Genomic DNA, 144,179 nt, shown 5'->3' on the forward strand with positions numbered 1-144,179 from the left:
TTTTCCATGTTCTCTATCTTCTATGTAAAACTCATGTTTTGTAAAATCCAGTCCTATAATATTAGAGAGGAGAAATTGTTAATACTCACTATAAAATGACTTTTAAGATTTCATCCTTTTAAATAACCCTATTGAAAAACTTAATTTAAAAAGCCTAATTATATGTCCTATCTTTAAAATTTCTTCAATAAATGCAATATGAATAACTATGATGTTAAACAGATTTCTCATGAACTATTTGTGGGAAAAAATAAGGTAATAATTTTAATGATCTACCAAATGTATTATATCTCAAGATCATTTAGATCATGTGTCTGTACATCAGAGCTCCTGCGGTTTCTAAATAATATAAAATCAGTAAAAATGAAAATCAAAGTCAATCATTAGGAAAAAATAAGGCAAATTTGCTAGCTTATTGGCAAAAATGATTAAATGTTGAATTTTTAAGAAGGCTGAACTGCTGGGGGCACCTGGATGGCTCAGTCGGTTAAGTGTCCAACTTCGGCTCAGGTCATGATATGAGAGCCCCATGTGGGGCTCTGTGCTGACAGCATGGAGCCTGCTTAGGATTCTCTCTCTCCCTCTGTCTCTTTCTCTCTCTCTCTCTCTCAAAATAAAAACTCAAAAAAATAAAGAAAACTAAACTTCTATTCTCTTAAGTATACATTTAAATTACCTCCTGTTCTGCGGAAAATTATACTTGGGAGGCATCACCTGTCTTCTGCCCATTCCATGAGATCGTGAGAGCAAGCAGTCTATATACATGTCCCAAAAATCCTGAGCTATGCTTAAGAAGACATTATAATGTCTAGGCTGCTGGGATTTTTGCAAAAACAACATGAAATTCCAGAAAGCGTCCACATTGTGCTGTATCTTGAGTTCCTTGAGATCTATCAATGTCAAAGAGCAAGAATTCCAGCATTGGAAATCAATATCTTCTGTGATGCCTGGGCTGATACTGGCAAGCACCCCCTTTTGAAATTCAAAGTCAGCATTAATCAGATTGATCAGCATCATGCAGCCCAGTGGTAGGTAGAACCGTCCTCTTGTGGCAAAACCCATATTCTATAGAGAAAAAAAAATGAGGGAATATATTTTTAAGTTAAAAAGACAATTACTCAATTATTCAATTATCCAATGATCTATTTAAACCTAAAATTTTACAAAGACATATGTGTTTTTGATCAAGCCAAATTTGTCTACTATGTATTTGTTGATTTTCCTCTAAGTTGCTGACTCTCAAACCTTGTTTTGAAAAGATACAGTTACAATCTGTTTACCAATGTTCTGATAAAGTCTTCAGCAGCCACTGAAATGCAATACTTGTTTTTGAAGACGTGATGGATTCATTTCATCACAGACTTTTAGAGCTGAAAGAAATCTTTGTTTTAAATTTTTTTAACGTTTATTTATTTTAGAAAGAGAGACACAGCACAAGCAGGGGAGAGGCAGAGAGAGAGGGAGACACAGAATCTTAAGTAGGCTCCAGGCTCAGAGCTGTCAGCACAGAGCCCGATGTGGGGCTCGAACTCACCAGCCGTGAGATCATGACCTGAGTTGAAGCTGGATGCTTAACTGAGTAAGCCACCCAGACACCCCTGAAAGAAATCTTTAAAAACATATGCTCCAACCTTTACAAATTAGAAAAATTCTCAACTGATATGACTATGCACATTCTCAGGTCTCCTGTGTCCGTATCTAAGACTCCTACCACAACACATTCCAACTAAGTGAATCAGCACAGGCTATTCCATGTGTAACCATGAGAAAAAGGTGTTTTTTCCCCTAAATTTTAAATGTAACCAATCTATTAACCCAAGTGGTGTTGGATGTTCGAGCACCATTTAAAGTTTCAAAGTTACTGACACTTCTTCCATTTCTATTCATTGAAAAATATTTGTTACGCACTGATGTCTGGTGGGTCCCTGGCTACTCTCAGGTTGTTCAGGATCTGTTTGCAGAAGATTAAACAGACATACCTTTAGGAGCAGGAAGACAATAAAGGTGATATGAGCTAATATGACATAGTGTAGGGCCAATGACATTCAGCAAAATCTTGCCATTTTCTAATGGTCTTTGCCCAAGTTTCCCTGCCAAATCATCACTCAGTAAACTGGCTACATGAGTGGACATCAAGGACTAAATTGGCTTTGAACTGCTACAGAGCTGGCATTGGAAAAGTCCCTGACACAACCTTGACAGCCATGGCCGAGGAGTGGAGAGGGGGGACAAATCCAGAAGACTCACCACCTCCTTACCCATATACCACCGTCTGACATCTCCTCCAAAATAATTTAGGGTAAAGAGACAAAAGAAAAAAACAAAACAAAAAACTTTGCTTATTCAGGTCTTTTCACATCGTCAAAATCTTTGCAGATTCCCAAACTGAGCTGGCAGTGTCAACTGTATGATAGAAGTTCTAAAAGGAAATGACTGGCTGGGGCCTGAGAATTTTCTTCACGAGAATTTCAGGTTACACTCCCGACCAGTGCCCTCCTCCAGGTAGGGTCATCTGGACTCGCTCGGAAGAGGGAGCCCGAGCGGAAATGGAGTACCTCTTGTCTGCGCCGAGGCGCGCGTCCAGCGCGGTGTTCTGTGCGCGCCGAGCTCACTCGAAGGTTGCAGGCGGCTCCTGCCAGGTAGGGACAAGAGGACTCAGAAGGCTCCAGACGACCCCCGGCCCTCCCGGCTCCCACCCCCTGCCCAACCAGGTCCCACCCCAGTGGCAGGCGAAAGGCGGGAAGCTGCCCTCCACGCGATCCTCTACGCGCGCCGCGAGCACCTCAAACTCGCCCAGCTGAAGTGTGTCCGCAGTTCGATGCTCCGGGGCTGGAAGGCTCTGGCTCGCCGATGGCGGCGCTGCGGGCTCTGTTGCGGCCTCGCGAGTGGCGCCCTAGTCAGCGCGCAGCCCGAAACCACGCTCCTTTTCTAGGGAAAGAGGGAGGGGGCAGAGAGTGGGTGGTCACGCTGCCGAGACCCAGCTCTCATCTTGCCCACCTTCCCACACTGGCCACCCACTGGACCCGCCACTCCCTGCCCTCTGTTGGTGCTCCTGTCATACCCTCCTCCCAATTTTGAAATTACAGTTGCTCAGGTCTTCCTCGCCCTCCCCCCTCCCTTCTACCTTTCTGCCTTTGAGAAAATCCATCACAGCAGTCAGTCTACTATATATTCCAGCTGTCTCCTCCCTGCACCCACCCAGCCTTCTCACCCTATTCTCCTATCCAGAGAAAAACTTTCATAAGGCTATGGACCCTATTGAAATGAACCTCCTTGATGAGTTCTAACCTCTAGCGAAGCACCATTTAAATTATTAATAGTAACACATACACATTGCAACGTATCTTCCCCTCTACCTAAATACACAGTGTTTAATTTTGAGAAGATAGTTTTCTTTAGTCTTTGGCAGAATGAAGACTTTGGGCAAGTCCCTTAAATATCTGTATATTGTGCATCAATCTCAGCCTTGACACATCGTTTGGACTATATGTTTAAGTCTGACTTCTATCCCCAAATCCCAAAAGCAATCATCACATGGAGCTGTAAGGGAAACCAACCCAAAGCTAGTTGTCTTAACCCAACTTACCCTTAAGCAGGTCACCCTTTCCTCACTGGTTCTTGAGCTGGGATGGTTAAGATTATGGGCCAAACTCAACAGCCAATTTCCCAGCAGTTGTCTTCCCTAAAGCTCACTTCTCCCAACTCTACCATTATACAAAAAGCTGCACTCTGCCTTCCTCATTATATGAGTGCAGCCATCATTATTAGTCTTGCCCTGGCAATACCCTTCCATGTCCCTTCCATCTCTAGGACTAGCTCCTGTACAAAACAGAACTGCAAAGTGAGTCATTTACTCTGATTAGGTAGAACACACACAAATCCATCTCATACCAGATTTTCTTCAGCTCTAGGTTTCCAGGCATTTCAGTCCACTATTAACCATGGCCTCTTAAAGTTAGCAGAGACATTAAAAGTTACCTAATCCAACATTCAGCATTCTATCTGAAGTTTAAACCCTGCACTCTCCCAAAGAATTCTTCACCCACCAAAGCTGTTGTCCAATTTGACTGGGCCTTGGGCATTCCACTCCTATATACTAAGGATATAAACCATCAATTCACAGAAGAGTAATACCCCAAATCCAGCATATATGAGAAAAGATGCTCACATTCAAGGAGATAATGCATTGTTTTCTCTCATTAAAGTTTAACAAAAATTGAAGCATTTGATATTATACAATGTTAGCAAATGTTTGAGCAAATGAATATTTTCATATACTTTTGAGAAGAGTGTCAGCTAGTAAGTATAAGCACCATAGAAGAAAAGTGGCATAATTTCTTTAACCTGAAAATGATCCAGAAATTCTGCTCTTGGTTCTACCCTCAAGTCAATGAAAAAACATATCTACAATGTGACTGATTTCTCTCCAGGGTCCACTGCTACATTATAAATAGAAACTGCCTAAATGATGATAAATGTACTTTTTAAATTATTGTTGAGTAATCAAGAAAGTGAAATCTCCAAGGAAAGAAGAAGGGAATAGAAGAGAAAGAAGAATCAAAGGGTAAGGAAAAGAAAGCAGAGGAGAAAAAAAAAGGAGGATCAGAAAAGTGAGACATAGTAAATTTGGAATTTGTCAATAAATATGTATGGTGAAAGGTAAGATATAGATATTGAATTACACTTTGTAAAGTTGTTAAATATGTATGTAAAATTTCTTTGGTAGTTTCTAAATGACAGAAATAAAGAACAAAGCTTTTGAACAGGTGGAAAGTAAAAACTGAATATGAAAAAAGATTGATTTGTGAGCAGTATAGGCAGTCTTCCTCTGTGCTTTGCTGTAGGCTACATTTTTGTCCTTTGAGTCATCTAGGGTTGACTGACTTTTCTCCCAACTCTAACATGACCCACTGTTACAGTGAGCAGGCCACTGCAGGCCCTTCCTCCTGGAGAATCCAGAGAAGTTCCAGAAGCAGAAGACAGCTCTGCTAGTCTACAAAGGAGTAGTATCACCTCAGCCATGAAGCCTATTGTTGAACCTCTACCTCCTAGGTGTGGTGCTGACTCTGCTCTCCATCTTTATTAGACTGAGGGAGTCCCTGGGGGCTTACTGGAGAACCTATTTCCTGGGAGCTCCTGGACCACCAGAGGTCAACTAGCTAGCACACAGCCCCAAGCGCCTTCCAGAGGTGTGGGGTGTGGATAAGACCTCCCTCCACCAGCTATAACCTTGTAACACTGACCTAAGCATATCCATCCAGGTGTCAAATGGCTGGAAAGGCAAGATGAGAGTATCAGTGTTATCAGAATTATTAATGGGTCCTTGAAGGGCCTCTCTCTCTGGATGCTCCTTGTCCGGGATAAAGAGCCTGTTTAATACATAGGTGTGAGTGTGTTGCCTATAACTGTGGGATGGAGTGATGTCACTCTTCTCCCTGGGTTCTGCTGTAAGATTTGCTGCCCTTGGCAACATGGCTCTGACATCTCTTAGACGGCGGTTTGTGCTTCACATTCAGCTTTTGGGAGATGGTGTCATTTTCATCATCGTTTCCTCAACATCTGCCAAGAGTTCCTTTGGACTTGGGTAACTTATGGTCATCTTATTTGGTGTTCAGCCTCTCTTCCATGAGAGCTTGTCTATGTGCAGATAACAGTTGAAGCAGTGGGTGGGTTGGCTATAGGGAGGGGGATGAGGGAGTAGTCAGTGTCCAAGTCTCATTGTTTCACATGTTAAAGTCCCTTCTTCAACATAGTGTGTATGTTCATACATTGGTCTGAAGGGGACAGTGGGATGGTTAAGCCAGCTCAGGACATAGCATTATGGCCACCATGTAGCTTAAATGAATTTTTCTAATGAAATAAAGTTGAATATATATTTTTTAAAAAGAAAGAAAAACAGGTTAACAAATAGGAACTCAAGAAAGCAAGAATAGAGGTGAAAGAAAGCATAGAAAAAATGACAAGTAGAAAGTACATTTAAAATGGAAGAACTAAATCAATAATCACAATAAATATATATGGTCTGAATTTGTCGATTAAAAGAGGGAAGATGTGGGGTGCCTGGGTGGTTCAGTCGGTTGAGCGTCTGACTTCGACTCAGGTCATGATCTCGCAGTTTCTGAGTTCAATCCCCGCGTCGGGCTCTGTGCTGACAGCTCAGAGCCTGGAGCCTGATTCTGTCTCTTCAGATTCTGTTTCTCCCTCTCTCTCTGCGCCTCCCTCGCTCATGCTCTGTCTCTCTCTCTCTCTCTGTCAAAAATAAATAAAAAAACATTGAAAAAAAAAAGAGGGACTCACAGGTAATTAAATAGGGTGCTATTGCCTCAGAAATAGATAAATCGACAATGGAATAGGTTAAAGAGCCTGGAGACAGACCCACACATTTATGGAGACTGTGTATGTGATAAAATCAATATAGTAGATCTGTAGGAAAACAGTGGTTTCTTCAATAAATAAGGCTAGGACAATTGGTTATCCATTTGGAGAAAATAAAAGTGGATTTCTACCTCATACTATCACAAAAATCAATCACAGGTAAATTAAGAATTTAAATGTGAAAACAAAGCATTACAACTTTAAGAAGAAATTCAGCAGACTATCTTTCTGATCTTGAGTTTGGTAAGAATTTCTTACACAAAATACAAGTAGTGCCAACCATAAAAATTACTATATTTAACTACATTTAAATTAGTGTTCTGTTAATCACAAGACATCATAAGTAAAAATAAAAAATAACTGTAATCTGGGAGACAATAATTACAGTACACAAAACCACAAACAGATTACAATTAGGATCCAAGAGTTTTCCATGGAATCAACAAGAAAAGCACAGATACCATAATAGAAAACTCAGCAAAAGGCTTAAAGAGCCATTTTATAAATAAAGCATAATGAATGAATACATAAACATATTCATAACCTTACTACAAGCAGAAAGTGTAAATTAAGACCACAATCAGATATGAACTAATACCTTTCAGGCTGCAAAAATAAAGAAGTCTAGCAATATCCAAGTATTGGTAAGCATGTAAAGTATATTAGTCAGGGTCCTCCAGAGAAACATAGAAAAAATATACATATGACTTTATATATTTAAAGAGATTTATTACAAGGAATTAGCTCATGTGATTATGGAGGCTCAGACATCTCATGATCTGCCTTCTATAAGCTGATGATCCAGGAAATCTGATGGTGTAGTTTCAGTCCAAGTCCAAAGACCTGAGAACCAGGAGAGTCAACAGGACTAAGTCCCAATCCAAGGGAAAGAAAAAAAACCAATATCCCACCTCAATAAGTCAGGCAATTCTCTCTCCCTCTGCCTTTTTGTTCTATTTAGACCCCCAAGAGATTGGATGATGCCCACCCACATGGAAGAAGGCAACCAACCTTCTTTGCTCAGTTTACCAATTCAAAAGCTCATCTCATCCAAGAACACTCTAATAGATTCACACAGAAATTCCATGTAACCAAATATCTGGGTACCCAGTGTCCCAGTCAAATTTACTCATATAATTAACCATCACATGAAGCAACAGGCACTGTCACACAGCTAAGAAAGCATGAATTGATTTGATTAGTCTAGAACACAAGTTGGCACTATCTTGTAATTTGAACAAGCACATAACGTGCAAGATGTCTTTTCACTCCAGGAGTGAGTGAGTGTATGTGTGTGTGTATTTAATTTTTTAATATTTATTTATTTTTGAGAGACAGAGAAAGGCAAAGCACATGCAGGGAAGGTCAGAGAGAGACAGAGACACAGAATCCAAAGCAGGCTCTAGGCTCTGAGCTGTCAGCACAGAGCCCAATATGGGGCTTAAACCCACAAACTGTAAGATTATGACCTGGGCTGAAGTTGGATGCTCAACTGACTGAGCCACCTAGGCACCCCTTCAGGAATATATCTTGAAGAAATTCTTGCATGTGGGTACCAAGAGACATACACTAGAATGGAATATTCTTAGCAACACTGTTCATAAAAGCAAAAAAACTTAGAAACAGTCAAAATGACCATTAACAGGAGAAAGGATAAATTAACTATGATATGTTCTCACACTAGGATGTTACTGTGTAGTGAAAATGAATAGACTCCAGCTATACTCATTATAGATGAAAAAATAATTTTCAGAAAATACCATTTTTATAAATTTCAAAGATAAACAAAATGAAACCATATTTTCTTTACAAATACATGTATATTATAAAATAATTTTAATAGTAAGAACATGATTAACATGAAATTCAAGAGAATGGTTAAGTTTGGGTATACAAGGGAATGAGATCTAGAAAGAGTGGGGGCAACTGAATGGCTCAGTCAGTTAAGAGTCCAACTTTGGCTCAGGTCATGACCTCACAGTTTGGGAGTTTGAGCTCTGCCTCAGGCTCTCTACTGTCATCACAGAGCCCGATTCTGATCCTCTGTCTCTATCTCTCTCTCTCTCTGCCCCTCCCATGTGCACTTGCTTGCTCTCTCTCAAAAATAAATAGACATTTAAAAAAAAAAGATCTAGAAGAATGTATAAAGAGCTTCAATGAATGGTGGATTGATTAGTCATTATGACTATGGTTTCCAACATATGTATGTTTTGTATATTCCTTTCTATTATTGAATAGAGTATAATAAAAGTGTTAGGATAATGAGAGCCTAATATATTTCAAATACAGAAAGACAAAACTTGCTGACTGGTCACAATGATTTGAAATGGAAAGAGAAGAAAACTAATGTTTTTAGCATACCTCCTTATGGGGGTGACAATAACAAATATGAAAGATGGAAAGGGAGGTGATTAGTGGGGAGGATAAGTTTGATTTAGTATTTGTTGCATTAGAATTGATTTTGGATTTTCTGGAATATCTAAAATTTAGCTAGAAATATAATTAAGTTGAAAGGTCTCTATTTTGATAGAAAATTGCTGCTTTGAGAATATACGTTGATAAGATACAGTTGAGAAGATGGAGGACTATGCCCAAATTTAGGGAGTCTATGAACTGCAAATGGAATCAATGAAGGAAGGACAGAAACAGCACTCAGTCTATATAAGCTCTAGGATAGTATAATATCACAGAACCAAAGGGAGGATGCTATGGTCTGAATGTTTGTGTCCCCCCAAAATTCATATGATGAGGTCCTAACCCATAAAGGTGATGGCACTAGGCCTTGGAGAGACTTAAGTCATGAGGATTGAACCCTCATGAATGAGATTAGTGTTTTATAAAATGGGCTCCAGAGAGATCCTTAGTGCCTTCTAACATGTGAGGACACAGTAATTACCCAGTCTTTGGTATTTTGTTATAGCAGCCCAAACAGACTAAAACAGAAGATATAATTCAAGAAGCAGGGGTGCCTGGTAGAGTACGTATATACCTATTGATCTCAGGGTCATGAGTTCAAGTCTAACACTGGTCATGGAGTCTACTTAATAATAGGGAAAAAAAAGGAGAAGGCAGAAAGAGGAAGAGCAGGAGGAGGAGGAAGAGGAGGAGGAGGAAGAGGAAGAAGAAGAAAGGAGAAAGGAGAAGGAGAAGAAGGAAGAGGAGAGGGAGGAGGAGGAAGTGGAGGAGGAGGAGGAGGAGGAGGAGGAGGAGGAGGAGGAGGACCAGAAGACAGCAGTTAGTCAAACACTTTAGAGAAGGTTAGGAGACTGGTCTTGAAATAAGAGTTTTCATTTGGCAAAAAGAAGGCACAGTAGTGAAATTCAAAAATACACAATACATTTTAAAATAGCTATGAAAAATTCATGCAGTTTAGATTTAACAGTCAGTATCTGTAAAGCCAAGTTAACTAATCCAACTAATTTATCATTATATCCAAAGCAAAACCTTTAACTAAGCAGATATGTTTTCAAAGACATGCATTATTTTTATTAAAATCACCGTCACCAGCAGCAGTATATTCATCACCATCCTATCATGATCATCTGTTCGCAGCACAACCCTGGCCATCACTCCATCTCTGAGTTGTATGATAGAGCATCTCTCATTTTCTGTCACGTTAGGCCCTAACCTACTTCAAAGTCCCTTCTACTTAATTCAGTCTTACTTCTGCAACTAGGTGTTCATTTTCATTACATTCCTTGGCATCTATTCCTATTGTATTTGGCATCTATACTACCTATGGTGACTTTTTTCTATGAAAACGTGTCATCTTTCCTACTAGTTTATAAAAAATACTATGTTTATTTCATATTTTTCTAGTTACTGGCATATAATACAATAGGCACTCAATAAATATTTTTAGCTCATTTCTACTTCATATCCATAATATTCCCTCCATGTAGGAAGATCTGTCAAACCCAAGTCTTGCAGAACTCTAGTGTTGCCTGTGAAGACTGCCTGGTTTAGTCAGGCCAGTAGTAGCCTAGTCATTCCCCCCCAACCCACCATTCTTCCTACCTTCCAATCACTTAGTTGCAGTTCTGTCACACTTGTGTTTATTCCAGTTCTCCTTTATACAGCATGCTTCTCCAGGAAATACTGCCATCATCACACCCCACAGAATTTAGAAGAGCACTCCACACACACAGCAGGGACATGTTGACTGACTAATGCTGAATACCTACAAAAAGAATAATTTTCCAATTCATTGATCTTCTGACTCATTATAATGAAAGACATTAATTTAAAACATCTACAATTGCAATTGCCTCTAGTAAACCTTAATAATGATGTATTTATCAAAATGTGATTCAATGACCTTAGGGAGAAAGAGCAGGAAATGAAGTTGAAACCAATAAGTACCCTGCAGAGAAAACAAGCACTCCTTGACTGTGACTAATTGAAGGGAAATTAGAAGGCATAATTTTTTCAGGAACACAGAGACAAAGATGAACTGAATACTGTCTCTGGAAATAAGAGAAAAAGTTCAGGAGAAAAGTTGAAAAAAATCACTAATCCTTACTCTTGCCAAAAAATTAGTAGAAAATATTGTTGACATTGTTTAAGAAGAAAAAGAAATAAAAGTGTATTTTAGGTTTACTTTATCTTTATCTTTAGCTGCAATATAGAAAGTATACAAATATTATGTATTCCAGGATCCTAATTTTACCTCTGCATTATTTTGTAGTGGTTAAGGATCACAATATGTGTCCTTCACTTTTCACAGGATATTTAGGATTAATATTGAATTGATTCATGTAACATGTAGAAATCTTACAAAGTAGTTCATTTACTCACCCTTGCATCCTTTTTGCTAAAGTTGTCAAATGTACTACATCTATGTACATTATAAACCTCATGATACAATGTTATAATTTCCAGTGCTCTTCATTCCCCCTCTGCCAAGACCTAAATTTACATGTTTTTATTTCTCTTTAGCCTGAAGAGCCTCCCTAATATTTCTTGTAGAAAGAACTGTAGTTATAAATATAGGGCTTTCCTAAGTTCCATGAGTCATCCTAGTGAATTGCAGAACTTTAAGGGTAGTGGGAGCCCTTAAATATATAGCTAGGGGGTCAAAAGCACAGGTGGTCTTAGGAAGCCTGGAATTTCAGATAATTTCTGAAGTGAGGGGAGGATTGTGCCCTTAACTTGTGAAATTTGACCTAAATCTGGGTACTGAACATTACAGTTGTAGTTGTAGTACACACAAGTAGGCATATTATCATTAAATTTTAGAAAAGTAACATATTCTAAAAGATGGCAGAGAACAATGGTACATTACATACAAGGGAATTATGAACTGAATGATTGGCAACTTCTCATCATAAAAGTAATGCAGACTAGAAAACAGGTGGAACATCATCTTTAAAGTGCTGGAGGGGAGAGGGGAACAAAACCATATCAACTCAGAATTTCTACATCTTGTGAAAATGATCTTCCAAGAATAAGGGTGAAATAAAATATATTTTCAGATAAAGAAAACTGAAAGTATATGTTGACAGTGGGCTCCCTTGTATGCAATGTACTATGGTTCTCTGACATCTTTCAGAATTACATGGTTACAAGTAAATTACATAGTTAATCTCTCTGGTGTGGCCAGCCCCCATCCTGAGTCATCTCATTAGCATAAACTCAAGTAAGGTCCCAGGGGACCATAATAAATAATAAAGACATTCCTGTCATTCAAAGAAATTCCAAAGATTTAGAGGTTACCTCCTAGGAACCAGGGACAAAGGCCAGCCAATTCTTTATGATAGGTGCAGTTTTCTTTGTATTTATACTATTGGGTTTGTTGTACTTCTTGAATGTGTAAACTTATATCTTTCACCAAATTTGGAAAATATTCAGCATGTTTTCCTTAGATATTGTTTCTGCCCATTTTTCCTCTCTCTCATCTTCTTCTGAGACCCCCAATTACATGCATCTTAGACTTTTTGATATGTGTTTACTGTTTATTTTTATTTCAACCTTTTTTGTGTTCTTCAGGTTAGATAATTTCTATTGACTTATTTTCAATATTGCTGGCTCTGTTTTGTCATCTACATTCCTTTGTTAAATTCATCTGGCGACTTCTTAAAAAAATTTTGTTGTTTGAGACAGAGAGAGAGAGATTGAGTGCAAGCAGGGGAGAGGGACAAAAGGAGACAAAGAATCATAAGCAGTCTCAGCACAGAGCCCAACACAACAATTAAGGGAATTTTCTTTTTTTTTTAATTTTTTTTTTGATGTTTATTTATTTTTGAAAGAGAGACAGTGAGAGGGGAGGGGCAGAGAGAGAAGGAGTCACAGAATCCAAAGCAGGCTTCAGGCTCCAAGCCATCAGCACAGAGCCCAACGCGGGGCTCGTACTCACGGACCGTGAGATCATGACCTGAACTGAAGTCGGACACCTGACCGACTGAGCCACCCAGGCGCCCCAGGGAATTTTCTTAAGTGTAATAAATATCACTAGTTTGAATTCATTGGAGTGACACCCAGTGTTAGTCAAAATTCTATATTATAAAATATTGCCAAAGAAATGTTATAACTTTTCATTACTTTTTAAGGACTTTGCTAGCAAAGTGCTAAAAACAGAGCTTCAGAAAAGATATATTTTATTAAGTATCTTAAAACTGAAATTAGCATACACACATACAAAAAGATCATCTAATATTAATGTCTATTCCAAAAGCTAAAATAACATATACAAAAATAAGTAATTGTTACTTCTCTGGATGATAGAATTTAAGGTTTTTTTTTTCTTTTATTTATAATATTTTGAGTTGTATTACTTTGTAATAAAAAAAGAGTGATTTTAAAATGGAATACATTCTAAGGACATTTTATTCATATTAAAGCATTTTAAAATTCTATTCATGATTTTCTCATAGACAGCAATTAATGCTCCATCCAAATCACTAGAAATTCTAAATTGTTATGGGCTCCATTGAAAATACTACTAAAATGAAAGCAAATATCTAACTATTCGCAATTAATTTCCTTATAAACTTATGTCCTTATACCATAAAAATCTTTAAGCGGTGAAAGGATTAAAATGCTTAATTTTTAAAGGAAAAAAATGTTACATATAAGAAAAGTAAGCAGATATTTTGAAAGCAAAGATCTACATTAGTAGTAACCTTTTAACCTTTACTTGTACTTAAAAATTAGCAATGATTTCCTAGTTTTGAAGAAAAAATTAGGCTTTACATCTCTTCTCAATAAGCAGAATGTTTTTTGAACCTTAAGAATCACTGTCACAGGTTGACTTCTCCAGGAAGCAGGTTCTGTGATAGCATTTGCGGGGCAGAATGTTTGTTACGGAGTGATCTTGGGATCAATACCTGTAGGATGGAGGGAAAGGAAGCAGGACTGGGCAGAAGGAAAAGCTGAGCTGTGATGAATTCCCAGTGAAGTTCTCAGTGAACTCCATGGGAAGTGCTGAAGCTGAAATGGCCCATTGGTTAGCCATGTTGTCAAATGGGTCATCCCTTTTATCCCTTCCTCTGTTAGTTATTGGAAGACCATATCTGGATGGATACAACCTTGGGCAAAATGGCTTTTGCAGCTGAGACAATTCTTGAAGGGGCCTACAGCCAAAGGCTATTTGTTAATATCACTCTCAGAAGGTGAAGCAACATGTTCTTCCTTGAAGAGATCTGGGTGCTACATCTCCACATTTATCTCAATTGTGAAATTTCCTTTCTATTGGAAGTTTCAACTAAATGCTAGGTTCAGTATGAAACAAGTAAAATTATACCCAAATTTAAGGAAAATTGGAAATCTGGGTTATCTACCACCATAATAGGGTATAGAATTCTGGGCCCTATTTATGAAAAGTAGTTGAAACAATTATTTTAACTAAAAATGAGAGACCTATTAAGAAGCAGATGGGATTATCTGGCAAAGTGTCTAAGTATAAATATTGTATAAGAATAAAATAATCTTCTAGAGCCACACTTTGCTGCTAAATCTCTTTACAATGATAAGAGTTGAAAACAGAATGCATTAACCAACACTCTAGGAAGTGAAGCTTCTGCACCCAGAGGGTTGCAGCTCCCTCTGTGCGCCTTCTCTATAGGTCCACAGTGCAGGCACAAGGAAAGGCTGTACACCAGGAACCAGACAGAGAATGAAGAATGCAAAAGAGTAAAGAACGTCCAGCAACAGAAAAAGATACCAGGCATAAAGAAGAACTGTTCTGCAAAGTCAAATGGCAAACTAATATAACACGAATACAATCTTTATTCGGATCAGGTCATCTGGTACTCCACATGACCCAGACTAGATACACATTCAGTGCCCAGTAGTGTAGGTCTTCTCACTGACAGAAAATGTCAAAGGGAGAGAGTGCTTTCTTAAAACCTTCTTAGTCTATCACCATTCCTCTTAATATTCCCTAAAACCATAGCTATTCCCAGAAACTCTAATTCTTCTCCACTCTGAGCTCCCAGCCTCCCAAAACTTCTCTGACAGTTTCCCTGTATGCCCTTTCTTACCACCTTTTCTCTTTCTTGCTTCTGTAGCTTTTTATTATGTAGCTGCACATAGCCTTTCTGGTTTCAGAAAGTGTGTTTGTTTAGACCTACACTTGAATTTAGGAGACCAAATGATAGCCCCAAGTGACCAAAAAAAAAAAAAAAAAGAAAGAAAAAAAAAAGAATCCTTTCTCTTATGTGTAGGCCAATTTTCAAGAAGAGATAGACTACAAATGTTCACAAATCTAGTAATTATGACTTCCCTATACAATTAAGTAATTAATTAAAATGTTTATCTGTATTATACTAATAAGAATAGAGCACTGTATTTTAGAGTTTCCCTATTAGATGTGGTGGATTTTGTTAGAGGTGATTGGGATCTAGATCTAGATCTATCTGTGAATTCTGAAATAATAGATACAGAGAAGCTTCCTGGAACTATTTTACAGACTATGACTATTGGGTTCCTCTAAACTATGCTGGGTAGAGATAGAGAATGATTTGATGCTTAGTCTTTCTGAGATTAGAGGAAATAATGTTTTCAAATTCATATCTGATGTTAATTTTTTGCTAGAATCCCTGAGTAACATAGCACATTCAGCCCCCTAGATTTCGTTTTTTTGGGGGGAGTTACCATTTAAAAGACCTAAAGTGGATTGGACATCATCAAAAACACAGCCAATAAAAAACAAAGTATGACTAATTGGGGATAATTGTGGGCCAGGCAACGCCATGGTAAATTTAAGGGCAGAAAAGCCAAAGGACAGTTTTAGGGTTCAGGGGTTTACATGTTTCCCATAATGATGGACCAGCTTCCTGAAGGGGACAGTTATAGGAAGAATGATATGCTGGTACAGGAGGCATTTAGACAGCAGTTGGAAAAGGGAACTACAGATTCTTGTTATTTCTAATCACTGTGATTCTAAACAATCCAGATTCCCATTACAGGCAGGCAATATAAGTCTTCACAGTAAATATATACAGGTTTCTGTAAGTTTCTATAAGAACATGTTCTAAAAACTAGGAATGTAATTATAACAATATAAACAAATTCCATATTTTTTTTATAAAGGAAAATCACCACTTCATTCAAAAATACTTGATAAGCACTTCTTGCCAGGTACTGAGCTAGGTTATGGGGTTGCACTGGCAAACAAGTAGACAAGGCCCTAGGGGAGAGAGACAGACAATAAATTAACAACTATACAAATAATAGGGATTATTGCAGACAGTGGCAAGATTTATAAAAATTTAAAATACAAAGTGACTTATAGGTCACTATCTTAGACATAGGGGTTCCAGAAGAGATCTCTGAAAAGATGACATTTTATGTTGGGGCTGAAGTGGTAACAGTTGGCCAAGAAGATAAGACAAGATAAGACACTTGGCATGTGTTAGAACATGCCAAGCAGAGGGAATAGCTAGCAAAATGGGTACACACTTAATGTGTTCAAGAGAGCATCATAGACAAATTGCCAGAGGCCAGGACATGTGGGACCTTAAAACTGTGGATTTTATCCTAGTTGCAATTGGCAGATGCCGGCAAATTTTAAGATAGAAAAGAAAATTATCTGATTTATATGTTCAAAGGCTCCCACAGACCACTCTGTAGAGCATGGACCAAAGGGGTCAAGAGTAGAAGCAGGGTTATCAACTAAGAGGCTTTTACTACAGTACAAGAAGAAGGTAAGTAAGTGTAAGAGTAAAGGTGGTAAGAGGTTATTGGAACTTGGAAATATTTAAGTTTGGTCAGATTCACTGATGGTTTGGATGTGAGAAGCCAGGAAGAGTTGGAAACAAGATTGACTAAGGATTTTGGCTTTATCAGTTACATGAATGATGATGCTAATACCAAGACAGGGATCCTTGAATGGCCTTAAATGGAATGAAAACTTAGTGTATATGTTCACACAGACTTTAAGTGGGAGCATGCACAAGTTTAGAACTTTGGAAAATAAAGTTAGGCACTTCTTAGCATCTTGCCTTCTGGCTTTTCTTTTTCCTTTCTTTTGCATCTACAATTACGTGAAAGCAGAGAATAGAGATTAAGTTATTAGAGAATTTAAAACATATGTAAAGAAAAGGGCACATTTAAGAGTTAGTCTTTTTAACTTTATTTCATTGAGAATATAAATACATATAAGGTAGGTCTAAAAACTTCTGGATTCCTTTTTAATTTTCTTGCTATATTTAAGATATTTTGGCATTCCTTGGTGTAGGCTATGCAGTGGCCTTCCTGGTCTCCCTTGCCAAGCTAAACAGACATCTTATTTGCCATGTCCAAGGGACATCTTTTACCTTGGGTTTTTTGAGCTCTCCCACTGAGGTATATAACTAAGGGTATCTCTTGTGATCCTTTCTATAAATAGGCAATATGTTAGCTGCATTTCAATTGGGAAAACAGAACACTGTGGAATAAGAGATTTACTATAGGTTTTAGAATTTACACAATTGTGAGAGAAGGTGAGGAATGAAAGATCAGAATGCAAATAGTTGCAAGATTAGAGAAAAGGCAATTACAATGGACCACAAAAAGAGGTGTGAAAAACTCTGTGGAAGGTAATTGCCTTTGTGTCTGGGGGAGGTGAGGGGGAGGTTCTAAAGTCATTGTGAGTCAGTAAGTCAGAGAGTCAGGAATAAAAGCTGGACAGACAGTAGGGTGAAGTAAGAATGCATTTTTCTTCCATAAGTACAAACTGGAACCTATGCTGGTCACTTATATCAAACTCCAAGGAAGCTCCTTGGACCTGCAGAAGAAGTTGCTGTCTTTGACCATCTTGCTATCCATGCCCAGGAACTGGAAAAGCTGAAGGAGATCTCATGGGAGCTAGAGAAACCATGGGACTGGGTGCTAATCCATGTGAACATGGTGAACCAGCACATCAGTAACCACACACACACACACACACACACACACACACACACACACACAAGTTCACAAACGTGCAAGTATGCAAGCATGTATCGAGCAATGTTGCCTGGGGCCCTGCATCAACCTTCTGAGTATAATGGCTGTTGCTGCCCCCTTCCAAATCTCATGCAAATTTTTTTTTATGCTTTATTTATTTTTGGGAGAGAGAGAGAGGCAGAGCGTGAATGGGGGAGGAGCAGAGAGAGGGAGACACAGAATCCGAAGCAGGCTCCAGGCTCCAAGCTGTCAGCACAGAGCCCAACGCGGGGCTCAAACTCACGAACCGTGAGATCATGACCTGAGCCAGTCAGACACCCAACCGACTGAGCAACCCAGGTGCCCCTCATGCAATATCTTTAATGGCCAACTCTAAATTGAAACTACTAAAGGGAAAGAAATTCTAGAAACCATAGTTACAGCTGAATAGACATGGTATGAAATTACCAGTCATGCCCTTCACGAAAATACCGTGAGAAAGAAGATAGTGATTCACCTAAACCCCAATCATGGCCCTATTTAAAAAGACATGAAGTGAAGTTGGATGTATTTAAGACTTACAAAATGTGATGGGACAAAACAACTCAATGAATTCAATTTTCTGATTCCAACCACCCTACAATTTCATCTGAAATTCTCAGATATTATGACTAGCACTTGCATAACAGTTTTTATCAACTTGGCTACTGTTGTTAGTAAAATGTTGACCTGGGCGGATCATAGCTTTGACTCAGTCGCAATTCCTATCTGTCTATGCAAATAAAATGGATCAAGATTATTCAATTTTATGTCCTCTTTAATTCTGTTACAGCCTTTTATATCTAGCTTCAGAGTAACGTTTTATAAGTAGTAATCTTTGTTTTCTTGTTGCAACACTTTAGTATCTTAGAAGGAAGTAATACAAAAGTGATGCAGTTGTTTTCTCTCCTCTTTGAGCTGTAATTTCCATACATGACAGATCTCACCTTCTTTTAACAAAATGCATTCATTAGTTATAAGACACCATTTTTCTATGATAAAAGAAAACACCTTTCATCTATTGGAGAATATTCTGTCAGAAGTCTTACATGGCAAGACAAATGACAATATTAACATTTTTTTCTAAGATGACATTTCATATGAGAGATAATTTCCTTAATGAAGAGATGTGATCATTCCCGACACAGTAGGCAAAGAGAAGTCCAAATTTGAAATTAATGGCATACAAGAGAGCAGTTCTTATAGCCCAACATCAGCCCATAGAGGTTTACTTGAAGGATTATTAATTCCTTCACATTTCAGAAGGGGAAAAATGATAACAAGGGAGGAAATTTCATCCACAAATAAATATGCTATTGTAACAGAAAAGTTGTAAAGAGAAAACAATTCATATTAACACATTCTTTAGTTCCCCACAACTATATTATGAAGATATTATTAAGAAGAGAAATGACAGGATATAAAACCAATGCAAAGAAATCAGTTGCATTTCTATACACCAGTAATGAAGCAACAGAAACAGAAGTCAAAGAATCGATCCCATTTACAATTGCACCAAAACCCATAAAATATCTAGGAATAAACCTAACCAAAGAGGTGAAAAATCTATACACTGAAAACTATAGAAAGCTTATGAAAGAAATTGAAGAAGACACAAAAATGGAAAAAATCCCATGCTCACAGATTGGAAGAACAAATGTTGTTAAAATGTTAATACTACCCAAAGCACTCTACATATTCAGTGCAATCCCTATCAAAATAACACCAGCTTTCTTCACAGAGCTAGAACAAACAATCCTAAAATTTGTATGGAACCAGAAAAGACCCCAAAAAGCCAAAGCAATCCTGAAAAAGAAAAACAAAACTGGAGGCATCACAATCCCAGACTTCAAGCTGTATTACAAAGCAGTAATCATCAAGACAGTATGGTACTGGTACAAAAACAAACTCTCAGATCAATGGAACAGAACAGAGAAGCCAGAAATGGCCCCACAAATGTATGGCCAACTAATCTTTGACAAAGCAGGAAAGAATATCCAGTGGAATAAGGACAGTCTCCTCAGCAAATGGTGCTGGGAAAACTGGACAGTGACATGCAGAAGAATGAACCTGGACCACTTTCTTACACCATACACAAAAATAAACTCAAAATGGATGAAAGACCACGTAAACCTAAGACAGGAAGCCATCAAAATCCTAGAGGAGAAAGCAGGTAAAAACCTGTTTGACCTTGGCCGCAGCAACTTCTTACTCAACATATCTCTGGAGGCAAGGGAAACAAAACCAAAAATAAACTATTGGGACCTCATCAAAATAAAAAGCTTCTGCTCAGCAAAGGAAGCAATCAGCAAAACTAAAAGGCAACCGACAGAATGGCAGAAGATATTTGCAAATGACATATCAGATAAAGGGTTAGCATCCAAAATCTATAGAGAACTTATCAAACTCAAACCCAAAAAACAAACAATCCAGTGAAGAAATGGGCAAAAGACATGAACAGACAGTTCTCCAAAGACATCCAGATGGCTAACCCACACATGAAAAAATGCTCAACATCACTCATCATCAGGGAAATACAAATCATTATCACAGTGAGATACCACCTGACACCTATCCGAATGGCTAACATGAACAACTCAGACAACAACAGATGTTGGCAAGGATGCAGAGAAATGGTAGGTATTCAAACCGGCACAGCCACTCTGGAAAACAGTATGGAGGTTCCTCAAAAGGTTAAAAATAGAACTGCCCTATGATCCAGCAATTGCGCTAGTAGGTATTAATCCAAGGGATAATGCTGTTATGTTTGGTGTATGTATGCTGTTTCGAAGGGACACATGCACCCCAATGTTTATAGCAGCACTATCAACAATAGCCAAAGTATGGAAAGAGCCCAAATGTCCATCAATGGATGAATGGATAAAGAAGAGGTGGTATACAGGAGTATTACTTGGCAATCAGAAAGAATGAAATCTTGCCATTTGCAACTACACGGATGGAACTATAGGGTATTATGCTAAGCAAAATAAGTCAGAGAAATACAAATATCTTATGACTTCACTCCTATGAGGACTTTAAGATACAAAACAGATGAACATAAGGGAAGGGAAGCAAAACAATATAAAAACAGGGAGAGGGACAAAACATAAGAGACTCTTAAATACAGAGAACAAACTGAGGGTTGCCTGAAGGGTTATGGGTGAGGGGATGGCCTAAATGGGTAAAGGGCATTAGGGAAGACACTTGTAAGGATGAGCACTGGGGTTATACATAGGGGATGAATCACTGGAATCTATTCCTGAAATCATTGTTGCACTATATGCTAACTAACTTGGATATAAATTAAAAATAAATACATACATAAAATAAAATAAAATAAAATAAAATAAAATAAAATAAAATAATGACAAAAGTTCATGTAGAGAAAAAAGAAAATAATGTGTTCGTGTTTTGGTTGATTCAATTCATATTAAATTTAATATTTCCCAAAAAAGAAATATCTGAGGACATTGACAAGTTATAGCTGACACATCAAGAAGTAGTAAGAAGTCGGACACTTCATACTAAAGTAAGGTGTCAGACTCAAATTCAGATTTCTTTTCCTTTATTATTAATTCCAGTATAATTAATGCACAATGGTATATTAGTTTCAAGTGTACAATATAGTGAACAAATTCATATTTTGAAGAAAATGGTCACAAAACTCTTGGACCTCTGAGGTCTTCCATCCCCAATGGGCAGAGAACAGCGAATGCCTGTTCACTTTCCTCACTTTCATTTGGATGTGCAGAGGCCTCCAAGAAGCCTACTGAGAGAGCACACTACTTTACTCCTACAGTGGTGAGGCATAATGAGTAGTCTGATTCCTGTCCAGAGAAATCAAGAAGTCAAGAAATTGGCTCACCAATTGCTATGGTGCTAAAGGAGAAGAGTTTCTATTGTTTGGATATTGGCCTGCACTCTAATTTGCCAAGGTAAAGTCTATGTGAGGGTTTCCCATGACTGGAGGTGGGCCATATATGAAGAAGAGCTCACCCTGGATTCAGTTCAATAGACCTACTGAAAGGGATCAAGGGGCCCATCCACAAGGATAGGATCTAGAATAGGATTCTCATAGGAAAGAATATCAAAGAAGTGTTCAAACACAGATTTATCTACTAGGGAACAAGAGGTGAGAGACCTCAGTGGTAGGACTCTTCTACCATCTTCATAAAAGCATCCATGAAAGAGTTAGCTCTAAATACCTGCCAAACCCAGGAACTCAAATCTAGCCCACCAATGCCAAGTTCAAGTAAATATATTCTTATTATCCTTTCTTCCTCTGTCTCATGCTCCAAATTTAGAATGGCCTGAAGTCAAGGTCAGCAAAATGGCACCTAAGATCAGCACTAGCTGAAAGAAGGAGGAAAACTGTAACTTTGAATTAAATGCAGAGTTTTGATTATTATACAAGAACCAACACTCTAATTTCTGAATCCAGACTGTTTGGGCCCTGAAAATGTTTTTAAGGAATGTTTATTATCTAAGAGTGAGTAGAAAATAAATCCTGGAACTGTAATTTAATAGTGGAGGAAAACTCCCACTACTGGAAAGATTTAAAGAGATAATGGGAAGCAAAAAAAAAAAAAAAAAAAAAATGTGTTTTGTTAGGTCTTGTGCTTAGAGTTGTTCAATGTAAAATTAAAAAAAAAAAAAAAAAAAAAAAAACCACTCACATATAAGTCTTAAACCAATTCTACCCTAAAAGGCTCCCAAGAACTTGTACTTGCCCTAGATACAGACTCATCCTTTCCATTGTTCAACTATTGCCACCTCATTTTGACTCATCAGAAACTTTTTTAGCATTGTTAGGTCAGGGGGGCCAATGCTTAGCTATAATTGCCAAACTGGGTTGTTTTCCACTCAGTTTTGTTACACATTGGGATTTGAGCCTAATTTTTCTTACTAATAATTACATAAAATAATTATATAAAATCAAAAGTTCTATATTACCTTTTGATATCTTCATTTTTTTCTCTCTTGTCAGTTTGGTCATTAAAATTGGGAAAATATCCAATAACTGTAATTGCCTCACTAATAGCCATTTCCAGATCACATAAAATATGAACTGAGAAAAGGGCCCAGTGAGTGCAATTTTACTGAAATACTAAGAACATAAATAAAGTTCTAGTAGGTTGAAGAGTGAAAGGGAGATAGGGAAATAGGTATCAGAAATGAATACTGAAATTTCTGGGAGCTCTGCAGTAATCAAATGAGAAATTTAGCGCTGTTGGAAAAGACAGATTGAATGAATCAATGAATTTAAATGAATGAATTTAGTTAAATGAATGAATTAGATGAATGAATTTAAAGTCCAACCAGAACTATTGGACTTAATGTTTTAAAATTGTCTCTTTAGAGGTGTCTATGGCCCTTTAGAAAGATTAAAAAACTATATATTTTTTATGTTCTATACAACTCTTGAACAAAATAGGTTCTTAATACACTTCATTTCTACACACACAACCATGTCCTCTAATAAGTTATGTGTTGTTCACCTTCTCAGAGTACAGTCTCTGCCATGTGTTTATGTAGGCTATAGAATGGGTGCAATGTGCACAAATGCTATTCCATTTCAAAGCTGTAGCTTACCACGTGTGGAGTGATAGTCTAACACACACGTATAGTGTAACAGCACTCCAGCTGGTCTTAAGGGCTAACTTGCTTCAAGTTAACACACTCCTTGCCTGCTGACTTATGGCCCTTCATCTGTAACAGAACTAATTTGCTTTCTTTGATATTTGCAGACCACTGGCCTCGGGGAATAAGGAGCCAAAACTTTCCCAGGCCACTGAGGCCAGCATGTCTGCTTGAAGCCACCTTGGCTTTGTGTTTAGCCCAGCAATCTTTTAGCAAAATGTTTTTTTCTGCTTAAAGTCACACAAATGACTTTACTGACCTCTGTGAATCTATAGACCTTCCCCTCCTTTGTAAAAATAAGAGTGCTCTTGCCCAACCACCGTCTGGTACCTAGGAACCAGACCTTCTTGCACAATCAGTCCTGGACACCAAAAAACCAGAATTTCCTGCAAAATTTCCGCGTACCAAGATAACTCTGTAGCTGGCATCATCGAGTCTGCATGTAATCAAGAAGTGTCACAGACCACTATACTCCCTTAACTGATTAAACCCATTTAAAACTCTGGGCCAGGTAGAAACCTAGGAGCTGGCCTTTGGACAAGAGTCCACCTTCTTCCCAGGTGGCTGGCCTCCTGAATGAAACTCATATTCCTTTCCAATCAAAACTCATATCTTGAGTATTGGCCTTTCAACTGATGGGCCGCTGAACTTAGGTTTCGGTAACAATAGGACAATGACTTACATGTTCTTACAATACTTCCTCCTACAAGAGAATATTCTAGATGATTAATTTATGATGAGGTAGTAATAAAGACTTAAAATAATACATGAGTATGTTAATATAAATATTTGTTTCCTTATTTTGTATTATTATTCAAATTATCTAAGAATTCTATTTTACTATTAAGTGTATATTGTTCAGCAAGTATCAGTAACAAGCAACAAAGAAAATGTGTTAGATAAATGAGAATCTTGAATATATTACTGAATTTCCTGCTGTATGAGTGCTCTTGTTTTGGATAAGCAGGAAGCAGTATTATCAAAGGTCCTTCTGATAATTCCACGGCCATTCTTATACATGTAGATGATTACAAGAAAGTATTAAAAAGAGAGCAATCAATGACTCATAGTATAGTGGAAGCCCCTTAAAATACTTTTATCCTTCTAGTACAGGTGGTTGACACTGGGGGTCTTAAAAACATGATTCAACCATTTCTTAGGATTTCTATAAATATTTCTAAGAAAATAACCTTTCAATAACATTCTTCAAATTAAAAACAGGGTGCATTAAGAACAAAGCAAAATCATGTTCAATAGGAATAAGTTTCTCCATTCACTATGAATTCAGGTATCAGAAATATTAGTATTTACTTCTTGCTTTCATTAATACAACTACTCTGCTTATTCTTGCTCAGTTATTCCAGTAACCATGGCAGTGTTCCAGCCCACAGATGAGTATGTGGGATAAATTTGGAATTCAGTAATTGTTATGTGAATGAAAGAAGGAACAAACTATAAATCCCTAGGAAGAAAGGCAATAAATCTACTATTTTTCTTCACATGGGTTTTGTTTCAGGGCAATAATTACATGGCCAGAGGCCCTCAGTTTGACAATACTACATTTTAATCTAGAAAGATGAACCTTAACTGGTATATGGCTCTCATTTGTTCAATATATTTGCCCTTATTACCTAGGAGAACTTGATTTAATCACTGAGTTTCAGACCCCAATTAATAATTGTTCTCAGAGTAACAATATTTTTAATGGCATGAAACTAAAATAATTTATGTTATGAGGATAACAAGAATAACTCTGTGCCCCACTTCAGGTGATTCATATGTCATAGGAGTTAGCAATATAGCCACCATATTTCTTAAGAATAAATTAACAAATGCAGGGTGCATATATTGAGTCTGAGGCCTGGGCCAAATGGACCCTGTTAGGAAATACTAAAAAGAATAAGACATATACATCTAAACAGCTGGAGATGACAAAGTAACCACCTTATTAAAAATAAAAAAAAAAATTAAAAAAAGAGCTTTTCAAGATAGAGGTAGCAATGAGACATAAACATGGAACTTCCAAGAAAGAAATTTTATAAATGTTCCCACCTGGAACATGGATATGATGTCTGGAACAATAGCAGTCATTCTAAGATCATAAGGGGATCTTGAAAACAGTGATATGATCAAATGCATTGTGTTTAAGAGGGAATAAAACACCTCTGGAGATCATATGGATAAAGGATTACAGTGAAAAAGACCTTTGGGTTAAATTATTTCCTCTGTACATGAAAACTAGTGAAGCCTGATAACAATTTCACTATAGAATCAATAAAATAATTAAGTTTAGAATGAATCTTATAGAAGCAATATAAGCTGCCACCTTCTGTTATACTGAAGCCTTACTCTTTCCATATATTCCCCCACTGGAGGATCTCCCACAGTAAAGCTTTAAATTGTTTTAGTAGAAGTTAGGGCCTTTTGTTCATTCCACAAATAGAGATAAAAAACTAAAAGCAGATGCCCTGAGAGAATTAACACATTGGGTTAAAATCATGTCAGGTTGTAAAATCCAGGTATCATATTCATGTCTGAGATCCAGTTTTCACGGGTACTGCGAGAGGATAGCAGAAGGGTACTTAGTACCTGTAGTAAAAAGTAATTATAGTGTCGGCAGTGGGGGGGGGGGGGGGGGGAGGAGTGCAAAAAGGGAAGGTTAAGAATACTAAAAACAAACTATTATTTCAACACTTTGTCCTTGGGGTGACTCTGGAAAAGGAAGTGCAGAGAGAAAACATTTTATTAGTAAGTACTAGTAAATCTAATCTAATGATTACTTCTTGCTAGCATAATATTCATAAAAACTGTAGATGCTAAAAAAAAAAACCGTAGATGATGGAGTATCAGAAAGTTAATTCATAGCAAATTCTGGGATAAGCTATTCACCTCCTGAGTAACTATTATTAATAGAGAGAAATGAGATGAATAATGTAAAATTGTTTATTTTTGTAGTACTATAGTATAATATAGAACTATATTTTCAATTATGTGTTATATATGAAATTTCCTGCATATCTGAGTAGTTATTATAAAAAGAAACAGGCTTGAGGCGCCTGGGTAGCTCAGTCAGTTAAGCATCTGATTTCAGCTCAGATCATGATCTCACGGTTTAGGAGTTCGAGCTCCATGTCAGAATCTGTGCTGACAGCTCAGAGTCTGGAGCCTGCTTTGGATTCTGTGTCTTCCTCTCTCTTTGCCCCTTGCCTGCTCATGCTCTGTCTCTCTCTCTCTCTCTCAAAAATAAACATGAAAAAGAATTTTTTAATTAAAAAAAAATAAGAAACAGATTTATTTATTTACATGCTTAGCCTCCTTCTTTCCCATCTAGCTCCAAGTCCATCCTGGTTTAGGCCTGTGATTGATATCACAGGAAGCATCTGCCTTAAGTAGATCTGGAAGACCTGCCCATCCACCAAAAACCTCTTCCATCGACTTGCCATGGTACCTGAAAATTCCAGCAATGGAGTTATTTCTCCTCAGTGAAGTAACTGGAAGCCATTGAGTACATATCTTTAGTAGGAGTAACTTTATGCCAATTTCACCTAGAAACATCTTGACACAATTATTTTGTCAGAATGGCTAGGCTGTCCTTGGAAATATCCTCAGGAATAAGCTGTAGGCTTGCTAAGTTTTGATATGAGAGGAAAAAAAGAGGGAAATAACGAGGCCTGTTGGAGGAGAAAACACCACATTAGGAGTTCCCTTATGTATCCTGGGAAATTAGTTTTTGGTATAGAGAAGAGGCTGGCATTTCCGGGAAATTAGTGAATACCCTAGAGAGTGGTATAAAATTGATGACAGACTCTATCTTTGCAGTTTCACATATAGACCCTTTAACTTAGCTATGTTGACTTCTCTTGGAAAGAACCAAAAGCATGATAGACAAAAGGTAGGAATCTAATTAATAGAAGGTGAGAGGGCAAAAGATCAATTTAGATAAACTATAAAGCAAATAATCAAGTTAGTTCTCATTTTAGTCTGCTGACAAAATTAAACAGTACAAAATCATAAAATGTTAATTTGTTAATTACATATTTGTTCATTTTACACTTAAAATAATAGCTACACTAAAATATTTATCAGATTAAATGTAATGTGGTGTCCAAGATTATATTCTGGAACAGAAAAAGGTTGTAGTTGAAAAAGTAAAGAGATCAAGTAAAGTCTATCATATTGTACCAACATAAATTCCATAGTTTTGACAAATGGTTAACATTAGGGCAAGCTGAGTAAATGGTAATATGAAAGGTCTTTGGGCTATTTTATAACTTTTTGCAAATTTAAATTTATTTCAAAATGAAATGCTTATTAAAATTTTTTGTTAGAATAACTCTAGCTTATATTAAAGATTTTTTTGAAATCAAATTGTGAGTTATGCCAATGGCTCATTTGGGACTATCATGCCTATTATGCCAAATTCTCTAATGCTACTAAGTTTAATGTTTTTCCTATACTTTTATCTTCCTAGCAGCAATGGGTAAGGTGTTTTGTCTTCTCAATTGCAGAGGTAGTAATTTTTTTGTCCAATAATGACTTCTGCATCAGGTCTGGATAATGCCTTGGGTCATTTCACCTCATGTTCATTTTATCTGCACATTTTTAAGGGGGCAGTTTCTAGTTTCATGTTTCTTTTACTATCTGATAACCAGAGCTGTAATAAATATCTCAGGCTCTGACCATGTTTTGTTCAAACAAAATACGCTTTCTCCTTTGCTTATAGTACAGAACGTTCCTCTGTATTTTAGGATGTTTTAATATCATTTTCTCATTTGTTTTTATTTGCTGTTATCATTTTCCTGTGTATATATTAGGGGAAAGAAAATCATTTTGGCTTGTGTCCATTAACAAGAAAAAAAAATTTAGAAAATAAATAGATTGGGCTTCACACTGGTCTGACAGAACAGAAAGACCCAGTGAAGACAGTAATCCAAATGGCAGCAAAAATTATCAAGATTAAGCTAAGTTTCTACATACTAACAACCTAATGTTCTGATTAATTAATCACAGGTGAAACAACAATCCCAACTTTATTGACTAGTGGGGCAGAGTAAGGTTCAATAGCAAAAGAGCAACAGAGAGGGCTTTTTTCTTTCTTCACATTTTGTATCTCCAAATAATCATTTTCATAAAGGAGGGGTAGAAGTATGAAAAGGATTTCAGAAATAAAGAGCCAGAGTGGTTAAGAAAGATTACTGTACGACTAGCAGCGTGGTGCAGGGTCGCCTAACTTGGCTGTAGATTTTTTTTTTTTTTTTTTTTTTTTTTTTTTTTTTAATTACAGAAGGCCATGGGGAGAGGAGGTGAGTGAAGCGGCTGAGATCTGGCCACTCTCTGCAGGTCCTGTCCCGGCAGAGAAAAAGTATGCTAATTCTCCCAACGGCACGCTTCAGACATGAGGTGGAGAAAGCCCCCTGTCTACACACCTCCAAGAAGCTACTGTCTCACAAACGGTTGAAGACAAATTCCCTTCCCCACTACAATGAAATTGTTACAGACCTCAGGTCCTGACACTTGTGTCCCAAGTTTTAAATGCATTGTCTCCGGGCTTTTACTAGAGATTACTCAACTCGTCAATGAACGAACAGCCTTTCGGCCTCTTCTTTCGCCGCTCAATTTCTGTCTTTTACGCGTTTGGTTTTATTGTCTGTTGGTGGTTCTTCTCGTGTGCGTGTGTTTTGTTTTTTCCACTCCGCTTCACCGAGTGAAGACTGGTACCTTTGGTTTCCTCAATTAGCGGAAAAATTCCTTCATGGCCTTTCAGTCTCCAGTCCCTTCCCATGCAAAGTATTCATTCCTGAGGTATCCACTGTGCACCCGATTGTCCTTTGCCACAGTGCCCCTCGACATTTTCTCAGTGTTTTTCGTTGCTTTACGCCTAAACAGAAGTCACTCTTTCCCACCTACCAGTAAGGCAAGCCCCTCAGCGCCTGCGCCTGCGCCTGTGCCAGTCGGTGGGAGTCCATCATACAGCGCGTGCACCGTCTCCGCCGACGCGTGCGGAGGAAATATCGCGTTGGCGGCCAATGGTGACGTAAAACTCCTGCGCGGTGAGTCCGTGTGTATACTTTCGAGGGAGTCAGCCCTAGAACGTCGCAGTCATGGTGCGGTGCGGTAGCGTGTGGTTCAGAAAGGTCCGTGACTGGTGCCTCTCAGCCTGAAGCTCGACAGATTGGTGCCTGTAGCCCCACCTTTGGTTCCCCTTTCCTCCCTCCCCTTTTTCTTTCTGGGGGCCTTTTAACTGCTTGTTCTACTGTAGTTTTCTCCTCTCAGTCCTTCGGAGTCAGACTTGGCTTTTGAGAAGTGTGAAGAATATATCTACCTGGAACGGTTAGAACTGTTGTTTGGGGGCCCAGGTGTGGAGGTTCTTCAAGGGAATTGTGTGCACGTGGAATGGGGAGCTAAGGAAATTAGGTTTTAGATATGCAATATAGTATACGTACCGTGTAAGGCTGACTTTTTCTTTTGGCTCAAATAGCGTGTCTTCTTTCTTTTAGGTAGTAATATACATAGCCTTTTCTTATAAAAGTTTTCCTCAAGTTCAGGGTTTTTAAGAGCTTTCTAAAGACTTTTCATCAGAAAACGAAAATAATGTAATTGGCTTCCTTCTTGCAAGAAATTTATCTTTGTATGCAGTGCCTGTTGTAGAATCATTTCTGTAAAAATTTAGTTGCTTCAAATAAAAAAAAAATCTCTTTAAGAGCTTTACTAGTAATGTTTTTTTGAAACTTAACCGGCATTATTAAACAACAAAGAGAGTCAGATACTCCTAAGTTTGCTTTCTAAACCTCTGAGTCTGATGAATCTGGAGGAGTAAAAAATGTGGCACTGTTGAACGGAACTTTAAAAACAGAAACTTTCTTTTTATTGGAGGTAGAGGTATGAGTAATATCTCTGAATTATACTTTATCCAACCCTCTACTTTTCAAAAAATAGGTAGTCAAAAGAAAAGAGACTTGTGAAAGGTAGTACTTGGGCATATGAGGGAACTAATTCTTCAACTAAAAAGAAACTGCTACATTTTGGGGGGGGGGGTGGTGGGTAAGTCACGAAGGGTATGGTTGCCATGAACAGTCACTTCCTCTCCATGTTGTTTGCAAGGGGAATCTATTCACTTATATGTGATGCATTTCTGGCATAGCCTGGAAGAATCAAAGCATAAGTTCTTCACCCTTAGAGAAAAATATTTTGTCTATTCCTCAAGTTCTTCTTTTCCATATTCCTTCTACCTTGTTTCCTTACAACATCCTATTTCATGACTATATTTGCATACTCAAAGACTAATATATGAATCTTTGTTATGTACCTATCCACTGCAATCTGAGATCTAAACTGCATCAGAATCACCAAGGGAGTTTTTTCTAAATAATCCTGGTGAGACCTAGCTTCATCCCCTCCTCCAGAGTATAGCAGAATGGTCAGTGGACTGTGTAGTTTAAAAAAAAGTTCCCAGATGTTTTTGATATTTAAACTATGCTAAATGACTAAGGGCCATGAGTTTAAGAAATTACTCTGTAAGGAATTTTGATAATTGAGAGGTTAATACATAGGATCTTTACCTACAAGAAGTTTAGTGAGGGAAACAAGTAAACAGTAAATGCAGTGTAAGTTTTCAAAGGGTGTAATAAGAGATAAGATCTAATTGCTGAGAAATCCCAGCAAAGTTAGTGGTGTTAGTTAGCAGCATTAACAAAGATATCAGAAAGTAGGACATGTAGGTAGGTTTATGACAGAAAACAACAAATGACTTTGAAGGAAAAAAAAATGAACAGTGGCACGGAGATGTGACAGTAGGTCATGTACAGAGCAGAGTGAGGAAGGAGAGATAGGAGGGGTTGAAGGAACAAAAATGAAACTGTAAAGAGCAAAAACTAAAAAAAAAAAGAATGGTTTTTTACTCGGGAGAAACATAATTAGAGATCAGACCCATTTTCAGAAAAATAGCTGAGGCAGCAAGACAAAGAATGGGTTGAGGAAGGAATGACTAAACACAGCAAGAGCATTTTAGGAGCTAATATGATGGTCAAGATACTAAGTTGTACCAGAAAGGGAAAATAAATAGAGCTTTGGAGAAAGAAGCAGGTATAGTCAGAGATTCCCCTACGTAGTCTCAATGACTAGATAAACTGTGGTTCCATTATTTGGAAGAACACTGGGGGAACAGAATTTACCTAAGGAAAAGTTTGTGTTTTCATATTATCATGGTTGTATCTGATGTGACTATTATCTTTTCAACTAATATCTAGGAAAAGGTGGATTATTTAAGGGGTTTCAAATATAAATTAAGTAGTGGGTTTTGCCCTTAGTTGCTTTAGACTATTAAGCTTACCTCCTGGTGGAAATGTTCAACAGACTAGGCATAGAGAATATCTCACCTAGGTGATAGTTAGCTGGTATAGTCTGAGGTCACCCAGAGGAAAAAGTCTAGATTGAAAAGTGGGACAATGTCATAAACCTTCAGACAAAAAGTGGAACAATAATTGATCATTGAAAAAAAGAGGTATTAGAGGAGTTAACCAGAAGGGAAAGGGAGGTCAGACCAGAGATGAACTAAGAAAAGATTATGGATTTGGAATTCACAAAGTGGTATTGATTTTTTTTAGGAGCTTTAGTGGCAGCAAAGGACTAGAAAGGAGTTCTAAGTTGGTAAGCACGTTTGGTATCTTAATGCTCTCTCTCTGTCTTTAAAGTATGGAAACTTCATTGATAACCTAAGACTCTTCACCAGGGGAGGAAGTGGTGGAATGGGTTACCCTCGTTTAGGTGGAGAAGGTGGAAAAGGTGGTGACGTCTGGGTTGTAGCCCATAAGAAAATGACTTTAAAACAACTTAAAGACAAATATCCTCAGAAACGGTTTGTGGCTGGAGAAGGAGCAAATAGTCGGTAAGTATTGCCTGAATGACTTTGATTTTTGAAAATTTTTCCCAGGGGAAAAAAAAGTTAGAAGATAAAAATTGAATTGGTAATTTGAAATAAATTATATCCTCTATTCATAACTGAGCAAACATCTACAATAATTATCTCAGCTCTAGTGAGGATAAAAGGTAGAGACTATGCAATGTTTTGAGACTCTTAAACATTTTTATTTTCTTCTCGCAATGTCTGTTTATATTCTTTTGCACTTCTCTGTAGAAACAGAAAATGATCTGAATCCCCACCATTTTCTTCTAAAATTAAATTGTCATTGACAGTCTTTGGGAAAACTTCTTCAAATCTCAACTGTGCTACCCACTCCACCGTCACCAGTAGTTCTACCAGGATCTTAAGGTTTAGAGCCTGTTTCACTGATCTGTCTCTTGTGTATTTTCCTTTGGCTTGTTTTGGTCTTTTCTCTGTGACATCAAAATATTCCCTTTATTTTTTTTTTTTTGCAAATTTTTGTAATTTTTTTTACGGAATATATGTTGCTCTCAAAATATGGGGAAAAAAACTTTTTCTTCTATTATAAAGAAATTGAAGAAAAATCTTACTCAGTTACCTAGATTTTGGAAGTGGTGCTTGAACCAAGTCTTGAAAGGGGAATAGGATGTTGCCAGACAATCAAGGCAGGAAAAGGTGTGTTGGCAAGTGTACAACATTTATAAAGGCAGTGGTTAGGAGGGAACAAGCTGTTTGGTGACATAATAAATATTTCTAGCATAACTGTGGTACAAGTGGGGCAGCTTGTTTTAAAATAAAGACATTGTAGTCCAGATTATGAAGGATCTGATATACTGTGTTACAGTTTGAATATTATCTTAGAGTGACGGGAAGCCATTGAAGGATTTTAAATAGGCAAGTGACAATACATTAGTGTTTAGGAAGATCACTCTAGGGATAATTGGTTAAAGAATGGATTGGACATGTTGACTGAGGCCAATTTACAGAATATCGCAATATTTTGTAAGTGACAAAGTTCTCAAGGTCTGGCCTGTACCTATCTTTCTAGGTACAGGCCCTCTACATTCCCTTCTACATTCTATGTTTTCTGCATTCCAGCCATGTTGGCTTTCTTTTAGTATCTTATAGTGGTATTTGTCTTCTATCACTGGTCCTTTGTTTGTGTTATCTCTCCTGTAATACTTTTTCCTCACCTTCATCTGGTTGCTTCCTATGAATCCTTTAGATTTAAGCTCAAGTCTTTCCTGATTTCTCTGATTAAGTCATAATTCCCATACCTACTCACATGTGTAAGTTCTAATTCATAAAACTTGTCACAGTTATAATTTTCCATTTTTCACATAATGATTACTGTCTGCTCTCTTACCAGTCTACTGTTGAGGTCCATGAGAGCAGAGAAGAGTTTAGATCATCATTTCTCCCCAGATGTATAGTACAGTGATTGGTACATAGTAGATATTCAGTTAACATTAGCTGAATGATGGATTGGATTGACAGATGGATGGATTAGAGCTAGGTTAAAAAAGTGAAATAAGTTAGACTTCGTGATTGATGAGAGTACTGAAGGAGAATAATAAATCAAGGATAACTTCCTGGTTTTGACTTGAGTAGTAGGTAGATAGTAGTACCATTCTTTGAGAAGGATTATGGTAGAAAGTGGCAACTGAGATGTAGAGGAAGGGGGTTTGAAGGGTCTATAAAGATATAAGCAAGCACTTAAAATATAGGTCTGTCATTCAGGAATATGGTCAGGTCTAGCGATAAATTTGTTGATCATAGGCATGGACCAGGGTAAGTGTATTACAGAAGAGGAAAGGATTGAGGATCAAATTCTATTATTCACCAACATTTAAGGGAAAAAAGCAGATGTGATCTAAAATAGTCAGGAGAGATTTAGTGTCATAGAAGCTAAGGAGGAGGTGACAGTCTTGTTTATCTTGTAGAGTTCAGGTAAATTAAGTCACGAAGTTGAATAAACTTACTGAATGCCAGAATTTATTTTATAGCTCTGTGAATTATGTCTTCATGTATCTAAATTTGGGTCCTACAAGAAGTAGGTACCAAGGTAGGATGAGATGAATGAGAGATTTTTTGGGGAAAACACTTAAACACCTGTAAAGGCAAATTGGGGAGGGACCTGAGGGGTAGTTGGGAAAGCTGTCTGACCACTTTGCAGGTCTAATGCCTTATGGAGGAGAGTAGGAAGGGCAAAGTTTTAGTCTGCTCTGTAGTTCTAAGAAAGTTTAGGCACAGCTGATGGTGATTCCTTAATCAAAAGTTGCCCATCAGAGGAATCTTAGTTTCCTACAAAGGGGTTGCCTTAGTAACCCTGCTGTACCCAGTCATTGGCTGGAAGTAGACTGCAAGAAGCATCATCTCTTTAAGATTTCAGAGCACAGCAGCTGGACCATAGGTCAGTTATGTTCCCTGCAGTCAGGTCTAGGAGATGCATTTTTATGGCCCACTATGTTACACAGTGTTCAGTGTTTTTGTAATCAATTGTTCAGTGTTGTTTTTGTCAACTCAGAAATCTACAAGCGATTTTCAAGTTACCTTATCTGACATTTGGTTTCTGGTTATAGAACCAAAAGATGAGACTCTTGAATTGATGAAATTGAGCTCTCATTTGTTTTCATTTTGCAGTGCTAACAGGGATAACACACTTTTTGAGAATCAAGAATAAACTAATGCCTTACATGTAGTAGACTCAAAGATGAACTCCTACAATGGGGTATCGTGTATCATGCTCTGATTTTAAGGTATCGCTTTGTAAATTTCAGTTCAAAAACTTTGTATAAATCAGTTAAAATCATGAATGATTGATTTGAGAATAGATTGGTATTTTAACTTTTTGAAATATTTTTTGGAGTTTAATATTTACTACAGAGAATTTTTTTTATGCACTAATATCTACACATTGCTTCATTTATCCCCCATTTTACCTCAAGAATATAGTACTTTCAACCAGTCTATGTCCTTACCCCAAACAACTAAGTTTTATCAGTATTTTGTTGCCAATTTTCCCCCCACCCACCTACCTTCACCTCCTCATTTTCTGTTTTTCAGACAAAACTCAATTCCATCTGAAGAGATTTGTTCCCTATTGAATATAAATCTTAACTCCCTTCTTTTCCTTTAAAAATTGTTCATGTGCTTTAATTTTGGGGAGGTGAAAAAGTTAGTCCTGGGAAGAAGATCTCGATTATTAGACTTCCTTTTAAGTGCTCTAAGTCAGTGTTTTCAGACTGTGTCTCTCGGTTCTTTATTGTACTACTTTCAAATGAGTTTTACTGCCATCCATAGTGAGAAACATTTTAGACTTTACCTGACCATGTATGTTATGTCTATTTTCTGTTCTATTCTGTGGCATATTGTACATTGTTGTTTTCTTGTGGGAAAATATACATTATAACATGAAATTTGTTTTAACCATTAAAAAATTTTTTTTTCAATGTTTATGTTTTGAGAGAGAGAGAAGACAGAGTGAGTGAGGGTGAGCAGAGAAAGGGGGAGACACAGAATCCAAAGCAGGCTCCAGGCTCTGAGCTGTCAGCACAGAGCCCGATGCAGGGCTCGAACTCACGGACCATGAGATCATGACTTGAGCCAAAGTTGGATGCTTAACTGAGCCATCCAAGCGCCCCTTAACCATTTTTGAATGTACAGTTCTGTGGCATTGTTCTACATTCATATTGTTGAAGTGATCACATATCTTGTTTTAAATGCTGGTTGTGACTGTATGAATGTCACACATTCTGTGAATGTTTGAAAAACATTGCATTAGGATTTTAAAATCAATTCATTAGATTTCAAATAAAAAGAATAGGAAACAGTATCATGTATCACCTATTAAATACAGTTTCACAAAACTTTAAAGTCACACACACACACACACACGACTGTGAATTTGTGTGTGAGTATCTATATTATTTCTTATTGAGTTGCAATTGAAAATTGACAGCTACTTGGATAAATACCTAGTAGTGCAATTGTTGGGTCATAGGGTAGTTCTATTTTTAATTTTTTGAGGAACCTCCATACTGTTTTCCAGAGTGGCTGCACCAGCTTGCATTCCCACCAACGATGCAAAAGAGATCCTCTTTCTTTGCATCCTCGCCAACATCTATCATTGCCTGAGTTGTTAGTGTTAGCCATTCTGACAGGTGGTATCTCATTATGGTTTTGATTTGTATTTCTCTGATGATGAGTGATGTTGAGCATTTTTTCATGTGTCAGCCATCTGGATGTCTTTGGAGAACTGTCTATTCATGTCTTTTGCCCATCTCTTCACTGGATTATTTGGTTTTGGGGTGTTGAGTAAGTTCTTTATAGATTTTGGATACTAACCCTTTATCTGATATGTCATTTGCAAATATCTTCTCCCATTCCATCTGTTGCCTATTAGTTTTGCTGATTATTTCCTGCGCTGTGCAGAAGATTTTTGTTTTGATGGGGTCCCAGTAGTTCATTTTTGCTTTTGTTTCCCTTGCCTCCGGAGGCATGTTGAGTAAGAAGTCGCTGCAGCCAAGGTCAAAGAGGTTTTTGCCTGCTTTCTCCTTGAGGATTTTTTTTTTTTAATTTTTTTTTTTAATGTTTATTTATTTTTGAAACAGAGACGCAGCATGAACGGGGGAGGGGCAGAGAGAGAGGGAAACACAGAATCGGAAGCAAGCTCCAGGCTCTGAGCCATCAGCCCAGAGCCCGACGCGGGGCTGGAACTCGCGGACCGCGAGATCGTGACCTGAGCTGAAGTTGGACGCTTAACCGACTGAGCCACCCAGGCGCCCCTCTCCTCGAGGATTTTGATGGCTTCCTGTCTTACATTGAAATCTTTCCTCCATTTTGAGTTTATTTTTGTGTATGATGTAAGAAAGTGGTCCAGGTTCATTCTTCTGCATGTTATTGTCCAGTTTTCCTAGCACCACTTGCTGAAGAGACTGCCTTTATTCCATTGGATATCTTTTCCTGCTTTGTCAAAGATTAGTTGGCCATACGTTTGTGGGGCCATTTCTGGCTTCTCTATTCTGTTCCATTGATATGAGTGTCTGTTCTTGGGCCAGTACCGTACTGTCTTGATGATTACAGCTTTGTAGTATAGCTTAAAGTCCAGGATTGTGATGCCTCTTGCTTTGGTTTTCTTTTTCAAAATTGCTTTGGCTATTCGGGGTCTTTTCTGGTTCCATACAAATTTTAGGATTGTTTGTTCTCGCTCTGTGAAGAATGCTGGTGTTATTTTGATAGGGATTGCATTGAATTGATTGATTGCATTGATTGCTTTGGGTAGTATTGACATTTTGGCAATATTTGTTCTTCCTATCCAGGAGCATGGAATCTTTTAAAATATTATGAAAAACTATATACTAACAAGTTGGGCAACCTGGATGAAATAAATAAATTCCTAGAAACATTCCTACCAAAACTGAAATAGGAAGAAGTAGAAAACAGACCCATAACCAGCAAAGAAATTGAATCAGCAATAAAAAATCTCCCAACAAACTAAAGTCCAGGGCCAGATGGCTTCACAAGTGAATCCTGCCAAACCCTTAAAGAAGAGTTAATACCTATTCTTCTCAAACTATTCCAAAAAATAGTAATGGAAGGGAAACTTCCAAATTCATTCTATGGGCCAGCATAACCTGAATAACAAAATCAAAGACCCCACTAAAAAAGAGAGCTATAGGCCAATATCCCTGATGAACATGGATGCAAAAATTCTCAAGAAAATACTAGCAAATCCAGTCCAACATTCTATTAAAAGAATCATTCATCACAAGTGGGATTTATTCCTGGGCTGCACAGGTGGTTCAATATTCACAAATCACTCAAATGTGATGGACCACAATAATAACAATAAAAAAAGATAAGCATATTATCCTTTCAATAGATGCAGTAAAAGTATTTGACAAAGTACAACATCCATTCATAGTAAAAACTCTCAACAAAGTAGAGTTAGAGGGAACATACCTCAACATAATAAAGGCCATATACAAAAAACTCACAGCTATTATCCTCAGTGGGGAACAACTGAGAGATTTTCCTCTACAATCAGGCAAAAGACAGGAATGTCCACTTCCACTTCTTATTTAACATAGCACTGGAAGTCCTAGCCACAGCAATCAGAAAACAAAAAGAAAAGGCATTCAGATAGGCAAGGAAGAAGTCAACCTTTCACTGTTTGCAGATGACATGATACTGTACATATAAAACCAAAAAGACCACCAAAAAATTTCTAGAATGGATACACGAATTCAGAAAGTTGTAGGAAACAAAATCAACCTACAGAAATCTGTTGCATTTGTATACATTAGTAATTAAGCAGCAGGAAAAGAAATCAAGGAACCAATCCCACTTAAAATTGCACCAAAACCCATAAGATATCTAGTAATAAATTTAGCTAAAGAGGTAAAATATCTATATTCTGAGAACTATAGAACACTGATGAAAGAAATTGAAGATGACACAAAGAAATGGAAAAACATTCCGTACTCATAGATTGGAAGAACAAATGTTAAAATTTCTGTGCTGCAGACTATGAGTCTGGAGTTCTCTCTTGTCCAGTAAGCGAACGGATGCAGAATTGAATATGAGAGAAGTTAATGTCCAGGAGAAGACAAGGGCCTGGAACAGGAGTTTTATCTCTGTTTTTATTGAGCTCATAAGATATTACTCACCCGGTGAACATGAGGAAAACAAGAGCTTACACACATGAAAGTGGAGAAAACAAGATCTTACACATGTGGTGAACGTGAAGAAAACAAATCAGATAGTAATCGTTAACGTGTGTGTAAGCAAAGTTGGGGGGGGGGGGTGTAGGTGGAATTTATACATTGGTGCCAGATGGAAAGTAATTTCCTGCAGGTGGTGCAAGTTACTCGTGATTCCATTACAATATCTCCTGGGACTCTCTCTGCCCTTCCTCAGTTTGTGCTCGTTTGTATGTGCTTTTGCTCACGCTCTCTCTCCAAATAAACATTAAAAAAATAAAGCTGTTAATAGTGCCTGGGACATATTTTTGGCTGAAAAAGTAGTAGATGATTATGTAATAGCCTTAGTATAGTTATTATGTAACTGTATAGTCTAATCTCTTTGTATATTTTTGTTCATTTTGTCTCTGTATAATTCAAGCTCATTGTAAAAATATCAGATAAAGTAAAAAGATGTGAAAAAAGAAGTCAGTCACCTATAATTCTTCCACCCATAGGTAACCACTATTAATCATTTCTTGACTTTTCTAAGACTTTTATGTACATTTATGCAAATTGACTTGTGACAGCTTGTAATTATATGGATGTATTTGAAATTTTGGGGTACAAAAGTGAAAGCACAGTATTTTCCGACCTTTTCTTTTCACTTAATGTTTTTTTTCCGCACCGGACAATTGTTCAAAATAGCTGCATACTAATATACTACTGGAAATAACATAACATTTGTCATTCACTTATTGAGGTAATTATAGATATTTTTACTGTTATAGTCACAATGTAATATATATCCTTGTGTATATAGTATTTTATATGGTTCATTTTTTTTTTTTTAGGATAAATTTCCAGAAATAGAATTGCTAGTTAAAAGTTTATACCAATTAATTTTTTCATGAACAGTATGAGACTAGTCAGATGAGCCTCCTATAATTAGTGTACTCTTTATTTGAGATCAGAGTTAAAAGCTTTCTTATTCAATGGGTTTTCCTTTTATTTCTAGCTTATTTGTGTTGTAGCAATGATCTCTTCAGATATACAGTATTTTAGTTCATTATGGGTTAAAATGACTTTTGGTGATTAGCTTGGTAACTTAAATCATTATGTATTATGTATTATTTGTTTTTATTATTTTATTTTTGTTAAATTTATGTGATAGTCTAAAATGCAAGTAAACAATTAGGGACAGTTTTCTCTTCCACAGATATTTGGCCACTTAACATCTGCATTAACAAGAAAACTTTGTTGCTAGTCTTTGTAAACCATTATATTTGGTTGGGCATAGACCATTTGATATAGTGGGTTTTCTCTGTTTTGATTTAGCTTTATTTTTTTGTAGTGTTAATGCACTGAAAGGCTCCAGAGGAAAAGACTGTGAAATTCCTGTACCTGTGGGTATTTCAGTAACTGATGAAAATGGTAAAATTATAGGTAAGTGTATTATAGATTCTAAGGTTGAGAAAAATGCATATTTTCTAAAATTGGGAGCTGTGGGGCATAGCTTCTCTTGAATTTCAGAATTTTTTTTCAGCTTACTTGCTTATTTATTTATTTATTTATTTATTTATTTATTTAAAGCCCATGAGCTAGGGAGAGGGAGAGAGAGAATCCCACTCAGGCTGCATACTCAGCGTTGAGTGAGGCTCAGTATCACAACTATGTGATCATGACCTGAGCCGCCAAAATCAAGAGTCTGTCAGTTGAGTGTCCAACTTTGGCTAAGGTCATGATCTTCCAGTTCATGAATTCAAGCCCCACATTGAGTTTGCTGGTGTCAGCCCCAAGCCTGCTTCGGATCCTTTGTCCCCCTCTCTCTCCTCCTCCCCTGTTTGTGCTCTCTCAAAAATAAATAAACATTTAAAAAAAACAAAACAAAACTATTTCAACTGCTAATTTATAAAAGATTTTTAAAACTTAATATAAACATTATCAAAATTAACTGCTAAATTTAAAATTATTATAAATATAGAAGAGTATTTACTCAGTTTTAAAATATATAACTAGTCTCTAATCAACTGCTTACAAAATGTTTTCTGGGATCAAACTTTTAATAAAATCTTAACCCAGTGGTTTAGTCCTGTAGATTTATAAACTGGAATTTTCTGGCATCTGTTTATAAACAAAAAAATGTCATTACTGATTAGCTCCACTTAGTAATCTTTTCTCTAAGTATCTTTCTCTGTGTTTTTAAGGAGAACTCAATAAAGAGAAGGACAGAATTTTGGTAGCTGAAGGAGGTCTTGGTGGTAAATTACTTACAAATTTCTTACCATTGAAAGGCCAGAAACGAGTCATTCACCTTGATCTAAAACTTATAGCTGATATAGGCCTAGTAGGGTAAGTATCATTTATATTTTTATTTTTATAATTTGAGAGCGAGAGTTCATGAGTAGGAATTAAATATAAATGGTAATTTGGGACCAGTGTTACTTATGGAATATATTTATGGACTTTGTGCATTGTATGTATACTTGAGAAATGCTGCTAAATATAGTCACTTTTATATTGCAAAAATAGAGTTTCATAGTTAATATTTATTTTTAAAAAGAAAGGAAGATCATAGCAATTAAGTAGGCTAGTGGGAATCTTAGAGGATGAATCAACAAAGAAAAAAATCAAATGCAATAGTATAAGAAGGTAAAAAATGTTACCAGATATTAAGGAATAAAATTACAAATCCAAACCACATTTTAAGAAATGTATAGGAGAAAGTAAAAAGAAAAGAATAAAATGATTGAGATACTCTTACAAATCTTAATAGAGGTACTGATATTTTATTAATCAGGTGGCTAAAGGCCAATCCAGACCATCTCAACCATCAGATTTAGATCCTATTGTGCACCAAGTTGGATCTTGCTATGACTGTTTCCCTGTCCTTCTTGTTCTACTTAGGATCTGTCCATTCTCAGTACTGCAGCCCCCACAATGTTGTCCTCCTTCACCAGCTTCCATTCTTTCATCAAGCAGTGCTGTTTAGCTGTAGGGTTTGCAGTGCTGACACCTGACCAGAGGGGGATGGATAGCAAGATAGAAAGGAAAAAAATGAAGGGAAAATTTTAACATTACATTTCTCCTGTCCCTTTCTCCCTGGCCCCACTTTAGCATTACACAGTAGACAGATAGAATACCTAAGAAAATGGTAGGGAAGACTGCCTTATTGCTGGCTTTACTTGAAACTGCCAATTCCATTCCTCACCTTGCATAGCTTCTTTCTAAGCTCTTTTTATTTTCCACTCCAGCGATTTCACTGCTTCTTTACCAGACTCCTCAGTCTGAATCCCTTACCCCTTGCCATGCCTGTCTAGCTACTAGGTCTTAACAGCAATGGCTGAAAGTTCATAAAGGCCCCATTCCTGTTCACATTGTAACAGGGAAAGATGTGATCCTGGTGTTCACATTTAGTCTTTTCCATAAACCTTAGTTATGAGCCATAGGTTTTATATTACTGTATATATTTCACAATGTTGTGGGTTTAGTAGTGTTTTGTGGACTGAGAATATAGCCATTTACAGTCTCATTTGACACAAAAATGTGTTTCAAGTTCCATAGAGACACCTCTACAAACTAAGAATAGCCTCACAAGGCTGAGTAGTAAAGTTGGAATGAGGATGGGAGACTCAAGTGAGAGACTGTTTGGGTTAGAATCTCATATTCTTTGGAGGCCACCTGGATGGTGTCGGATAGATTGTAGAACATCTCTAAGCCTTTCTCATTTTTAATAGTGGATTTAGATGTTGGTAAAATATGCTGGTGAGTAAGATAACACATTTGCGACATAATATATGCCTTGGATTTATGAATGCTGAATGAACAATTGGTAGTTGCTATCATTATCATCATTATATTGTCAACTTATTGGGAGTACATATAGTGAAATATTAAGCTTTTCAGAGATGTATTAGTCAATACAAAGTATCAAGTTTCTTTTTTTAAATTTTTTTTTAGTGTTTTGAGAGAGAGCGAGAGCGAGAGAGAGCAGGAGAGGGGCAGAGAGAGAGAGGGAGACACAGACTCTGAAGCAGATTCCAGGTTCTGAGCTGTCAGCACAGAACTCCATATGGGGCTCGAAGTCACAAACTGTGAGATCATGACCTGAGCCAAAGTCGGATGCTTAACTAAGCCACCCAGGCAATCATCTTTTTTTTTTTTTTTAAAGCATCATGTTTCTTACGTACAATACTTAACATATGTATTTTAGTACTTTTAAATTAGGCACCTATTATTAAAAAGTTATTGCTGTGAATACCAGCATAAACAGATACCTGTTTGCTGGTTTCAGGAATGAACTGAACCTTAGAAGAAAGGTGTCATAACTAACATACTTGTATGGCTGTTGTCAAATCTGATCTTTGCATAGGTTAGATTTCAGCTTCTAAAGTTTTTGTTAAGTACTTCCCAGGAACTCTCAAGTATCAGTTCTTCAATCATTAGCGTTCTTTCTCTTCTCTTATTTTGATCTCTTTGGAAATAGTTGCTGGCATTTTTCTATGTTTAATACTATTATGAAAATATGAAGATAATGGAAAGAAATAAGTTCAGTTAGTGATAATCATGGATAAAAATGATTGCAATTTGCTTTCCTTTTTTTTTTCAATTTGCTTTTCAAAAAGTTACACAAGGGGCACCTGGCTGGCTCATTTGGAAGAGCATGCAACTCTTGATCTTAGGGTCATGCATTTGAGCCCCACGTTGGGTGTAGAGATTATTTTAAATAAATAAATAAACTTTTTAAAAAATTTATAAGAGTCTGAGTGAGTATAATAAGATAAAAGATGACTGTATTTCCACAGGAAAATGAGTCATTAAAAAATCTCACATTTTATTCTAAATTCATTGTAGGAAGATCTATTTAATAAGATATTTTAATTAGATTTATTTTTAAAGTTAAAAGAGTTCTAAGAGGTAGAATTTTTATTGAATTCTTATAGAATAATTTTTTATAGAATTTATGTAGGATTTCATATTAATATTTCCAAAGTATTACACCATTATTCCAAGTGCAAGTTTGGCAGGTTTTGAAAGAAGAACTTTTTCCAATTTCAGTGAAAAGCATAAAAGCAGGGATCACATTTATCTCCTTGATTGCTTTATTTTTGATGCCTAGTATATTGCTTGATATAAGTTAATGCTTAATAAATATTTTTTGGATAAATATAATGAAAATATCTGAATGGAACTGAGGAATCCTCTCTTAAGTGATGCCTGTTCCTAGTACTTTCTTCCTTATATGGTGGGCCTTTCTTAAGGTAAATTTAGCAATAAAATAAAAGCCTTTAAAACAAACATCTATTTTTTATTTTATTTTATTTATTTATTTTTTTAAGTTTATTCATTTACTTAGAGTACACATGAGCAGGGAAGGGGCAGAGAGCAAGGGAGAGAGAGAATCCCAAGCAGGCTCTTTACTGTTAACACAGAGCCCAATGCGAGTTGTGATCTCACCAACCATGAGACCATGACCTGAGCCAAGATCAAGAGTTGGACAGTTAACTGACTGAGCACCCAGGTGCCCCTACAATAAACAGCTATTTTAATTCAGCATTTTCTCATCAAGAAATGTATCTCAAGAAGGAGGTTAAACTGTGTGTAAAAGTTCAACAAAAATAACTGTAGTATTTAAAGTTTTAAGAAAAAAGCTAGATAATGAATAGATAAGTAAATGCTGAAAGAAAATTTGCCAAAAATAGTTGTTTATTAATTCTAGCACATGCAGGTGACTGTACTGTTGATATATGTCTTTCTAGCTATACATATTTTTTTGTGTGTTATTCCTAATAAAAAATTGGAGATAACCTAAATGCTTAACAATAGGAAATTACAGTGGGCCTTGAAAGGTGTTCATCATGTATTATTCAGTTTAAAAAGCAGGCCAACTAACTATGAAAGTAGTCTTTCACGAAAAAAAAATCAAAACTAAACCTGAACAAGGCTTTATATCAAACTAACAATTTATAGAAAATCTGGGGCACAAGGAGCATGCTAAAGGACATCATGGGGGTGCCAACAACAACAAAAAAAATCCAGACTATGGGAAAGAAATGCTGCTATAGGACAAATGACCCAGTTTCCTTAAAAATAAAATTGCAGAGGGGAAACAAGATGGAGGACCTTTACCATAAGAAATTTAACAGATATATCAACCAGTTGTAATGCACCGACCTTGTGTGGGTCCCTGTTCAAACAAACCAACTTTAAAAAAGTTTTGGGAATGTGTTATTTGTTGAAGCTAGGTGATGGCTAAATGGGATACATTACTTCTCTCCACTTTTGTATGTATTTGGAAATGTTCATATAAAATGTTTAAAAAATCTACAAAGCAGTATAAGCAATATTTTGTCATTATTTGGCTACAATTAGTGGATTACAGATATTTTTATTAGTTTCTTTTTGTTTTCCTATGATTTGCAGGTTTTTTAAAGATAATTGAATTATTTACTCTCAGAGATACTAAAACATCTCTAGTGTCCAGCATGAATTTGTTTTTACTTTTTTCATATGTATATTTTGTTGCTCAAGTTTTTCAAGATTATTTTTAATTTATATTCTACTTTTATTCTCAGAAAATATCCAAGAAATCTACTTCCTGAGGTGTTAAAAATTCAGAGATAAGCAAGTATTAATAATACTTGTTTTAATACATTATTTTATTTTTCCATTTCAGATTCCCAAATGCAGGAAAATCCTCTTTGCTAAGTCAGGTTTCTCATGCAAAACCTGCAATCGCAGATTATGCATGTAAGTATAATTTGTTGTATATTTTAATGTGTGTAGGTTAACTTTTAAAGACTGCACTTCCTTTGAGTATGAATAAAATGACAACTCTGACGTCGCTTTAGTTTGAAAACTCTTGGCTGATACAATACATGCATTTCCCATTAATCCTTGAAACCTCTGTAGCCCTCAGCAAAGTTCCTAGCACTTGTTAGGCACTTGCTTTGTTGCATTTATTTCTCTGTTGCATAATCATTTATTTAATTTAATTATGATTTTATGAGCATCTACCCTTTATTAAGCACTGTACTTTCATTTAGCAAGTATTTATTTCTGTGAACTACAGTAGGTACTGGAGTTACAAAGATTGGTAAGCAGAAACAGATACCGTTCTGACTCTTACTGAGCTTACAGACTAGTAGGGGAAGGCACATATATCACACATGACTATGAGGGAATATAATATTCTATGAAAGAGTGTAGGTGGCTGCTTAAAACTCCTTTGGGAAAGTGTGATGCTAGGGCTGAGGTGTAAAGAATACATGAGTGAATCAGTGACACACAGTGGATGTGAAAGGTGTTTCAGCTAGAGGAAATAGCATGTACAGAAAAGCTCTGTAGTAGCAGGGAGATTTGTGTGTCTAGAGAGCATGTAGTAAGGGAAAGAAGGAATCAGGATAAGGCTGGAGATGTAGGTAGAGACCATATCACATAGACGGAGTAGGCTGTATTTGATCTTTACATCTATAGCCTTTTAATCAAAGGATAAAATGATTAGATTTGCTTTTCAAAAACATCTCTCTGAATATAATATATAGAGAATGGAATGGCATGGGTCAGAAAATTGGTCTGGGAAAAATATGCTATTGCAGTAGTTAGATGAAATATAATGAAGGTTTAGACTAATGAATGAATGTGATAGAATCTTTGCCATAATTAAACAAAAAGATACAAAACATACATTAACCTGGAAAATAAAAGCCATTCTAAAATTAGACTCTGAGGGAGTAGAATTAATTTTGGACTAATTGCTATAAATTACATAACCAATATTTATTGTTATGATACAAGGACTCTTGAGAAGGAAAGAGGAAGAAAAGCTCAGAGTTGTAGGAAGGAGGCTAGTTTCTAAACTGATGAGGCTTCAGGATAACTGAATGAGAAAAGGACTAGATAAGTTTCATCCATAGACCCAGTGATAGAAACCTAAATTCTCCTCTACCCACCAACACCTTTACCACATCTTTAAAGTACAATAAAAGAACTTCGAAGCCCTCTAATTATATTAGATCTATGGCTATGCAGATTATAATTATATTTTCCATAACAACAAATGAGAACATAATCTGAATTAAATTGTTCACAAAAAAGAAATATTATTTATTTTATACATGAGGCTAAGACAATTTTGAGAGTACCAGCCTTTATTCTAGCCTTAATTTATTGTTTTTTCTTTCAGTTACAACATTACAGCCTGAACTTGGAAAGATTGTGTATAATGATTTCAGACAGGTGAGTATTTTTAAAGTAACACAGTTGGTTAGAAGGGAAAGTACTTGCTTTTGACACTTGGACTTTGTAATATTTTATTGTTTCTGTGGTGTTAGGGGGAGAAAAATTACCAGGATTTTGTTTTTGGTAAATGGAACCATTAACAAATCAATTCTATTGACTGCAATGATAGTAAAATATTGTATAAGAATATAACTTCCTTCTCCTTCCAAATTTTAGGTCCAGTTTATCATTACAGCATCCTATCTTCTTTATCTCTTTGATCTCTGTTTGTTCTCATTGCAATTCCATATTTTACTGCCATATTTGGTTATTGATTTTTGTTTCCTAAAAGCATTTTCTAAAGTTCATGGAATTGATTTTATTCCAACTTTCTCTTTCTAAAAAAAAAAAAATGTTTTAATTGAAGAGGATTCTGGTCTAGCTATTAAGTTATTTTTCCTTGATAAGGAAGAACTGTAGATAGTTTGAATAATTAGAGTAAATAAAAAATGGAAGTAACAAAACTTTTAAAATATATAATGTATGATCAGTAATTGTGCTCCTTAGTATTTACCCAAGTGAATTGAAAACTTAACATACACACAAAAACCTGCACATGGATGTTTGTACCAGTCATATTCATAAGTGCCAAAACTTGGAAGTAGTCATGATATGCTTCAGCAGGTGATTGGATAAATAAATTGTGGTAATAATGGAATATTATTTAACATTAAAAAGAATTGAGCTATCAAGCCATGAAAAGACATGGAAGAACCTTAAATGCATATTACTAACTGAAAAAAGCCAATCTGAAAAGACTGCATACAGTATGGTTCTAACTATGTGACATTCTGGTAAAAGGCAAAACTATGGACATAACAAAAAAATCACTGGTTACCAAGAATTAAGGGGAAAGAAAGAATGAATAGAAGAGCACAGACGATTTATAGGGCAGTGAGACTATTGTGTATGATACTGTGCTGGTGGATGCATGTTATATGTTTGTCAAAGCCCATACAGTGTACAACACCAAAAGTGAACTCTAATGTAAAGTATGGACTTAAGGTGATGATGTATCAGTGTAGTTTTATATAATCCACTGACCTAATTAAAAGACATTAAGATTTATATTCATTTTTAATGGTGATATAACAGTAAAAAATGAAATGCTTCTAACAATTATACAGAATATTAAATAATAAAGTTACAAATACAGGATAATATGAATATGGAGAGCAATATTTAGAGGAAAAGAGTACATTGTAAATTTTAAGGGAAACTTAATTCTCAATAACAAAATTCTCAGTGGAGAACCTCCAAACAAAATTTTAGGACATGAAAAAAAAATTTAGGACATGAGACCTCTGTTGTATTTTGTCTAGGTAACTACTTTGTCACTTAGCCACAATTGCCTTTAAAATTCTGAAATCCTATCCACATGGGCAGTTTGTGTAGAGCAGTGCTTCTCATCAATTACTGCATATCAGAATTAACTGGATGGCTTCAGGAGAACAATGATAAATGAAGCCTGAGCTCCAGAGATTTGAAACCAAATTCCTTAGTGGTAGGGCTTGGGCATCTCTACTTTGTCAAAGATCCCTGGGTGTTTATAATGTGCAGTGAGTTTTGAAAACCACAAATGTAAATTAATGGTTAACATTTCAAAAAGGAGTTATAGGAACATTATGTCCTTTACTTATCAAGAATCTTCAGTAGTCCTCCTGGTAGAACATGAACAAAAAAGGAACAATGGTGCCAAATAATCAATTACATATAGAATTTAAAACTTGAAATGACAGAGCTATACTAAGTAAATGCTGAATTAATATCCTTCTGTACTTTTAAGAATTTACAAAGTTGAAATTCTATGACAGGTTCATATTGAACAATATAATTAATGTAATTCTAAAAAGGATTTATGTTATCAATGTTAAACTAATCCCTAGAATTCTTAGATTATTAGATTAACAAGTAAAACTGGGACTCTAATTTTTGATAACAAAGTATTTTGATTCTTAGAACATTTATTTTGTTATAAAGGTATCTTGGCTTTATAAAGAGTCAGTGGTAATCACAAATTAGAAACTATTTATATTTGAAATATGAAAATCTATGGATATAAGTGTTTTCTTTTTCATCAAACTATTTAACTTTGTATTAGATATCAGTAGCTGATCTTCCTGGTTTAATAGAAGGAGCACATATGAACAAAGGAATGGGCCACAAATTCCTCAAGCATATAGAAAGAACTAGACAACTACTTTTTGTTGTAAGTCATATGCATACCAATGTAATATACAAATGAATGTGAAAATCAATGAGTTTTGTTTTCCTAGAAATTGTTTATGGCAATAAGTTGTAAAGATAAGGTAGTATCATATGTTATTCCACTAAGTGTTTAAATGGGGGTCAAATACAGTAAATAATTCAATTATATTGTAGGGGTGGAAATGGCATTACTGTATCAGATGTAAATTTAGCTCTACTTTTCAAGGTTTAATTCCTTAAGATTGTCAACATTCTGCTATGTTGTATAGTATCTCTCTCCTACTTCATTTGTGGTGCTAAAGCCATACATTAGATTATCTGTATAAGTACATACAAATTGCCTTATCTATACTATTTTCTCATTTCATTAATGATTGTAATTTTATCAGAATAATTATAGCTATCCTAACACCACAGTTTCTCTTACTTATTTTGAATTACTAAATTACCAACAGTGTATAGGTTGAGAAATTGTTTTTAACTTGAGAGAGTAAAACATTTCAAAACAAATTTATAACTATTTTTATGTTGTTTTTATGTTAGAGACTGTCTCTTTCCATCTTTTTTTAGGTCGATATTTCTGGATTTCAGCTTTCTTCCCAAACTCAATACAGAACTGCCTTTGAAACCATAATACTTCTTACAAAAGTAGGTTTTCTGTTTTACTGTGTTCTGCATTTGGTCTAATATGTAGGCATATAGGACTGTATTAAATAACAGATAATTAGAATAAATATATGTTCCACCTCTACTTCTTGAAGCTTTGATGTCAAAGAATTATCTAAACCTACTTTCTCCAGTTCTTCTGTATTAACCCACTCTTCAAACTGTTACAACCAATAAAATCTTGTTTGGTTCCAAATCCTTGTTACATATTTCTCAGACTTTATTTTGCTTGAACTTTTATTCCTACTTTTTAGATTGTTTCTTCGTCTATTTTTTGTGCTCTTTCCTGTTCATTGTTTAAGTAGCATTTGGTTACAGTTAATATACTGATGACTGCCAAATCTGTTTCTGATGCTTAGATCTTTCGGTTGTGCTTTCGATCAGCTGCCTAATAGATATCTTTGATTGGATGCCCCATTAAGTTATCAGACTTAAAAAATAACTTAGTTATTTTAGTTAGTATAAAACTAACTTTTTTTTTTTTTTTAACTCTTCATCCTCCCCAAGAACTTTACTGGGTATATAAACCAGAAACCTGCGTGTTGGTCTTGATTCTATCTTTCTCACCACCTGCATTAAGCCCTGTCAGTTCTATATCTTAAATCTCTCTGAAATTCATCTACTTATCTTCATCCACACTGTTACAATCAATCCCCCCTTCACTAGAATGTAATCTCCTTGTTTCCAGTCTCACCTCTCTCCAGTCCATTTTTTTTTAATTGAAATTTAGTTGACACACAAAGTTATATTATTTTCAGGTGTACAACATAGTGATTGAACAACTCTATATAATATGCTGTGCTCACCACAAGTGTAGCCTCCATCTGTCACCATATAATGGCTATTATTATACCATTCTCTAGTCCATTTTTTATTTGGCAACTGGAGTGATCTTTGTGAAAGAATCAAGCTGATGTTTTTTCCTTGTTTAAAATGCTTCAATGGTCCCCCACTGCTGTTAGGTTAACATCTTACCCTGAACATGGTTTTTGAGGTCTGGCAAGAGTTGGCTCCTACCTAGCAGTTCATCTGTGCCCTTCCTGCCTTACTTTCTATTATCAGCCGTATGATTTCTCTTTACCACAGCATGATGTCTCTTACTTCCAGGACTTTTTATATCTTATATCCTTGTTAATTTTTGTCTATTATGAATAATGCTTCTGTGAGCATTTGAATACAGGTTATTGTACGGACATGTTTTCATTTCTCTTGGATATATACCTACGACTAGAGTCGCTAGATAATATGGGAAATCAATGTTTAACACTTTGAGGAACTGCCAGACTTTAACAGAGTGGCTGTATCATCGTACTATTTTATAATCGGACTAGCAATGTTATGTGAGGCATTCCATTTTTCCCACGTGAATGCCAACATTTGTTATTGTCTGTCTTTTTTATTTTAGTTATCTTAGTGGGTGCGAAGTGGTATTTCATTATGGTTTTGATCTGCATTTCTCTAATGATTAATGATGTTGAACATCTTTTCATGTGCTTATTAGCCATTTGTATGTCTTTGGAGTAATGTCTATTCAGAATACTTTGCCCAATTTTTAATTGGGTTACTTGTCTTTTTATGCTGAGTTGTAACAGTTCTTTATATTTTGGAAATAAATCCCTACCAGATATATGATTCACAAATATTTTCTCCCATTCTGTCAGTTTTCTCCACTTTTTTTTTTTTTTTAAGTTTTTATTTATTTATTTTGAGAGAGAAAGCGTGTGAGAGCAAGCACATGCAGGGGAGGGGCAGGGAAAGAAGGAGACAGAGAGAATCCCCAGCAGGCTCTGCACGTCAGCACAGAGCCTGATGCGGGCTTGAACTCAAAAACTGTGAAATCGTGACCTGAGCCAAAACCAAGAGTCAGACACTTAACCGACTAAGCCACCCAGGCACCCCAACCCATTACTCCATCAGTTGTCTTCATTTTCTTTATATTTTTTTGAAGCACAGAATTTTACATTTTAATGAAGTTCCGTTTGTCTGTTTTTTCTTTTGCTTGTGTATTGGTGTCATAGCTAAGAAACCTTTGCCTACTCCATGGTTATGAAGATTTACTCCTAAGTACACTTACTTTTTCCAAGAATAATACAAGTGTAACATTAAGTTGTCATTATTTACTTCTGAATTTTATCAGTGTGCTTAATAGATGTCTGGATATCTGTATTTGGACCTTGGCACAAAATCACAACTGTGATTTTGAATTAAAATATTGGAATTAAATTCAATTTGAATTTAAATATATTGAATTATTTGAATTAAAATATATTAACACATGACGTAACCAGTAAGCATTTTATGAACTTTGTCATTTAGTTTTGTGGCTGTTGGGGTTTATTGCATTTCAGGAATGTGAGTGGGCTGTAGATTGATTACCCAGGCCTGCATAGTAAAGATATTACCAAATAGGTGATCTATACAGATATTTTAATACAATTGTTTGGTTTTTCTTTTTTTATTTAAAGGAGTTGGAGTTGTACAAAGAGGAACTTCAGACAAAACCTGTACTCCTGGCAGTTAATAAAATGGACTTGCCAGGTGCCCAAGATATGTTCCATGTATTGATGAATCAACTCCAGAATCCTAAAGGTAAATACATTTGTTCATTTAATGTCAATTTAATGATTACCTCCTGTGTGCAGAGATTGCTAAATGGTATAATCAATGGATAAGAAAACTGCCAGTTCTACTCTTAAAAAAAGTATGTCTGAAGAAAGAATGCATACCATATGAAACTTTAACACTGTAATATAATCAAGTTTCAGACTTGTGATGTGGACAGTAAATTAGAAGAGACGAAAGAAAAGGTCAGGCTTCATGAAGAAGTAAAACTTAAATTGGGCCCTTAAAGAATTAATGGGATTTGGATCAGAAGAGGAAAAAGTCAACATCTTACCTGTAAATTCTTTTACTTTAATGTACTTAACAAGTTCTAGAACTTCATTACCCTAATACACCACAAATTTAAAACCAGAGCAGATAGTTTTAAAGAGGTATGTATCTTTGCAATGCTAGCTCTATAGGTCTCTGAAGGGTACTAATCTTCTAAAAAGAACTTGAATACCTGTGTATGTGTTACATAGAATAATAGAAGCTGTTACTGCAAAAAGATTTATTTGTTTGAAAATTTGTTCCTAAATGGACCACTTTGTGTAAAGGAACTTAAAGAGACTCTCTACAGTTTTGAATATTGACCTTTGCAGAACACCTCGTATCCTACAGTGATGATGCTTTCACTTTTCTGAAGCTAGTAGAGGACCTCTTCACAAATAAGGAAAAGTAGGGTGGACGGAAGGTGGCTAATATGTTTGTAAATGGTACTAACTTTTCTGTTTTTATCCTTGGCACAAAAATTGGGGAAAATAAACTCTAGTGTACTAGGACTAGCAGAAAGCACCAGAAGATCCTTTCTCTCCTCTCAAAAATCTTTCCACTGTGTCATTTATGTATTGGAGATGACCTTAAGTTAATAAATTACTCTTAGGATATAAATACCCTTGGAACTACTCAATAATCTTCATTCCTTAATGTCACTTGCTTTATGAAGTCATTAGATCTGTTTGCTAATTGTTCTTGCAGAAAAGGGAATTTTTAGAGGCGGTATCAGAAGGGAGGGTAACTCAAGGGTTTGTGCCTATTTTGGACTGTCGTAAAACAAAACATAGTCCCCTCAGTGATAATTCCTGAGTTAGCTTCTTTAGATTTCTTTGGGGGCATATGAATCTCAGAAACCAAGCTCCAGGTTAGCTTGTCCAGTCTCTCCCAGTCTAGCCTTTCTGTTAACTCATGTTAACCCATCCCATCAGGGTGCCATTCCCCCGCCCATTGTCTTGGAGGCAGGGAAGTGGACAAAAAGTAATATGTCAGTCCCTTTGGGGTGATAAACCAGACTCATATGAAATCATCTACCATTGAACTGTCCCCACACCCTTTTCAGTTTTAGTATGGCTCCTACCACTAGTGATAAGTCTGTATTTTAGGGAAGCTAAAGGCCACCAATATACTGAGGCAAGCTAGAATGTCCCACTCGTGAATGATGTTATTTTTATACATAATGTCTTTCAGACATATGTTGTCTGACTTCATTGAACTCTCCAAGAAAACCAAATTTATTGCTTCTGTAAGTAAATCATATATGATTTATCTTTAATTTATTCTTAATTTGGTTTAAAACATATTCATCCAACAAATATTTGCTAAGCACCTATCATGTGCAAAGAATCTTATCATTGTCATTTGTAAAAACAAAAGATTCTGAGAGCTTATTAATGGGGGAAGGAAAAAAAGAATTAAAAATGCCAAGTTTTTGGTTCATAAATCAAACCTCTAACATAATTTTAACTTCTTTTCAAAGACCATGAAAATCAGCTTAGTTTTGAGTTTCTCTGTTTCAGATTTTTTGCATTTATTTAAGAAAAACATGATTCCAGAGAGGACTGTGGAGTTCCAACACATCATCCCCATCTCTGCAATTACGGGAGAAGGAATTGAAGAATTAAAGAACTATATAAGAAAATCTCTGGATGAACATGCCAACCAGGAAAATGGTGTATATCATAAGAAACAGTTGCTTAATTTACAGATTTCTAATACAATATCTTATAATGAGCCACCACCAAAGAATGGTGTTACTAGTCCCAGATAGATGTAATTTAAATCTATTAAAAATGATATCAAGGGGCCCCTGTGTGGCTCATTCGGTTAAGTGTCTGACTCTTGGTTTAGGCTCAGATCATGATCTCGCGGTTCGTGAGATTGAGCTCTGTGTCAGGTTCTGCACTGACAGCATGGAGCCTACTTGGGATTCTCTCTCTCATTCTCTCTGTTCCTCCCTTGCTCACACGCACACATGCACACGCACACACACACTCTCTCAAAAAAATAAATAAGTAAAATAAATAAATAAGATATAGAAATTGTGTTCATTTCAAAGACCTGTTTTTTTAGGTTAGTTATTATTAACCTTCTGATATATATGCCATCATTCAAGAACCATACTTTCTTGTTTTGTAGTTAAGTGCATTGATAGTAAAAAAAGTAACTTAAAGCTAAAAATGACAATTTGTAATTTTATGGCCAATTCACCTAAAACAAAATCCTGATATTCCTGTATTATGATGTCTCTAGTGAGGTCATTTATATATATATATATATATATAGAGAGAGAGAGAGAGAGAGAGAGAGAGAGAGAGAGAAATTGTTTTATCCTAGGATATTATTAGAATGAGCAACTAGGTTTTGTTTTTGAGTCTGTCTTGTACCTGATTCTACTAAATATGTGATAGTTCGTTTAATTGGAATACCTCAGAACCCTAAATTTCAACTTACGTTCAGTTGTAGTGAAGATCACTGATAATGTTTAACAGAAACTAGCAGGTAGATGTTTGTAATTTCACCCTTTAGACACTTTTGTTTCTTAAGTGTAAGTATTTTTTCCTGCTTTGGATCAGACTGGTGTATCTCATTTTGTTGTGCCCATATCTGTTTTGTTGTCTATTCTCATATTTTAGTAAAGAGAAGTAATAAGAAGTGTAAACTTTAAACAGTATTATCAATCATCAATATATTCTAAAGAGATTAAAATTTCTAAATTTCTGTTGTAGTTTCAAAAATTCAAATTGGATATTTTTTCTTAATTAGTTTCATTATAATATATATGTTCATTGTAAAAAAAATTTGAACAGTGCAAAGCATATATATCTTAATTAGTTTTATTATATATATATATATATATACATATATATATATATATATATTCATTGTAAAAAAAAAAACAAAATTTAAACAGTGCAAAGCATATAAAGGGAAAAAGAAAAGTTCCCATCTTTCTGTGTACGGCCATCCGGTCCTTCCCAGAGAAAACCACTGTTAATAGTTTCTTATATTCTGGCAGAATTTTTTATTCATTTATCTTTTTACCCAAATGAGTTCATTATGTAAACCTAAGGTTTTTTTTTAAATAGTAGCAAGTTAATTAGCTTTTTTTAAAACATAACTTATTGTCAAATTGGCTAACATACAGTGTATACAGTGGCAAGTTAATTAGCTTTCAAAAATTATTCTTCATGGACTTCAAGCTGTATTTACTAAGCTGTAATCATCAAGACAGTATGGTACTAACATAAAACAAACACTCAGATCAATGGAACAGAATAGAGAACCCAGAAATAGACCCACAAACGTATGGCCAACTCATCTTTGACAAAGCAGGAAAGAATATCCAATGGAATAAAGACAGTCTCTTCAGCAAGTAGTGCTGGGAAAACTGGACAGCGACATGCAGAAAAATGAACTGGGACCAATTTCTTGCACCATACACAAAAATAAACTCAAAATGGATGGAATACCTAAATGTAAAACAGGGAGCCATTAAAATGCTTGAAGAGAAAGCAGGCAAAACCTCTTTGACTTTGGCCGCAGCAGCTTCTTAAATTTTTTTTTCATCATTTATTTTTGAGAGACAGAGCATGAGCAGGGGAGGGGCAGAGAGAAAGGGACACACAGAATCCGAAGCAGGCTCCAGGCTCCCAGCCGCCAGCACAGAGCCCGACGTGGGGCTTGAACTCATGAACTGCAAGATCATGAACTGAGCCAAAGTCGGATACTTAACCAACTGAGCCACCCAGGTGCCCCATTTCTTTTTAATTTTTTTTTTTAACGTTTATTTATTGACAGAGCATGAGCAGGGGAGGGGCAGAGAGAGAGGGAGACATAGAATCTGAAGCAGGTTCCAGGCTCTGAACTGTCAGCACAGAGCCCGATGTGGCGCTCGAACTCACAAACCAATAGATCATGACCTGAGCCGAAATTGGACGCTTAACCAACTGAGCCACCCAGGCACCCCTGCAGCAACTTCTTAGCATGTCTCTGGAGGCAAGGGGAACAAAAGCAAAATGAACTATTGGGACTTCATCAAAATAAAAAGCTATACAGCAAAGGAAACAATCAGCAAAACTAAAAGGCAACCGACAGAATGGGAGAAGATATTTGCAAATGACACATCAGATAAAGGGTTAGTATCCAAAATCTATAAAGAACTTACCAACTCAACACCCAAAAAACAAATAATCCAGTGAAGAAATGGGCAAAAGACATGAATGGACACTTCTCCAAGGAAGATACACACATGGCCAAATGACATGAAAAAATGCTCCAAGTCACTAATCGTCAGGGAAATACAAATCAGAACCACAATGAGATACCACTTCACACCCGTCGCAATGGCTAACATTAACAACTCAGGCAGCAACAGATGTTGGCAAAGATGTGGAGAAAGAGGATCTCTTTTGCACGGCTGGTGGGAATGCAAACTGGTGCAGCCACTCTGGAAAAAAGGATGGAGATTCCTCAAAAAATTAAAAATAGAACTACCCTACGACCCAGCAATTACACTACTAGGCATTTATCCAAGGGATACAGGTATGCTGTTTCAAAGGGCACATGCACCCCATTGTTTATAGCAGTACTATCAACAATAGCCAAAGTATAGAAAGAGCCCAAATGTCCATTGATGGATAAATGGATAAAGAAGATGTGGTATTACTCGGCAATCAAAAAGAATGAAATCTTGCCATTTGCAACTATGTGGATGGAACTAGAGGGTATTATGCTAAGTGAAATTAGAAAAAGACAAATATGACTTCCCTCATATGAGGACTTCAAGATACAAAACAGATGAACATAAGGGAAGGGAAGCAAAAATAATATGAAAACAGGGAGGGAGACAAAACATAAAAGACTCTTAAATATAGAGAACAAACATAGGGTTACTGGAGGGGTGGAGGGAAGGGAGATGGGCCAAATGGGTAAGGGGCATTAAGGGAATCTACTCCTGAAATCATTGTTGCACTATATGCTAACTAACTTGGATGTAAATTAAAAAGAATAAATTTAAAATTAAATACATACATACATACATACATAAATATTATAACCCAAAGTGCAAAAAAAAAATATTCTTCAAAGCCGCTTTAAAATTATTACAAATTATTTTGGAATTTAAGGCTTAGTGAAGCCTTTACATATAGCAATAAGTATTAAATAAATATGTCAATATTCTACTTAAATTTCTTCTGATATGACACTGTGAGTTTTTACAAGCATTATTCACTTTTATTTGTTCTACTTTTTGTTCCCCACTCCCACCTCTCATTCTAAGCCCCAGATCACTGGCTTTCTTTTTTATTTCTTTTTTCTTCATGGCACAGGTATTTATTGTTTCTGCTATGTTAGGCACTATGCAAGGCACAGCGTGTATAGGGTTGAAGAAAGCAGACCGGATCTGCTTCCCTATGGATCTTACTTACATTCAGTAGCAGAAACTGGGAAATTAGAATAGTCTGGTTCCACTTTACAACAAAGAATTAAGAGTGAGGAGAACATGCAGAAGTTGAACATCTGTACTGATCGTTAGGACCATGTTTCTTTCATATGGGCATGTTTTACATTTATAACTTTAGTGTCATTTTTCTATTTTACTCTTATTATTTCCTAAATATAAACAAGTAGTAATGTGAGGACAGTTTCATCAGGTAAATTTCTGAAGTTCTGACACCATAATCTTATTTTCTGCTGTGGCAAAGGATAGTAGATGTGTGCTGAGGATTAAGAGGAACTATCTCTTATTTGCTCTGTCAGCAATGCCAAGGTTACTACTCCACAACTAACTGAAGCACTGTGTTATGTAACTCACTATAATGTTCCATTATTTGTATCTTCTAGTTACTGAAAAGTTGATGGTTAATTTTTATTCTAAACAGAAGGAGAAAATCTGGATCCCTTTTTATTTTATCAAACATACATTTTAAAAAGTAAAGATTTATCTTGAAATAAATACACTAACATCTCAGATGCCATTTATTTTGTCCTTAAGATTTTTTGTCATTTTTACCTTTCAAAATATATATACTTTTTGGAAGATTTATTTATTTTTTTTTTTAGTTTTAGAGAGAGAAGACAGAGACAGAGCATGAGTGGGGGAGGGGCAGAAAGAGCGAGGGAGACACAGAATCTGAAGCAGGCTCCAGGCTCTGAGCTGTCCACATAGGGCCCAACCAGGGGCTCGAACTCACAAACTGTAAGAACATGACCTGAGCTTAAGTCAGACATTTAACCAAATAAGCTACCCAGGCGCCCCTGGAAGACTTAATTTTTATATTACTGAATAGCCAGACTATCAATGTGCTATGTATAGTAAATTTTTACCACGTCCCAGTAGTTCTTGAAGAGCTTGTGTCAGATTCATTTACCGTCATGAATTACAAGTTTGTAGCATCAGCACTGTCAAGTATTAAGCAGATCATACTGTGAAGTTGGATCTGTGCTTTGAAGATGTCACCTGTGAACAAGAATATTCCAGAAACCTATAACATTATTTTTGCAATATATATCCATATTATTATCATACCAACATGAACTTTATGGAAAATTAATGTTTTCTTTTAAGTGGTAAACATGTATATAATTGTGAAAAAAGTCATAATGGGAAAATTCAGGTCAAAGTTATTTAAGCTTTTATCTAGTTAGTTTTATTGTAAAGTTACATATCTTTGCTCAGTATTCATTTGCTTTGGGAGGAGGGAGTACAGAGATTTCTTTGAGAAAGTTAATGAAAGCTAAAGATTTTTTTTCTTTCCAAAAATGTACATAAATACATGGAGTATTTTCCAAGTAGTTTCACAGGGTTTGCAAAGTTCAGATAAAAAAAAAAAAAAAACTTAATAAAGGTAGATTCTCTCTAGAAATTTGTAATATCATTTAGTTACATTTAAAATAATGTTTCAGGTGTCTGGCTGTTCTGTCAGTGGAGCATGCAACTCTTGATCTCAGGGTCGTGAGTTCAAGCCTCACATTGGGCATTGAGATTACTTTAAATCTATAGATAACAGCTATTAAAAAATGAAGCATACAGAATACTATTTTAAAAAAAAATGTTTCAAATCAGCAGTGAAAGCAGTAGTCTAAATTGTAAACCTTGCACAGAGGACATCTTATTTCAAAAACATGGTAACATTTTGTTTGAAGACCAAATTGTGAAATGAATTTAATGTATATTTTTAAACCCTTGAGTATCAGATTCAGTTTAAATCTGTCTCCTTATGGAATAGACAAGTGAAACAAATCCAGAAATTGTGTTTGAGTACATGATCTGTGCTGGTATTCATAATATCTAACACAGTAATGTTTCCATATGCTGGACACTGTGCTGAGATTTTCACATATATTGTCTCTTTTAAACACTACACTATATTGCCTTTGGGTCATTTATTAAGTTTGGTGGTGGGTACATGAGAGTTTGGGGGGTTTTTAACCTTTTTGAGAGACTAATGTATTTTATAATTTAAAAAAAGTCTTTGCCTTACAAGAGTTTATACCTTGTAATTAAGTCATTTAAATAAACATAGTTAATAAATGTTGGCAGACAACATGCTGTAATATTTACTGCAAAGTTAAACAATAATGAAAATTTTATTTTTTTAAACAGCTACTTAAGGGTAGCATTTTGTTTTGTTCTGTGATTGGAGCTTGGCAAATAGAGGGAAAGTATCAGGAGTCTCTCTAGCCTTAAGTTGGGTGTCACAAGCCAGCTGAAGGAAAAGCAAAGTCAGGTAGGTAAAAGAAATGAGAATAGGAGAGAGAAAAGCATATATGTTGGAAAGTTGTAGTATTTCCCTGTGAGTATTCAGGAGTAACAGGTGGGGTTATTACCTCACTTGGCTATCAAAAGAATGAAAAAGTCAGGGACAATATCCACTACCATTTCTAGCCATCACTAATCATTAATTTTAGGCAGTTCTAAATTTTGTACTTATTCTGTTTCTCATTATATGACTGTTGCTTAGTTAGTAGTTAATGTATTTGTAATAGAAATTAAATTCATTGGGTTGCCCAGATACTAGGCTATGTGAAGCGTAGCTATTATTTGAATCATGTCCTTGTCCTCTGAAATACTTAAAATTTGAAGAGCAGCCTATATGGTTTATATTATAACTAATTTTGGAGCAATATATGGCAAAGTTGGTTTTTCTTTTCTATTTATTTTATAAACTCCAAATGCATTGAAAGTCGAAAATGAAGGACAAAAGCTTCCTTTGTTCATGGCACATATTTCAATATATTTTTCTGAAATTGCCAATATCTTCTCACCAGTGGCTTCATTTTCTTATTTGTTATCAAACATTATTACTGTTATTATTCCAATATAAAAGGCTTTAAGAAGACCATGGTGTAATTCTCTTATAATAAGAAAAAGGATATAATTATAAAGCTAAAATATTCCTTCAGTTTTATTGTATATGGTTTGCTACAAATTGAGGGAGGTTGAAAATGGTACTTCAAGAGCAGGTGCTGAGTAAAAGCTTATGGCTTTGAATGGATTTGGAACATCATTAGATGACAGTAAATAAAAGTCTCTGGTCAACCAAATCCTAATGAGGCAAAAGAAGAGTACTCTGTAATAAGCCCCAGTTTCAAAAACAAATCTTTCCATGACTGGTACTACTTCGAGGTCAACAGAAATTATAAGAACAATGTAATGTGTACACATGGCCTTTCCTATAAAAATAGAAACCAGAAAAAGTCACCTGCTTTAAAGAACCACTAATGCCATACTGCCAAATTTGTAACACGTTCATCAAAAGTTTATACAGGTTTATCTGTAAAAACTGGGTTAAAAACAGTGGTGATGAAAGGAGGGGGTTCTGGGCATGGTAAATGACAAAGACTTAGCACCTGAATTCAATTACACAAAGACGCCTTCAGTTATGCCACTTTAAACCAATTCTTTTGTTCAATTTCCTTCCCTCCCCTATTCACCAGTAACTTTATTAAGACTAAAAACATGGGCGTTCATCCTACCTCTTTTATAGTAGATTACAAAGTTCTAACCATTTTTAAAATGACAGCTCACTGCTTGATTATCCAGAACGTTCTTCCCTTATTTCCTGTATTCGTTTGCTAAGGATACTGTAACAAAGTACCATAAACTGAAGGACTTAACAGAAATATATTGTGCCACAATTCTGGAAACTAAAAATTGGAGATCAAGGTGGTTCTTTCTGAGATCTGTTGGGAGAGAATCTCTTTTGTGTTACCTGCCTAGCTTCTAGTGGTTTGCTAGTCAACTTCCGTGTTCCTTGGCTTATAGAAGCAACAACCCAATTTCTGCCATCATCAACATGGCATTGTGTGTGTGTGTGTGTGTGTGTGTGTGTGTGTGTGTGTGTGTGTGTGTGTGGTTGTCTCCAAATTTTTCCATTTTATAAGGAAACAAATCATGATTGAATACGGCTCACCATAATGACCTCTTTTTAACTTCATTACCTCTGTAAAGACCCTGTCTCATCCTGAGGTATGTTGAAAGAGTTAGGACTCCCAACATTGGAACTTTTGAGGAATATGTTCTACCCATAATACTTTCCTACTTTTCTCTCTACATTTCCCAACTTCCCAATTAATAGTATTTTTTATGTGACTCCTCTAAAACATAGTATATAGGGAAATTTTTAAATTAATCTGTATTTGTTGAGTTTTAGTCATGGAAATACTATGGTGAGCTATGACTAAAACATAAAAAGGGAACAATATGTGCTAGTTGCTTCCCAATTTGGAATTGACGTGTATAATCTAGAGAAGATAAAATTACTCAGATAAGGGTGAAAGCAGGATTTGAGTGGGAAAAGAGGATAGTTGAAAGCCATTCCAAGTTCAGAATAGCTTCAACGGGCATTTCAAAAAAGTACAGTTTTAGACACAAATCCAAAATAAGGAGACTGCCCTGATCTGGAAAGTTCTGAATGGTAACAGCTATCTTTTGGGAATACCTACCACAAACTACTTATTAATTTTGAGCATATCATTTAACCTCTCTGCATCTCAATTTATTTGTCATTAATGTGGAGTTACTGTGATTAAACTAGATGATTCATGGAAAACGTGTTTGGAATGTAAGAAATATTCAATGTTCTCTATTATTTTTAAGTTGGCAATATATACATAAGGAAATTGTTGCACATATCTTAATATGAGGAGACAAGGGCTTAAATAGGATTGTGACAATTCTTTGTAGTGAAAAAAGAGCAAATGGATATTCCAAAGGAAGAATTAAGATGTGGTCCCTAATTTAACTAAAAAGTATGAAGATTTCAAAAACAGATAAGAAATAAAGGGAAACCGCTGACAAAATAAGGAATGTTGGAAGCCATAAGGAGTATAATTATTAACTTATATTTGGAGAATGCTGAAATTAAAGTTAATGGCAGTTAACAATATGAGCTGGTAATTAGAAATAGTCCTAAAGTTATGAAAAGTCTTGGCCAGACATATGGATTTGGGGATTTCAGGTTACCCTTTGAAGAAGTATTTATTGATAGAGAGGGCCCCAAGGACAGAGACTTTTGATAATTGGGGAATGGGGAGGAGAACATGAAAGCAACAGGTGGAAAGGGAACAAATCAGGTAAATCAGTAGGGTAGAAATGTTGATGTTTCCAAAAATGAGAAAGCAGAGTTCGGGGTGGGTGCGGGGGGGAGAGGCAGTCAGAACTGTGCAATGTGGACCTGAAGGAGGTGGAAGACAATTCGGAACCCAAAAGAGACCCTTGGATGCAACGGAAAGGAGTTATTAGTGACTGTAGCAGGCAGAATAATGGTCCCCTAAAGATGTCCTCATCCTCATCTCAAGAATATGCTGTGAATATGCTCTGTTATGTGGCAAGGGAGAATTAAGGTTGCTCATCTGATGACCATAGAGTAAATTATCCTGGGTGGTGCAAATAGATCAAATGTAATCATAAGAGTTCTTAAAAGATGACAGAGGGTTACAGAAGAATGTCTGAGTGATGTGATTCGGATGTTGAGAGACTCAACTAGCCATTGCTGAGTTTGAAAATGGAAGGGGGCCATAAGCCAAAGAATGCAGGTGTCCTCAGGAAGCTGAGAAGACAAGGGGAAGCTTTCAGAAAAGAATGCAGCCCTACCAACACCTTTAGTTTAACCCAGTGAGATCTGTGTCAGGTTTCTGACCTTCAGAACTGTAAGATAATAAATTTGTGTAATTTTAAGACACTGAATTTTGTGGTAATTTGTTACAGCAACAATAGGAAACTAATACAGTAAGCAGACCTTTGTAGAATTTTGGTGGCGAGAGATTGCAGTGAATTTTTTTAAGGATTTGACTTACTCCTTGAAAAGTCTCCATGTTTGGGGGGGAAGGAGTCTCGTTTGAGAAAAGAATCGAAAGCCAGGATTCTTAACTGCTGATATAAAGTCTTTCCTAGAGTACTTCTGAGAATGATGTTCCAATATTCTAGTCCCACCAAGGTGTGTGCATATGCATTTTGTTCCATCTTTGCTATACCAAAGGCCAGGTTAACCATAGACATGAATTTATCAATTAGTTTAAAAATAGTGTTGTCATCCCTTCCTTTTGGTGCTGTTACTTTTTTATTATAATCAATTACATATTCATCCCAGCTAACGTCTGCTAACCATGTAGTATTCATTAGTGATGAGGAAATAAATTATAAAATGATTTTGTATACAGTTATGGGATTCAATTCAGTTTTTTAGATGAAAGAGCTGAAGTTCAGAGCAAAGAAGTGAGTTATGCTGTGTCATATTGCCATCATCCATCACTGAGGTCGAATATTCTTTCTCATAATTACATTTCTAGGTCTAGTTTTAGGATTAGATTGCTTCTGGTCTTAGATAGCTCTATCCATCCTCTGAAGCAGTATGGCAGTTGGGAAGGTAGTAATAGTGGATAGTAGACTTTCACCCTTTTCCATCACTAACAAAATTCCCTCGAGCAACACAAAATGGAAAATGGTTAAAAACAACAACAACAACAACAACAACAAAAACCAGTGTCAGACACTGTTGTAAACTTCTCTATGTATAGTAACTCATTCAATCCTTACCATTATTTTTAGATAAGATCCCGAGCCACAAGGAGGTTACTTAACTTGCCCAAGTTAAGTACAGGGGCAGAGTGGGATAGGGATGGATGCCATTCTTTACTTTTGTTTAAAACTATGATGCTTTTTTCAAACTTTTTATTTGAAAATGTTTAAAGATACAGAGAATTGGAATGGTAAATTAACACCCATATGCTTCCTCTCTCTAGATTCAACAATTACTAACATTTGCCACATTTACTTTATTTCTATTTGTGTGTGTGATCATTTGAAATTAGTAGGCATCATGACACTTCAACATCCTTTATATATGAAAAAGAAATCAGATCTGTCCAATACAAGACTTCTGAAACCTTTATTTTAATTCAGATATTCACGAATGCAGTAATTCATATTTAGGAGAAGCCACAAAGAAAGGGACAGGATGTTGAAATTGTGCAGAAGAGTAGAGTTAGTTCAAATATCTAATAGCCAGTTATGTGCTCAGCGCTTTGCCTGTATTAAGTCCCTTTAATTTTCAAGACAATTTTATGATGCAGGTAATCTTACCCTCATTACAGATAACCTCAGAGGGAAGTAACTTGCCCAAGGCAACCCAACTAATATGTAGCAAAACCCCATATAAAACAAAGCAGCTAAATATGTTTTTAAAATTTTAAAACAAAGGATGCTGAACTGTCACGATGCCTATCATCATAGTGATCACATACATATAAGTGGAGAGAAGATAAATGTGGCAAATGTTGATAATTGTTGAATCTAGAGCGTAAGTGTATGGGTGTTCATTGTACCATTCAAATTCTCTTTGAAAATATTCCAAATCAATTTGAGCTGTTTTCCTTTTTGTGACTCTATAAATGTTTTATGAAAAAAAGTATGTAAGGATTTTTGCTAACAAATCTTAAGGGGAGATCACATTTAGTAGTAAATATTTACTTAAGCACCCAACTCAAAAGTATTTTTACTTCTGTTTCGTTTAACTTTTTTTTTTTTTTTTTTTTTTTTTTTTTTTTTTAAGCACCTGTAACTGAAACCTGGACGGAACTGAAGGTGCAAGAGGAATAAGGTGGCTGGAGGTTGGGGAGATCGGCGAGAGGTGGTCGCAGGATGTTGCCTGCGGCCGGCGTCCCCGTGGTTTCTGGGAATTGTAGTCTCTCAGTCATTCAGGGCATTCCTGATTAGGGTCTCGGGAGAACCTGACTAAGCTCCCAGAAGCCTCCGGTGCGGCTCGCTGGGGACGCACTTCCTGGGACGCCGCGAGGGAGACGCTCTAAGAAGCTCCTCAGTGTCGGCGAGTGAAATGTCTTGGATGTGAGAAACAGGTAGGTGTGGTCAAGAATCCGGGTCTTTTGCATAAATAGTGGAGGATTTTGTGTAAAATAGCTAAGTGGAAGGGAATCAGGAACCCCGAAAACTGTTGACCACATCTGTGGACGTCAAGAATCTGGGTCCTTTGCATAAATAGTGGAGGATTTTGTGTGAAATAGCTAAGTCGAAGAGAATCAGGGACCCTGAAAACTGTTGACCACATCTGTGGACGTGAAAATTGAGTGAGGAGGTATTTTATAAGGCTTTAAAAAATTATTTTGTACAGAGGAGTATGGAAATGTCGAGGTGTCTTGCCGCAGCAGCCAAGGGCTTGGGCTTGGCTAGCGGGGTGTGAGGTGTGGAGCTGGAAGTTGCTATTTTTGAATCACCAGCTGGTTGTGTAATGATGACCTGCTCTTGGTTCAGACCCACTCAGTGTTCCAGGGATGGGCTTGTTCACAGTCACTGTTGCGGTCTCTTTCCATTGGCTCTAACCAGGAGAGCTTTTTTTTCCCCTTTCTTTTTCTTTCTTTCTGTCTGCTAGCTCTGATGCTTCTAAGGACAGGGCTTGAAGGAAAGGAGAAGGAGTGCGGGTTTTTCTGGAAGCTTGGTTTACTCTGAAGCCCAAGTTGTGTGTAATAACGCCTTGGAGGGGGCTCGTCACCACGTTAGAGGAAGGCCAGATTTGGTGACCCCACTTAAAATGAAAAGTGAGGGATCCTAGTGTGTGTCTTTAATTGTAAATCAACTTACCTTAATTTGGAGTGAGGAATTCTATGATACTAACTCAAGAAACATACATTTAGAAAAGAAAAATTACAATTTGATTGAAATCTCTTCTGTGCAGACTGTTGAGGACAACATTCTATATAATAATAATAGGGCTAGTGATAAATGCCTTAATCCAGGAAGTTCTGAAGCTTTTACAAGTTTGTATCCTCGTCCTACCTATTGTGATAAACAGTTTGAAAAGGAAGTTGTTGATGCTTAAAATAGATCTATGGTAACATACTTAAATGGCAGGTAGAGCCATTGGTGGAATTGTAAATTAGTTGCAAAGTGTAGGATGCACAATGCAGATCAACTTTTGTTCAGCCTAGTTTTGTTATCAGTATTCTTTTAAAAGGTACAAAAGAAACAAATTTCTTTTACTTTCAAGACAACTAACTGCACAGTGTTTCCTTGGCTCTCCGTATTCGTAATCATCAGAAGGATCTAAAAAATCCGTTATATATATGTGTGTGTACGTTATATGTGTGTGTGTATATCTAAACACACATAATTTAAAGAAGTATCATGTTAATTTGGGACATTTTCCCTATTTCTTTAGGCCCAGATCATCTCTACTGTCTATTCAGATGTGCATATATTTCTTCTAAGTTGATTAAAGTTGTTTTAGAGCTGTCAAGTACTTCAAAGAGTAAGTACATTCTTTGATTTTACTCCTTTTCCTTTTTCCACCATATATGAGATGTCATGTTTTTCTCTTGTTCAGCAAAATAAAGTTATAAGATAGATCTCCCTTGTGAGTGCAATGATTGACCTACAGTTTCTAAAATAACTCAAATTACTGGTAGAAGGGACTGCTAGTGTTACCATCAAGAATTAATGTAGCTGCTGTTACACATGTGTTCTCATATAGCTATTCCTGGGATTATCCCTGAAAAAAATTACATAGTGATGGGTCTGTGAATTCCTAAAGCTGTTAGCCATTATTCCTGCCTTAGACTTCTTTGAACACTATTCAAAACCATAGATATCTTTTTGAAAATATTTTTATTTGAAATGATACATTTGATCACCTTTCACTGCGTACCAAATTTTATCCATCTACTTCTTTGAAAGTCACCATGGAACAGATAGGTGACAAATGTGAAGTGCCTGTTTTGAAACAGAGACTTCATTTGATGTGCTCAGTAACTACTCTAAAGAGAATGCTCTGTTATTATTGTTTTATGGCTGTAACCATGTGTGATTGTTTGCTAAGATCTGGAAGAAAAGTGTGTTCCTAGCTCAAGAAAATAAATAAGCCTACTAGTAATCATTATAAACTTAAATTTCTGACCATAGTCTGTTTTACAAAGGGTTTTACTGTTCATGGTCTTACAGCTACCTTGGATGGCATTTTATAGGTGAGATATTTGAGTTCAGAGGACATAGATGACTTGCCCAGGTTGTGACTGGCATTTGGGTCTTTGGTTGCTGGGACTGTAATACCAGGTTGCCTCTTAGATGGAAACAAAAAGCCCAGACACCTGTATATTTGACCTAGCTGGTGTTCAGGAGTGCTACTTAGATTTGTTAGTGTGTTTTTAACCTTACATACTTTCTGCAGTCCCTAATAAGGGATTTTCATGTGACAAAAAGGTGTTTATCTTTTTTTTTTCTCCATTGCTCTTTTAAAAAGAAAATCTAAATACAAATAAAATAGTTTTGCTTTAAAAATAGTTTTGCTTTGATGAACATTAATTTGATATATTAACCACTCTTAATAAAGGAGTATATCCACTAGTAACATACCTATTAAGTAGAAAACACCAGGTTCAACACTGTCGTAATTGATTGATCCATTGACCACTATGGAAGTTAACTAGTGTTGCCAAGCTTAGATATTTATTTCTAGAAGAATAGTCTCTATGTAAATACTTGGGAATGGCCTCGTTTATCTTGGGAAGTTTTTAGGGCAAGAAAATGAACTTTGTTTTAAAAAAATAGGAGAGACTGGTCACGTAAGAGTGGAAAGCGGAGGCATGGTCTAGAAGCAGCTTGGAGACTTCAAAACACAGGGTATGAATGAATGAATGAATGAGTAAGTGAGTGAGTGAATGAAAGAAACTGATAACAGAGCAAATTTGTGACCTTCTCCCTGGATCATGACTATACCCATGTGGACCTTACATTTATTTGTTTATTTCTTTAACAAATAATTGAGTGTCTTCTGTGTACCAGTGTGGGACAGAATAAAAGAGAAGGCTCTCTGTCCTCCTGGAATTCAGTCTGGTAGGAAAGATAAATGTTGAATGAGGAATTATAAGGATAATCACTGCTACCAAAGAAAAAGTACAAAGGTGCTTTCAGATCATATAACCAGGGCCGGTGGGGAGGTTAGGGATAGGGGAAGAGAAAACAGGTTTGGGCCAGCCTCCTTGGAAATTAGAAAGATGAATACCTGTTAGGTAAGCAAAGAATAGAATGAAATTAAGAAAGTCCTAGAAGGAAAAATAGCATGAACTAACGCCTTTAGCCAAATTTAAAAGTGCAAAATTTGGGGCTCAGTCAGTAAGTGTCCGACTTCAGCTCAGGTCATGATCTCACGTTTCGTGAGTTCGAGCCCCATGTTGGGCTCTGTGCTGACTGCTCAGAGCCTGGAGCCTGCTTCAGATTCTGTGTCCCCCTCTCTCTCTGCTCCTCCCCCACTCACACTCTGTCTGTCTTTCAAAAATAAATAAATAAATAAATGTGCAAAATTTGAAGAGTTAAAAGCAGTATGGCTACATAGTCTGTAGCATGTTAGATGGGAAGCTGATACAATAAGGATATTGAGAATTTGGCAGGAACCAGATGGTGGGATTTGAAACTTTGGAAAACATGGGGAAGTTTTGAAACTTAGAAACTGTATTCTGAGGGAAATAGGAAGCCATTGAATTTAAGAAATGTAGCAAGGGGCATCTGGCTGGCTCTGTCGGTGGAGCATGCAACTCTTAATCTCAAGGTTATGCATTTGAGCTTCATGTTGAGTGTAGAGATTACTTAAAATCTTTAAAAAAAGTGAAATAATCAGATTTGTGTTTATTTTGGATTAAGAATTAACTGGCATAGCACAAGAGTAGAGATCTTTCACCCTCTTAATATGAACAAATCCTAACCTGAGAGCATTATTTTCAGTTTTAAATCATTAAACATTCCTTTTCCTAACTATCCCTATTAAATGTTACGTCATCCCTCTAGTGAGATATATGACATCAAATCATGCATATGTGAAGTTAAGAACAGGTCATAAAAAGTAAAGCAACCAAAGAAAGTTACAAAGAGCAAGGACATTAATTCCAGCACTGAGGTTGAAATTAGCTAAAGAATTGAGGTTAATAGTATTTCCCATGTGAAAAATGCCATTGCATTTCTTGTTGGCTGTGTAAATTAGGACTTCTACTCAATCTCTGGGGTCTGAGCTAAGAATGCTTCAGTAAAAGCAAGTTCAGGGGACTGATATAACATGTGTGTTGATTTGATGCAGTATAAATATTAACACACTTGATCCCAAAGTAAATATTGACCCACCTCTGTTCATTAGTGTCATTTGATAGTCTATAGTCTAAGAACTACAAAAATTTATTTATTAGTATTAAAGTCATTCATTCTGATCTTGTTTCTTACTCCCTTTGTATTGTAGGAATTAGTGGTACAAGACAGCTTGATTGAAGAAATCTCAATTATATTGATACTCCAAGTTTTTGACCCCTATCTCTGAAAGCAAGAGGGAATTTGTGATTGGGTTAGGATGCTGAACGCATTGCCTAAAGGAGTTTTGAGGCTTTGAGAGAAACAGAAGGAACCTTTTTTCTTGAGTCTTCACAACTTTAATCAAATCATCATTCTCTTTCATTGCTCAGTCTTTTTCTAACCCTGGATGATACATTTTTATGAACAGGTACCTTACTGGTTCACTTTGCTTAATATCTAACAATATCAGTTGATAGGTGGTAATCATATAATTGATTGTTAGCATTTTGAGTTCTCATAAAGCAGCATATTCTTTCTCTCAGTCTGATTGTTAACACATTGGAGCAAGGTCCAGATCTTAGTGGCCTCAGTGTCAGTCTAGGGTATTTTGCTTGTGCTAAATACTGAGTTGAATAAATCAATTCATTGAATGAATTATTACTTATAATAACTACTTCCTTGTCCAGTTCTACATTACCAGTAGCCTAATAGTGCCCAGTACTTATTTATTCCAGTATTGCCAGAATGACTTATGTGCCAGGTACTGTGCAAGTTGGTAACAGCATATGGGGGAGACAGACAGGTAAATGAACGAAAATCAACAAGAAGCTGAAATTTGGAGCATGACATCATTAGTAGCCTTTTCCAGTATAAACATCCTCAAACCTGCACCACAGTTTCCATTGCTGGAACAAGGTGGTTGGTTGCTAAAATTAAGCAAGACAGTTTTTCCCCCCAATTTGAAAGAAAAATATAAATTCAGGCTATAATTCCTTTGTTTTTTTTCATCTGTAACATATTCATAAACAATTTCTACTTCTGGTAATCTTGACAGAAGGCAACATAATAAACAAGTAGTAAATTAATATTAATGGAGAAACTCAGAACTAATTATGTTTAGCTTGAAGACTTTGAAAAATAATTCACTTGTGCTTACACTTTGATTTTATATTGTACAGTTATATAGGTATGTATACATACCTATATGTTTTCTGCTAGTAAAGTTATTCCTAGTTTATGTGATTATATTAATATGCAAATATGTTGTTTCCTAAAGAACATTATGCCTTCCCATTCAAACACATTTGATCAAGTGCTAACCCAGTTTAGCATTTTGATCTTCTTTCTGGCCCCTGAACTCCTGGGAATGCTACTCCACCATCGCAGCAGATAATATTTGACTCTGCAAAGGATGATGGGTACTCTGAGCACATACATACAGTATGTATGATGAAGATGCCCCTTCATCATTATCTGACTAAAAGAAGTAAATGTGCTGCCTTATTAGTCTGTTGTGTTGCCTCATTGGGGGTATGATAGAAGGCAGAGAAAATACATTTGAGTGGTTTGGAAAGTGAGTTTCAGACTCTTAAAGCTGAATAAGATACTGGTTCTTGTACTTTGTCATATACAGAGAAAGAACACAGCCTTTTATTTATTTATTTATTTATTTATTTATTTATTTACTTATTTAAATTTTTTTGTTTTTATGTTTATTTATTTTTGAGAGAGAGAGACAGAGAGTGAGCAGGGGAGGGGCAGAGAGAGAATCAGAAGCAGGCCACAGGCTCCAAGCTGTCAGCACAGAGCCTGATGCAGGGCTTGAACCCACGAACCGTAAGATCATGACCTGAGCTGAAGTCGGATGCTTAACTGACTGAGCCACCCAGGTGCCCCAAGAACACACACAGCCTTTTAATTTGGAATGAGAGAAAGGCCTGGCTACTTTTTTTTTTTTTTTTTTCCTTTTCTTACAATAGCATTGGTAGAGATATATAGGTTCTCATTACTTCAAGAATCTTTGCATTCATCTTATATGAGCACTAATTGTATAATAACCAGTAACCACTACTGTAATAACCTGAAAAGCATGCAAGTCAGCTTGAGTCGGCCAGGAAGTAGTTGAGCAGACTAATTTCAGGGGTCTTTGTTCTCTTCTTTTCATTTGGCTAACTCACTGGAGAGGAGTTCGTTTAGATTTTGTAATTATCACTGTGGCTAGTATATAGGAATGAGATGTTAGATGTTGCTTTTTCTTATTTAACATTTATTCAGCAAACATTCTTTAAACTGCTCCGTGTGCCAGGCACTGAGCTGGTCACTGAGTGCTAAGAAGTAGTTAACACTTGAATTGCTCTTACCAACATGCCAGACATGTTTTAAGTACTGGACATTATATTAACTCACTGAATACTTAAAAGAACTCTGCGAGGTAGGTACTATTATTTTTCCATTTTACAGATGAGGAAAATGAATTACAGAGAAGTTCTGTAGCTGACCCAAGGTGACCCAAGGTCACTTGGTTAGTAAATGAGGAAGTGGGGATTAGAATGCTAGCAGTCTGGCTCAGAGTCCCTCCTTAGCCAATCTGCTGTCTTGTAATGCTTCTTTCCCTACATCTTTGTCTTTTATGAGCTGCCTTCACCTCAGCCACATGCTAGTTTCATTTTACATTTCATGAGCATTGGAGGCTGAGTTTGTGTTTTTTTATAGTTGACAGTTATGAGTCCTCCAACCCAGTATATTTAAAGGCCGGACACATTAAAGTACTTGATATATGTACGTTGAATGAGTGATTAGTGACAACTGAGAGACTTTAAGATGTGATGTTAAGAGAATTTGAAATTATTTTGATGGTTCTTCTGATTTGCAGAAAAATACTCATGTTCAATATTTATTGAAACCCCAGTATTTCTTGAAAATACTCATATTTGAAGAAAAGTACTCATGTTCAACAACTTCAGCTGCTACATGACCTAGGCAGTGGTAACTAAGCATATGTGAGTGTACCTGTGCTCTGAGGTCACATACATATGTGTTTATATACATTCATATTATACATAGGAAACAGGGACAGAATTTCCCTCTTTGCATTGACATCACTAGTTGTGCTGCCAATCAGCACCACCCTTCCTGCTCTGCTCTCCTATTGTCCCCTCATGATTTGTCCTCTTGTGTGTCACCCCTAGTCTGACTGACAGTACTGCACAAGCCTGCCTGCCATGGGCTGTCGGGATGTCCATGCAGCCACAGTCCTCTCCTTCCTGTGTGGAATCGCCTCGGTAGCAGGCCTCTTTGCGGGGACTCTGCTTCCCAACTGGAGGAAATTACGACTGATCACATTCAACAGAAATGAGAAGAATCTGACTGTTTACACTGGCCTGTGGGTGAAGTGTGCCCGATATGATGGGAGCAGTGACTGCCTGATGTATGACACTACTTGGTACTCATCAGTTGACCAGCTGGACTTGCGGGTCCTCCAGTTTGCCCTGCCTCTCAGCATCCTGATTGCAATGGGTGCCCTGCTGCTCTGCCTGATTGGAATGTGTAACACGGCCTTCAGGTCCTCAGTGCCCAACATCAAACTGGCCAAGTGTCTGGTCAATAGTGCAGGCTGCCATCTGGTGGCTGGGCTGCTGTTCTTCCTGGCAGGTACTGTGAGCCTCTCCCCATCCATCTGGGTCATCTTTTATAACATTCATCTGAACAAGAAATTTGAGCCAGTCTTTACATTTGACTACGCAGTGTATGTTACTATGGCTAGTGCTGGGGGCCTGTTTATGACTTCCCTTCTACTGTTTATTTGGTACTGTGCATGCAAATCTTTGCCTTCTCCTTTCTGGCAACCGCTGTATTCCCATCCTCCCAGTATGCATACTTACTCACAGCCCTATTCAGCACGCTCTCGCCTCTCTGCCATCGAAATTGACATTCCAGTAGTTTCACATACCACCTAATGGGGAAGTAGGTAGTTCTCAGAGAAAACTTGTAGCCTCACATTTCCCTTGTACAAGGAGCTGTTTTAGACCTATATACATTTTTCTTTGTTTCTGACCAATGAAGCCAAATTTGTATGTCCTGGTAGAATGAAGTGCTGCTAGTTTTATGAAAAGTACATTATTTCAAATGTGAATCATTCCTTTTATCTTGCTTCTTATGCTAGAAGGATTTTTAACCTCTATGTTGATATCTAATCAGTTATTCAAGTGGAAAGGACCTGTGTCTCAGTTGAGGTGATTTAGAACAACATGGTAAAGTAAAAAAATGATGGCTAAGAGAGGCTGTTGTACATGATCTTTATGAGTATTTCAGAATGTGTATTGTCCTTTTCCCATAATACCTTAAACTGGGAAGAAGGGCAATTTCAAATATAAGAAATTTCTTTCAGGTAAGGGTAATGTTTTAACAGTAGTCAGTCTACCAGCTTAAGGCTGTAACTTTTCTTACTTTTCTCTCGGGGCTAATTGTATTGAATAGAGTTTGGTATTTTGAAGATTACTTTCTTTTGTGAGTTCCTTATCTTCTACCTCATGGCAGTGTTTAAAAGTAAAATGCATTTTAAGTGATGGCAGAGAGAATAAGCCTAACATTTTAAATAACTAATAGTAGATAACATTTAACATAATTTTAAAAGTTAATTATTCTGTAAATTGTATTATTAGAGTTAAAATGGGGCCATGTGATGGATTGGTGCTTCCTCTCTGAGGCAGAAAAGCCTTATTTTTTTTCAGATAGCATCCACCAAGTAATACTCATGCACCTGTATAATCTGTTAGTGACAAAGAGAAAGAAAGAAAGAGGCCCAAGTGGTTGGTTCTCTTTTAGACAGTGGTAGGGTACAAGCATCTGTTCTTCGGCGACAATATCAGAGATTCACTCTGGTGACTGCCTTTTGAATGATGAGTGAAGTAAGTTATGGCTTCACCATGACCACATTCACTCTTGATTCAGTTCCTGCCCTTGTCACTGATTATTTCCTTGAGTGTATATCTTTGCTCAACACTTTAGTGCTATACAGAATACATGAAAAGTATGAGATTAGGTCCCATCCACTCAGAAATTTTAATATAATAAAGAAAATCAAACTGTTAAACAACAGGGAACAGTCTGACTTTATTGGCAGCTGGTCTTAATTTCTTAGTCATTGATCCAGGAATATATTTCAACCAGCGACGTGGCTTTCTAGCAGACAGGCTTATTGTACAATACCAGCAATATTCTGGAACTTAGAAATTCAGTTCTTTGGATCTTTTAGAGCACCTACCTTAGCCTAGACACTGTAATGACACTGTCGGATTCATGAGAATGGACAAAAGTGGTAGAGAAATTAAATTGTTTCCTTCTCACCTCTGAGAGTATGATGATGTATTGAAGAGGAAGGAGTATTTAAAATCCTTCCTCTAAAGGGGTAATATTTAGGTACAATCATGTTAACACCAAGATGAATGCTTAGAAATTCAGGGAAATTGGGTCTTTACCCTTATGAATTTGAGCTGCTGACTTAATTGGTATAATTTGCTACACATTAGTACTATGTTCATAAGGATTTTGTTTTATTAACCATTACATATTTCACAAACAGCTAGTTGCATGGTAAACAGGTGGTTATTATGCCTCTTTGCAAATCTGGATATGATTCTGGTACTTCTGTGAATGTAAGTGGTTCTTCCCCCCCCACCCCCCCCCCCACCCCCGCAATTACAGCACTAGTTTATGTATATAGCAAATAAATCCAGTTGTAAACTTTTTAAATGCCATCAGTATAAAGCATGCAAAACTATGGTTTTTTTAGTTATAGCTTCTGATTACCTTCAGTTCCATTCCTTTTTACTCTTCCCAGATGTAGCTGAATCTTGATCACTCCAAAACGATGGCAAGTAGAATTTTGAGATTAATATTAATTTACTCCTGTGCTAATTAATATCAGTCCCCTCTCTCACTAAATTTGTCCAGAAGTGTCAAGAATTCTACCATCTTCCTATTCTTTATATAAACAATGTTAAAGAAAAGCAGATTCAACCATTAATACACTAGACATGTTTTAGTCCGTGCGATCATAAATATAAATGTGCAGCTTTTCCTGTAAGCATTTTTTGCAGTCTTTTCATAATCTGTAGACTCAAATTAGTATTTATTATGGATATACTAGGCAAAAGAAACAGCTGTTTCCCTTATTGTCTTTAATATTTCAGAATTGCTATCAATACCTATTCTTCAAAGCCATCAAAGGAAAGCAAGTATTTACATTTCTTTTTAGTAGTTTTTGAGTACTCATCAAGCTATCATTGTGATGGGGGATATGCTTTTTTGTTGTTGTTACAAGTTATTAATGTTAAGGGCCTTTTACATAATCCAGCTTGGAAAACAACCTTAAATGTGATATGATGCACCAGATTTGGTTTATCCAGCCATGGGAGGAAAAAAAAAGAACCACTCTTCAGTTTACTTTACTTGTAATTATACACTATAATAGATAATGTTTGTTGTAAACTGCAATGTAAAACCTCAGTGAAACTGCACTGTATTTCTTGATGTTTATTAAAAGATGTATTTTTACAAGTTTTTGTTTCCTTTTCCTCAATGCTTTAAGGGAAAATGTTTTGAGAAATGTTTCTCAAATATATATAAATTGGAAAAGATACAGCCCATTTAAAGCCCTATAGAATAGCAATTGGAAAGGAATTGGAAAATATGGATTTATTATTCCAGAAGCATCAAGACCCTTCACCCATTTTAAGAGTGGTCCTAGGAGTTCACTGGACTATTTCAACGTTCCACAAGAAAGCACTGAATGAAGTTAGTGTGCCAGATTTGCCTCATCAATGGAGTTTTCTCATGGTCTGTGTTCCTGAAGATTGAGAGTTCTCAAATGGTTAAATAGGAGGGTCTTTCCTTATTCTTCAGAACATGAGGTTTCCAGAAGTGGTCCTGATAGGTAAGTCACCTTAAAATTTCTGAAGCCTGGGATGGGCTTTTAGTTTTTGGATTATAGCCTTCTGGGATGCTTCTCATATGCACTCTTCACTGAATCCCCACTCTGTGGTAGTACCTTAGACGGAAGAGCCATACATTGCTCTGGAAATCGGAAGCTGCTACAGGTTGGGCATCCCCAGCTGAATACGCTAACACTACAATTCAGAGTCTGGCCCTCAGTTGGACAGGTTCAGTGAGGAAGACTGAGTGCTGGAGAATTCCTTAATGCAAACCAAATTCACAAGAGACTGATTTACCAGCCATAAATGAGAAATACAGCTTACTGGCAACCACTATCCAAGACCTGTTTTACAAATACACCCTAAACAGATCTCCTATGAGAAAAGACAGATTCCAGCCCTGGGATAGGCAAAGTACAAGACAAGCCCAGCATATCTTTCTCTTCCAGAAAGTAGAAAATGCTCAAAGAATGATGGAGACTTGACAAATTATATAGGAGCCAGCTTGAAGAGGTTCCCACTGGCCAAACCTGACAATCTGAGCATCAAAATGAATAGTAATGGGTTCTGATCCATTGAATAAATCCAAATTTTGTGTGTCTGTGCTGATATAAATAGAAAGAAAGAAAAGCTGTTTATTATAGTAAAATACCAAGAAGTAAATATAGAGAAGAAGATGGAGTTAGGAAAATATTAATAGAACTAAAGTTAGTTTGTGAGAGTTTGATGAAAACCAACATATTTACTTAGTCTCAAAATACTCAATAAGTCTACAAATGACTTATTATTTTCAAAGGGGAGAATACTAACTTTATAGTGGATAAAATTGCCAGACACAGCCTTAACTGAGCGATCACATATATTATCAATAATAAGACCAACACCTCCTGATATGCTGCAATAAGGCCACACCATTGCTTTTGTGGTGTTGCCATAAAAAATACATAGCTTGTGACTAATCTTGAGGAAATTTGCAGCTTGTCAGTTCTGTTTTTGCTTTTTGTTTTCTTCTCCTGTTCCTGATCTCCCACTTCTTCCATTTTATAAAAAAGGCATATGGGACACCTGGGTGGCCCAGTTGGTTAAGCGTTTGGCTCTTAATTTTGGGTCAGGTCAAGATCTCATGGTTTGTGAGTTTGAGCCCTCTGTCTGGCTCTGTGCTGCAGCTCGGAGCCTGCTTGGGATTCTCTCCCTGCTCTCTGCCCTTCCTCAGTTCTCTCACTCTCTCTCTAAATAAATGAATAAAATAAACATTTAAAAATATATTGGGGCACCTGGGTGGCTCAGTCAGTTAAGCGTCTGACTTCAGCTCAGGTCATGATCTCACAGTTTGTGAGTTCGAGCCCTGCATCAGGCTCTCTACTGACAGCTTGGAGCCTGGAGCCTGCTTTGGATTCTGTGTCTCCCTCTCTCTGCCCCTCCCCCCTTCACGCTCTGTCTCTGTCTCTCAAAAATAAATAAACGTTAAAAAAAAACACTTTAAAGATATAAATAAAAATTTTAAAAGGCAATAAAGACTTACATTCTAAGTTGTCTCCAAAATATTGTGTGCAGTAACTCTTTTAGGAGGGATTTTGAAGAGCTTGTATCTGGTCTTCCATACTGAAAAACTAAAAAGGGAAGATCCCTTCCAGAAGAGATGTAAATCAAAGTCACAAAACCACAGGACCTGGTTCTTAATTAGCTGTCCCATTTCCATTCATTAGGAAAATATCTTCAGTCCAAAACATACTGACTTGTTAGTTTATAGGGCTCTCTCCCTTGCTCTCCATCTCTGACATTTGGAGGAAGCTTTCTAGGAGAAGGTCACTCTCCCTGTACCTGCTGGGTGTCTCCCCACTCTCTACTTCAGAAAGGTTCTTCTAAACCTCTGCAGGATTGTAGAATTCAAGTAGAAAAAGCACAACTATTGCCTGCCTGGTATTCATATCCAAATCCACTATTAATGAGGAATTTGGGTTTGTTTATTGTGTTTTGTTTGGAAATATACCAACTTTCCAGACTGTTGTATAAAACAAATTCTTAAGCAAATTTTGAGGAAGAACATGAGATGGTGATGAGAAAAAGAGAAAATTTTCCTTATTTTTCATGAAAAACCCAGTGTGACTGGGTAGCGTTAGCAGGAATCTAGTAATCAGAATTTTGAGTGGTCCTTGTTCATTAAAATCCTCTATAGAAAGAATATATATGCAGGTCTCCAGAGTTTTACTTTGTAGAAAAAGATAATAGCTGCTGCTCATTAAGGGAAAAGGCATTATTGATACCTCAACTGTGTTACACTTCTCTGTGTCTCCCTGTCTGTCTCTCTGCCCTTTACCCGCTCACCCTCTATCTCTTTAAAAATAAATAAACATTAAAAAAAAAAAAACCCTCAAAAGTAACAGTGGATGCTGGAGCCAGGAGGTACTGGCCAATTGTGCATATATCTTCCCAACTCCCTGTCCCATGACATCATGTTGGTGGTTTGAAATTGGCCATGTTGGAAGTATGTATGCTCCAGAAATTGGCAAATGCTAGAAGTTAGGACTTTTTCTTTTTTTCTTTCAACTTGTTGAGCTTCAGTGTAGTTGATGAGGAAATTTAGGAATGATAGTGCTGAAAACTGTAAAACTTCACCTGTGATAAAAAGACTCTGAAATAGACTCTTAACAGGTCTGTCTCCAGTATTGCTCTGTCTCCCTTTGCACCACCAATCCATCCTATACACAGGTAACAGAATAAACCTGATAGAATGCAAATATGACTTAGCCTTTTCCCTACTTAAAATAATTCAGGGGGCACCTGGGTGGCTTAATTGCCTAAGTGTCTGACTTTGCTCAGGTCATGATCTCACAGTTCATGAGTTCCAGCCCCGCATCCAGCTCTGCGCTGACAGTGCAGAGCCTGCTTGGGATTCTCTCTCTCTCTCCCTTCCTCTCTGTGCCCCTCCCTCACTTGCTCTCTCTCTCTCTCTCTCTCTCTCTCTCTCTCCCTCTTTCAGAATAAATAAACTTAAAAAAAAAATTCAGCAACTACCCTTCAGAACAGAATCTAAGCTCTTGCCTTAAATCTGAATAGAAGATCTTGTCAGTAATATAGGAGTACGTCAAAGAATATAGAGCCAGCCAAAGCAAACTCACTGGCATAGCACAGTGACAGAGGAGTTACTTAGAAGGGGATTTTTTTCCCCTGGACCCATTGCTTTCAGACTTTTAGTGATTATTGATACTAAAAATATCTCACAAGTGTAATGTGTAACAAAGAATACAAATTCAATAATAAATAATAGGGAATACCTCTTCAGTCACATGCTTTTTGGTCACATGCTTTATTCAAGGAGTTTATATTTCCTATGTGATAGAGTGCCATGAGGATAGCTGGCCTTTAAGATGGGCCCCCAATGATCCTTCTTTCCCAGCATGCATACCTTTTTGCGGTCCCATGCCACACTGAGCAGGGTGATCTGTGTTTTCAATAACATTTTGCAAAAATGATAGTATGTGACTTCTGAGGTTAAGGTCATAAAGGACACTGTAGCTTCTGGCTGTCCCTCTTAGATCACTTTCTCTGGAGGAAGATAGCTGCCATGTTGTGACATGGACAACCCTATGGTTAATACAGGAAGAATTGAGGCCCCCTACCAATAGTCAGTAGCAACTTGCCAGTCGTGTTGGGAGCAGATTTCCTCAACTGCAGTCAAGCCTTTAGATGACTGCATTCCTGGTCAATCAACATCTTGATTGCAACCTGATTGAGAGACACCAAGCCAGAATTATCCAGCTAAGCTGCCTCCAGCTTCCTGACCCACACAAACTGAAATAATGCCTCTTGTTGTAAGATGCTAAGTTTCAGGTTTGTTATGCAGCAATAGATGACGAATACAAAAAGCATAGAACAAATTCAGGGGACCAGTCTTGAAGAGTATCTGGGGTTTTTTTGCTCTGAAAGATATTGTGAGTTTCCTTTGCTCCATGTCAGAAAAAAATCTCTCATGACCCCAGATTCCCTTGAAAAGTGTTGAATATTGCTCAAGTGTGGAAAACAGCCTAATCTGAAGTGTGTATATTGGGAGTGGGTGGTGAGAAAGATTTGAGTTTAGAGTGGGAGCAGAGTTTTAATTTTGGTTAGATTGTAAGTGGCTACATTTGTTACCGGGGCGGGGGGACCTGAAGAACAGTCATACACAGAGTTTGAAATAGAAATTAAATACACGTACTGCCAAATTAATATGTATATAGTGGTTATGTTGTTTTATGGTTACCAGGAATGAATAAACCATACTTATAAAAAATACATAATTTGTTTTTATCTAACTATCTGATTACGTCCAGCCCTACAGGAAGAAAATAAAAGGGATAGTTTCCCATGTAGAAGAGGAAATAGCTGATTCTAAGACTCATTAGGCAGTTGAGTTGACAAGTAATCCCTCCCTCTAGTAAAAACAAATAGCAAGAGAAAAAGCCTGTGGCAGCAGTTGTGAGATAAGGGTGCAGAGAGGGAAACTGAATTATAAAGACATTTCATGAAAGTGAATTTAACTTGATTGCTCTCTTAACACTTGCCCTGAAAAGGGGCCAGACATGGAGGCTTGGGACCTTATGCTATCAGCCTAAGGACACTGAGCTCCTTGGTTGGGGAATAAAAGAGATTCATAGGAGAAAATGTAACCTGAGTGGAGGGATGGCTCAGCAATGGAAAACATCAAAAGCTAACTTTTCTTACTCCTTTTAGGTTGCTTCTGTTCCCACCCAGCTTGTATACCTTGTTAGGCACTAAAGTGGAGAAAGCCATAAATGTAAAAGTGGAATGGAGGAAACTGATAAATTTTCCCAGGTAGAACCACAATGCCCATGAATTCAGCTAGCTTTGACAGAGAACAGAGCAAGAATTAAGGGAGTCCTAAGACCTTGTGGCAGAATTACCTGTATGTAGTTCAGCTCAAGTCAAGTGAAATGCTGTGTCCTTAGAAATGATACTGTGAAATAATGATGAACAAAAATTCACTTTGTTCAGAGAACAAAAGTGTATGAGTGTTAAGGAAGCAAAGGAATCAAACTTCTAAGATTCTCCAAAGAGAAAACCACTGGCAAATAAAAAAATCATCTCACTCTTCTGTTTTACTTAAAACCCCTGCTGTTGTCAGTGGCATAGCAAGCAACTGGCAGCCTTTCCGTGTTTACGTATTTGTTTTTGTTTCTACAGATGCCTCTGAAATTTTTGTTAGGAGCAAAGTCACTAAGGCTGCCAAGAGAAATTAGTAATGCTTGCATGGTAGCCTAGACATGAATCATACCAACAAGGACAAATAGGAGCACCCCCTTCCCAAATTTTCACTAGATCTGTGCTTTTGGAATGCATTGTGACATAGGGGCAGGATGGGCTTCATAGGTAGGAGACCTGTGCAGCAACAAGGCCATTTGTTTAGAAGGGCCCTTTCTTTGGTGGAATATTCTGTGGTTACTGCCTTGAAATTCTTAATTTTTGAACAAGGGGCCCTGCTTTATTTTGTGCTGGGCCCCACAGATTATCTAGCCAATCCTCCATGAAGTCACTCTGGGAAAACCAATACACCAGTTTGAAGGCAGGCAGATTCGGGATTCTATCCAAACTGTCTCTTACTTGTATGCAGTGGGAAAATTACCCTCGGAACCTCAGATTTCCATCTACAACAAAGACAAAGCCATCTACCCCCTAGGGTTATTATTATGAGGCTTAGACATCATTGTGAAAGAATGCAGATAAAGCACCAAGTACAGTATGCCTGGCCTTACAATGATTATTATTCATAAAAGCCAAGTCTAGATCAGATCCTAATTGATGTCAGTGCTGGTCATAAAAGTACGTATCTTTATAAAAACAGGATTCTATTTTTCTTTACATTTTACTGATGGTTATGGATTTACATTGGCACTGCTGTCACTTTTGCTAGGATCCTCATGCCTTCTTATTTCTTTAGTTGGAGCCTTTAGTAGAGAAATTAACAGTCTTCTTAAGTATTAGCTACTTCACGTAGAGTAGTTATGTTTTTCATGATTCCACTACAGAAACAAGGAATTCAGTGAGTGTCCCCAATTCCCCCAGAAGATGTGAAAGTGACTAGATATACGATCAAGAAATAGGGGCGCCTGGGTGGCTCAGTCGGTTAAGCGTTGGACTTCGGCTCAGGTCATGATCTCACAGTTCATGAGTTCAAGCCCTGTGTTGGGCTCTGTGCTGACAGCTCAGAGCCTGGAGCCTGCTTCATATTCTGTGTTTCCCTCTCTCTCTGCCTCTCTCCAACTTGTGCTCTCTCTCTCTCTCAAAAATAAGCATTAAAATTTTTTTTAAAATTTAAGAAAAAAACAATACACACACACACACACATATTATGGTATCCTTTCTGGTAAAAAAAATTTTTTTAAGTGTGTGTGTGTGTGTATATATATGTACATATATATACATATATATAGAATATATATGGATATATACATATATAGGATATATTTGGAGATATATATATATATATATATATATGGATATATATATAGGATACACACACACATATATATATATATATATATATATATATATATATATATATATATATATATATTATGGTGTCCTTTCTGGTAGCCTGGGACAAAGGATTTTGCTACTGTCTCCACTATCAAAGCAGCAAGCAGCAGGCCTGTTCTCTGGTTGGAGGGAATATAAATTTGAATTTAGTCACCATATGAGGTGACTAAACAAATTGCCTCATCTTTTAAGCCAGCCCCCAAATAGCTGCAATCAGGGAAGTGCATTTACTTCTTCTTTACTTTGGAAGAAAGAGTGATACTGGAGCACCAATTTACCGAACCCAAATCAAACCTTAAGTTCTACCTTGACCAGCTCAAGTTGTCCTTACTGTGGGGAGAGGACTGGGAACCAAGACAGGTTCTGACATTACACAAGATTGAGATAATATACCTCAAACCAACACATAAGAGATTGTGTCTACAGTAAATTCTCATTATTCATGGTAGTTGAATTCTTTTTTTTTAAAACGGAATTATAAAGTCTTGGGGGTGGAGAAGGTTGAAATGTTTTTTAATATATTTTTTAAAGTTCCCTTGTTTTGAGAGAGAGAATACGAGCAGGGGAGGGACAAAGGGAGAGAGGGAGAGAAAATCCAGAGCCTGATGCAGGGCTCAAACTCACTAACTGTGAGATCATGACCTGAGCCAAAATTAGACACTTAACCGACTGAGCTACCCAGGAATTCAATGGTAGTTATTTTCTTTCAAGTCACTGTGAACAATGAATTAGTGAATAATGACCCATTACTCCTGGGAAAAATACAGACTTAGGTTCCTGGAAAGCTCTGGCCATAATATTTTCATCAGTCAATGTCTCTATAACTTTGTTTTATGTGTATTTCTGTTTAAAAACACCTTACTTAATATATCACTGATTCATTAATATTGAACTCATGGCCAACAGCACTGTAGCTCACACTTGAGCAAAGCTTATCTAACACACATTTTCTCCATAAAGCACATAACAGTTCTCTTGCACTTAGGAAAACTAGAAAGCACTTTATCACTATGCTTGAGGGGACTTTTAAATGGTAAAATCCCTAATGAAAAACAAAAACAAAAATGTGACAAACATGGCACTAAAAAGATTGCAAAAAAGACACTTCTTTATAATATGAGAGCTGTAACAGGAAGGCAGTGTTGCCCTTTTTGACCTCAGCTGGGAACATGCAAGTTGGGCCATTTGAATTTTTTACTCTCTATTTGTTTTCCAGGAATGACCATGAAAGCCCATGATTATTGATTTGGGGGTTACAAATAAATTTTAGTGAGTAGGCAAATTTACAAATATGGAATTGACCAATGATGAGAATCAATTGTATATGGAAATTGAGAGGGAGTGATTTCAATACCTTGGTGGACTTGAGAGAAAAAAAAAATCCAGTAAGTTGGTTAAGAGATATACATAGATATGAGATCCAGCCATCTCTCTCTTTTCCTTTTCCAGTAAGATGCAGCAGAAGTCAGAAGAACTGAGATCTCTACAATTCTACATCTTTTTCTTACCAGATGCACAACTTTGGGTAGGCATCTGGAACTCCATATTCTTATTTCTCAGTTTCCAAATCTGTGTGTTGAGACCAATAACATTTGTCTTATTTCAAAGGGTAGTTGAGAGGGTCCAGTGGATATTTCTTTAAGTTCTGGCTTACTGTTACCATAAGCCATAAAGTATCATATTGTGTATCAGAATCTTCCTTTGTAGATGGAAGATGTAGATGGCTGTCTTCCCAAAGAAAACAAGAGCTAAGTCTATGCTAATGTTTGGATTTGGATAATAAGTATCCAATGGATTTTTCATTCAAAAATGCATTATGAATCCAAGGAAACACAATATAACCGTAAGTGTGTTGTTGTTAATCTATCCTTCCTAGGTAAGATAAAGTAATTGAGCCAATGGTTTTGAGACCTACCTCTACTTCTAGGATTTTAGAGGCAAATATGGGAATGAGAATACTTGTAATGTAGCAGTGTTGGGATGGGGGCAGTGAAAAGTTGACTCTGCTCTGATGTACAGGAGTTGGGGTGGGTGATGGAGACTCTCCAAAGACCCAACCCTTGGTGATGGTTGCACATTAGGAATATATTCAGTACCACTGAACCAGATGCAGTACCACTGAACCACTTAAAAGTGGTGAAGGTGAGGGGTGCCTGGGTGGCTCAGTCGGTTGGGCGTCCGACTTTGGCTCAGGTCATGATCTTGTGGTCCGTGAGTTCGAGCCCCACGTCAGGCTCTGTGCTGACAGCTCAGAGCCTGGAGCCTGTTTCAGATTCTGTGTCTCCCTCTCTCTCTGACCCTCCCCCGTTCATGCTCTGTCTCTCTCTGTCTCAAAAATAAACGTTAAAAAAAAATTTAAAAAAAATGGTGAAGGTGGTAAATTTTATATTATATATAAAATAAATATAAATATATAATATAATATATTCATATAAATATATAAATATATTTAATATATTTTAAATTTATATAATATTTATATAAATAAATATATAATATATAAATATAATATATTTATAAATACATATTTATATAAATAATTCTATTATATATTTATATTTATAATATATTTATTATATATATATATGTTAATTAAACAATAGAAAAAAAAAAAGAGAAAAACCAGTGGTGGGCTAGACTTGGCTGAGCTGGAATTTACTGACCCCTGCCCTAGTGGATCATCATGGGTGCGTTCTACTTAGAAGACTCCTGGTCTATAAGAGAGAAGGGTCTGTATTTGCACAGCTCTCCAATAATGTGACATAGAAGAAAAATTTTAAAAAGAAAAGGACCTAGCCCTTAGCCAGTTTAGAACTATTGCACTGTTTTCCAGTAACATTAGGGAAAAGATGCAGTCCTAATGAGGCAGGACATATGGAACATGCCATGGTTCATAAAGAGGCATTCCTGTTTCATCAGCTGTAAGCCCCATCCATCTGAAGGAGATGTGTGCCAGAGCTGTGAGTAGGTTCTACCCTGACGCCAGGGGAAGGGGGATGGGGGACAGGGCACTAATGTCATTTCTAGCTTCAAAAAATTTGTCCACAAACTCAATAGGTAAATTTGGTTTCTTCTTTCTGAAGTGCCTAAGGTTAAAGATATTTGATTTAGTTGAACTTATAGATAGGCTAGAGAAAGTTGATAAATAGGGTGTTAATATTTTTTCATGAATGCAAAAAAAGTAATTCTTCAGGAGAAAATAAAATAAGGTATATAAGCCTGCTTTGAAAATTGTGGAATGTACCACGAACAGAAGGTATTAGGAATTTGCTGGTATCTATAGCTAAATATGCTTACAAATATCATTTTGTTAACATAACGCCGTTCAAATGAAAGATGGTTAAAAAGCTGCATATTCAGGTTTGGTATGCCACATTTTGGTCTGCCAAGGTAAGACCTTCTCAGCCCTTTTCATTATTATGATTTTATTTTATACTTGATATAAACCTAAATTAATGAGCAGCTATTTCTAAAAGTTATCACCTGACACTGTTGATTGTTTTCCTGTTCAACTTGGCTCTCCTGTTTCTTTCTTTGATGAAGAAATTTTTAAGACCAAACATTTATTTAGCCCTGTGTCTCCATGCAATTTTTATATGTGGAACTCCTTAATCAGAAACTAAATATAGGTTTGGTTTTAATATTTGCCTTAGCAATTAGTTTATGAGTACATAAACAAATCAGTGACATCTGTTTCCTAATATATTTGTGCTTATTTATTTTAGATCAACATAAAATATGCAACTTCATAGAAGAACAGTAGGAAATCCCTGTGACAGTATGGGTTTTGATAAGCTGAATGTTGTTTAAGGTCTTAGGTTTCCTGAGCTATTCATACTTCTCAGTAGTAAGATCACACTGAATTGTGTCATAGTGAGTTAAAGGACAATACAGGAGACACACAAAGCCCAGACTAAGAGCCACCTCTTCCTAGTGTGTTGTCATCCCACCTCATCTCTTCCTGGGCCAACCTAGTGGATTTTTAATCAGCAGTAAGTCCTCGAGGGGTCACTCCATCCAGAGGTATTTTACAGTTAATATGCCACTGCTAAATATTGGAAACTCTTAAATTCCTCAAAATTAATCAGCAACAGTGGAGTTTTAGGTATTATTCATGTAAGAGGTAAGATTATTTGAAGTGTGAATTTCTCCTGGAAACTCCCAAATCAGACCATGTGAGCCTACCCAGTTATAGTGCATTTTAAGCTAAAGCCTTGTCAAAGCATATGAATACTTGAGACTTTATGAGAAGAATATTTTTAAAAGATAACTTGAAGATCACTTTGTGAAATACTCTATTTTGCAAAGTACCTAGTGATATACAAAACAGTTCTTGTTTTAGAGTTGCAATTATTTTTAATTTAATTTAATTTAATTTTTTAAAGTTTATTTTGAGAGAGAGAGAGAGCACATGAGCAGGGGTGGGACAGAGAGAGAGGGGGAGAGAGAGAATCCCAAGCAGGCTTTGCACTGTCAGCATGCAGCCTGACATGGGGCCTGATCTCACAAACCGTGAGATCCTACCCTGAGCCTAAATCAAGGGTCAGTCGCTTAACCAACTAGGCCACCCAGGTGCCAATTCTTTTAAGGTGAAGGAGCATATATGGAAAGTTTATTCCATATTTTCCCATATTTTTCAAGCACCAATTCTTTTAAAGTGAAAGAACATATATGGAAAGTTTATTCCAACCTTCAAATTCTATTTACCTAGCTATAGCTAAATTTTTGTGTAACAATTGTGACATCTAGTGGTTAAACTAAGTAATTCCAGTGAATGGTTTCATACGTTATTTTCCTTAAATTCATTTAATATGGGAACTTGCCATTCATACAATACTGTAACAAATATCTTCATGTATTTAATTACAAGGGACAAAGACCAAGTAGTGAAATTACTGAGTGAAAAGATGTCTGTATTTAGAATGTTGATATTGCCAATTGACCATTCAAAGAAGGTTGCACCAATTTATACTTCCACTCTGAGAATGGTTCTTCACATCATCCCAACAATGAGTATTATCAAATGTGTTCATTTTTGTTTTAACCTTCTGTATAAAAGGTTCAGTTCATTCTCTTAAGGCTTCTTTTTCTTTTTCTTTTATTTTTTATTTTGTTTGGCCACTTGTATTTCTTTATCAATGACATGCCAACCCACATCTTTATCCCATTTTTAGAAATTTACTGATCTTTGACCATGGTGTGTGTGTGTGTGTGTGTGTGTGTGTGTGTATAAAAGGTTCTGCATATTGAGGAAATTAGTCCCTTATTTGTCATTTGCATTGAAAACATTTTTCCCAGTTTGTCATTTATTGTTTATACTTTGTGATTGTCTTTTTTTTTAAATTTATTTATTTTGAGAGAGAGAGAGAGTGTGTGAACACAAGAGGGAGAGGTGCAGAGAGAGAGTGTGAGAGAGAGGATCCCAGGCAGACTCCATGTTGTCATTGTACAACCTGACGTGGGGCTCTATCCCATAAACCACCAGCTCATGACGTGAGCTGAGATTGAGTCCAACACATAACCGACTGAGCCACCCAGGCGCCTTGTGATTGTTTTTTACTTTGCAAAGTTTTAAATTTTTATGGAGTAAGATTTTCCCTTTATAATTTTAGTTTTATGTCATACTTGAAATGGGATGTTGGTAAGATAAGCAGAATTTTACTTTTTTCTCAATACAGTTCTCTACTATTTTAATATACTACTATGAACAGGTATTATAACAATTATTTTAAAGGAATATTTAATACCCTGGGAAGATATTTAGGATCTATAGTTAGCTGAAAAAACAAGTTGTAAAATAATAAGTAAAATGTGATCCCTGTTTAGAAAATAAAAGGAAAATATGCAAATAAAAATGACTGGATGGATATGCACCTAAATATTAATGATCTTGGAGTTGAGGAATTTAGGTAACTTTTATTGTTTTCTTTTGTATTAATTTCTATTTTTAATCACTGTACAGTGCACATATATTTATGATTATAAAAAGTAAAAAAATATATCATCATTGATTACCTCTTCTATATAGATCTCTGTAAGTTATCTTAAGTATGATTTCATATAGCTTATGTTTTATTCACCTAAATATCTAGCACTGCCTTTCTGTCTATTCTCTACTCCATTGACCGATTTCATTCTTAAAAAGTTTGATTCATCAGACATTTCTTATAAAATAAGATGATATACTTCATTAACACCTTTAAAACGAGAAATTTCTGGTTCATGGAGCCAGAAGATAATTGGATACAAAAATATCTGACATGAAAGTTATTTCTCTCACCAAATTTCAGTCATGCAAAACCTCTTAATCCTTGGATTTCTCCTCCATATTTGACTGATTTCATCTATTTTATGTGGAATAAGTAGCAAATACTTCTGTTGTTCTTTGAATTACTTAAAAATTGTTTATATCTTTATACTCACCCTGTTCCCAAAAGGATTTAAAGTGGTTAGTAAAAACTCAGGTTTAAAGATAAATAAAATAGCCAGTAACATAGAATGTAAAATAAACAAGCAAAGAAATCAAAACAAAGAAAGTAAGAGATAAAGAGTGATAAAATGAAATCTATCCCTTAAGGACCAGCGCTGTTCTTGAGGGTGATACTAACTCTTGCAAGCAGCTTCCTCACACCACAAGAAAGAAACCAGAGTTGGAAAGGGCCACATTGTCCTGAGATTGAGTCCAGAGGGAAATTACTCAGGTGCAGGAGATTTATCTGTGACGGTAGCAGATACTGAGGCTTCCTGTGGGGTCAGGAACAAAGCTAAGCTTTTTAGGTCATGGTTTTATTTCATCTTCACCATAACCCCACTGCTAGTGTGGAACATGTATTCCTGCCTCCCATGTTTCCACGTGACTCCCTGGGAGGGAAACATTTGGGAGTAATTCTTTGGGCTTCTCAAATCTGCCCCCTCAGTAACTTCTTCCTCCTCTGGACAAGTTTGGGAGAGTTGGTGAGTTTGAGAGAAGGGAAGGCAGCTGCAGCTGCTTCCTCAGGAAGGCTTGTTCTCCAGGCCAGGAAGGTGGCGTTCGCTGCCCCTCTGCACACTAAGCTTGCTCTGGAGAGTCCTTGTACTTCTGGGGTTCTGATGTATTCCTCAGTTCAGCTTTGTCAGTAATAAACCTGACAATCTCTTATCTGAAGTTCCTGGGAGCAGGTGGGTGGGTTTCAAACTTTAGAAATTTTCAGATTTTAGAAAGATTATATGATTCAATGATAGTTTCTGGGACAGTTGTCCAGTATTAAACACTATTATTTCTGCACTAAAAGGTATGAATAGTCACACTGAGTGGGATAAATTAAGACCATATCACATCACATCAGATTTTACTGTCAAATGAGTTCAGATGATATTGGATTTTTCTGCTAAATGAGTTACAAAAATACTTTTGGATTTTAGGACTTTTTGGATTTTGAATTGTAAATAATAGATTGCTTGACTGTGTTTTGATCTCCAACTGTGACTTTTGTGTCTACTTTCTCTGTTGGTTCTTGGCCTGGAGAGTGGAGGAAAGCAGAGGTAGGTATACCAAGAAGCTAATAAAGCTTAAGCTTCAGGATTCCTTTTATGACCTTATAACTTATTTCATATATATAATGTTAAATTCTTAGGGTACCTGAGTGGCTCATTCAGTTGAGCATCCGACTTTGGCTTAGGTCATGATCTTGAGGTTTGTGGGTTTGAGCCACATGTCCGGCTCTGGGCTGACAGCTCAGGGTCTGGAGCCTGGTTCGGATTCTGTGTCTCCCTCTCTCTCTGCCCCTCCCCTGCTCTCACTCTGTCTCTGTCTCTCCATCTCAAAAATAAATAAACATTAAAAAATTTTTTAAAAATAATGTTAAGTTCTTGCTCTTAAAGAGTCTCTTCAAAAATATAAACTTCAAGCCTCACAAAACCTAGATCCACCTGAGGAGAGAGTTAGGATTGTCTTCCCTAAAACCCCAGTAGCCTAAAGGTAGGTACCATCATCATCCCCATTTTACTGAGGAAGAGACTGAAGCAGAGAGGTTAAATTATTTGGCATCCAATTGTAAGTGGCAAAGTCTGGTTTCAAACCCAGCGGAACTACTGAGTTATTGCTTTTAACCATTGCCTTTCTACATCTGCGGATAAAAATATGAAAATAGTTGACATTCTTTTTCCAATTAAAGTAAATTTCAGAGGTTAGCCTTTATCCCAACAAAAATAACTGAAGGCATCTTAATTTCTATCAAACATCTTAGTCTGATAAGAAAAGAATGAAATTCTTCAAATAAAGTTCTTTGGTAAGTTAAGAAAAGGCACTAAAATAACAAACACTTCCATACATTTTCTTCCAAAGATAATCCTCAGGATTAAATCCTGTTTACAAATTATCAGTTTCTTGATAGTGAACCTTTAGTATTAGGAAGCTTCTACCCTTTTTCTCCAAAAAGTGATTGTATTTGCACTTCCCGACAACTTAACTATATTTGGCTTTCTGTGAAATTCGGTCTGGAAATCAGTGAAAACTATATACACAGAATCCTCCAACATTTTATAGCAGTAAGCAGTAATATATATATATATATATATATAACCTCATTCTCTATACATAACAAGCTAGTGAGAAAGGGAAATGGAATACTCACAGTTTACAAATGAAGAAACTGGAGACAGGAGAAAGAAAGTAACTTCTCCAAGGTCACCAAGTAATGAGTGGTTAAGATTGGCACCAAGACTCAGGACGTTTCCCTCTCCTCTTTGTCCAGGACCAGCATTGCCACCTCTGTTTTATAAAAGCTTGAGGGAGAAGTTTTTCCATAAGGGGAAACGTAGATGGATGTTTATTTACGTTTCTGGTCACATAGGTCCCAAGTTATTTCATGCATAACAACTTCATCTGCTGGCTACATTGCTGGTAAAGTTTTTAGGAACAACAAATTCATGCACACATTTAGACTGATTCTTATTTCATTCTCAGATTCTCCACTTGGCATAAGGGAACAATAAGGAAAATTTTTGTTCCGTTCCTCACAGTTACAATAATATTTTAAAACATTTTGTTATGAAAGATAAAGTTATAGAGAATAATTATGATTTTTTTTTTTTGGTTTTGTCAAATGTTTTATTGAGTGTAGACATCTGGAGTACTGTAAAACATGAATTATCTGTAGATTCAAAAAGGAGCAAGCCACATTGTCCTCACTGTCAAATGTGTCAGGCTTGGCATCCGTGATGGGGATTAATGAAGTATCATGAGAGTAATATGGTTCCTGAAAAGCCTCTACAATTTGGACTAGGGTCTTATTCACGTGAAAAGCAAATTTGTTCACATTTAGTGAACTTGCATTTCATTGGAGGTACACAGTGTTTTAATTTTAAAACAAAAATAATTCTGTTTTTAGAAGATTCCCATCCCCCAACTGTATTTGTCCCTCAGTTTTCAGAAATTTTAATTAAAAGAAATCCTATCCCTTTTTGGAAGTTGTACATTTATCTGAACAATAAAATTTATTTCTTCTTAGGTTGCTGAGGTATATTAAGTTTGAAGAAGATAATATCTCCATCTTTGACAATGTAATTTCTGCCTTGTTGTCTGTACTTTCCAGCAGCCTTGACCGCATTTTCAGAACCTTCCTCTTTAAAATCTTCGTATTTCATTATTTCAGCCATAATGAATCCTTTTTCAAAATCTGTGTGAATCTTTCCTGCAGCTTGAGGAGCCTTCATCCCTTTCCTGATGGTCCATGCACGTACTTCATCTGGCCCTGTAGTGAAAAAGTATTCTAGTTGGAGTGCTGCAAACCCAGCCTTAATGATCTTTGGCAAAGCGCTTGGTATCATGTTCGCTTCCAGATACTTCTGTCTCTCCTCATCACTCAATTCTTGCAACTTGAGTTTCAAGGCCCCACTAAAAGGAATGACCAAGGCATCTGGGTCATACTTGTTCACCCACTCTTTAATTTTATCAACCATTTGTTTTTCTTTCTAATGTAGTCTTTTTCAGAAAGATTAACCAAGTAAACCATTGGTTTTGAAGTCAGAAATAAGTGTTTATTCAACACTTCAATCTCTTTGTCACTCCAATCATGATAGAAGAGAACAGGTTTCTTTTGATCTATAACCCAGGATTTGACTTTGCCCATTATATCATATTCAGGTTTTAATTTTTTATCTCCTCCTCTCACAGCCACTTTTCCTACTTTATCTATAATGGGCCCAATCATTTCCTCATCTTTAAGCTGAAGCTCTTCGTGTATTATTTCTATATCTCGAATAGGATCTACACTTCCTTCAACATGCCTGATATCATCATCTTCAAAAGCACGTGTTAGATGAAAGATTCCATCACAGGCACTGATATGAGATAAAAAGGCATTTCCCAGGCCTTGCCCATTGTGAGCTCCTTTCACAAGCCCAGCAATATCCACTACATTTAGAAAGGCAAGAATTTTGCTTGCTGGTTTGTGGTACTGGCAAAGAAAGTCAAACCTTTCATCTGGCACAGGTACTCTGCTCTCATTAGGATCAATAGTGCAGAATAGGAAGTTTTCTGCTGAAGCCTGACTATTGGTTAATACATTGAAGAAGGTAGATTTCCCAGCATTTGGCAATCCAACAATACCAATTTTCAAGGAGGTTCCAAATCTTCCAATGATTGGGGGCGGTTTAATTCCATCACCTCCCTTTTTGGGGCGCATCGTGCTCGGTGTGGGCGATGACACGGGGTCCCAGCGGCAGGGTAGACGGAGTTGAGAGGAGGGGAGGAAGGAGGAGAAAGCACAGGCCCAGCCCTTCCGCTGACCAGCATGCACGCTAGTGGCGGTGGTGGCCAATGATGATCTTTTAGAGAGGATAATAATAATCCACCTACAACATACCTTACCATTTTGCCATGTTTGCTTCAGATATTTTCTTAAGCAGTAAAATCCCTGTGTTTCCCCAGTCCCATTCTTTTCTTGCATTACCCAGAGGTAAAACCAGAAAACTACATTTTGTATATTAATCCATAAATATTTATATAGTACTTTTGCATTTAAATTGCTTTAAATGCAATATTTTTTGTATTTATATAAAAAGTTAAATTTTATCATTTATATAAATATCTTGTATCTGCCATTCTGCAATTTTTTTTTTTTTTTAAACTCAGTGTTGTTTTGGGATTTATTTTGATATTGAAAGTTAATAGATTTATGCCTTTAGTTTTTGTGATATTGTGGATAGGATTTTCATTTCAATTACGTTTTCTAATTGGTCATGACTGGTATATGAGAACACTATTGGTTTGGGATTAAGGAAACTTTCTGAGCTCATTTATTAGTTTTAATAGCTTGTAGATTCTCTTGGATTTTCCATGTGGGCAGTCATCTGAAAATAAGCACAGACAAGCATTTTTAAATGGTCATATTTTTAAATGGTCATATGTAAAGTAGTGTGACCTGCTACTTTACAGAATAAAAATCTCCAAGGATATCTGTTTTCTAAAATAAAATCACTCTCCAGTATCTACAAGCATATATTCCGATGCAGATATTCAGGAAATGCCTCCTATTTCCCATCCAGAATGTTTTTCAAAAGGTATAGTTATGACTATGTTCTTTTCTTACTCAGTTACACTAAGACTTCAGAGTCTCAGAGGATTGCTTGGTGTGACTTCAAATGCAGCACCATAAGCTTCAAGCTTTGGAAGTAAATGGGTCACTGTTATTTCAAGAAGAGCATATTGTCCCACTTAAGAATATCTGTGATTTTATACAACAGTGGACTTTTTGGAGAAATAGTCTTTAGATTTAGGAAGCTCCTAATCAGATTTCTCTGTTAAGTTGAAATAAAGGTGTTCTCTTTTTGTTTTTCAATAAAATAAGTTGGAGATGAGCTATGAACTTAACATCATCTGCTCCCATTGAAAAGAAAAGTTTCTTTTCATAGAGCTGCATAATGAAAATCAAGGTCAAAGACACATTATCTTTGTAGCCATTTATTCTGATCACCTGTCAGTACGGAGCAAAGACCAGTAGTCTTAATAAAACAAGTCTCCTGGGCACGTCTACTCTGGTTTCCATGTGAACTGGGAGTCAGTGCTTTAACTGTATGTCTTTTCTCATTATTTTGAACCGGCATCTTTAAAGGACGTTTTTCCAAAACTCTGCTCAATAGAAGACATCATCAAATAAAATCTACATTTCAATTCGGCTTCTTAGGATGCAAATAGGAACTGACTAACTTAAGCAAAAAATTATTGGAAATATTCTAGACAGCTCAGAGAGTCAAAGGAGATGTTGATGAAGGGAAAGAGATGAAGGCAGTTTTGGGAATCTAGGCAACTAGAAATGAATGCATGCCTCTGCAGAGAACTGACGCATGTCGAATCTACACATAATTCCTGTCTCTGTTACTCCATTCAAGATTCAGACTCCTGGAAAGAGAGACTCACTTGCCTGACTCATGTTGTGTGTGGCCACTCCTTGGTATGTGTTGCTGGTGAATTGAAGGAGGGCGGCAGGGAGGGCACCTTCATTTCCATGTCCTTCTGGAACTATATGTGCTAGGGAAGAGAACTTCCCAAAGGAAATCATGGTTTTTTTACCCAAGCAAAGGGCAGAACTACTCTGCAGGACGACACATTTCACTTCTCTCCCACATGCTTTTATCAGAGCTCAGTGCAGCAGTCTCCTGGCAGAGCCTCCTGGCAGTGGTACCAAAGGGATCTCATACCCCAAAAGGAGATAACTCCTCTGAAAGTGGCCCTGAGAATGTGTGGAGGGGAGCATCCATCAAGTTCACTGGGGACATCAGGCTGCCAGCAGGAACCTGAGTCCTCTTGAAGAAAGTAGCCTTATCACACACATAAATGATGGGGCTAAGCCTTTTAAAACTGAGAAGAATCTGTTTGGTGGGCACTTGTGGGTAGATTGACCTAGATGGCTTCCAGGAAAGCAAATAGGTCCTGTAAAGTGACTTTTTTTTTTTTTTAAAACTTCAGACTATTGTTAGAGAATTTAGCTCCCACGAGGGAGTTCTATGGTATCTGTCTCCCACTTTGACGCCTCTGCTCGACTACATAGCCAAGGAAGTTTCTCTCCAAAACATCTCTCCCATCATTTTTTGCATCTTTTGCTCTTTCTGTTGTTTTTGCCTGTAAGGCAGGTAATGTACCGACTCCAGAGTGAACCACCTGGGTTCAAATCCTGATTCTTCTTCCTACTTTACTATGACCCTCTATGTCCCTATCCTGGCTAATCTGAGTGACCACTGCTGCTTTACCACTTACAGCCCTCCCGTCTTCCCTCCTTCATAAGATTGATTAAGGTACCCATTCATAGCATTACCCCCATTTCCTGAGAGCATCCAATCCAGAGAAAAGTCTCACTTCCTTAAGCCCTTCCCCAAACAGAAGGCCAAATCCTTTAATAACTGCTTTCAAACACCCTGTTGTACATCTTCCTTCTCTGTAATAAGAAATATACCCAGTTCATTCAAATTCAGGTATATTCCTGGTGGTCTTTAGCTGGAGGGTATTGATACAATTGTGGGTTTTAAAATTTCAGTGACCTGGTTTGGCATCCTGGCTCCATTTACCAGTAATGTGAACTTACAGGTCTCTTAACCTCTTTGTACCTCAGTTTCCTCATTTATAAAATGGAGATAATTATAGCACTTTTCCATCTGAGCTGTTGTGAGCATTAACATGTGAAGAGCTTACCACAGTGCCTGACATATAAGTTATCAATAAATATTTGCTATTATTGTTGACTCAGAAAGAGTAATTTTCTTATTTTAACAGTAAATTTCTTATTTAGACATACTAATTCCAAGATTTGCACTTGATTTTGTCCTTTGATTTGCATTTGATTTTGTCCTTTGATTGCTGGAATTATCCTCAATTTTATTCCATGATTCTTACCAAATTACTAAATTTGAATTCCAGTGTATGGGTGTGAATGTGTGCATGCATGCATTTGCTGAGAGGATGAGAGGATGGCCTAACAATTACTGAACACTACATACCAGACACTTTGCTGGGGTTGTTAATTTTTTGTAATGAACAAAAACTAAGGGAATTTTCTTGAAAACCTTTTTGAGGCTAGTTGCACAATTTTCCAGCAGAGCTGTTTGCAGCTCTGCTGAAAAAAGGGACCACTTAGCCATCCTCCTGAGGAATTGGAGTCTGATTTAAGTCTGAAGCAAGGATTTAGATTTAATTTTCCTGCAGGGGTAGACAAATTCTCTGCCAAAGACATGACCTTCAATTTTTTTTCCCCATGAAATGTCTTTTAAAGCCTGCAAAACAAAATTAACTCACATGAAAATGTAAATCAAATTAGGATATGAAATCACATATGCTATTTACTGGCTCTATAGAAGTTTGACAGCAGAGTTTAGGTTGCAACAATCTTCAAGATATCTGAGAAGACCTTTCATTTCAGGGTCTGAAATGATTAAATGATTAAAATTGCTCTTTAATAATTAAATGTGCCATCTGTATAAGGTAGAGTGTGACCTTTCACCCAGGTCTCTCAGGCTGTTCTAGAATTTCTGCAGTTGGCACATATGGTATCAGAAATCCATTGCTATTCTTCCTTTGAAATATTAGAGGAGCAGACTTAGAGCAGCTGTTTTTGTGCTGCCAGATTTCATTGAAATGTGGCTTTTAAAAGCCCTTGGCTTGTCATTTTGAGTTAGCTTACCTTAATCACAAATTTCACCATGATATAATTCAACTGATGCCTGAAACTCAATATAGCAGAACATTTGCTGAACAATGCACTTAACAACAATAACCAACCAGAATGTACGTTTTCCATCAAAATGTCCTCTTCATGGTATATGTGCACTCCAAAATGTCTAATAGACGATAAACCTTTTTCTAGAACACCAAAATACCAAGAAAACAATCTCCACCATGCTCTCTTCCCCCTGGTTGGGCATGTAAAAGGGAACAGGACATTTGGAGAACTATCTGCTCGACTATCGCAGTACTACTGAAAACATTGATGCAGTCCTGTTATGAAGCCAACTATAGTAATTGGATAGCAAGTGATGAGTACACTTGCTTATTTGTCTCAGATGTCATTTCAGAGGACTTCCATGGCTCAGAGATTGACAGGTATAATGTTCAGAACAAAGGAATATTGGTCACCATAAACATAATTTCTGTGTGTTGCGGGAAGGGGCCTAGACCTTGACTTTAATAGTGCTCATTAATTAATCTGTAGTATCCCGGAGACTTTTTGTCTGCTGGCTTTCAACAGGCTGTTTAGTTATTAAAGTTTGACTTTGAAACTACATTTGAATGTTTTAAGTATTGACTTCAGTGCTTCTTTTGGAGATAAATTCATCACTTCCATTTAAAAGTGTGGATTTTTAAAGCTAGAAGCAAAGATAAGTGAGCTAGTCTTATTTTAAAATATGCTGAAAATTTTATTTTTAAAAGCCAAACCATGAGACAAACTCTCTGAGAGTCTGGTATTTAAATTTATTTCTCACATAAACTTATAGCTGGGGATCAAGAAAAACTATCACGTTTGCCTTATTGTATTCAGGAACCAGATGAAATTCACTGGGCATTAAGACATAAGATAAAATTGGGTACTTTGCCCTTTTTACCCCAGCAAGATTTTTAAACCAGGGAACAGACAATAAGCATTCATTCATTTATTTATTTAGAAAAATGTTTATTGGGGCACATGGGTGGTTCAGTCGGTTAAGTGTCCGACTTTGGCTCAGATCATGATATGACAGTTAGTGAGTTCAAGCCCCACGTTGGGCTCTGTGCTGACAACTCAGGGCCTGGAGCCTGCTTTGGATTCTGTTTCTCCCTTTCTCTCTGCCCTTCCTCCACTCGTTAGCACTCTCTCTCAAAAATAAACATTAAAAACAATTTTTTTAGAAGAGTTCTTCTTATATATGTATGGGTACTGGAATACTTACCATCATAAATGAGACATGTAAGAATTCAATCTGGGATCAATATAGAGAACCAAACACATAAAATAAGTATCCATAATACAAGATGAGTTTCTTTGCCCCTCTGGCTTTAGGAGGATAGATAGTAGAAGAGAGACGTAGGGATATTTATTCCTTCTACTCCCTCAGCCCAACTGTGTTTCCTATACTTTATGACCACAGCTCCTACCAGCCAGTTCTTCTCCAGTTCTCTCCAGATTTTAGCCTCTCTGGTCCCACTTTGCCCTCCGTTTCAGGACTGGTAATAGCTTCCCTTTGTTGGCAGTTCCCAGGTGCTTCACTATCCCTTGTTCTTGTTATTCCTGCCCACACCTCATTGTTCAGTCCCCTAATCGACTTTTCTTCATTTAACCCTCTTGCTGGAGTCTTGACTGACACGGAAAGAAGGAATACAGAAGGTCAAGAAAGAGAATATGGAGGTTTCTATACCTTTAAATGTTCTACACATATATTTTGGTAGATTTAAGCAAAATTATTATCCCAGCTGAAAACATGTTTCTGTTGCCACCAACAGATGGCATTAGTAATCATGTCAGTCATTCAGGGCTGTGCATTGTTCTTTTTTTGAGTCAGTTAACAATTGTGGTACAGTGATTTATAATAAGAAATATAGATTTGGTCTTCATCCATATTTCTGGCTCAGAGCTACCTAAAACCCTTGGAATTTCCTAAGTGAGGAGAGCCATAAAGTTTTCTTTTGTTATGTCAATGAGGTGACTTTGAGAATGCACCTAGAGATGGGGGCTGGCTAGCCAGGAGAACCAGCCAGCCCTGTGATTGGAGGGTTAGAACTTTCAGTTCTACTCCTCCACCCCACATCCCACCACATCCCCTCACCTCTAGGAAAGGGAGATGGGCTGAAGGTTGAATCAATTGCCAGTGGCCAAAGTTTAATCAATCATACCTATATCATATCATGAAGCCTTTGTAAAAATTCAAAAGGACTAGGTTCAAAAGCTCTCAGGTTCGTGAACCTTTGGAGATGTGGGGAGAGAGGCAAGCCTAGAGAGGGCATAGAAGCCCTGTGTTCTTTCCCCATACCTTGCCCTATGCATCTCTTCCATCTGGCTGTTCCTGATTTATATCTTGAGTGATCTAGTAAGTAAAGTGTTTCTCTGAGTTCTGTGAGCTGCTCTAGCAAATTAATCAAACTCAAGGAGGAAGCTGTGGAAACCTCTAATGTATAGTTGGTTGGTCAGAAGCATAGGTGATAACCTGGGTTTGTGACTGGTATCTGAAGCTTGTGGGGACATCTTGTAAGACTGAACCCTTAACTTGTGGAATCTGGATGCGATCTCTGGGTAGCTAATGTCAGAATTGAGTTGAATTATAGAAATCTAGCTGGTGTCCAGAGCATTGTTTGTTGGTGTTGAGGATCCCTTCCCCACAACACACACACATTGAAATTGGTGACCAAAACCTAAAAGAGCTATTTTTCTCTATTTTTAAAATGTTATACCAACATGAATTCTATCTACCTGATAAATGCAAAAGCTGTTAAAGAGTTGAAGAAAAACTATTTTAATAGGCCCACATTTACTTTTGATAAAGGCAAGAGTAAAGATGATTTGGGAAAAATGCAAAGTAGAAAAAAAAACACAAATTTTTCCTGTGTGCAAGGAATAGTAAAAGTAATTCTAAAGGACAAAGAAAGAATCACGTGATGGGGGAAAAACATGATGTCTTGACTACTGGGGACTGAATTGTGTCTCCTAAAATTCATCTCTTGAAGTCCTAGCCCCTCACTGTGACTGTATTTGGAGACAGGGACTTTGAGGGACTAATTTAGGTTAAATGAGGTCATAAGGGAGAGGCATTAATCAAACAGGACTGGTGTCCTTATGGGATGAGGAAGACACCCCAGGAGTATGCATGCACAGAGGAAAGGCCATGTGAGGACACGGCATGAAAGTGACCATCTGCAAGCCAAGGAGAGGGGCCTCAGGAGAAACCAGCCCTTGAGTTTGGATTTCTAGCCTCCAGAACTGTGAGAAATAAACTTATGTTGTTTAAGCCACCTAGTCTGTGGTATTTTTTTATGGCAGCCTGAGCAGGCTTATGTACTAACGATTGGACAACTATCCCCGGAAGACTAATGCAAGAGATTAAGGCTAAAGGATCTTAATTAATACAATAAATGCCTGTTAGCATTAGGAAAGGGCTAGGAATTTGTTCTAAAACTTGAAATGAGGAATGACTTTGAGGCTTCTCTCCTAGGTGACTGGATAGATATTAATGTTATGAATCAAATTCAGAAAACAGGAGGAAGAACAAATTTGATAGAGAATGTCAGAGAGCAAGAATTCCTGTCCCCTTCAAGGGTCCTTCTAGCTGGACTAGAAATCAAAATGATACAAGAAAGATTAACAGAAAATCAAATTTAATAGTGTTTGTACAGGGAATCCACACACATATGGAAATTCCAAAGACAGTTGGGCAAAATGAGGTGTATATGTCATCCTGAGCTAGGGAGAAAGGGGGTAAGGGTCTGGGACTTCAGAGGAAAGGAATGCACTTCATAGGGTGATAAGAAAAGCAGATGTTTGTTAATTAGATGTTTGCTCTGCCATACAGATGGGTCACTCAGATAAATTTATCTCTGCTATTAACCCTTATTCTGGGAGAGACTCCCCAATTTAGGTTCATCTCTGTAGTTAAGGGAGGAGCAGAAGTATCCCTCGAGACTGTAGGGTCTCGATTGCCTTCAGAATAATCATCATGCCAAAGTAGTCCACCTTGGGGTGGCCTCCCCTTGGCCCCTATAGGAAGATGACTCTGACTTTGTATGTAATGAATTTAAGGTATCTGAAGGACATTCAGGTAGAGATTTCTAAAAGGAACTTGTGATGGGGTGCCTAGGTAGCTAGCTTAGTTGGTTAAGCGTCAACTCTTGATTTTGGCTCAAGTCATGATCTCATGGTTTGTGAGATCAAGCCCTGCGTCGGGCTGTGTGCTGACAGTGCAGAGCTTGCTTAGGATTCTCTCTCCTCTCTGTGCTCCTCTCCCACTCACACTCTTTCTCTCTCTAAATAAACAAATCAACATTTTTAAAAATTAAAAAAAATAAAAGGAACTTGCAATATAAAACCAGAACTATGGTGATAAATGATTTGGGATATAGACTTAATTTTAAAAACTATTTATTGAACAGCTACTATGTGCTGGGTACTATTCTAATGTTTGGGTTATATCAGTAAACAAAGGAGAAAAAAAAAACCGTACTCCATGGATCGTATATTTTAGTGGACAGGAGAAAGGAAGAAAGTGATAACATATGAAGTAAATTATACAGTATTTTAGATAATACAATGCCTGGAAGCAATAGAGCTTAGTAAGGGGATTGGGATTGCTGATATGAAGAGGTGTGGGTTCCAGTATTCTCTGAGATGGTTCAAGTTAAGCCTCACTGAGAAGATGCCATTTAAGCAAAGACTTGGAAGACCTGAGGGAGTTAACTGAGGGGCTATCTGAAGGAAGTGTGTTCCAGCTGCCATAAAGGCTCTGAGCTTACAGTATGCCTGGTATATCTGAGAAACAGAAAAGATGCCATCATGGCTGTAGCCTAATCACACAAGAGGACAGTAATAGTAGATGAGGCAGAGAGGCAAGCAAGGTGGGGAAGTGTCAGATCACATAGATGTCAGCTGTTTGTAAAAAGCTTGGGTATTACTCTGAATAAGATGGAAGGTTCTAAATAGAAGTGTTACCTGTCTTTCCTTTCTTTCTTTCTTTCTTTCTTTCTTTCTTTCTTTCTTTCTTTCTTTCTTTCTCTTCCTTCCTTCCTTCCTTCCTTCCTTCCTTCCTTCCTTCCTTCCTTCCTCTTCCTTCCTTCCCCTTTCTTTCTTTCTTTCTTTCTTTCTTTCTTTCTTTCTTTCTTTCTTTCTTTCTTATTTAAAGTTTTTTATTTTAATTCCAGTATACTTAACATACAATTTTATGTTAGTTTCAGGTGTACAATATAGTGATTCAACAATTCTGTACATTACTCAGTGCTCATCACCATAAGTGTACTCTTAATTCCCTTCACCAGTTTTACCCATCCTCCCACCCACTTATCCTCTGGTAACTTCAGTTTGTTCTTTGTAGTTAAGAGTCTATTTCTTGGTTTGTCTTTCTCTTATTTTCTTTGTTCATTTGTTTTGTTTCTTAAATTCCATATATGAGTGAAATCATATAGTACTTGTCTTTCTCTGACTGACTTATTTTACTTGCCATTATACTCTCTAGCTCTATCCATGGCACTGAAAATGGAAAGATTTCATTCTTTTTTATGACTGAAAAAAATGTGTGTATACACATATACACACACCACAATTTCTTTATTCATCAGTTGATGGACACTTGGGATGCTTCCATATCTTGGATATTATAAATAATGCTGCAATAAACATATGAGTTCATGTATCCCTTTCAATTAGTGTTTTTGTATTTTTTGGCTAAGTATCTAGTAGTGCAGTTACTGGATCATAGGGTAGTTCTATTTTTAACTCTTTGAGGAACCTCCATATTATTTTCCACAGTGGCTGCACAGGTTTGCATTCCCACTAATAGTACCAAAAGGTTCCTTGTCTCCACATCTTCACCAACACTTGTTGTTTCTTGTGTTTTTGATTTTAGCCATTCTGACAGGTGTGAGGTGATATCCCATTGTAGTTTTGATTCACATTTTCCTGATGATGAGTAATGTGGAGCATCTTTTCACGTGTCTGTTGGCCATCTGTATGTCTTCCTTAGATAAATTTCTATTCATGTCTTCTGTCCATTTTAATTGGATTATTTGGCTTTGGGGTGTTGAGTTTTATAAGTTCCCAATATATTTTAGATACTAATTCTTTATTGGATATGTAATTTGCAATTAGCTTCTCCCATTCAGTAGGTTGTCTTTTAGTTTTTTTGGTTATTTCCTTCACTTTGCAGAAGCTTTTTTTGATGTAGTTCCAATAGTTTATTTTTGCTTTTATTTCTCTTGCCTCAGGAGACCTATCTAGAAAAATGTTTTTTATCTATGGCCAATATCAGAGAAATTACTGCCTCTCTCTCTTCTAGGATTTTTATGATTTCAAGTCTCATTTAGGTCTTTAATCCATTTTGAGCTTATTTTTGTGTATGGTGCAAGAAAGCGGTCTAGTTTCATTCTTTTTCATGCAGCTCTCCAGTTTTCCCAGCACCTTTTGTTGAACAAATGGCTTCCTATTGCATATTCTTGCCTCTTTTGTCAAAGATTAATTGACTATATAATCACGGATTTGTTTCTGGGCTTTCTGTTCTATTCGGTTAATCTATGTATCTATTTTTGTGCCAGTATCATACTGTTTTGATTACTACAGCTTTGTCTTATAACTTGAAATCTGGAATTGTGATACCTCACCTTTGTTTTTCTTTTTCAAGATTGTTTGGCTATTCTGGGTCTTTTGTGGTTCCCTACACATTTTGGGATTATTTGTTCTAGTTCTGTGAAAAGTGCTATTGGTATTTTCATAGGGATTGCATTAAGTCTGTATATTGCTTGGTGTAGTATGGACATGTTAACAATATTTGCTCTTCCAGTCCATGAGCATGAGATATGTTTCCATTTCTTTGTGTCACTTTCAATTTCTTTCATCGAGGTTTTATAGTTTTTAGAGTACACTGGTTAAGTTTATTCTTATGTATTTTATTCTTTTTGGTGCAATGGAAAATAGGATTGCTTTCTTAATTTCTGTTGTTTTATTATTAGTGTGTAGAAATGCAATGGACTTCTGTGCATTGATTTTGTATCCTGCAACTTTACTGAACTTATTTATCAGTTCAAGTAGTTTTTTTGGTGGAGTCTTTAGGGTTTTCTACATAGAGTATCATGTCACCTGCAAGAAAGGTTTTACTCCTTTTGTACCAATTTGGATGCCTTTTATTCCTTTTTTCCAGGAAATATTCCAATATTTCCTGATTGCTGTGGCTAGGACTTCCAGTACTATGTTGCATAAAAGTGGTGAGAGTAGACATTCTTATGTTCCTGATCTTAGGGGGAAAGCTCTCAGTTTTCACCACTGAGTATGATGTTTGCTCTGGGGTTTCATATATAGCCTGTATTATGTTGAGGTATGTTCTCTCTAAACCTACTCATATATAGCCTGTATTGTGTTGAGGTATGTTCTCTCTAAACCTACTTTGTTGAGGGTTTTTGTCATAAATGGATGTTTTACTTTGTCAAGTGCTTTTTCTGCATCTATTGAAATGATCATATGGATTTTATCCTTTTTCTTGTTAATGTGATGTATCACATTGATGGATTTGTGAATATTGAACTACCTTTGCATCCTGGGAATAAATTCCACTTGATTGTGGTGAATGATTTTTTAAAAAGTATTGTTGGATTCAGTTTGCTAATACTTTGTTGATGATTTTTACATCTGTATTCCTCAGAGATATTGGCATGTAGTTCTCTCTGTGTCTCTTCTCTCTCTCTCTCTCTTTGTAGTGTCTTTGTCTGGCTTTGGTATCAGCATGCCTTGGAGAATGAATTTTGAAGTTTTCCTTCCTTTTCTATTTTTTTGAAATGCTTTGAGATGAATAGTTATTAACACTTCTTTATTTTTTTAAGTGTATTTATTTTGAGAGAGAGAGAGAGAGAGAGAGAGAGAGCGTACGCATGCCTGCAAGCAGGGGAGGGGCAGAGAGAGAGGGGGAGAGAGAGAGTCCCAAGCCAAGAGCTGACAAACTGTGAGGTCATGACCGGAGCCAAAATCAAGAGTCAGCGGCTTAACTGACTGAGCCACCCAGGTGTCCCTAACTCTTCTTTAAATGTTTGGTAGAATTTGCCTGTGAAGCCATCTGGTCCTGGGCTTTTGTTTGTTGGAAATTTTTTGATTACTGAGTCCATGTCATTGCTGGTAATAGGTCTGTTCATATTTTCTGTTTCTTCCTAACTCAGTTTTGGTAAGTTATATGTTTCTAGGAATTTACCCATTTCTTCTAGGCTATCCAATTTGTTGGCATATAATTATTTATAGTAATGTCTTATAATCCTTTGTATTTCTGGGATGTCACTTGTTATTTCTCCTCTTTCATTTCTGATTTTGTTTGACTTTCTTCTTTCTTTCTTTCTTTCTTTCTTTCTTTCTTTCTTTCTTTTTTCCTTTCTTTCTTTCTTTCTTTCTGCATCTGGCTAAAAATATATCAATTTTGTTGATCTTTTCAAAGAACGAGCTCCTGGTTTCATTGATCTATTCTATTTTTTTTTTTTTTTAGTTTCTATTTCATTTATTCTGCTCTAATCTTTATTATTTCCTTTATTCCACTATTTCTGGTTTTTGTTTGTTTTTCTGGCCCCTTTAGGTGTAAGATTAGTTTATTTGATAATTTTCTTGCTTTTTGAGGTAGACCTGTATTGCTCTAAACTTCCCCCTTATAACAGCTTTTGCTGTATCCTAAAGATTTTGGACCATTGTATTTTCATTTTCATTTGTCTCCATGTATTTTTTTTTTATTTCCTATTTGATGTCTTGATTAACCATTCATTGTTTAGTGGCATTTTATCTAACCTCCATGTACTTGTGTTCTTTCTAGATTTTTTCTTGTGGTTGATTTCTAGTTTCATAGGGTTTTCATCAGATGCATGGAATGACTTTGATTTTTTGAATTTGTTGAGACTTGTTTTATGGCCTAACATGTGATGTATTCTGGAGAATATTCCATGTGCACTTGAATAGAATGTGTATTCCGATGATTTGGGATGGAATGTTAAATATATCTGTTAAATCGATCTGGTCCAATGTGTCATTCAAAGCCTTCCTTATTCATTTTCTGTTTGGATGATCTGTTAATGTAACTGGGGTGTTAATTGATAGGTAGATATTTATTTATTGGTAGGTAGATATTTATTGCCATTTTGTTACTTGTTTTATGGTTGTTTTTGTAGTTCATCTCTGTTCCTTTCTTGCTCTCTTCTCTCATGATTAGTTGGCTTTCTTTAGTGATACACTTGGATTCCTTTCTTTTTATTTTTGGCATATCTGTTACTGGTTTTTGATTTATGATTACCATTCGGTTTTTACATAACAGTCTATATTAAATTGATGGTCACCATCACTGAACTACTTAGTGACACTGGTGCCCTTTTTAGTAGCATGTTCCTGATGGCCTTGATGTTTTCTCTGGACCCTCTCCTGGAACCTAATCATCTAGTGGTTTTTATGACCTCACATAATAAATATATCTATTTCAGTAAGCCCAATTCTCTCAGTGGTTTTATTCCTTCCTCTACCTCCTGTGTAGGCAACTCAGGCATTACACCTTTTCCTCAAGATTGGCCATCACTTTCTTCAGGCTTCTGAAAGTCACCCTAATAATGAGTTTGCCCCTTCCTCTGGGGTCTTGCCAGGGTATTAAATCCCATGTCCTATGAAAGCCCAGTTTAACATTTCAGCCCCTTAATCAAGCATCTTCAAAATTCATTATGCTCAGTGGTAGTCATTGACTCCTGCCAATACAAACTAATTATACTATGGAATATAATTTTTTCTCTCTGTTATCTTGCCCAGCATGTCCTCATCTAGATTTTACTGAGATTTAACTCTAGTTTTTGGCGTATCAGCCAGGACAAGGGGCATGGGGAGCTCCTATGAGGACACTTCTTGAAACATCTTATTTTCTAGCATATGGCGAGTCCACTTCCACAAGCTCTGAGATTTCAGGGGCACCTGCAGAGTCAGCATCACATCCTCTGGAGCATCCATCCATTTATGAATGCCATCAGGAATGTGGTGGTAAAAAGGGAACTGCATCACTAAGAAGTTCAGTGTCTCTCTTCTATAAACCAAAACTGACAGTAGAGTCAGTCACAGAATTGGGCTCACTAATATCCGTGGGATTAATGAGGTTTCCAAAGTAGTAGAAGCCAGGTGGTGGTACTTAAACACAGAAGCCATGTTTCAACCAAGTTTTCCCAGCAAGAATTCTGGCCTTAGCATGAGACCTGCCCGGCTGGACACATAAATATCTCTGGAACTCTGTCACTATCTGGTCCTCAGTCTGCTGCTTAGTTGTGTCAATTCCCAGGATAGGGGATAAAGGCTACCAAAGAGGTCCTCTGCCTTTCCCACTTAGTCTTTAACTGCTAGTCAGTGGCCCCTGGTTTCTCATTATCCCCCTCTGCAGGGCATCAATACAACTCTATAACCAATCCATTCTGCCGTCCTTGTAGGGGTCCACTCCCCCATATATTTCAAATGATTGAATCATTACACCTGCCAGGATATTCCTCTCCATCAGTTCATTTTCCTAAATGGAAAATATTTTACCACCCGTGAATTTTTTTTAACAATTAGGCTGTCATCTCCTTTCAGAAACTATTCATACTCCACATACTACTCAAAATGGCATCTTTTTTATCTATTGGATAGTAACTGAACCAGTTTCAAAGCTTTATCTTACCATTTGTTTTCTTAGAACACTTCTAGTAGTATTTGTATTAGTTTGTGTTCTTCAAGGATCAGCTGCCAAGATGGGATTAGAAGTGCAGGAGGTTTATTGGGGAAACATTTGGGAAAGATAAAGGAGAGGGAGCTAGTGAAGGTGTAGAGAATCTTAAATGGTGATACAAGGATGTATCCTGTAAAGGAGAGGGGAAGGAGTGAAGATTTGTTTGGAAGAGTTTCAGAGTACAGCCTAGTTCTAAAGAAGTTTCAGTCAGATTGATGGGGAGTCCTCAAGCCAAAATTTTCCACTAAAGGCATTCTGCATTAGCATTCTTAGCATGTTTAGTTTTGACTAAGAGCAGCCTGTAGGAAGCATGACTTAGGTATGTATATGATGGAGGAATCTGAGGGATAATAGCAGAGGCCATCAAGTCACTTATGCTCTAAACTGGACTATTTTCACAGCCATATGCTACATGGTCTCAAGATGACTTTTAGCAGCTATAGGGATTAAATCCTTTCAAGTTTGAATCCAGATGAAGATAAGCATCTTTGTCCTAACATTTCTAGCAAAAGCCCTAAGATTGATTTGGATTGGGTTAGCTTGGGCCGTATGCCCACCCACCTCATTATAGCCAGGGAAATACCATGTTATGATTTTTTTTCAGGTCTAGGTTTCACCCAATTACAAGATAGATATTGGGGCCCCACTCATACCATGAGAACTGAGCAGCGGTAGAGGGCAGATTCCCAAACAAAAACATGCACATAAAAAATGTATGTATTTTTAATTTTAACTGTTGTTGCCAGGTTGCTATCCAAAGACATTATAACAACTCACAGTTCCACCAAAAGTATAAAATGGTACTTTTCTCCCACATCATCACCAGCAATGTTGGTTAGCTTTGTTTTAATATTTTTGCCAACTTGATGGATACAAAGTGCTAGCTAATTATTACTTCAATTTACAATTTCCTAGTTCTAGCATATTTTTTCACACATTCACGGGGCGCTTAGATTTGCTTTTCTATAGATAGAATCTTTACATCTTTGGTCCATTTTCCTATTGTTTTTCTTCTTTTTCATCCTTGTCAGTCTATAGGAACACTTTTCGTATTATAGCTAATAATCCTCGGTCTGTCCTCTGCATTGCAGATAGGCAAGGAAAAAGCCTCAACTCTGCACACTCTTGCCCATCTCCATCTTTATAATCAGTATGAGATCATAGTCCTCAGGGTGCAGTTTTAGATCAATATGCCAGGAATGTGCAGCGCTAGGACAACTCCATTTTTGAAAAACAAAACAAGGTAGGCCCCAGTGAAGGACAATTTCCATGCCCCGTCCTCTCCTCCATCCCCCTCACTGGGGCAATATTCCTCAAATTTCAGTCATTCTGGAACCACATAAACAATTTTGTCATATCCTTTAAATTTTGCATGATTTCTATTTCTGGAACTTGACATTAAAAAAAATGTTTATTTATTTATTTTGAGAGAGAGAGAGCAGGGCAGATAGGCAGAGGGAGAAAGAGAGAATCTTAAGTAGGCCCCACGCTCCATGTGGAGCTTGATGCTGGTCTTGATCTCATGACTGTGTGATTATGACCTGAGTCAAAATCAAGAGTCAGATGCTTAACCGACTGAGCCACCCAGGTACCCCTGAAACTCGACATTTTAACATATCTATATTAAAAAAAATTTTTTTAACGTTTACTTGTTATTGAGAGACAGAGAGGCACAGAGCATGAGCAGGGGAGGAGTCGAGGGATGGAGAGACACAGAATCTGAAGCAGGCTCTAGTCTCTGAGCTGTCAGCACAGAGCCCCACGTGGGGCTCGAACCCACAAACCGCGAGCTTGACCTGAGTCGAAGTCGGACACTTAACCGACTGAGTCACCCAGGTGCCCCTAACATAGATATATTTTAAAAGAAAAGTTTATGTTATTGCCATGATATCACTATACTTACTAGTTACAATTTTCCAATACACATTAAAAGTAAATTCACAACTCTGAAAGTAAAAGATATTCATCATGTGCATACCACTTAAAATACACCATGCTTTGGGAAACTACATTAGAGCATGCCACAGGTTCAGGGACTAGTCAAGCAGAAAATCAAGGATGTACAGAGCTATGAGCTTCACCCCTTATCTATAGCACAGTGACCCCAAATGGATGGGGTGCACGATACATTCATTTATATCTGAGGAAAAGAGCACAGAAAGGTATAATTGCTTTCCATGCTATAGGTGGGCATTAGAATCCAGGCCTTGCTCCAAAAGCACTGGGGTAGCAGGTGTCTATCAAGTCCAGTGGGAGAACTTTACCTAGTGGTCAGGGTCCTAGGAAGCCTGAGCCCAGGACAAACCAGGATTGTATTACCAACATTCTGCATTCTGGCCAGAACACTACAAGTTCTAAGGTTCTGCGAATTATGCTAGGGTCAAGGGATCAGAAGGGGCTGCCTCTCAAGGTACTATGATTTTGTTGGGTCATAGTCCTTGATGGGGGTGCCTGTCCAAGCCCACCAAGGTCTGACTGGCCTAGAACTGGCTGAACCCAGGCTGGAGGAATGATGTGCTGGCCGCGGGCCTGGGGCCAAATCCTCTTGCCAGTTTTCCTCTCCCTCTTTCTCATTCAGCTGCTTATCAGCTTCTCAGAGAATCACTTTTCCCAAATCTCCAGACAGAGGGGCAAGCAGAGACCAAAATCTCTGGATGATAGTGAGCCATCCCAAGCTGAGGGGTTGATCCCTACACACACCCCTGCCACCATATTTCCTTTTGGTTGTGCCACCATGGCAGGCTGAAATTTTCATCTTTAAAGTTTCATTTAGTGTTGGCAGGAAGATATTTTTAAAAGCCCTTGATATTTTTGGTGAAATCCAGTTTAATTGGACTCATATTGATTTGCTTTATCAGAAATGTGAAGTCTGGATTAAAACAGTTTAAAATATTGGGAAAACATGTGGCCCCTCCACCTCCTTTTTTGTGTGACCTATAGCACCTGTTTATGCTGTGAATAAGCTGTTGGGTTTTGCTCTAATCAGACTCTGCTGAATAGCCATAGCTAGTCTTTCTTGGTTTTTTAAGGTTTTAATTAATAAATTGCTTAATTTGTGTCTTTTTTTAAATGTTTATTTTTGAGAGAAAGAGACAGAGCATGAGCAGGGGAGGGGAAGACAGAGAGGGAGACACAGAATCCGAAGCAGGCTCCAGGCTCTGAGCTGTCAGCACAGAGTCCAATGTAGGGCTCAAACCCATGAACCACGAGATCATGACCTGAGCTGAAGTTGCATGCTTAACTGCCTGAGCCATCCAGGCACCCCTGCTTAATTTGTGTCTCAAGAAAGACTTACTTTGGTCTGAAGATTTCCCTTGAAGATTTCCCTGGGATTTCCCAACTGAAGAAATTTTGATGTTAAAATTCATGCTGAGTTGAATTCATGAACCTGGAAATAAGGTTTTTAGTATCCTAAATTGAAATTGTATAGAGAGAATAAGGGGTGAATTAGGATTTGAATTATTTGGAAAATGTCCTGTAAAGCCAAGATTGCCATTTGTATAAAAACTGTAAGGATTACTGCTGTCTGGTTTCTGGAGTCTAAAAGAATGTTAATATCTGTAAGGGAATCGGTCTTCCTTACTAAAACCAAACCCAAAGCTCTCAGCTTTGAGTCTCTGAAATGAGACTCCCCTTTGAGATGATGGGGAGTAGGGAGAGGCTGAATGAAAAGGCCTAGTTTGTTTCTTTTGATTTCATCTTTCCCATAGATTTTTCTCTTTTGGCTTCTTGGTCATCTCCATACATATTCCAAGAGGAACAGTGTTCTATTCCCACCATGTTCTCCCCACAAACAGTGCCTGAAAACATAGGCCAAGCATGGAAACAAACCCTTCCTTTAGTTCCCTAGCAAACTGGAGTCATACTGGACTTTTTCAAAAGACTTTATTTAAATGCTGATGAAGAACAAAAAGAAAGTGAACAAAAACAAATCAAGAATTACAGATAACATAGTCTGGTCTCCAAAGACTGAAGTTTCTGATTCTAGTTACTTCTAGGGCTGAACAACCCTGTTCAAGGTTTCTGAAGAAAAGGCTTTCCTTTGTGAAGGAAAGCTTGGTTCAATCTGTCCTGGGCCTCCCCTGAATGTTTGCTTCCTAGCCTGAGGCATTTCCCTTTTGTGCTTGTATTCAACCTTCCCATCTAACAAAGATATGGTTTCTTAGACATCTTGATTCCTTCAGCTCCAAAACAGAAATTGATTCTAACCCCTCAATGAGATCCCCGCCTCCATCCTTCCTAGCACTCTGAGTGAATAGGCCTTTCCCACAGGACTTTGTGAATGAACCCACAACAACTGAGACCTACTCCAAAGCATGTTGCTTTGATCCCCAGAGCTTTTAACCCTAATGTTCACTGAGATTTGAGAGCTCAATTAGCAATTTGCTAAGAAGTTACAGTTGTACTTGGAATTTTGGGTTAGGAATCTTTTCCCCCAATATCTAATGAATGAATAAAAAATCACACCAAAAATATAGACAAATTCTTTCACCAGAAGCAACCAAACAACTAAGGAGCATAGTCTAAAAACATGTGGCAACCAAGGAAAACAAATCAAAGATTCTACAACAGAATAGAATAGCATAGGGGCACCTGGGTGGCTTAGTTGATTAAGTGTCAGACTCTTGATTTCAGCTCAGGTCATGATCTCATCATTCCTGAGCCCTGCATCGGTCTCTGTGCTGACAGTGTGGAACCTGCCTGGGATTCTCTTTCTCCCTGTCTCTCTGTACCTCCTCTGATTGTGTGTGCAGGGGCTCTCTCTCTTAAAAATAAAAATAGAGCACCTGGGTGGCTCAGTTGGTTAAGCGTCCAACTCTTGATTTCAGCTCAGGTCATGATCTCATGGTTTCTGGGTTAGAGCCCCACGTCAGGCTCTGTGCTGATGGTATGGAGCCTATTTGGAATTCTCTCTCTCCCCCTTTCTCTCTCTCTGCCCCTCCACTGCTGTCTCTCTCCCTCCCTCCCTCTCTCTCTCTCTCTCTCTCTCAAAATAAATAAATAAACATTTAAAAAATAACAAAAATTAAAAAAATAAAAACTTAAAAAAAGAGAGAATAGAATAGTATAGCATGACAATGCTCCAAATACCACTATCACCCTTTAGAAGAACTGGTGACTAAGTTCCAAGAATTTCCATGAATACTCCTGGAACTAGAGAGATGCAAACTGAGTGTGTTTCCTGTACTTCACTCTGTTCTGAAGAATAACAAAGGAAATGGTTGCAGAGGAGAAATAAGGGAAAAATAAAAACTGAACAACGCATCTGTCTATGATGGAAACATCTGTCCCTGGGCAGCAAGCTCAATTTCAGGGCAGATCTACAGTCCCCTTTATGGCAATGGGAAATACCTCCAATTAGCTAGAATCCTGGCAAAGAAAAATGACAAAACCTCAGAAGAAAGTGTAGAACCCAGATATTCTAACAAAGCCTGGCACAGCCTCACCTGAGTTCTTTCCCTTTGTCAGGTACTGAGAACAACAGAATGAATAGAACATAAAAATGCCATAAAACTGTAGTTTCTCAGGAAAATATCTCAAGGACAGTTGGAAGGTGGTCAAGGTATCACCTACACCATATCAGCACACATAGAATATCTGAACACAGCTATCCAAGCATTAGTAAGATGAAAACAGACAACCGAGCAACTATGGAAACACTGCTTAGCTAACAAAATAAATAATGAAATTAAGGAGTATGATAGCATGCAGAATAAGAATAATTTCCCCTAGAATAAAACATAAGGAACAAATGAAAACTTCCCTACAAGTGCTCTGAGCTGGGGAACCACCAAATAAGAAATAGATTCCGTGAAACTGGTCTCAAAGTAAATATCTGAGAATGAGATAAAAAGGCAGATTTCTCTGAGGGAATACATTGAAGGCTAAATAATTTGAATATGAGGCAAGGTTTCCAGGTTTTCTCCTTATTTCTGTAAGTACCCATATATTTCTGCTAATGTGAACATACCAGGAATATTTATCATTTATACTCTAAAGTATAATATTCTTTTGGGCTCTATTAACTGTCTTCTTCCTCTTCCTCTAGCCTAGGGGGTGCTGGTATCTGGGAGGAAGTGAGGTTTCACTGTCTTTCCCCTGGCAGACTCCTCGGTTTCTTCCATCACCTGTACACCCAATTCCCAGTACTAAGTTTTCTATGTTATGTACTCAGAGTGATTACTATCACTCACAGACCCTCTCTGAAATATACACTCAAAAAGATATTATTTAGCAAAATGCAAATGAGTCAAAAGGAAATGTAGAATTCAAGAAAGAGTAGTAAATAAAGAAACTAATAACTTTGAGTCAATTCTAAATGATTGATAGGAAGTCAACAGCAATTTAAATATAAAAATAATTTAATAATAAGTGATAAGCATTTAATAGTAATTAGCATTCCAGTTGACATCTACCTGGGAAGTGGTATGGGGAGGAAAAGGAAAAAATCAAAAGCATATTAGGCTCTTGTAGATGTAGAGAATGTAGATCCTGACTAGGCAGATTAAAAAGAGGCATATAAAATATATCTCTCAAAATTTTTAAAATAATAGTTTACATATAAGTAGAAACAAGAAGTGTGACTTCAAAACCATTAGAGGAAATAAAGGCACAAAGAATAAATTTATGGAATAAAATAAACCTTTCAAAAATGCTACTGAAAAAGAAAGCAAGTATAGCAATATTAATATTAGATAAATTCTAAATTTATTTATTATTTTATTATTTATTTATTATTTATTATTTATTATTATTCATTATTTATTTATTATTATTTATTTATTATTATCATATTATTTATTTATTATTTATTATTTATTTATTATTATTATTTATTATTATATTATATTATTTATTTATTTTATTATTACTTATTTTATTTATTATTTATTTTATTATTTATTTATTTATTATTTATTTATTATTATTATATTAGATAAATATTAGATACATTCTACTTCTTTTAAGTAGAAGTAATATTTTGTGCTCATATTATAGCACAGTACATGAAGATGACATACGAAGCTTTATTATCAAGTTTTGAAGTATATGCAGCAAAAGTTGATAGAAATAAAAAGAGCATTTGACAAATTACAAACCACATGGGATCACTTTACATGCCTATATCAGAAATCAACAGATCAAGTATATAAAATATAAGGATATAGTATAGAGAATTATAATATATAAAACCTTGTGATCTGCCCCCATTGTTTTTTTTTTCCCTCTTAGCTGTTCTTAAAACAATTCCCCTTCCAGATAAACATTAGAATCAACTTGTCTGATTAATTGTTTTATTTTTTAAATTATTAATTTATTAACTCATTGCAATATCAGTCAAACCAGAAAGATCCTGTTTTGATATCTGGCATAATATATGTTGATGCCTGGCATCCCTAGGTGTTTCAAATTGAGATCACTCATGGGAGAAGAGGACCAAAGATGGAACTTTGTGGAATAGCAACATTTTAGACATTGATAAGAGCAAGTTGAACCAGTCAAGGAAATTCAAAAAGAACGGTTAGAACATCTCTAGATGTTCTAGAACTAGAACTAGAAGACAATGATGCTGCAGAAATTGTGAAAAAAAATGTAATCAAGAGGATGGAATTGACTAGATAGAATATAGATATACAAAAATTAAGCCTTTAGGGTAAGGGAAGAATCTGGTATCTGGCCGTGTAAAGAGCAAGTACCTCTTTCTTCAGGAATAGAGTGAAAGAAAGAACCTTTGCTTCATGTAAAACATGATCACGTAGGTTAGCTGGTCCTCACTGGTTCTCCAATAAGGGCTACAAAGACTATAGATAAGGTTAGTTATGCAAATGTTTAATCTAAATTTCTGAGAAGGACCACATCAGGTCATTCACTGATGTGAGGGTCAGGCTAAAGAAAATGAAATGAGTCCATGAAAGGCAAACAGATTTGGAAAACAATGGAAAGGTCAGGGAAAGTGAAGTTCTGAGTGAGGTCAAAATGCAAGTAAGAGAGGAAAGGAAGATTCTAAGCAGAGAATAAAATATGGGAGTTTAAGATTTCATGGCGGAGTCATTCAGAATGATGGGAAAATTTAAGTTGGGGATCATGAAAATAATTTGCTTAAGATGAAGAATCAGAGTTTTTCTTAATGGTGGAATTTCAGTGTGTTCTTAATGTGTACATATTTCTTATATTGAACATGTATCACTTTTATAACTACATAAAGATAATTGTTTTAATTTTGGAAAAAAGGTAGAAGGGATGAAAAGAAGGGAAACATCAGGACTTCGTGGAAAGAAACAAATATGTGGACTTTATATTAACTGGAATGTTTCTGGGTGCAGTGTAAGAAACCAAGATTTTACCTATAAGAGAAACGTAAGTGAATCAAGAGTAGGAATGCTTGGGACCTGAGAAATGAATCACCATCAACTCCTTATTTCTCCTTCTGTTTTCTCTCCTTTCCTCTGATTATCAATTTTATTTTGTCCTATTAGCTTCTTCCTCAGAACATCTTTCATGGTCACTGGCAGCTCCATCTTCTCAGCTTACCAAACAAAGAGAAAGTGGCTCCCTGCTACTTCTTAACCCTCAAGTTTTAATTTATAAATCATGAGTGGAAGATTCTTATTGGCCTGACTTGGTCATATTTCCTCTCCCTGGACCAGTGAGTGTGGTCTGGGATTAGCTCAGTTTGTTTCAGGTGTACAGCCTTAGATGCCTGGCTGGGACCATGGAGTTTGGGTAGGAGAGGGCAGTCACCAATTATACCATGTGTCTAATGCTAAGAAGGAGCAGTCCTGCAAAGGAAAGATGGGTTATATTTCCCAGGAGAAAGGACAGGTGCTGGCAGTCAAAGAGCTCAAATCCACACTCTGTCATTATTAGCAGGTGAACTTGAATATGTTATTTGACTTTTCTGAAGTCAGTTTCTTCATCAATAAAGTGGCTTTTAGGATTCCAGGATTTCAAATCTTTCAGGATTGTGAAGACTGGTTATAAATGCTCACAAGTAAGCATTTTATGTTTATAAATTGCTTAATAAGGATTCCATATGATCTGAGAGTGAAAGCCAATTTATGTTTCCCATTTAGCTGGATTGATTCCTGGCTGTGGCTGCTCAGAAAGGTTTTGCATTTTTCTAGCCTTTTCTTTCAGAGATGCACCTTTTCCTAGTTTACACAAGGATGCCCTGCCTTCAACTAGTGCTAGCAGCAGTCCTATGTCTTCAACTTTCTCTAATGTATATAAATATAAAAAAGCTACATAAAAACCATTTTGATATCATGTACATGCTGATGTTATGTGATAAGGCAACTTCACCTCTGCACTATTCTTCCCCCAAACCCATATTTTCAGTCTAATTATGATAAAAAAAAAACATCAGACACATCCAAATTGAGGGACATCCTACAAAATATTTGGCCAACAAGGTTCAAAACTGTCAGGGTCATGAAAAACAAGGAAAGGCTGAGAAGCTGTCACAGACTAGAGGAGACATGATGATCAAATGCAGTGTGGGATCCTAGATCTTGCAACAGAAAAAGAACATTAGTATAAAAACCAATGTGGTGCACCTGGGTGGCTCAGTTGGTTAAGTGTCCGACTTCAGATCAGGTCATGATCTCGCGGTCTGTGAGTTCCAGCCCAACATCGGGCTCTGTGCTGACAGCTCAGGGGCCAGAGCCTTCTTCGGATTCTGTGTCTCCATCTCACTCTACAACCCCACTTGTTCACACACTCTCCCTCTCTCTCAAAAATAAATAAACATTAAAAAAAAACTTTAAAAACCAATGAAATCCTAGTAAAATTTGGAGTTTAGTTAAAAGTAATGTATTGGTGTTGGTTTCTTAGTTTGACAAACGTACCATGACAATGTAAGATGTTAGCCATGGGGGAAACAGTAAGAGGTATACAGGAACTTTCTGTATATTCTTTGAAATTTTTCTGTAAATCTAAAATTCTTCTAAAAAACTTTAGCTGCAGAAAAAAAAAAGCGTGGGAAGTGAGTAGAATTTGGAGAATGGTGGCTAAGACATATGCCTTTTGTTTCCCTGCTCCTGCCTCCTGAAGTAAGCCTGAAAGCACCTGTCCCCAACATAGCTGAAGCAGCAGAATCTTTCTCATCTACCTTGCCTTTTACTCAACTTCCCCTGGGACTCCAGGGATACTTTTGGGTAGGGGGAAGTAATACTTAATTTGAAAGTCTATTGTAATTCTTTTCCCAGCCAAATTAGATCTGTATCCAGTCAAACAGTTTGAAATTGAGCTTATGAACCCTGCCCCCAAAGTAATAGAGTGACTTTATTATTATCGTATCACATGAAAGGTGGGGTATTAATTCCAGACTCTACTTACTTTACAGAGATGTTGGAGTAAGGAAGAGACATCAAAAATTTTTTTCAGACTTATAGTTTTTATTCTAGAACTTTCAAATATGTTATATTATTTTGTCATGAAACAAGAAGAATGAAAATCTTCATCTGGGGAAGTTTTTAAAACGTTGTGACACAAGATGGAGAATTAAGTTTTTTAGTATTGAATGGACTAGTTAGCCAGTAATATCTTGGTAAAACCATGCTGATTAACAAAGGAATTACTAAAAGAGGTATTTAAAGTGTGATGTTGTAAATATGCAGTGATATTGCCAATTTAAGTTCTTACTGTTTTTTGGAAGTTATTTTTTAGAACTTACTTGGCTAATCAAAGTTGGATGATGCCATTTCATGTTTTGCCAAGCAATGATAGAAAGTAAGAAAGAATTAGGATTTAAACAGTACCAATGGGGAAAGTGTCTAGATATATGAAAATCATGAAATAAAACACTGGGGTGTGGATGAGTATGCCATGAAAGAGAAATGACTAAATGAAATGCATTTTTATATAAAACTAAGCAACAAATAGTCTTTGCATTTACATTTTTGCCCTTAATTTTTTATAGCATGTGCTGTAAAGAAAAATTGTCAATTGTGCACAGAAGATAAAAAAGTAAGTTAAGTTATATATGGGGAAATTGTCTTGGGAATATTATAAAGTCATACTATATATAGTTGTAATCTAAAAGATATGTTAAACTTTATTTTATACAATATTTTTATAATAGGAATGACTAATAGCAGTTATTAAGATGTATTTTAGCATTTCAAGCCATTCTTTGAGGATCTGGAAATAAATAATGGACATAATTTAGTACAAACATGTACTTCCTTCTAGAAAATTATGCTTAAAAACAAAACAATTTTTTGTTTGAAAAGATTATACTGACTTTGAGAAGAAATTTTTGTAAGTCAAGGAAAAGATAAGCCCTTTGAGATGCAGTGAAAATCTCCTTGCTACTCTATTTCCCCAAAACTAGAAAGGATGAGACACTGTTCCTTAACCACAATGTAAAGTCCTTTCTCTGATGATTAGGCAGCTGACATCATTATTCTTCACTTCAGATTTGGAAAAAAGCAGAAATGCCATAAGAAATTAGGGAAATGGTGTTGCAGAGAGCTTTGCAGCAACTCTCACAACACTATTCTTCCATAACCTGTATTGGAGAACCGGCAGTTAACACCAAAGAGAGACATGAAATCACTAATTAGAAAAGGGCATACTGTAGTACTGGTATCTGTAATGGTGATCTGGATGCACCATCCTGTTCCCCTTCTTCATCAAGGTCACTCCTTCATCTAACGGGGCCCTGGGCTCCTGGCTCATGGACTTCTCCACCCAATTCCTGACATCACCTTACGTGCTTTCCAAACTTGGTGAAGGTCCAGACACACTTGGTTTCTCCAGCTCCTGACTTCCTCAGCTCTGTGCATTGAGAAGTCACTTCCATGGCCATACCCTGAACCCTGCACAACATACAATGCCTCTTACATTCTCATTCCCCTGGCACTGTACATTTTGGCCTCAGCAGCACTGCCCTCTAGTCCTTTAATCTCTCATTTTTCCCTCAGCTTATTGGCCGTCTCCTATGGACTCTCTTCCTTCCTGTGAATTCTCATGGCTGTTTACTTGAATGAAATACTCTTCTACATCTTTTTGCATGTTACAATGGAAATTTTCAGACATATGAAAGCAAAGAAAATGGTATGATAAAACTGATCCACAAGATCCATCTTGGCCAGTCTTATTTCATGTATGTCCTCTCCCTGTCAAAATGGATTATTTTGAAACAAATAAGGATCTGGATACCATATCATTTTATTTGCAAGTATTTCTCACTGCCCTTTTCCCTCTCTCTCCTTCTGTGGCTCTTGCTCTTAGTGTGTGTGTGTGTTTGTGTGTGTGTGTGTGTGTGTGTGTGTGTGTGTGTGTTTATATGTATATATAGAATAGATGCTTTGCTTTAAAGTATCACAAATCTATTATTATACCTAAAAATGAATAACTTCTTAATATCATCAAGCATCCAGGAAAATAATCACATTTCTCTTATTTCATAATTTTTTAAAGTTCAATTTTAAAGTTCATTTGAATGAAGTCTATACATTGCAGTTGGCTGATATAGTCCTTAAATCTCTTTTTATCTATATGTCCCTTCTCCCTCTTTTTTCTTATAGCAACTTATTTGTTGTAGAAACTCAATTGTTTGTTCTATTACATTTCCCACAATCCGGATTTTGCTGGTCACATCCCCAAAATGTGCTTTATCATGTTCTCCTTTACCCTATTTTTTGTTATTGTAAACTAGTAATTAGATATCGAGGCTTGATCAGCTTCAGTTTAATTTTTTGGCAGGAATGTCTCATGCTGAAGATTTTCATTAGAAAGCAAATAAGTTTGTTGAACATTTTGTGATGTTAGCAGCCTTGATGATCCTTGCCTGTACCCGTTGTTTTATTCCACTGGAGGTTGAAAAAACCACTACTACATTAATGCCCTTGCCTTCTCATCTGTGTTGAATCTACATTCCCTGATTAGTCCTATGGTCTGGCTTTTCATTTGCTCTGCATTATTAGCCTATTGTTGCTGGAGCATATTGCATCAAAGTCTGCATTAGTGCAGCTACACATTCACAGTTTCTGGTCTCGCCTGAGCTTCAGTGCTACCCATTTCTTGCCTTTGGTTAGCAACATTTCCTAAAATTTCCCACAGCAGCAATTCCAAAACTTTGTTACCATCCTTAGCGTTCCAATGTTATCTCACATTCACTCATTATCAACAGATGAGTTTTTCTCTTAATTTTATAGACAAAAAAAGAGCCTCTGGGTGCAAACTTTACTCCCCAAACTGATAAAATTTCTGTCATTGTTATTCATTCTTATCCATTTTCCCCGTCCTCTTAAATTCTCCTATATTTCTGTATTTTGGGAACTTGAACATGTACATTTTTGAATTGTAACTCATATCATATAAACTGTTTGCATATTTACCTTTCTCCCATTCTCAGTTCCCTGAGGATAGAGTGCATGTTTTACTCATCTTTGTGTCTCTAACAACCTCACACATTTCCCAGAACATGACAATTTTTGATAACTATTGATTTAACACTCGAACCATTAGAAGGTATTTAAGTCATATTTAATATACTCTATAATGTAGCAAGGTACAGAATTTTATCTTGAAATATTTACAGACAGAAGCCATTATGGCAATCCTGGGGATATGATTATTTGAGTGTAATTTTTAATATATTCCCAGTACCTCATAGAAGTGAGCTAAGGGATAATTTTGTAAGATCAACAAAGACTTGGGATGTCATCTTTTGGAAAAAGATCCCCTCCCCTCTCCCAGACTTTGAGGGACAGTGTCTGCCACCTCCCATGCTCTGAGAGGGAGTGCCAGAATTTATAAATGGCAATTCATGAAGCAACCAAGAACATCTTAGTTCTTGCACTGTGAGGAACTGGAACAGATGTCCTGTGCCTAGGACTGTCCTATTTTATGGTGGTGCTCATCACTTTTAATTTGGTGAAATTATTATACCAACTCCTTTGCATTCCCCAAAAGATTCCAGTTTTAATGATAAATGATATGCTTATTTTTCTTAACTGTAAGGGAATCTTCCTCAGATTCTATCTGAAACATTTCCTTGTGATTTAGTAGTATATGACTAGCCTTTTTAGAGTTAGAAAACATTCTTACCAAAAACAAGTCCATAAAAAGTAACTCATTTTCAGTACTACTCCCAACACATAGCTCATAAACACAGCATATGAAAAACATTATATTTGTGTTGATATCTTTTCTTCATTAGAAATAAAATTTCAAAAACCATGCTAAGAAACTTAGTGCTAACTCTCACCTGGCTGTCATTGCTCTTGAGAATCATGTCACTGTTGAATCCTTAGAATGATACTTTACAATCATGGTGTCACAATGACAAAACTTGTCGTATTTTTTTTTTTTTTTTTTTTTTGCTAATGACAATTTAGAAAACTGAGTTTTTGCAATTGAGTAGGTTCTAGGTTTTCTCTATAATCACATCTTTCTCTTTCATTGCATCTTGATATGGATTATTGCTTGGGACAGAAATAAATAAAGCTACAGCAAACCCAATGGATTTTTTTGAATCTTTCATATACTACCTTATCTACTGCACAGTTCATAAGAAATCACCATTAACTTACTTGCTTGTGAAATGCACTTATAAATGCCATAGCTCACATCCCTCAAAAATGCCTACTTTGATATTATTTTTCTGAAAAATTGTGTGTGGTGCCTACATGTGTGAGTGTATTAGGGCTTAGAGTAGGAGAGGTAGATAGGGTCATGGATCCAAATCTGGATATGCCAATGAACACATGGATATCACCTGTCAAGAGTCAGCTGAAAAACAAAATGTGGAGAACCAGTTTCATGGATTATTTTCCAAGGCAACCATTTCCCTTATCTGCTCTTGGCATGACCATCCATCTAGAGGTCAAAAAAAAATTTTTTTTGAGAAATTTAAGACCATCTGTCAGGTTCAAGTTCTCTCATTTTCTGAACAAACAAGATCTTTTCTCTTATGCTCTTTTCCCCCTTAAGAAGTCGGTTCTCAGTACCAAGGATAATTTCTTAGTCTTTACCTCCATTCATGCATCATACTTGAAAATACATGCACATTCACAAACTGAGAACCTTTCTCATTTTCTTGCTCCCTCTATGACAAATTCAGTCTATTTCTTTGCATTGGTTCCTTTCTTTCTGAGTACAGACACAATGGAAAAAACAAAGCCAAACCTTCTTTTGTGTTTTCTTACCTCTCTATTTCAACTCATCTTCCTGGTCTGTCCTCATACACCTAAGCATTTTTGTTTTGTTTTGTTTTGTTTTGTTTTGAGAGCAAGAGAGAGAGAGAATGAGAGAGAGAGAGAGAGAGAGAGAGAGAGAGAGAGAGAGAGAATCTTAAGCAGGCTCTAGGCTCAGCATGGAGCTAGATGCAGCGCTCAATCCCACAACCCTGGGATCATGACTTGAGCCAAAGACCCTGTTCTTTCCTGTGCAGATTTTACCTTCTCCTCAAGGCTCAGGCCAAATTCTGCCTCCTCCCTGGAAGAAATCTTATCTAGTTATTGCAACTAGACATCAATACTTTCTCTTCTGAACTTCTATTACATTTTATATCTGTTCCATTCCTTTTGAAATTATATTATTCTTCCACTTAGAGATTTTGTTTTTTGTAAAGTGTACATATTATACCTGCTAATTAAATTGTCACTCTCTAGAAAGCAAATTCAGTGCTTTATATATCCACGCAACCTCTCCTGAATTTGGTATTTGCCCATAAATAATGAGTAAATGCTCTTTTGATCCTCCCAATGTCCACTTCTTTCTTTCTTTCTTTCTTTCTTTCTTTCTTTCTTTCTTTCTCTCTCTTTCTTTCTTTATAACTTTTTTTTTAATTCTCCCACCCCCTATTCTTTTTTTTTTTTTTTTTTTTTTTTAGTATTTTCTTTATTTTTGAGAGAGAGACAGACAGAGTGCAAGCAGGGGAGAGGCAGAGAGAGAGAGGGAGACATAGAATCCAAAGCAAGCTCCAGGCTCTGAGCTGTCAGCACAGATCCTGACGCAGGGCTCGAACCCACAAACCATGAGATCATGGCTTGAGCCGAAGTCAGACACTTAACCGACAGAGCCACCTAGGCACCCCCAATGTCCACTACTTTAAAATCTCCCTTTGCACATTAAGGTCATTTAATAATTTTTGTAAGTATAATATTAAATTGTTTGCTTTACACAATGTTAACAAACCACTAAACATTATGTATCCTCCCCTTTCTGCATTTGTTTTCATTTTAATGATATTTTCTTATAAAAAGGTCAATTTTCATGTCCATATAAGCTTATTAGAATAGAATTCTACTCTAAAAAGAATACTCTAGTTTTCCAATGGAGCACTGTTCACCATCATTTTAAAGTCTTTTAGCTGACTTCTCAGTTGTCACTCTCTTGAGAGTCTGGTTGGCATGGCTTTGTATTTATGTGGGTCATTTTCTTAGCTATAAAAAAAATCCATGTAATTTATCCTAACTTATGCATTACCAATTTAAGGATGTTGAATATGTTATGTTCTTCTTCTGGATCGTGTGAAGACTCTTTGAAGATTTTTTAGTTTTAGTTAAGGTATTTGTTAAATCTTTTTGTGGTAAGTTATAGAAGCCCAACTCTAACTAATTTAATAAACAGAAACCCAATTCAAACTGACTTTATTGACTCATAAAATTGGGAAGTCCAGGAGTAGCCTTGGCATCATGCACAGCTAAATCTCCAGGGATTTTATTCCCGTTTCCTCTTTTCTCATCTTTTAGCTCTGCTTCCCTCAAAGTTTTGACTTCATTTTGTCCTATGGAAAAAGTGGACATTTTCCATATAGCTCGGAAAGAGCCTGGTTCCTAGCAGATCCCTTCCAATGTCTGTATACAACTTCACAGGAGATTCTAATTGGCTTTATTTGGATCTAATGTCCACTCCAGCACTAGTTACTGGGCCAGTGAGATAAGCTACCCTGAATACCACTGCCTGGGTCAGATGACTCCAGTAGTATAGAAGTGGTAGTATAGATGCTGATTGACATCTGCAGAACCACATAGACCTGAGGGAAGATGGCTACAAAAGAGAGAAGATCTAGTTGCCAGGAGGACAAGGATGGTGACACGAGCTGATCAAAACAGTAAAACAAAAACAAAAACAACAACAAAAAAACACCAACCCCCCCCAAAACTACTTTAGTCTACTGTACTTCACCCTTTGACTTTTCAAGACCCATATTCACATTTTAAAAAATGCTCCTGGCAAAATAATGCAAATAACCCTCAACTAAAATTGTACTTACCGAAAGTCATTGTCAGTTACTACCCTCCAGATCTTCTGGAATCTCAGAGCTGTGTACATGATGTGCAAATGTTCTACTGAGTTTCCCTGGCCAAGCAGTGAGTTATTGGTCACCAATCTGGCTGCCCTAGGCTTGACCTGTGGACGAGTTCCCTTTTCCATTGTTCTCTGAGCCTCCATCAGAGAGAGGCACAGGAAAGAGTGTCTCTTCTGGAGACTGTACTGCTTTAGGAGCTCACCTGATGTGGACTTAGTTCCTGGGGCCTGGGAATCAGCTTAGTACTGAGTAACCACAGGGTCCTGTCTGATAGGGTCAGGTTTTTCTGGCAATTTATCTCCCATAAAGACCTACTGTAAAATGGCATGGATTTGATTACTAGAGACTCTTAGAACTGTTAACCAAGGTTAGAAGTCTGTGGGCTACAACCCTTGAATCTAGGCTTTAACTTTGCAGTTCTAGTCTTTAAGCAACAGTCCAAGAGGACAGAACCCATTCAACCTAAGTGGCTCCATTTGACCTGTGGTGTTGGTTAACATGAAAGAATAGCTGGCCTTTGATATATACCTCCTGTTCTCAGGTAGTGTCTGAGGGGTGGTTTGTTATGTTGGAGTGAGTCATTATGGCTGCTGTTCTCAGGATGTTCAACAAGAAGTGATTGGGAGGGGCCTGGCATCAGTCTTGCAGGATTGGTTACCAGCACAGAACCAGACTGATTAGGCTAGAATCCAAGCTCCCCCTGTTTACTAGGTGTGTGACCTTATGTAAGTCGTTTGACTGTTCTGTGCCTTACTGTCCTCATTTATAAAGTGGGCATAATTTTTCCTAACTTACAGAGTTATCATAAGGATGAAATGAGTTAATATATATAAAGAGCTTAGATTGGTGCCTGTCACATAGTAGGCCCTATTTACATGACAGCCATTTTTACTGCCCTGTCTTCATTTTTTTACTCTTCAAGAGTCTATCTAGTCTTATCTCCCACAATGGTTTCCGCCTTTGTACCTTCCTTTTGCTTACTTCAACAAGGGACTTAGAATTCACTTTTCCTATTTTCCACGTGATTATCTGAACATAAGCAGATAATGAGCAGAAGGGATAATGAGCAGAAGGGAGACGGTCATGAGGCATGGCTGGTTGATTCCTGATGCTTCTACTCGTCATAATATTAATTCCCCCACCAAGCCCACATGTAATCCCCAGAGTAAGTGCTATAGACACTTAGGGGAATGGGAGCAAGTATTGGAGGGAGGAGAGAGAGAGAGAGGGAAGAGAGGAACCAAACAAACCCTATCTACTGAAGTCGTTATTACTACTTTGTGAAATAATGTCTCAGGTTTAGTTCTCTAAATATAGAGCCTGAGAAAGGGATTCAGATACATGTGATTTCTTGAATGGCTCCTCTTTAGCAAAATTCTGTGGAGTAAGGGACTCAGGGCAAGTAAGGAACAAGAGCCAAGAGAAGATGGGGTCTCTGCTAAAGTCTACACTTGGCCTGAATCATGGACAACCCTGGGGCAAAAAATCACATAACAGAGTTGTCTCTGCCTTGAGACAAGGACGCCCACTGATTGGAACCCCATGTATCTGTCAGTTATTGGCAGAGGTGGATGTAACCTCACAGGCAACAAGGTCCCCATCCACCAAGTACAATTCAAGGAGAAGAGCGTTTTGAGCCATTAGCATCCAAAATTCATTGCATCGCTGGTGTGAACGCATGGGCCTGGTAAAGGGGAGATCATCAACAGCATCTATTTCCAATAATGATAATAATAATAATTAAAAGAATAATGATGGTGATGGTAATTATGATAGCTGTTATTTATGGAATACTAATGGAACTAGTACTAAAAACTTATTAGAATTGTAGTTATTACACTTGGATGTTGCTTTTATTTTGTTTTCTTTCCAAATACAGTGTTTTTGGTGCAGTGAAGAAAGGGCTTGCAAAAAAATGTGTTTTCCATATTTTGGGTGTCGATTCATTTCTGTGTATTCGTTAAACTATAGAAGTGAGTTATCCATGTTTGAATTTTTATGTACTTTTTTTCAGTTAACTTGCAAATACTGTATTTAACTACATTTAGAGGATTATAAATTATTACATTTGCCTTATTAAAAATACAGCAAATCTTTTTATTGGTGTTTCCCTGGATACAGGCTGATACTGGTTGTTTCCAGCCAGTGTTGGTTCAAGCTAGGTCAACATTCATTCTGATTGGTGGGTACCTTACCATACCAATTATTAAAAACTTTAAATTTCAGCTCTAACATACTTTAATGTATGACAATCATTACCCAGTGAAGGGAAGTTTGTATTCTTATGTTGTTTTAGAAACTCCAGGAGTTTCTTATATGGTCTTGGGGTGAGGACATATTGGGTCCAGTACCATTACTATAACTTACATTTCTTCAACTAATATATTCTATACTGAGAATTGCCATTCAGAACAGTGACTCCCTAGGACTTAACAAATTTTAATCATCTTTATATCTGTAATGTTGTGTTTTGGGTTTGTTATATGGTACTTACCAAAGCAGGGAAATGCACTAGAACCTTTTAAGGACTTTTCAAAAAAGGCCAAATGAAAAGCTTTCCAGGTAAACCCTAACTATGTGAGAAAACCCAAAATAGAATTTGTTTGTTTCTTAACTGAAGTGAAAAAAACATGAATTTTGCCCTCAAGTCCCTATTTATTTTTCTTCAGGTACTATCAGGTATATTTAAATCATAACTTATTGTAGCAAAGAGCTTATAAACAAGTTATAGTTCATATATTTAGTATGAATGGGAAGTCTAGTTTCTATTTCATGTTCTGCCCTTGTAGTTGCATTTTACAAGTATACACTATGATCATGTGCGGGGTGGGGGGGGGCGGGGAGAGATGGAATTTATAAATGCTAGAAGTCTGCTTTCTCAGCAAACATTTGTTGTCTCTTTGATAAGGAACTCCTGAACTCAAACAACAAAACTTCCCCTGCTATCTACATGCATCTTTACCAAAACAGCAGCCTAAGGCATCTGCTATTTTCTGTTGAGATGCTGCCTGAAATGAGTTTAGAGAGAAAATACAGAAAAAAATGTCAGTGTCCTAATAGTTCACTAATTTGGAGATGAAAGACTTTGAATGCTAGTTCCTTTAGCAGCTCAGATAATTTTCTAATGTTGGTGATTGTGGTGTTAAAGTAGTTTTATGGGAGTATGTGATGTATATCATTTTCAATAACTTGTTAATTTGTATCTAAGAATCAAACTGTATGATACTAGAAAAGATAAAAATATAAGAAATTATTGCTCTTCTGTTAACTTAAAATATACTTCTTTTCATACATTTCAGTTGACATGTTTGGATTCCTGATGCTTCTACTCATCATAATATTAATTACAGGGCTCATTTGGTATTATTGCACCTATCACTATTACCTGCAGGAGTATGTTCATTTTATTTTTAGTAAGAATGCACTTGGGGATAACATCACTGAAGAGAATGCTAAGCTAGTTATTAGGAAATGTTTAACCTTTTTATATAATAAAAATAACATATATATGATAAGAAAAAAACACTCAGAAGGTAACAGAAAATTATGAAATGAAAAGGAAAGTTCAACTTTCCCACCCCTTGTCTGCCTCTGACACCTCCGCACAGAAGCAATCCTTCTAGTATGATTCTAATGTAGTTCTTTTGATTACTTCCTGTATTTGAACAATGTGGTTATGGCTCCTTTTCTTAACTTCAGATGTTAATATATTGACTCCCCAGCATGAAAGCTGAAAATTTATCTTGCACTATCCTATTTTTCTGATGTTATTTTGTTCTTAGAGGGTATTATCATTTTGTTATTTTTGAATTTTAACTACGGTTTTTCATTATTAGCTCTTAAGATTGCTAGCATTTCTTCTGTTGGTTATCATTTCAACTTGATTGACTTCATTACTTTGAGTTCTAGTTAGTGCTCTGTTTCTATATCCATCAATTCTTCCCCTGTTATTTAAATAAGAAAATGTGGAACCCTGTACTTCTATGTATCTTCTCCTCCATCTCCTAAACTCTATAAGCTTTCTCACTCATTTGACCTTATCAAGTTATAATATTTACTTCTGTAATTTATCTTTATATTTTGAAATGTATATTCTATAGTTTGAATATAAAAATTTAAGAATAATACAAATAATAAAACGTATCAGGATTGTATGAATATTGTTTAGTAAAGACCAAAGTGGAAATAGGAAATGTGATTCTATGTCACTAACCTGTATTACTTGAAAGAGAATTTTCTAGTGTCTAGATCAAATAGATTATCTTCCTTACTCTCCATTTCTAAAAAATCATGCTATATTTCATCTTGTTTCATGTTTACAATGTGACTTTCTTATATAGCTTCTGCATTTTCTAGGATTTGTAATTACCTTCATTATTTCCTGTCAAGGACAGACATGCATATTTATTCCCATCATTGTGATCATTCATCTTAGTATTTGGAAAATTATTCTCCTTTTTTATCTTAAAAAAATTTTTTTAATCTTTATTTATTTTTGAGAGACACAGAGACCAAGTGTGAGCAGAGGGAGGAACAGAGGGAGAGGGAGACACAGAATCCAAAGCAGGCTTCAGGCTCTGAGCTGTCAGCACAGAGACTGACGCAGAGCTCGAACTCATGAACCACAGTTTCATGACCTAAGCTGAAGTCAGATGCTCTACTCACTGAGCTACTCAGGTGCCCCTCCTTTTTAATTTATAGACACTCTTCTAAAAGTCTTCTGAGTTCTTGTTCTAATTATAAACATTAGTTTCTTTTTACTGCTCTACTGAGTTAAAAGAATTTTTTAGATCCTGTATCTTCCTCTTTTTAAGATTCTTTTTTTCCCTTTTACTGGAGTATATCCTCAAGCAACTTTTTCAAAAGGAGGTATAGAAAGGTATACAGAAGATATAGAAAGTGTTTCCATAGTCCATACATGCCAAAAATTTTTTCTTCATTCTCCATTAGCCTGGCATGCTATTATTTTCTTTCCTTGTAGTGTACACCTTTTCCAAGAAGGACCCATAGACAAGATAGAAAGGCCCATAAACAAGGTAGGTGCAGAGTAATAGGTTCATCTGTAAGGAAAACATGCTCATAAAAAGATAAAGGTTAGCCAAATGTTTTGTTTGCTTACCTGAGGCCTCTACTTTGTCTAGGGCTTCATATATTTTGACTTTGAGGCTTTATGTCTTTTCCTTATTAAGAAACAGGAATAAAAGATAAGATGGAAGATGGGGCACATGGGTGGCTCAGTGGTTAAGCATCCACCTCTTGGTTTCCACTGAGGTCATAATCTCACGGTTCATGAGTTTGAGCCCCACGTTGGGCTCTGCGCTGGCAGTGTGGAGCCTGCTTGAGATTCTCTCTCTCCGTCTTGTGTGTCTGTGTGCCCCCACCCCCCACCCCAGTGCTTTATCCCTCTCTCTCCTCTCTCTCTCAAAAAATTAAATAAACTTAACAAAAGATGGAAGATGATTTCTTATTTTTTTACCCCGGGACAAAAACATATCCAGAAGGAATAACCAATAGGGTATATTACATGTGTGCTTAAGAGTCTGTGGCAAATGTATTGTTCTTTTCCTTTTTATATTTTCTCCCCAGGATCCTGGGGTCTTAAAAGTGTTATCACTTTTTTTGTATAGCGCTGAGTAAAGTGGCAAATTATTCCCACCAGAGAGTAGTGACCTGAGCCAATATATATCACTGAGGCTTCTTTTGTATACAGTTTAAAAAGAAAACTTAGAAGCCTCTCTGCAAATATGGTTCAACAATTATAGTCAGTTCTGGTTAGCTCTGCTATTCACTCACCATCGCTTCTTTTTCAGTTTCTTTTAGAGATCTCCTAGACCTTGTTAATTCAATGAACACTGTATTCTGTTAGAGGAATTTGTCTTATTAAGGACTTATTGCACTTCATTATCCAAAGATCCTGGTTGGATTCCAGAAACATCCATCTTTCATTTAAAAAATACCTTTGAATGACTAATGGAGCATTAAAATATTGATTACTCTATTTGATCTAATATTCTTGTTATTCAGCAGATATGATTTAAAAGTTAAAGCACTTTTAAAAGTTCCAAATGTTGGAGAATATAAACGTTTAACTACTAATGTACTCAGTGCCTCCTTGACTCTCATTTATTTCAGCAAATATTTATTGAGTATCTATTATGCTCTAGGCAGTGTTGTTGTCACTTACTAGGAAAGATTAAACCCTCACTTTCGTGGAGCTTATATCCTACTAAGGGGACACAGACAAGTAAGCAAGCAATTGTTAATTCTGCTGCTAACTTATTGATATTTTCACTGATATTTCACGTATTTTAATTGTGTTGTTCTTAAACACTAAAATTCTCCTGGTGGATAAATAAAGAGAGCATTTAAGTTAATAAAGCAATGGTAATAAAAAATTGTGTTGAGTGCAGGCTAATGAAATGAAATACAGTCGACCCTTAAACAACACAGGTTTGAACTATGTGAGTCCAGTTATGTGAAGATTTTTTTTCAATCAGTACAATGTAGTACTATAAGTGTATCTTCTCTTCCTTATGATTTTCTCAATTACATTTTTTAGCTGACTTTATTGTTAGAATCCAGTGTATAATACATATAACATAAAAAATTTGTGTTAATCCGCTGTTTATGTTATCGGTATGGCTTCTTATCAATAGTCATCTATTAGTAGTTAAGTTTTGGGGGAGTCAAAAGTTATACATGAATTTTCAATCATGCAGTTAGCACCCCAAACCTGCACGTTGTTCAAAGGTCCACTGTAATTTCAATTATAACCTTAACTATTCTGAGCATAAACCTAATTAATTCTAAGTTAATCGTTTTGAACAGAGCTCCGGTCTGCATTGCTGGAAGATCACACACAGTTTATATTCACCGTGGGACTATAGCTGCTGGCAAGTGTTTTCATTTATCTGATGGGATGTCCCAGACTCTCAGTAACCCAATGTTAGGAGTCTTGCCCTTACTTATTCCAGGCATCAAAATTAAAGTATGAGTGCGAAACATGGCAGCAGATTTCTTTGTTCTAATTTCTAAGACACATTTTTATAACCTCAACAGTTCATCTAAGATGGCTAAAACCACAATGTTGCTAGAGAGAGGTAAAAATTTCCAACCCATATTGGGTATTTATAGCTTTCTCAATTACCCCGTCTCCCACTCCACAAAAGCAGCTCAACAGCAGATGACTTTTGCCTTGAGGAATCCTTAGAAGCACTCCCCACATTAATTTACTTCATCTCACCTAGTTGACTGACCCTCTATCCACTCTTCTCAGCTTGATTCTTTAAACTTTCCCTTACTTAACAGAACTCCAGTCTTGACCGCCATCAACTCATCATGCACAGCTCCTTGGCAGGTCCTCCTACTCTCCTGCTACCCAGGCCTGGGTCCTAGAACCCCAACTGAAATCAGAACTGTACACTTCGCACCCCTTTTCACCTGGGTAGTAGGACTATAAAAATTTTTAGATCAGAATATGACTGAAGAAACAGTCCTACAAAGTGCTTTATAATTACCATTACAAATAACTTGGGTGAGAGGCATCCAGGTTAGTGTGCTGTTTTGGCCCTCCAGGACTTAATACTAAATCTGAACCAGAAGGAAGGTAAACCTTGTAAGGATAAGGAGGAAATGTCAAGCACATTCATACTCCATTGCCAATTTCTGGAGCTTCTTATGTTGAAATTGTGTTGGTGGTAACAGGATTGTAAGCTGTTCCAAAAAGCCATTTGAGTTGGGGAGCTGAAGTGCAAGGTGATTGCTGCTTCCTGGGATTGAAATCAGACCAGAGGACTGCAGAGAATAGTTCTGTGTTTCATTTTTTTTCTCCCTCCATTTAAAACTTCGCAGCAAACTGGGCTAGGAGAAATGCTCTGAAAAGAGCACAAGGTTGGGAATTTATTTGTTTTGGTAGAAACAGTTATCTATTCACAGACTGAGAACAATTAGTTACACTAGATTCATTGTAGGAAATACAATGTAATCAAATTCACAAGACAGGATTATTTTTCACCCAAGTGAATAATCTGCAAACCCAGGGGGAATGCCTGCATTAAAGGGATTGAGTAAAGGAGACAGGATTCATCAAAAGGAATTGAAGATGGAAAAATGGGAGACAGTGGTGTTATAGAGATCAAAAAAGGAGGGTCTGAATATGGAGGGAGAGAAATTCATGGTTGTCTTTTGGATTTACAAATTGAGAGGTTACTGGTAACCAATCTATTTGCATGTGGTAGTCTTAGGAGCATTTATTTGAGACATAGAATAAACAGACTTCTGATTTGTGGAGTAGGAAAGTAAGGAATCTGTAAAAAAAAAAAAATTATACACTCTCTGTTATTTGACCATGATGCTCCTCAACGACAGTTATTTTCCAGGAGTGGTGGTAATATCACCCCTCTTGGTCCTTGTTTCTATACTTCTCTAGAAAGTGAATTCAGAAGATGATTTGCTGAGGTTATGGATTCATTAAATATCCACAGGTTTTCTGTCACTGGAGACAACTAGTCTTGTGGTCATCACCTAATATTTGACCTTTTCCTCTGTTAAATTCATACCGAAGTTGGTAAATGCCTTAAGACTCTGTGAGCCCTACATGTTAAAATCACAGTAATATTAAGATCTTATAGTAGGAATCATATTATTATTTATAAATATTTTGTGTTTAGCATTTTATAAGTTAGGTAAGTCATCCCTGACTTTTTAGAAAGACTTTGAAAAGGTAAATTGATTTTCTTTTTTCATAGAATATGATGAATAGATAACTGAAAAAGACAGATCTTCCAGAGAGAGAAAGAGGGAGTTTCTTCAATGGTAAGGTTCCAAATTATATTGTATGCATTGTCTGCATGGCCTTTCCTTCCTCCTATTAAGCAACTTCTAAGAAATGTAATCAGAGTTATTAAGAAAGTAGGTGGAAACCAAATCTGTAAAATGTAAATGATTTCCAGTGCCTGAAAACATGTAATATAAGGCAGCAGATAAAGGAGATATGATAGCTCCTCATTCAGGCCGACTTAGTTGAAATCTGGGTTTTGTTTACTAAGTATGTCATATTGGACAACTGACTTAATCTGTGCCTTACTCATTTGTTAATATTATTTAATCATAGTGACAAATCATTGGGTAGCTCTGAGGACAAAATGAGATTTTACACATAAAATTTTTAGAATTTTCCTCAACGCTGTTACTACCAATGTTACTAGCATAGTCACAGAATCATAGCCCTTACATCTCAGCATACAAAGGTCATTATGCCCAAACCCTCCTCCAGTGCTAGGACCCTCTTATCAACATCTCTATCTTGCTGGATGATGAACAGCTAGGGACTGTCACTTAGATGAAAGGAGTTACTAATTTGGCTTTGTGTGTGTGTGTACTGCTTGCAAAGTAATTCATGAATTTACAAACGATTTCCTCTTGATTTTCTTTCAGTTTGGTTTTCCCTTCGTCTTACTTCCCCTCCCCAGTCTTTCTTCCTTCTTTCTTTCTTTCTCTTTTTCTTCCTTCCTTCCTTCCTTCCTTCCTTCCTTCCTTCCTTCCTTCCTTCCTTCCTTCCTTCCTTCCTTCCAGAAGCAGACTCACCAAAGAGGAACTTGATGATATTAAGATTGTTTAAAAATATTTTGTGTCTTCTTATGCTGCCCTGTTGTCCAACTTTTGTACCAGAGCATTTCGTTTTGAATCAAAATGCCAGTGCAGGGGCAAAATTATTGCAGAAGAGCTTTCATTATACAGTTGTTGCTTTAATGATTATATATAAAGACTTTTAAATGCGTAATGTAAAAGACACAATTTTTAATGCTTTTTGGTTAGATATTCTGTTAAAAATAAAACAGTGAAACATTTAAACAATTAGGCCTGATATTCCAGTCCAAAACTGCCTTCTATATGGCAGCATTAGACATTATGTTAGACATTAAAACAGACTAGCACAAATTAATAGAACTACTTACAGATTCTTTTTCATATCTTGTTAGCAAATTTAAAGAAAAGATGGTGAGCTCTATTGAGGGAAAAGGAATTGACCAGCCTTGGTAGGACACAGAACTATGAGGAGAGAGACATAAAGAGCAAGAAAGACTGGGACTGGGTGAGCTTTCATCTGGGTGATGAGAAGTGGGTGAGAAAGCCTTTGAAGAAAGCAGCTGTCTTAAATGGGTTCCCTGCTAAATAGGCTTTGAGGCAAAGATTGGCCTGCAGAGATTTATTGGGGGAATGCTTGTAGGAACAACACTTGTAAGATAGAGAGAAGCCGACTTGGGCAGGGGGAATAGTTGAGCTCTGGAACCTGGATGGCCTCCCTAATTGAGGCAAAGGAGCCCAAACCCCTATATCAACCATCATTAGATGTGGGATGCTCTCCAAAAACAGGCTTTTTAAAAAAGTTTATTTATTAATTTTGAGAGAGAGAGAGAGAACGAACGTGCCTGGCAGCTGGAAGAATGAGTGCCTTGATCCCGAAAGGGAAGTCAGGCAGTGCATCCTAGCATCTACCACAGCAGCTGTCATTGATTTGGGAGAGCACTAAGAATAGTGATGCTGGGAAGATAGAATTGTGAAATGTTCAGCTGCTCCTTAAAATCCTCCTTCATCACTTTAGTACTTTCTTTATAATTTAAGTAAATACTTAAATTTCTTTAAATTCTATCTTTCCATTGTTATTGAATTGATGGTGATGGTGATGATGATGATGATGATGATGATGATTTGACCCAGTGCACAGACTGAGCCAATGTGACCAACTGTATTTTCAGGTTAAATAAATTTTGGAATGAAATTATGTTGTGACAGTGAAATGGAAAGATATATAAATTGATAATAGTAGGTTTATTAGAAAAAGAAGGTAATTGAAAAACGGGATATCTTGGGGAAGTAGAAATAAGGATATCTAAAGGGACAGAGAGTGATGGACTAGACTGTGGCCAGAGAGTAAAATTTTCTTCTAGAACACTAAGAGAAGGAACAGTTCAGATCACAGAATGGCGAACATTTTCTATAAAGGGCCAGATAGTAAATGCTTTAGGCTTTCGAGGCCTTATTGTCTACTCAGCTTTGTGGTCATTGTGAAAAGTCAGCCATAGACAATACATAAGTGAATGTACATAACTGTGTTTCAATAATATCTTATTTACAAAAACATGCAGAGGGCCAGATTTGGTCTGAGCCATAGTTTGTGCAACTCTGATTTAGATGGCAAAAAAGACCACTGAAGGGCTAACCAGTGTTTGCCTAACTTGTTACACTGCTTTGTGATAATTTTTTTAAAGATACCAAATAGGCAAAAGAAGATACAAAGAGAAAGCTAGAATAAAGTAGCCATATGTAACATTAATCCTATCACTTTTGTCACATGGTTGATCATGTATGCACAGCCTTTCACTTCATGATTTACTAGGTTTTTCATGCTTCACCTTTATATGCTTACTTCAGAAATAATCAGTTTTTTTAAATAGAAGCAATGATTAATCCAACCAACATGTGCCACCCTGATAAATCCAAATGGGTTTTGACAAACACATCATAAGAAGTAGCTAATCTCATGGTAAGAAATGTGGCAGCAACCCAAAGGAAGGGATTCAACTTCTGGAATATTCATGTGACAGGGAATGGGGTCTTTCCACTTAATTTGTGTGACTTTTGACAAATCTTTTACCCTCTTATACTTTATTTTGCAGCTATCCAGTAAAAACACATTTGATAGTTTTCCAGAGTTTTGATATCTACATGTTCAATCCCTTTTTGGAATCAGGCAGTGTTTTTTCACATCTAAGTTGCTGCCTGGCCAAATCCGCAAACAAGGACGTTAGTAAGAAAAGCCTTTGTTGGACTGTAGGTGAGAGGAGAGGATCCTAACAATTGTTATGATTGTACGGCCAGTAGGGATTTGCTTCAGAATTTCATTCACTCTTGTAATTTGGGTGCCCAAGTAATTACAAAGGGAGAATCAAGAGAAGTCTTTATGTCTCTTAGCTGTCTTTTTATTAGGCATACCAGGGCCTAGTGAGCAAATTGTGACTGATAATCAAGGAGAAAGATGTAACCTGTGTTTCCTTTCGGTGGGGGAGAGCGACAGTTAAAAGGCTGAGGGTGAGTGGCAGAATGACAATAGCTTTGTTAACCTGACTCTGTAGATCAGATGATCATTGCCTGAAATGCCAGCGTCTGGTTGGCTGTAAGAAAATGCCTTTTTCTCCTTTCACTCACCAGTTTTTCTCCCTCCATTTAAATGGTAATTACACATTTATAATGCATTGCAAGTGTGTCTAGTTTTACTCAGAATCCTCCAGGAGCTCTAGAAACTAGTACTTTTATAATGGAGGGATATTCTTTTGGAGTTATTTCTTTGCTAAGGAAGACTTTGTTTTTATTAATTTTCAACGTTCACTTGCACTTTTTTCTCCTCAAAACTGATAGGACTTTCCCAAATAGTGAGCACTGGCAAAATTGAATAATGATATTCAAGTCATGTAACATTAAATAATATCTATATTTTAAGTATCTTTTAATTATGTTAGTAGTTACTGCATACACGTTAATTTGGTATTATTATTTTCTCAAAAATAAGTCAGGCAATTTCTAGTAAAATCTCCATCCCTTAATTTGTTTTTTCAAAATTATATTTCTGTATTCCTTTAAAATCTAATGGCTAATTCTTTTTTTTTAAGTTTATTTATTTTGAAAGAGAGACAGCATGAGTGGGGGAGGGGCAGAGGGACAGGGACAGAGAGAATCCCAACCAGGCTCTGCACTGTCAGCACAGAGTCTGATGCGGGGCTTGAACCCATGAAACTGTGAGATCATGACCTGAGCTGAAACTGAAAGTTGGACACTTAACCTACTGAGCCACCCAGGCGCCCGTCTAATGGCTAATTCTAATCCTGTACTTTTCCTTTGCTCTCTCTTCTCTCTGTGCATTTAGTTCAGATTCATTTTGGTATTTATATCAGTAGCTACTTGTTTCTTTAGATGTAGTATTTTATCTTGACCTTCGAAGTAGCTGGAAAGCAACAAAAGTACCAGGCAAAACATAATGATCTGGTGAAACTAATAATGACACATACTAAATATAGATCCTTCAATATATTCCTGACCTCATGTTATTTATATAAACAGTCATTTTATATCAATAACTTTTATCTTATATCGCGATCATTTCAATGTAAAACTCCATCAAATCCTTGGAGGTACAGCATTTTTTTTGCCAAGTTATTTATAATAAGTAGGATTATGTAGTCAATATATAAAGACAAAAATTGACAAAATATAAGTCAGGAATATTTTTTGTCTATAAGTGTATACAGTGATGGTTCTATCAAAAGGATGTCTCAATGAAGTAGAACCATATAAATTAAACCTTGTGACAAGTAAAATATGATAGTAATAACAATAATAATAAAGGCAATAGTATTTTTTTCTCAAGGGACTCCTCCTAAAATATGACAAGTGCCTTTTTTTTTTTGAGGGGGTGGACAGGGGAGTCATGGAACCATTTTTAAAAGTTGCATCTGGGGGTACCTGGGTGGCTCAGTTGGTCAAGCATCCGACTTTGGCTCAGGTCATGATCTCACAGTTCATGGGTTCCAGTCTTATGTCAGGTTCTGTGCTGACAGCTCAGAGCCTGGAGCCTGATTGGGATTCTATGTCTCCCTCTCTCTCTCTCTCTGCCCCTCCCCTGCTTGTGCTCTGTCTTTCTCTCTCCCAAAAATAAATAAACATTAAAAATAAATTAAAAAAAAATAGTTGTATCTGGAATTCGTTAACTGTGAGATCTAAGGTAAATAGCTTAACATCTCTGAGCTTTGATTTCCTTATGCATATAGGAATAATAATAACCATGTATGAAGGTACATAATAACCATAATATAGGAAAAGCTCCTGAAATATAATATATAATCAATAAATGGTAGCTCCCGATCAAGAGAAGGAGCCAAACAAAATACCACCATGAAGTAGAAAGAGTACAGTCCCTAAACCAGCAAGTTCCTGGGTTCTACTCTCTGCCCATCACTTGTTAGCTATTTAATACTTAGCAAATTATTTAAATACTAAGTCTTCCTATATAAAAGGGAAATGATAACACTTTAAAAGTTGTATGAGAAGTAACTTAAATACTGTATGTAAAGCACTTTTTTATAGTACCTGGCACATAGTAGGTACTCAATAAATGGTTCTATTATTGCATGTAATGGACCTATTATGTCGGTATAGTTCCGTAGGCACTTGGAAATATATAAAGGAACCTTACAGGTAACTTAAGACACTTTAAAAATTTTTAAGGAATATAAGACCTTGAGATGAGTATAAATTTCCATAGTATAGAATATATTAGGCTCCATCCAATAGGTGCCTGAGAGTTGAATTAAAGTCTAGAGAACCTGTGTTTGCAGGATCAAGTAGTACTAAATGGTGGCCATTGTGGCAGCTCAGCTGAGTTTGGGGATGGACAGTATATCTACAGGCAGAGATCGGAGTTGTTAGGGGAGAGAATTTTTGGAGGAGAAAGCAGAATGAGCAATGAAACCCATGAAGGTGAAAAAGCACAGATTATATGTGAGTAAAATAGTAAATCCTGCAATTTATTTAAAGTATAAGGAACAGGGAAGGTGTAGGATTTATAGCTGACCCTTATTGGGCACTTACCATGTACCTGGCATTGTTCTAAGAGATTTACATGTGTTAATTCATTGAATCTTCATAGCAAGCCCATAAGATATCTTAGTATTAGCACCACCTTATCTATAAAGGATAATGAAATGGAACCCTATGTTGCCTTTATGGGAAATAGAGAATGATACCACTTCCTCTGAAACTGTAGTGATCTTGGGCTGAGACACAGCTTGGTGAGCAGTGTATTCTATTCCTGTTCACCCTTCATCCCTCAGCCAGATGCCTCCCCTGGGACTCTTCAGCCTGCACTGGTGTGTGCAGTAGTCCTGCATAATATCACAAAGCTGGGCAATCTGGCTCCAGAGTCTGAACTTTAAATCACAACACTTCGTTGAGAAAGGCACCTCATCTTTATTTGTGGAGAACCCTGGAATCCACACGTAGGAATTTGCGCTTTATTTTAAAGGTAGTAGGAGACATTGACTTTACTTTGAAAGAATGTAGAGGCACTTTGTAGTGGAGGTGGGGAATAATAATCAAATTTGTAAGGAAACATACCTTGATGGTATTAGTGGAGGAACGGGGAGATGGGATGGATGATGGCTTAGAGAGAAGAGATTCAGGCAAGACGACCAGATACCAGAAAAGTGCCAGGCATAAAAGTGGGCACAGATGAAAGCTTAAACAAGGATGGTGGAAATTTGGAGGAGGGGACAGATTTGAATGGCATTTCAGATTAGAATTCACAAGTCCTAGTCATTATTTAGAAGTAGAGAGTGAGAAAGAGGACTTGAAGGAGACTCCAAGGTTTCCAGCTTGGATGATTGGAAGATAATGATGCTATTAATATAAAGAGGGGAAACAGGAGGAAGGACAAGCAAGTTTTGGTGAGAAGGATGAAGTTTTCATGTGGAATTTGTGGTAGTCGCAAGACATGCATGTAGGAACTCCAATCAAGAGTTGGGAGCATGGGGCGAGGGGGGGTGGGTGGAGCATGCCTGGCTGGCTCAGTCAGAGGACCATGAGACTCTTGATCTCAGGGTCGTGAGTTCAAGCTCCACATTGGGTGTAGAGATTACTTAAGTAAATAAAACTAAAAAAAAAAAAAGAGTTTGGAGCATGGGTCTGAGTGTGGGAAATTTGAGCTAGAGAACTAAATGAGGATGAAGCCATGGGTGTGGGTGAGAGTCACTGTGGAGTGTGAGAAAAGAAGGGAAAGGATGGATCCTCCAGGATGGCCTTGATCTAGGGTGTGGAAGGAAGATGGAGGAGCAACCCACAGAGTGAGTGAGCCAGGATACAGTAATGCTGAGGTGTAGGATCAGGGCCCTCAGGAGTGTGCCATATGCATGGCACAGGCAAAAGTTGCCCATACACATAGTCTGTTTTGTAAACTGCAGTGATGCGTTTATACTATTAAGATGTTTCGGGATACTAAGGAGCACTTTGCTAAATATTAGGCACTATGGTAGCTGAAAATAGATTATAGCTTTCTAAAATGCCTTAAATTGCAGGACACATTTTCTATCCTTTGAGAACGGTCATGCACAATAAATGGTTTATCTTACAGGATAGAGGTTGTCTGGAGCATCATGTGGAGGAGGAATCTGAGCAATGCCCAGACCCAGTGGGAAAGAACACTGGGATCTAGTAGCAATATCTACACTTTGGAAGGGATAGGGAATACTGTGTCTAAGTTGGTCTTCCCTTGATCAGATGCTTTCTAAGGTATCGTGAAAACTCTAGATTTCCATGGTTGTCAGAACCCTGTTTATCGTAACTTAAAAAAAAAAAAAAAAAGGCAAATGACTCCACCTGGTTTTGTAGCACAGTTTTCTAGTGTCAAGACTTGTAAAATGAAGTTGGATGTTGGGCTCACTAGAGTGAACGAATGAAATGCAAAAACATTTTTGTGCATTCAACAGGATATATAAGGGAGAATGATCACACATCTTCAACTCAGCCCTTTCCTCCCTAATACAAGTGTTAAGTATGGGTGTGTGCCTGTGTGTGTCTGTGTGTATTCGGTTGTTTGGGACTTTAGATAAATGTTCTAATGGGAATATGGTGGGAATATGTAAAGGGAATTGAAAGTAATTGCTTTTTACTGTAAGAGGAAAAAAGTTATTTAAATTTCTCCAGTCAAGAACTTTGATTATAGAAGGCCACAGGCAGGGAACATAAAAAGCAAATGCTGAGTTGAATTATTCACTGAGGGGAATTTATGGTAACCACATTAATAAAGTTTTAGATGAGACTCTCCACTGCTCATGTGACTAATTGATGCAGAGAAACATTTATAAGTACTCCTTATCAAAGAAATTTACTGTTTTTTTATGACTCATTAGGTTAATTTTATTTTTTAATAACCCAAATACAGAATAGATTAATTTATTTTATTTCTTTCTTAATTAAAACGTTTTTATTGAAGTATAGTTGACATACAATGTTGCAATGGTTTCAGGTGTACAATGTAGTGATTTGACAACTCTGTACATTGTGCTATGCTCAACGCAAGCACATTTACTGATAGCCTCCATCTATCATCATACATTGCTGTTACAGTACCATTGACTCTATTATGCTGTACCTTTTATTCCTGAAATGTGCTGTTCTCAGTCTTGAAAATGCTGTGTGTATTATCACTCTTGGAAAATACCATTATAATTTAAATACCTACTAGAATTAATTTTAAAATGATTTTGCTTTGCAGAATTCTAGTACTCTAGCTCTTTGTAGACTTTACACCAATCATTTCATCTCTGTGTCAGAATATAAACCCCTTGAACGCAAGGATGATGTTTTATCACTATACCATTGATATCACTTATGTGCAGTGCCTATCCTCTCTCTAGTCTTCTCTGACTTTTCCTCTTTTTTCAAGAGT

The 144,179-nt window shown here is 36.8% G+C and overlaps 4 protein-coding genes across 10 annotated transcripts; 2 read left to right on the forward strand and 2 right to left on the reverse strand.

The window, feature by feature from the left end:
- Window positions 1–672: 672 nt before the first annotated feature.
- On the reverse strand, window positions 673–29,383 carry FAM237B (family with sequence similarity 237 member B). Its single transcript, XM_042966036.1, has 5 exons — window positions 28,900–29,383; window positions 10,393–10,555; window positions 2,783–2,928; window positions 2,556–2,632; window positions 673–1,065 (listed from the first exon to the last, which is right to left on the reverse strand). The coding sequence occupies exon 5, from the start codon at window positions 1,060–1,062 to the stop codon at window positions 673–675; it is 390 nt and encodes a 129-aa protein (XP_042821970.1). The 5' UTR covers window positions 1,063–1,065; window positions 2,556–2,632; window positions 2,783–2,928; window positions 10,393–10,555; window positions 28,900–29,383.
- GTPBP10 (GTP binding protein 10) lies at window positions 29,383–54,836 on the forward strand. 7 transcript variants are annotated; one of them, XM_042966004.1, is made up of 11 exons: window positions 29,464–29,534; window positions 32,004–32,046; window positions 32,129–32,284; window positions 40,319–40,410; window positions 41,172–41,316; window positions 45,641–45,714; window positions 47,150–47,202; window positions 49,346–49,453; window positions 50,023–50,100; window positions 52,584–52,707; window positions 54,513–54,836. In XM_042966004.1, the coding sequence occupies exons 3-11, from the start codon at window positions 32,145–32,147 to the stop codon at window positions 54,761–54,763; spliced, it is 1,065 nt and encodes a 354-aa protein (XP_042821938.1). In that variant the 5' UTR covers window positions 29,464–29,534; window positions 32,004–32,046; window positions 32,129–32,144; the 3' UTR covers window positions 54,764–54,836. The 7 variants fall into 7 exon arrangements, with proteins under 7 accessions (XP_042821907.1, XP_042821911.1, XP_007076791.2 ...); XM_042965973.1 differs by lacking the exon at window positions 32,004–32,046 and having other exon boundaries at window positions 29,383–29,534; window positions 32,091–32,284; window positions 41,175–41,316; XM_007076729.3 differs by lacking the exon at window positions 32,004–32,046 and having other exon boundaries at window positions 29,387–29,534; window positions 32,091–32,284.
- An 11,230-nt stretch (window positions 54,837–66,066) lies between these two features.
- CLDN12 (claudin 12) lies at window positions 66,067–77,084 on the forward strand. The gene is made up of 3 exons (XM_007076728.3): window positions 66,067–66,354; window positions 67,671–67,760; window positions 73,750–77,084. Exon 3 carries the CDS (start codon window positions 73,783–73,785, stop codon window positions 74,515–74,517), a length of 735 nt encoding a protein of 244 aa, XP_007076790.1. The 5' UTR covers window positions 66,067–66,354; window positions 67,671–67,760; window positions 73,750–73,782; the 3' UTR covers window positions 74,518–77,084.
- A 16,417-nt stretch (window positions 77,085–93,501) lies between these two features.
- On the reverse strand, window positions 93,502–94,693 carry LOC102956344 (obg-like ATPase 1). Its single transcript, XM_042966062.1, is given in 2 exon segments — window positions 93,502–93,959; window positions 93,962–94,693. Coding segments are annotated over 2 exon segments (1,188 nt in total). The 5' UTR covers window positions 94,692–94,693.
- Between the last annotated feature and the right edge of the window lie 49,486 nt (window positions 94,694–144,179).

Source organism: Panthera tigris, chromosome A2 (assembly GCF_018350195.1).
Source record: "Panthera tigris isolate Pti1 chromosome A2, P.tigris_Pti1_mat1.1, whole genome shotgun sequence".
Taxonomy (NCBI): domain Eukaryota; kingdom Metazoa; phylum Chordata; class Mammalia; order Carnivora; family Felidae; genus Panthera; species Panthera tigris.

What these genes read in the sequence shown, in the direction of transcription:
- FAM237B (XM_042966036.1), bottom strand. Translation starts at nt 1,062, where the DNA reads ATGGGTTTTGCCACAAGAGGACGGTTCTACCTACCACTGGGCTGCATG.
- GTPBP10 (XM_007076729.3), top strand. Translation starts at nt 29,502, where the DNA reads ATGGTGCGGTGCGGTAGCGTGTGGTTCAGAAAG. An exon ending in GCTGATATAGGCCTAGTAGG is followed by an intron (nt 41,317 to 45,640) that starts GTAAGTATCATT and finishes TTTCCATTTCAG; the next exon opens with ATTCCCAAATGCAGGAAAAT. An exon ending in CCATAATACTTCTTACAAAA is followed by an intron (nt 50,101 to 52,583) that starts GTAGGTTTTCTG and finishes TTTTATTTAAAG; the next exon opens with GAGTTGGAGTTGTACAAAGA.
- CLDN12 (XM_007076728.3), top strand. Translation starts at nt 73,783, where the DNA reads ATGGGCTGTCGGGATGTCCATGCAGCCACAGTCCTCTCCTTCCTGTGT.